Consider the following 138,790-nt stretch of genomic DNA (forward strand, 5'->3'; position numbering starts at 1 on the left):
ATCCTAATGCGAGCTTCATCTTCATGATTTGTTGCGCAACTGTCAAACCGAGTCTTATTGCTACAAAAGCCCATTTGCTTTCCATTAGTTCATGCAGCAATGCATGAGCCTTGGTACAAACAGCCGAACAGACAGATGATCCTTGTCGAAGAAGATGTAATTAAGCACAAAGCAGTCCCACCTAAGGTCACCCGAAACGAATTTGAAGGGAGAAACCATGTTGTCCTGGAGCAAATGATCCTTGAAACAGTCAACTTCGTGCTTCAATAGATCCACACACCACGAATTCAAATCGACTTGCTCATCGATCTTAACTTATAGACGCAACAGTTCGTCATGGAAGGCTTGTGGTCAGTAATGTCATTTGCTTGCCAAAGAGCGCGTTATATAATATTGTTTCTGGGATATTTTGGAATAAAAATCAGCAATCGGGGAAATACGGGACTCCTCGTGATATCTAGTCATGCGGGCCAAGCCTTATAAATCCGGGACCTTCGTTTAATGTCGACGATACTTAAAAAAAATACAAAAATGGCAATCTCAAAAGAATTTTGCCTCGACACGCCCTAGTTCTAGCTTGGACGTTTACTCGTTCGATCAAGGCTGGAAAATCGATGTACGCTGACAACAGATCGGCGACAACTAGAGATCTCTTGCTTAGTCTCTGCGATGCTGGAGGGTGTCGAGTTGAATTAGTTGGCAGCGACTCTCGTAGTAAGGTAGTCGAAAACGTTCCCGCCAGGGTAGCTGTCTCAGAGCGAATCGTATGAACTTGCGTTGCATACCATCAATTCGGTTACAACCGCTCATATAGTGCGCGGATTCCAAATCTTCGCACAATACTCGAGAGATGACCGGACTAGGAAACAGTACTGACTCTTTAGGCAGTATATACTTATGAATGATTTGGCAGCACGGAAGACGAACCCCAGGTTTCGTGATGCCCGGCCAATAACATATGAGACGTGTTACTTGAAAGTGAGTTTGGAATCTAACATCACTTCAAGATTCTTCACGCAACATTCTCGCGAGCAGTACTGAGAGATTGTAGTCGTCAGCTGAAACTAATAGATTCTCTTTTCCTCGAAAAGGTGATTTCAGTGCATTTTACGGGATTTAGAACAATTCGATTATCGATACACACCTCGCTAAATACATCCAATTGTTTCTGCAGCGTACTCCACTAAATCTGCAATTCACATCGTTGAAGTAAAGTAGGAAAATGAGTGGTCCGAGATGGCTTCCCTGTGGGATGCCAGATGTAGCTGTAAACATTTGAGAGTGGTCGTTGCCTATATTCACGCTAAGTTGACGGCCTGCCAGATATGACCAACGGAGAAGTGAACCAATAAATTCAAGTTTAGCTCATTTGGCGATGGTGATATCGTGATTGGTTCTATCAAAAACGGCAGAAAGGTCGGGGTAGATAGCATCGGTTTGCAAGCTATTCTCAAACTGCTCAGAAATGAAAGAAGTGAACGAAAATAAATTCATCCTAATCGATCGGCTAGGCATGATTCTATGTTGGTCCTATGAAATATATTGCTTGCAGTGAAAGACCACCGGCTCCATCACAACTAATACAAAAAGCTTCGATACAGCGCATAGTGCAGAAATTCCGCGATAATTTTCTGCGTTCTTCTTTTCCCCTTTCCTTTGAACTGGAAACACAAAAGTTAATTTTCACAACGATGGAAACGTAGCGGTGGCAAGCGCCAACTCTAATAACCGACGAAGTGGTTCGGTAAGGCCGGGATTTTTTTTTTCAAAAGCATGGACGAAATATCGTCCGGACCGAAAGAGGACGATGATTTTAGCTTGGATGCTGTTGAAATAATCTGCAAATTACTCACTTGAAGCGCTTTTATCGAACGTTCAAGTTGAGGTACACTACTGGTGGCCGTGGCGATCTGGTCCGCGATAAGGTTTCTGGGAAAAAAAGGGAATTTCATTTTTACGTTTTACAGATTCATCATAATAACATAAAACTGAAGTAACCTATGAATTCTTGACTTGGTCCGTAATTTCAACCACAAGCTTTAAAATTCAAAATTAGTGGTGTTTGACTAAGTCACAGAAGATTTAATCAAATGAGTCAGAAATTTTTTTTCTCTGATTTTCTCACGACATATCTGATTTTTTGATGATAGCTACCTGTTATAAGCAATTTTACTATTTCAAAATCTTGAAAAAATTGAAGATAGAGCTCACACCAACGACGATACAAATTTAATTCATTTTGTTATAAAAGAACAAAATATAATGTAAAGTCCACGGGGACATTTCAAATACTCCCACCCTCTCCCCATGGACAACCGTGGACTTTCTCCTGACCCAGGCCCGTAGCCAGGAGTTTATTTCGGGAGGGGCTTAAAAAATTATTGTATAAAGCTTTTTTATTTCGATTATACAGGTTTTAACCTTATGGTTATTCGCCTCTTTTTGGGTTAGAAAATTTCTTTAGAAAAATTTCTAACCCTACATGTGCGGGATTGATGAACGCACCGTGATGAGCTGCGTAAAAGGTAATCAATTTACCAACTACGCTTTACCCGCCCCTGCATAAAGCTTTTAGTTCTAATTACTTCATATTGTCACTAGAAACTAAACGAAATTTTGAAAAGTTCTTAATGAAAACAAAGCCAAACCTAAGACAATCCATGTTCTTTGTCACAAGAAAGGCTATAGTACATCAACGAATTATTGATGTTTAATTTGATTTTTATTATTTATTTTTATTTACAAGTTACAATTTACTCTCGTTGCAACAATGGATATTCTAGAGTTCTCAGTATTTATGCGCTAACCGAATATGACAATCCTTGACGGTGCTGGAAAACGCAAGGTGTTCTAAGCTACACGTTTAAAAGGTGTAGATGACGCTAAATCGAAATGAGTAGAAAAATATCCATAAAATGTTCGATCGAAGAGAATGTCGAAATTTGCACAAAATCTTCTGATTTAGCAAACGAATTGTAGATGGTTCAACTTCTATTTTCTTGATCTGGCGTCCTGTAACTATTACCAGTTCTAATGCATCATGCTAACATAATTTTTTGGCATACCCCAGTTAGGAAGGAGGATCTTTGGTGATCAATAGGATCAAAATATATGGGTCATTCCACGTCTGATTTACAATAAAAATTTGAATTCCTTCCAATTTTTTTTCTTGCATTCATTAGTTAAAGTAATTGACTCGTATTTTTTATTTTGGCTGAATATGATTTTTTTTCAAGTTATTAGTTTTTGAACTTTTGAAGTTTATAACATTGAACATTTTTCAATCACTTATAACTCGGAAACGATTCGATATATGGAAAAAAAAATTAAATAAAAAAGTTGTGAGCTTACTGAAAAAAATAGCAATTTCTTTTTGTTATATAACTTATGAAATTTGCAATTGTTTGAAACAAATTGAATTTTTTAAAGTTGGACCAATTTTTTACTTATTATTTTCTTTAAATATTAAAAATCATGTTAAAATGATTGTGCAAAAATTTGGGAGTGGATATCAAAATACTTTGCGAGATATTACAATTATAAACTTAAAACAAGGCAATTTTACACCAAACGCCTAGTGATAGGCCTATTGTAATTGAAATATCTCGTAAAATACTTCGAATTTCTTTCTGAAATTTGTACACAATCTTCTCGATATAATTATAAATTATTTGAAAAAGCTAAAAAGATTTTTTTGGCTTCACCCTGAAAAAAAATTTGTTACTAATATTTGCATAATACATAAATTATTTAACAAAAACAAATATTACAAAAAAAAATCCGCCGAGATCTTCCGAAAACGCAGCTTTTATTATTTAATGCTTTCTTCCAGAAATCTAATAGTTTCTCAGTTATGAGGGAATGAAAAATGCCCAATCTATTAAATTTATAAAACTTTAAAAAATCACTATATTATTAAAAGTCGATATTTGTATGTATGTGATTTATGGACTCCCAAATGGCTTAACCAATTGCCGTAAAAATTTATGCATAGTAGGAATTTGTTATGGAGCGTGTTTGTGTGCTATTGGTGGGGATTATCTGCCTACAAGAAGGCGCTTCGGAACAAATTATGGTTTCCTCCTATTTCGTTGAAAGTCGCATCAACGTGCGATGGGTATTAGCTAGTACTTTATAAAGTTCAAAAACTCATAACTTGAAAAAAAAAAGTCAAATTCAGCCAAAGTAAAAAAATCGTGTCTATAATTTTCAGCTAAAGAGTGCAAAAAAATTGAAGGGAACTAAAATTATAGTTGTAAATCGTGGAATGACTCGCATTCTGCAAATTTAAGACTTTTTTGGGGGTATTCTCATGTTAAAAGCAAATATTTTCTATAGTCCCCCGAAATCAAATTTATTTTGATTACATAACTATATTAAGAAGATTATGTGAAAAATTCAGAATGGAACTCGAAGTGTTACGAGACATTTCAGTTATAACAGGCCTTTCGCTGGGCGTTTAGTGTAAAATTGCCATGTTTTATGTTTATAATTGTAATATCTCGCAAAGAATTCCACTGCCAAATTTTCACACAATCTTTTTAACACGATTTTAATACTTAAAGAAAATAATAAATAAAAAATTTGGTCCAGCCTTAAAAAAATTCAATTTGTTTCAAGTAATTGCAAATTTCATAAGTTATATAACAAAAAAATTGTGATTTTTTTTGGTAAGCTTATTTGAAAACGCAACTTTTTTATTTAATATTTTTTTCCATATATCGAGTCGTTTCCGAGTTATCAGTGATTGAAAAATGTTCAATTTTATAGACTTCAAAAGTTCAAAAGCGAATAACTTGAAAAAAATATAATATTTAGCCAAACCAAAAAATACGTGTCAATTATTTTTAGCTAAAGAATGTAAGAAAATAGTTTGGAAGATGCTTGACGTTTATATTAAGCGCACATTGCTCTAATCTATTACAGAAATTCAATTTGCGTATGATTTAACTAACTTTCTTTATTCAGGCCAATATCTAGCATAAAATGAGTTTTGTTAGATACCATTACTAGCGATAAATGTTAATTTTGGGACAGTTTTTGTACTCAGTTTTCTATGAAACTTCAAATTTTTTATTATACAATTCGTTTACTTGAGTCGGTTCAATGCATTAGCTAAATGAAGCCTTGAGTCTTTAATATATTTCCACGATATAAACAATGAAAATGATAAAACGCTAATGGTTGTCCAACAGATCTCGTGCGATTGACCTGTTTACTGATTGAGAAATATTTTTCATAACCAACCGCGTCTTGGTGGTCGTTCATATCTATCTTGTACACTTCCGTATTATTATCGTGGTAACTGCCATGGACATGGCAGTTCGCGAATATCTGATTTCATTTTTGTTTTGTCCCCTTACGGGCCACCAGTGTCGACTTCCTCAATGATGATGCTGACTGTTAATTTTGAGATACTAGACGCAGTTTTTGCCGTCAATATTATATGAACAGCAGCCACAAATTTGGAGACTATGGATGTGCAAAGATGTAACGTGTATGATGATATTATCGCATTGCGTTTTGTGCGTGCAGGGTCAGCTAGGACGAAATCCTAGCTGACCCTACCCGTCTAATTCCTAGATGTGTCCTTTATAATAAATTACATTTTTTCCAAATGTGACAGGAATCTTTTAATGGCCACGGTTCAAAGAAGTTAAGTTTGTTTATTGGGGCTTTAACCTCCTGGTCGTTCGCCGGCGGTTCAAGTAAGAGGTATCAGATCTTGTAGACGAACATTGATTTTCTCATCATCCATATATATGAGAATCAACCACGTATTACAAATTGCAAAATGACTGGTTTCGCCTAGGCTAATTTGTTGAGTAACATAAGTACTGAATGCCTGACAAGGTAGAACTCGTTAAAGGCGATGTTCGTAAGCATAACCTCTATTTTCACCTTCAGCAAATATTTCCCATCATGAAGTTCGGTTATGCAAAAATTCCAGAAGCCAATAGCCTCCACGTTTGGCTGGAGCACCACTTCTTGCTTCTACGATTCAATCATCCGACGGATCACCCCAGCAAGAATTAAAGTAACAGTTTCTTTTGTTCTTCCGACGAGTCACACAATATGAAAGGAAGTGTGTTATCAGACTCGGCATACTGAGTAGATATCGTGACCGATGTCTTCGGTGGCTCGAAATAGCAATCTTCCTCACCATTCTCCCATTAATTTGTTGAAACCAAACAAGATACAATTTTTTTACGAGTTACCGAAAAACATGTTGCTTCTTAAATTTATTTTTCAAAAGTTTCGGGGGGGCTTTAGCCCCGTAGCCCCCCCTCTGGCTACGTGCCTGTCCTGACCCCTACCCTCCCCTAAATTGTCCACGTGGTATATGGATGGCCCCCATCATTGATGATATAGTGCCAACATATTTTCGTAATTTTGTTGTCGCATCGACGTCGCCTATTAACGACGCGACAATAAAAGCATAGGGGAATGTGTTCGGTTGTCGGCACACTTTTGTTTTTTGCTCACAACATTACTCCAATTGCTCAATATATGGGAATAGACATACCAATGGAAAGCTAGAGGCCTTAGGTAATAACTGATGAAAGAATTTAATTTATTCTGTCAACCTGAAAAAATTTATTATCAATTTCGTAAAATGATATATTGTTACCATTTTGAAAAATGAGGTCGGTTGTCGGCACCCTAAGAAAATTTACTAAAAATGGAAAAAAATATTAATGAAAATCATCAAGATTCGAAAGGAAAAGGAAATTTATTTATTTCAATAAGCATCAAAGGCATTTTGAACATCATTTTTCGTCAGAACCACAATCTGTGTATGTGAAAAACTGGTGCAAATATTACGCACTGCTAATGCACTGACGGATCCCAGTTCCCGAACAGAACAATGTGCCACTAAGCGTCAAGAAATTGATGTAACTGCTCTAACACCATCGACAATTAAGACGCTCCTCCCGACTGAGACGTCCAAAAAATTGTTTCAAAATCGTTCAGCACGGGTGCACCGATGGACGTTCGTTGAACGGTTATTTGGACGTTGTCCAAATTGGTCCAACGAACGTCCTTCATTGGACGATTTTGAAACCAACCGTTCTTAGAGGGTCACGATGGCAACAATAAACAAAATTACATAATTAATTTAACAATCATATCCTGCTGTTGCAAAACACTTTAATACCAGTTCCACCCTGCCTTGGCCATGGTGTACAATATGTGCTAATTTTGTTTGATATAGAAAATGTTCATGGCACAAATTAATAAATAATTCTTGTGTAAAGAATATTTTTCTTATTGATTTCATTTTCATACTTTTTTATGATATTACGTAAGAAAGAACAAACCCTCCCTCCCCCTCAGATAAGAATTTGTAAGATATTTTGAGACTCCCCCTCCCCCCATATGCCCTTACGTAATTAGTGTATGACCCCTTGCTTATTTATTGGCATATGCATATATACCGTCAATATACCCCTGGGCAGGGGTAAGTTGGCGGGTTTTTAAAGTCACATATTTTTGTCTATAAAAATGAAGACAACACATCAAACACTTTAATAAAATTCAGAGATGTTGCCAGCAGTCTGCTCTTTCATGTCGTGGGTTCTTTTTCGCAAGATCTACCTACATCAAAGCGGTAAAAAATAAAAACTGAAAACACCCGCCATCTAGCCCCGGTCTCCTCTACTTGGTTTTAGAAATTTTTAACTGGTAAATGATGCTCAATAAATTATGTTTTAATGGAGATGGTCTATAGAAAAATTATGATCTGTGTTACCTGGAGAGTAAGCTAGAACGTGAGCAGATAGTTGTGATTGATTAAAATTAAGATAGCCAGAACGTAAGTCGATTGCTGTGATAGATTAAAATTCATTCGCGAATTATATTGCATGCTCTTGAAAAAGCTACCTTTTTAAAAATCGTCGTGGACGTGTCCTGTACACAACCTTTTTTTGGTTTCAAACAGATTCACTAAACTACCTACGGCAGAAAGTTAGCTACATTATTGTCACACCTTTCACACGGTGTTTAGAACTTATTATCTGTAGAATGATCGCAACGAATTTTATGGGCAGAAAATAAAACGCGGCCGACAACCGCGGAACTCGACTCTGACTTTACAGTTGATATTGAGGAGGCAAAATGTCGTCGTTATGCAGAATGAGGTCTAATAAGGATGTATAACTCTAAGATAACCGATTTGATTAAACTCAAATAAATGGTGAGATAGCGCCATTGACCGCTATTGAATTTCATTTCAAACGAAATTTCGATTCAAGGAATGCAGTAACGTATGAAATTCGCATAAATCTGGAGTTCAATTGGAAAAACTTTTAAATAAAACAACAACCGCATTTTATATAGAACATCTTTATTAAATTTGTTCAAAATCATAAAATTTGGGTGGATTGGTACTAATCCGATTGTACGTTATTTTCAAGTTTACTTTAAAAACTTTTTAAACAATATATTCTTTTGTTTCATCACTACTTCACTATCGCTACTTAGGAAACCTTTCAATGTATACTATATCAAAAGACCTCCGGTTTGAATTTTTAGTTGCTGACAACTAGGTTCTGACATTTTCGTTTGTTAGATGGAGGGATTTCGGCGATATTTTCTCTGACTTTATTGCCTTATTTACACATTTTCTAGAGAAAAGCATCCTGAATGAGATTCTAGTTTTAGCATCCTCCTTTACTCAAATTAGTGCCGGTGAATAATACTCTTTAAACTTTTTTTTCTTATTGAATGTTGCTGCTCTTGAATCTACCATTTCTTCATATTTTTTTTACAATCACATGAGCAAACGTGCGGGAATGTTTTCGAAGAACACTAGCACGTTTCGTTTTTTTGTATTACTGACTTTGCAATTCCTAAACCGATCGTGGTTGGACGTCTGAAAATAAGAACACTAGTTAGATATTTTGCGGTTCCTATCGCAGTAGGAATACTTACAGTGTGGACGTTCCGCTTCCTCGTCCGAAACGGACGTTTCTACAACCTTACCGGGAAGATTGATCGGGTTTACCAGAGAACGGGCATACTGGGAACGTCCCATTGGAAGGATTTGGGGTTCGGGGTTGTTCTGAGGCTGAGCCTCAGGCTCCTGAGGGCGTGGTGGTTGTTGTTCCTGGAGTTCCCGTTCCTCAGAGTGCTGAGAGGCTGGTTCTTGGGCTGGGGTGGTGCGATACGAATCTGTTTCCTCTTCGCTTTCTTCAGAATCGGCCATTTCTCCGATCAGCTGTTTCAGTTGCTCGGTGAACTTCTGGGCGGCGATTTCATGAATATCCTTCAGTTCATCGGCGGACAGTCCGACTTTTTGCAGCGCCATCTCCAGTGGAACCTCACGGACCTGCACCTCTGGCTGTTCCTGTCCATTGCGCATAAACTGTGGCGGTAGGAAGGGGCGAATCATTTCCGGAATTGGGATACGCTGGAACTGGATTCGCACTTCAGCACGTGGTGGCTGCATCTGCTGGGGGAAGGTTGGCTGCTGTTGTTGCTGCTGCGGCTGCTGTTGTGGTTGCTGTGGTGGCTGAATGAGCTGTTGGGGCTGAATCAACTGCTGGGGCTGAGCGAGAAAGTTGGGGCGGATCATCGGGGACTCTGGATGGGGAGCTTGTATCATCTGTGCCGGCATCGGTGGCATCTGTTGGGCGCCTTGGTGGTTCATGATTGGGATGGGGAAGATTGGACGTGGCATCTGACGCATCATCGTTTGTGGGGGCATCTGGTGGGGCAGGTGAGTGATCGGGCCGAAGGCACGGACTGGTGGGATCGGGATCAGCACCTGACGGACTGGTTCAGCGTCTTCGTTCCTGAGGGGGAATAAAAAATTTGTAGTAGAAGGTAGTGTAGGTAGTAGGTAGGCGGTAATTTGATCTCCATAGTAATATAACATTCTTTTAAGACGAAGACTTCCTTGGCTAAGGAGGAGGAATGATAAAGTAGGACGTGTTTACTGTAAATACAACACAATTTAATTTGAGATGTTTATATTCGGAAATTTTGGTCAAATTTGTGTGTATAGTTTTGAACATTGAAGTGAACCAAAACATTCAACCAAACAAACGCAAGTAAATTTGAAAACTACATGGGGTAGGGCAGACAACGGTTTCGAATGATTATTAATGCCTGATAGTTTACTTTTGAGAATGGATATCTAATCCCAAGCCCCATTTGTTGATTCTCTGTGTAATTCTGCTTGTTCTGGTCACTCGCGGAGTAGCAACTAGGAATTGTACGGTCATCATGCGCATGCTCAAGCTCAATGATCGTAACAAAAAAAGTTTCTGCTGTCTTGTTGGTGCCAGTAGTGCAAAGAGCTGGTAATATTTTACGTTTCTTTAAAGCAAGGGCCCCCGATATCCTGGAGCCGATGGCTCTAGCCCAGTGTACCATTGCGTAAAGACGCACTGTTTCAAATTGCATACAGCGATGAGCAGTGAAAATGTCTAATGCATTTGATGGCTCATCTTGTAAACAACACAGTTTACAAAAAACCTACCAACTAAGGCTGGAGTACCTAACCTGATGCCTGACAATTATGAAAATTAGCTTATTTGGTATGATATATGCGTTCCATGGTTTGATGCCTTTGTAGTTTTTGAAGACATGCATATTTTTTCCGTCAGCCTTTGATCGTGCTGGACCCTGGACACATGGACCGGGACCAACGTACTTGATACCGTGTGGTGTTGGTATAGTTGTGTTGGGCCTGTTCAGCGCTGAGGCGGTGTGACAGAGGGCTCATCGGTGATGGTGCTTGGTGGTGAAGTCTTCAGGTGTCATCGTAGAGGCCTGCGTCTTTGATAAAGTTGAACAAGATTTCCTCCCTGACTGGATCGTTAGAAAGGTTGTCCCTGATGAAGTGTGTTAAATTGTGTCTTCTCCGGAGGTCCTGGAACTCCCGGCAGTTGGACAGTATAGATTCGACTGAGTGTCGGGTCCCGTTGGTGGTGCACATTGTAAAGGGTGTCTCACATCAAATTGCGTCACGGAAAAAATTACCTAGTACACCGATTCTTTTCAAACTTTCAAACTATAAAATATAACCCATTATCAAGCTTTTGGTATATTTATTTCATTCAACTCTAATACTATAAGCGCACGCTCGCACCTTACGCTTAAATCCACTCATTAGGTTCTGTACAACATCTAGCTGCAGCTTCTTCTGTACGAAACCCCACTTTTTCTTTATGTCTTCCTAAGATTTGACCTTCTTGGGATGCTTCATAATTACCGAGAATTTTTCGATGGGCTTTGATTTCAGTGCATTTGTAGGGGGAGGGTTCGTATCACTCCAGGAAAACATTTAAATAGTGGCACAAAGCTAGATCCTGCCAGAAGATCGTAGCACCATCGTGTTGCTCCAACAGAGGAAGCTGACACTTCTGTAGACACTTCTTGAGGTAAATCTCTCCGTTTACAATCCCGGTAGTCACGAATGGTGCACTTCGTTTGCCACGTGAGCAGATCGCTTGCCAAATCATGTATTTATTGGCAAACTTTGAAAGTTTCTACTTACTTACTTTTTTCCGAACATCAAACTTGTGCTGGGCGGTGAAGAACAGTAGCCCCGGAAGTTTTCCTTGACGTAAGTCTCATCATCCATTCGTCAGTATTCAAAAATCAATTCGCGACCTTGCTTTTCTGGTGAGGCCATTTTTCCAGTTTTCGAAAAACTGACAGGGATAAAAATACAGTGTAAACAATACACTCTAAACTACTTCTAGCCAAATTTTCAAGAGAAAATACACAATGGGTTAAAAGTACAGCGATTTTTCCGTGATGCTATTTGATGTGTGTCCAAATGAGATTAATTAAAAATAAGTTTGTTATACGTGGAGAAATTAACGCAAGCTGAATTTCCGCATGCCTTACTTGCTTCTTGTATTTTAGTAAAGATTTCTTTAAGTATATACTGCAGAATATGATGTTGATCGAGTTTGATCAACTTTCAGAGTAACTCTACAATTTCACAAAAGATTCAAACATTCACGCTTTTACCAATCGAGCCCATCATCGCCAAAGATAAGTTTCTTTAAGAGATACATGATAATTTATGCTTAACGTCCAATATGCTAATCGTACATTATAGTTAAGCTTGTTTAAACTAGAATTGCTACTTGAGTGGGAATAATGGAGGTTAGGCATAAATAATCTCCAGGGGGTGGGCGTAGCGTATTGGTAAATCGATTGCCTTGTACGCAGCGCACCTGGGTTCGAGTCCCGACCCCGCACATAGGGTTAGAAATTTTTCATAAGAGATTTTTCTAACCCGAAGAGGCGAATGACCTTAAGGTTAAAACCTCTATAATCGAAATAAAAAAAAAATAATCTCCATTATGCCCACCCAAGTAGCAATTATAGTTTTATAGCACACTTCAAGAGTACCATAAAACCTCAATTGTTACTAGGACAACGCCCGTAACGCCTAACGTATTTATGCCTAATCGGCTGCACCCATGGCAACCCTTCTAATAAGCGACTTACTTTGGTTCGTTTCCGGTCTCGCAGAAGATAGCAATTCGTTCACCGGTAACCTTCTGCTTCTTAGGTTCCATGTTGTACTCCATTCCGAATGGCAGCCGCATGGTCTTGTAAGGAGAGTCGACCATTTCTTCCGACCGGCGTCGTTCCACTACGCAGTTCATTTTGGATCTGAAATGTTCAAAATTTTTGCAAATTATACCTAGTCCGTCATGAGGCGATCATAGAACAATCTGGGATTCGAATCATTTTCACTTAGATTCTACCCGCCGTTTTTACTTACTTTTGGTTTTCCTTGAGCATCGCATGGGCCAGCTCGCTCAAGTTCAAATCCAGCGGAAGCTTGACGTGTATCCGATTGGTGTTCAGGTCCGCGCTTTCGCCACTTTCGCCATCGGCTGCCGATTCATCATCGTCTTCGGATTCGTTATTTTCGGCCGATTCCTTCTTCTCCAACTCCGGCTTCTTGTTCTGTGGTTTCTCTTCCCGGTCAATAGTCTGCAGGTTGGATTCGTCAGCGGACAGGTGATCTTGCATCAAGGCTTGCGCTTTTGGGAGCTCCTGGAATGTGAAAGAGTGAAAGATACAATTTAGAACGAGATTCTACCGTTACATAATAGCATGAGAGATGACACATCACGAGGTGACATCAGCGGGGGCAAGTGGGAGAGTCAAACAGTAATGGAGCACGATAGGGCACTTCTTCAAATGGCAGCGATTGTGGTATAACCACTTTCACTTTTCATGGCTTGGTGTGTAGTTTGCTGCACCGTCACGAAGCCGGTTGGGTTCGATACGTGTTTCATAGTTCAGCTGAGGATGGGAGAGAAGATGAAATAACAGCCCTGTTCCTCGATGAAACCAGGGATAAGCGTCTAAGCCTTACTCTATACTGTCGTGAATTGATAGAGTATGATTTTTTGAAGCAGTGCCCTATTTGAAAACAATTCTGAAATTAACCACGGCAAAGATCACAACCGCTCTGCTCTGGTTTTATAGCCTAAAGGGACATTCACACAAAAATACTGTTTCGAACAGATGACCTGGAGTAAGTCGATCATTTTATTTTTGAAAACAATAATGAGAGTGAGTGAAGGCGCAATTCAAATTTAACCTCAAGGAATATTTGAGTAGCTCTATTTCTTCGAGCAGCTTAAAAGTACAAGTAGAAGTGTGTAATTACAGTACGGTTGAATAACGGACAAGTTTTATGAGACAATTTCTCATTTTGTACCGCGGGGTCTAGATTACATTCATTGAAATGAAATAAATCGTTCGCCATAACAAAAAAATGTAAACACTTTCCATTTCAGCATACCGTCTCGACTGAAAGAGCGAACGAATTCATCAATCAAACTGCTCAAGTCAGCCAAAATTCAAAATTATTGGCTTGCGGAGGCAAATGATGCAAACGAATGTTTCTTTCTTTCCTTTCTTTTGAATTGACCTAAAAACGTGGAGTGTTGCGGTAATATCTCATACCTACATATAGCTTCTCCTTCCTGGTGCAACGCGGTGTCTACCGCGCCAGACACAATCAACAGAAATGGTCACTGCTTATTGGGTTTTGTTTTTGCGGCAAGTCACAACACTTGGCTATTTAACTCTTTTATGCTCAACTTTGGCATCGGCTATATAGATGGAGTTTCAACTATATTTATCCCAAGAGCAACTAAAAGTTGTTTACAAGCGATGGTTCCTTCTCGGTGTTAGAAGCTGCTCAATTTTAACCATCCCATGAAAATTGTCTATTTTAAATATTTCCTTCCCTATTTAAATACATATTTACAATTATTTGCAAAAGTCAGAGAGAAATTCAATCAGTTTTCGTCAACAGAATCGAATTCTCGAAATCCGTCACTAGGAACAAGAAATCCGTCACTGGCAACACTGACTGCATCAGCATAACCCTTAAGCTAATAACTACAGTTCTGGTGAATGTATTAATAGTCCAATAAAGAGTCCTGGTGTCCGTTATTAGCCCTTTCTAGTTTTTGTGAGCAAAGCACCCATAAAATAAGAGTTATAGCTGTGTCTAAAATGTGTTGTGTCTAAACATCATGGCCATGAAGGGGTTAATATCGATGGCTTTGCGCGTTTTTATTACGTGTTTTGAGCCGTGTTTTGTTCGCGCTTAAGCAGGCTGCAGTGCTTCCGTGTGGGCTACTGACACGTACTTGAAGAGCTTACTTATAAGCTACAGTAGCCTGGCTGTGGTCACGGTGGCCAAGTTACCTATTCCCGCATACCTGGCCGTCTTGTGGTTATGGGGGAACGTCGATCTACGCAATGCGATTGTTCGATTTTTTGTGCCGAATTATGTAAGTATGTTTTTGAGCGTTTGCTTTCGTTCCGGTCATCCAGAGCAAATTGTAGTAATTTGTAAACTGGTTTTGTGGAAGAATTGAATCATAACTGCTTGGTTACGTTTATGTTCGCTAGCGCTATATAATGTTAGGGATAACAACCAATCCAGGAACTTTATAAAAAGGGCACTTTATTCCATCATTAGACCCCGGAATGACATGGTTCCGCCACAGTTTTGGCATAGTGACATAAAGCACAAAAGTCTGCCGTGACTTTCGGGAAATAGTACAAATTATTTTGCTTTTTTCCATCAAGTGCTTGCCTTTAAATGTTGAAATTTTTGAAGGTGCACCTAGTTGTCACCTGAGACCGAGAACTTGCAAATTACTTACTTGTAAATTAGAAATTGTGCATTGTTTGACCTTCCTTCATTCAGAAATTATCTTGCAGGGTACACTATGAAGGATTTTGAAGTTAGCGTTGACGCCAAAAAATTGGTGGATTTTGGGACTAGACTTATTTTGGGATATATAGAGATTTTGGAACTTTTTTTTTAGAGAAAAGATGAATCTTCTTATGCACTCAAAAGTCTTTTAGTTCTGACAAAAGGGTTTTCTTGGTTTAAGCAGCTTCAATGAAATACAGGAATAGCTGTAAGAGTAGCCGTTTGTATACAGTTATATGAACTTTGAATTTTACATGGCACCTGCCTGAAACACCCATTTTTTCTACTTTCGGTAGGATTTCGAGTGCCAAGACCGAGACGAGTGGACAATAACCTTGGCAAGGCAGCACAGTGGTGATTGATTTCAATGATATTTTGGTTCGTCCAACCGTACGTGAAGTTGAACAGTTGCCGATGGGAATAATGTTATTTGATATTGTTAAATTTTGCGCTTTCCTATTCCAACATATGAGAAACATAATAATTCATTGATTTACCTGGTACGAGCTTCATCTTTAAAAAGAAGCATCTAACAGAAACCATTTTACATGAACAAATGACATGTACAATTCTCGTATATATTGAAAGTGCGACTTTTAGGGTTTCCTAGCATTTATCAAAATATTCATGGTGCAATGCGATAATGTGCGTGTCGTCGGGGGAAATATTTTATGCTGTGGATGTGACCAATTCCTGTATTGATCGCATTGAATCCAAGCAGTACTTCTAAATTAATAGTCAGTCCATCTTAAGCGAAAGTATACTGAGCAACGCGTAGTGCCACACTAGATGATGTTAACGAAATAAAACACTACTAACCAAGAAAAAATACTACCAATTTTCCTAGGTTTTGATATACTTTTCTATATAAAAATCCAGTTAATAAATTTTCTATTGCGATTAGAGCTATGTTCACCTGTTAAAACATGTTAAGATATGTCTAAGGAACAACCTTTGATGATATGTGAGCATGTAGGGCCTATTAAATCAGAGTGTAAGTGATCTTCCTACGGAAACATAGCAAAATCACGATTTTTGATTGGAGACACCTCTAAATCATGTCCAAATTAAGCCATTTTTGGCGAAATTCACACCTAGAACAAAAATTTGAGCTGACCGATGTATATTTCAAAACTTTTTCAAAATGTGGAGAGGTCTATTATCCATATATACAAGTAAGTGTCAACTGGAACCATTTTTTTCTTGTATTTAACGTAATGTTTCGTCATGCTGCAGGTGGCTGTTCTCATTCAAGCATTCTGCATCAGCTAAAGTATTAAATTTTAGCAGTATTACACTACCCATACGATCGAGTTTGATATGGGGCACTTCGGTAAGCTTGAGTTTCATTTTCGCCTTCACAAGGAACGAAGGAATTTTTAATTTAAGTATTTTCTATTTTTAGGCCCAATAAACCAACTCACAATCATTCAAAATCAATTTCAGAAAAATTATCCAATTTAGCAAAAACAACATTTCGTAAAATCCTTCATTTAGGGGGCATCCTGGCATGTAAATACTAAGGGAAAATTATTGGTTTTCCCATTCCCATCCGTCCTTTATTTATCGTGGCCACCACGCATGTGTGTGTCGCGTAGTTTAGCTTCAAGTCTGCATGAGATGAGAAGGTAGACTGAAGAGCTTTTTAGTAGCTGGGATAACCGAATCTGGCTTCACTTCTGGCTTAGAAGTTGTTAACCGAATCTGGCTACACTTCTTGCTTAGAAGTTGTTCTAAGGAAGTCTTGCAAGCACTTTAATGTTACTAAGAGCATATCCGGAACTATCTTTGAAGTTGTTGAAATGACACAAATGGAGCGCATGTAGACCCTTCTAGCTTGAATTTTCTATGTGTTCCACGCATATTTACTTTCATACTTTCTAGTATCTTCTGGGACTATCACGCGGAACTTCGTTTGATCTTCCATGCTGCTAAGGTCGTAATTATGAGTGCTCAAACAAAACTTGCATGCAGAGTGCTCATCCATTTTGTGTTAAATTTTAAAGTTTGCACGGTTTGCCTTTACAACGAAAAAACTAAATTAATAAAACTGACGCAGAAAAGCCTATCTCTGGCAGAGCCATCAATATGAAGTGTCAACTGGAACAATTTTTTGAAAAGTTTGAGGTACAGGTGCACTGTAATTTGCCTGAAAAGGCTTTTCTAGCTAATTGTTTGAATGCAGGACTGGACACTAGACTACTCAGAAAAGGCAAATCGGACATGTCTAGCTACCGCACCAACGCTTTCAAAGTTTTTCGACAATTTGCATGGAGAAAACCCCTTATCTCGCATTTTCACCACTAGGTGGTACTGTATGCATCGTATTATCACTGTAAGTGAAAATAAGAAAGATAATTTAATTGTCTATAACTTTGTCGAAGATTGCTAGTCAATCCGGCTTTGATAAAAGAAGTTATTGAACTTTTAGCGAAGTGATGTCTGAGTCAGTTTTGCATGAGGCCTAGCAGTGCATGGTTTTATATCAGTACTCGATTCCTACGAACTAAACATTTTTCTGAAATAACGGTTAGGTTTAGCTCAATAGTATGTTCAGAAGAATTAATAGTAAATAATACGAGTCATATTTTGGTTAGATAATTTTAGTTCAATCTGTGACCACATAGAGGGCACAACACTAATTTTCAAAGAAGAGAGATAGAACATCGACATGTTCGGAAGAATTACTGTAAAATGCCCGTTTTACAACTTTGTAGAAGATACCTAATTTCTATCTCTATCTCTCTAGTGTTGGCGCCCTCTATGCGGTAACATGTGGAACTAAAATATTCTAACCGAAACATGACTCATACTATTTACTATAATTCTTATGAACATACTATTGAGCTAAATCTGACCGTTGTTTCATAAAAATATTTAGTTCGCGGGAATCGAGTACTGATACACAATCATGTACTGCTAGGCCCCATACAAAACTGACTCAGACATCACCTCGTTAAAAGTTATTTACTTTTTTTGTATTTAACGCCATTCAATTATCAAGGGACTTGAAAATGAAGTATATTTTTCAATATTAAGAGCCATTCAAGGGAGAGCAAGGTGTTGAAGGAAGAAAGTTTTAGAAAAGCGTGGAAAGGGCCATATGAGCAAGCTTAGAGTTTACCGGCGACTTAACCCTTTTGTCTGCTACCGCAGAAGTCAGGATCTTTTGGAATTAGAAATGCGAATCACCTGAGTCTACGGCATGTCCGGACGAGCGTAAAGTAACTTGTTACTTCATGCTGTCGGAACCGACAGGTGATTCGCGGTGGGCCGTTAGGGGTCATTTTTTTCTTGTCTCTCTACTGGACACAGAGATATATACTAAGAATAAGACATTGCATTTATCGCTCATATGAGTAAATGCGCCCGGATAGTTTGCTACTGCGACAATAAAAACTCACATTTTCACACGAAAAGTTATTGGCACTCACACAACTTCTCCGGATAAATACAACGTGTTATTTCTCCGGATAAATAAAACAGCCGGAGAATGAGTGAATGAGTTTATCACGGTATCCTTTTTGCGTTCCCTGCTTTGCTGTCGTTATTCCAAAACACGATAAAACAAGTCTATCATACTTCTTTGCCGCTTTTCTTTGTAATTAAGTGTATTTTTTGAAGTTTTTATTGATTTCCACGAAATTACAATTTTATCACCTTTTCCGGTGAGAAGGAAAAAGTCAAATAAATTTTATCCGGAAAATCATTCTCACGCTATTTGTGGAGACGGAGAATTTTGCGACTCATCTTATCTCGGAAAAGTTGGACATCTGATAAGCTACTTCTCACGTGAGTGAGAGAGAATTACAATCCCTGCTAAGAATACAATATTTGAAATTCCGATTTGCTTTGGTTGTTTACCATTATGGCGATTTTAATTAATTTGTGGCTTGTTTCGTGCCATTTGCGTGCCATATCCGTCGGATAGTTACGTATTTGTTAGGTTTAATACTTCAAACCCAAGGTCATTTCCACTAACTACTAGTACTACACAAGGTAGTATACGGGAACCCTTCATATTCATACTGTTTGTGAACGATTTTTGTCTTCATCCCAAACATGGTAAAACAGTCTTTGCTCTGCTCAAAATTTCACTGATCGACCGGATTACGAGAGCCAATACCTACTCATCGACTTTAAAACACTGGCCTGTTGACGAATCGTCTCCCAACGAGTACTAGTTTTCCAGTCATTACCTGACTCAATACTGCCAGGCTTGTTATTTGCTCACACAATGTGCCACAAAGACGAAATACATCGATGAGAAAAGAACAGCACAAAAACACTGCGATGTGCAGAACGACCGCACAAAGAGAAACTTGAAAACGAAAAAGAGAAAGATCTGTGCACCAAGAGCTACACAATTTCGTTCAAAGAGTCACCTTGAAGAGCCACTTTTTTGTGCCTCCCTTAACTGGCAAGCAGGTAGGAAGGCGAATCAAACTTATATTCAGATAAAGTATGATCGGAAGAACGTTTTCAAAATGTTTTTTGGTTGCCTTCTCTGCTTCCGTGCGCGTGGGGCCAAGATTCACACTAAAGAGCCTCTTTATTTCTACTCTTTGAGGTGTGCAGCCATGGAGTAGAATACACGTATGAGAGCAACACACATCGGAGTGAAGAGGTTTACTGTGAAAGAGAAGAGCGGTGGTTTGCATGAAAAGTACACAGAGCGTTTTTTATTCTCCCCTTTATTTGCTCTGAGATGCACTACATCCCTGCATGGAGCGTAGTAGTAGAAGTAGCGAATGCTAAAAATAATGTTTCTGGCAGACTGCTGGAGTAATGTTCTTCTAAAGCGATGTTCAAAAGAGAACCTAGATGTGGTTGTCGAGTTTGGATCAACATGCATATGGTAGGTATGCGGATTGAGTGTGTACCTTAGCCGCGATCGGTCGACTGTTTTGGAGCTCCTCGCTAATCGGTCCAAAATCGTAGTTTTTCGGTACGGATTATCAAACAAAAGTGTTTTTAAATACAAAGAACGACTCGGTGAACAGTTTTCGTAAATCGGAAGTGTAATTCAGTGATTTTTTTGGAGTTTCATCCCGGCGTAAAGTGATTCAAAGCCACACAGCATTAGTGTCAAAAGTGCTCCCCCCGCATTACGGGCCTATTCCCGATGCGGGAAAGAAAAAAGTGTTTTAACAACGTAAATAATAATAGTGGAGATCAAAAACTCACAAAAAAGTGTTTTTTCCCAGTGATAAATCTTTCGCAAAAAGGGAAAATTTTACGGCGTCACTTGGTGAAAAAAGTGGCGATTCCAAATTATCAGCGCGTCACCTGTAGCTATCGCCCTATAGGTGTCGCACCAATTTCTTAGTTCCACATTCGGAAGCCTGCAGGTCAGTTTTTCTTTGTCTTCCGACATTTTCCAAGCCTTTTTTGGGTCAGGACCACGTGCGTGGTCAGTGGAGTCTTCTGTATCTGCTGCATGCATACTGTTGTTGATAAATTGCGCTGTACTTGCAAACGTGAGAAAGAGAAAGGATTGCTCGGGCTGTTTGATGCGTGAGAAAGAAGTTGGAGATTTTGAGGATATCTGGAGGTTTGGAATGGGACGAAAAATGGATAAGCAAGTATCAGTCACTCGCGTAAGTAGGAGATGAGGAAGGCAATAGAAAAACTGGTATATTTTTCTACAGACATTCTAATTTATATATACGAAAATCAAATAAATACACTAAATACGCGTCGATTTCTTACCTCATGTAAGAAATCGAAAGTCTTATTGTAATGTTATAATCCATTTGATATAAACATTACAGTAAGGCGGGGCTGGTTGATGGAACGATGACCTCGGAACATGTCTGGCTCTGTACACGAAATGGGTCATCGGAAAGTCAATTGAGCTAACACCTACCTAAATCCTTGAACCAAGTTATTTGCATGCATATGTTAAATACATGCAAACAACTTTTTTCTGTAAATCACTACCAGCTAGTGGGAGTTAGGATGGTTAACACACACACACACACATGCATATGGTAGGTATGCGATCTGAAAATTTGCAATATATTCGGCCGTTATCTTGAATAAAATACAGATTTTGCGGCGATGACATTGAAAAAAATTACAATTTCAACGTTAAAAGAATTTTAATTGTTAATGTGTACTTATTATTGTGATTTAATCACGAGTACAGTTTTCGAAGAACCCGAATTACAATTAGATCCACAGTTGTTTTACGTCATCCACGCTCCTGTTTTTACAAATTGTGCAATGAATTATTTTGCGTACGTAAGTATTTGTGCTTGTGCATTCTTTTTCTGTTAATAAAGTGTGACATCATTACGGTTTGGCTTGAAATGGCTTACAACTTTATCATGTTACGCAAGAACTGAAACATCTAGGTATAAGTCATACGAGTCCGTCCCTCCAGCATAATATGTATATGTACCTAATTCATATCTATCTTCACACCATCTATACACGGTAGGATCCCAATAAAGGCAGCGATGGTGCAATAGTCTTCATCGAAACGAAAGGAAAAGCTAATCCACGACGCAAACGTGTTCAGTTGATATTTTCTGTAAAGCTTCCAAAGTAGCTTCATGTGTTACGTACATGGAAATCGTATGGATGCGTGCACTTAATTGGAAGCTGATTGGTTTAGGATGTTGGCGGTTAAGCATGTGCGATGGTACGAGCAGTATGCATAAGTATTTACAGCATTATTTGTGCGACCGTTGGGCACCAGCTCCCCGGACGAGGCAAGTTTTCTGGGGTTGATTAAAGCATGTCGCAACTCTACGGTGGTTCGTAAAATTGTCGATATACTTGTCAATCGTCGAAAAAACGGCGCAAGCAGGCTGTCAAGTGTTAATCCTGTTTTCCACAAGTTACTTTCGGATCAGTCGAAATATTTCATCAACTCATCGAGTTATGAAACTTACGCCATTGTGCCTGATAGAAAAGTTTCTGCTTTTCTCACGAAACAGATTTCGTATCACCTTTCCGCCACTCATTGCAGTTTCGAATGCTACACATATGAATCAGTAATGATTTCTAATGTATGACCCGGTAACATTTATCGCACAGTGCGGCGTGGCATCTGTTTGCATCTTCGAAAGTGTTGTATTTGAACACAAAGGAGTGCAAACGTTTCTACTCCAAGTGAAAGATCGCAAAGCATACACCTTAGCCAATCCATAACCAGCTTCGCAAACAATGAGCAATTGATTTCTATTATTCGGAACGTTCGTACAGTGACGAAACTTTGAACGGCAAATAGCGCCATTATTTTCGTCGTCGATTCGATCATCTTCTCGCAAACTCAAACTGCATGTCGACGTCGTTCGGACGAGTATTGGATAACCTACAGTATTCCCCCTCGTGAGGTGTGCTTATTTCGCAGATCTATTGTTTGCATAAAACTTGAACCAGCCTTTCGCTTCGATTGACGCCACCCAAGACGCTTGATTTGTGGCGGTTTTCAGTCAGCTGATGTCGATTTCTCGGCTGTGCCCTGACAGATGAGATGATGCAAACATGCGGCTTCGAAGTGAATAGATGCAATTCACGGATGCACCGAATGCAATTGTGTACGTTTGACACGATTTGACACGGCAGTCGGTTTATATATCTCGTAGAACTGATCGCTACTTTCATGGAGAAATATAGTTGTTACGAAAACGTGCTTTCGCAATTAATAAGACGGTGTACGTGCAAAGCACGTAATCACTATCATCCGCAAATTATGAACGAAACTCAGTGCTGGTGTACATTGATGGACCACCAATCAAAAGATACCCAAAGCAAACTGTTTTAGTTAAATATAATCCTTTTAGCGGATGGGAAACTTTGAACTCTAGTGGCTCCGGTAGCTGGCATTCTCCTTGAAAGGCTAATGTTTGATCTGCAAAGCTATCGAGTAAAGGAAACTGGAATTACTGGTTTTCAGCCTTAAAAGCTGCCAACTAACCATCGAAATTAGCATAGAATCCACACCAGTCAAACAAACAGTGTTAAAGTGTTTTGCAAATCTAACCAGGAAGAACGAGCGATACGTGCTGGAATGGGAGAACGATTAAGTTGCATACCTATCAATGAGACCTAGATGGATTGCAAGTACCTAAATATATAACATTTAATTTTGCGATGTGCCACTGCGTTCATCTTCGATGTACGGCCGCGGATAGCTCTGACCGTGGCATGTGGCTTATCACGTGGTGACACGCGTTCCCTATCGTCACGGCTAGCTATCATCCGGTGTGAAAACGTGCCCAAGGGCGAGCAAGGTGGACGCATCGTTCGTTTAATGATAATAAGTGCGAACGTCGTACAACAAACGCGATGGCATCCTGGGAACCTATTTAGAATCGTAAACATCGAGCAGGCAAGTTGCGTTTTAGATCCAGCGGAACGGTTGAAAGCTAATTGATCTCCATAATAGAGCGATTATTGATATCCCTCGCGATGTCGAGAGTGGGGTGGAAATTATGGGTACAGTCAGATTCGTGGTGTCCGGTTAGCCTGAGCGCTAGGAAATCGAAAGTTGGCATGTTTAAGATCAGTAAGTAACTATAATGAAACTTTAGTTTAAATTCAGCAAAACCGGCTGCAATTGTACTGCACTAATCCTGACTGTGCATTTTACGATGACGATCGATTCGTGAGAGAGAAACAGGGAGATACCGAGCAGAGCTCATCTCTACGGAAAAGAAATTTGTGTAATTAGTAGGTATACTGTATCGCCATGAGAAATCGATTTGCATACTAATTGTGTATTTACCAATAGAAAAATTAAACGTTGATTTAATTATCGATAGAGACGGTTGCTTCCGTCATATTGCTATTAGTTTGGCGATCGGTTGAATTGAGTTTGTTTTAAGTGGCTAGTTTCCTGCCGCCTAATATATTTATGATAAGGTTTGCAGGGGATATTGTAATCGTATTTTGTTGGGGCAAAACTTTCGTTGACTTTATATAATAGGTGGTGTTTACACTTGTACATCGAGAGACTATATTCGTGAATGTGCTACAAATAGATTTCGCACAATCAACCTTAGCTAAATAAACTAATTAATTGTGATTAGGACAAAATTCGCAGTCTTTACCATGAAACTCTGTCTCGTGGTAAAGACTAGACCTGTTCCATAAATCGAACGAATTATTTGATAAAAAGATGAAGTTCTTGTCATTGTCAATTTCCGTTGAATGAGATGTGACAGGAAACATTTTTAAATATGTTTCTTGCTACAGGAAAATTATATTTCCTTAGTCATTAAAAAATTGGCTACCGGGACCATATACACTTGAAACGATAATCATTTATTCACAGAATACACTTCTAAAGTAACTGAGTCGTACTGAGAAGCAGTTGCTTGATTATAAAGTGCCTTACTTAAATTTCACCTGAGTGCTATCTATAACAAGCTCACCGAGTTGCGACTTCTATCCAGTGTGCATTGTCTGACGAATAAAGAAAGCTGTCACTTTTGGTCTTACCGTGCGATTCATCGAGAGGAGTGAGTCGCTTAAGCAAAAAGTGGGGCAAACAATGCGGCTATTGATTACCATTTTTTTGGAGTTTTCGTGATGTGTAAAATTTGCTGAAGTCTTTCGGAAGTTACCTTTTTCCAGTTCGAACACATGAGGCATTCAGTGCTGATAACGTTCAGCGAATTGGCCCAGGCAAAAAGATTTTGAATAACAACTTACAACATGGTTGTGAAAAACGGTTTAATTCACACCCCCGCGTATATGAACAATGGGCAAATCGAGGCTCGTCTACATGATCTGACACCACATAGTTGAAAAGTGGCCATTAAAAGATTCACGTCGTATTTTGGAGAAATGGAATCCATTATGAAGAACATATGAAGAAACTACAGTGAAGACCCGATTTTTTCGGTACCCGATTTTATCAGCTTTTTCACCCGATTTTATCAGCTTCATATGAACATTGATATTTGGTAGTTTGATGGGCTCTAGCAGACGAACCAAGTTGAATTCGAATAAATCCTTTCTTGAGTATATTTTTCTTACCTTAGAGATCCGAAATTTAATTTAATTTAAGCTAAATAGTCAGGAAAGGTTAGTAGGCTATATCTAAGGAATAAAGAAGAATATTTTAAGAGTTTCGGTTTTTTAACCCTCCGGAAGTCGCGCAAATGGCTCTCTGAATGAGCAGCCGCAGCTGCTTCAAGACGATTTCGCTAGATTTTCCGAGAAGCGTGCACTTTTGGAAGGTTAAAAAGAAAGAAAATGTCCCAATTCTATCAATGTCCCCGTTTTATCAGCCTAAAATTTACCAAGGGGTGATAAAAACGGGTCTTCACTGTCCTTTCCTGATGTTTTAAATAATGTTTTTGTGGTAAGAATGCGAGTGGACCGACTCATTCCACCCTATCTGACCCTGCAGTACAAATCAAAATGTGATAGTACCATACCACTCTTTGTACATATCAAGGGCAACTTAATCCACGCCTGTTCTTTATACACATACAACACAATACGGACAACCTTGCTTAGAAACCGCTTCGGAAATCTAATATTCGGAATTTAATTCCGACAGTCTCCAATACCTGAATGACTAACGGATGAAATTTGTGGCTCAGGTAATAATTTTAAAAGCTCAGTTGCTACTCAAACGCCGAGCAATATTGTTCAAAATGTTTTTTCATTCGCGGTACCGTCCATCATTCCAGCATCTACGAATAAAATAATACTGTTGAGTTTTTTCTCAACGAATGGGTAACACCACTGTGGAACACTAAAAAATATGCATATTTTGGGAACTTTTCTTGGCGAAACAAAGAGATGAATCGAGATCTTGTAAAATACTAGTTGTGAAGCACAAAATATATTTTTTTGAGTAATACATTTTTCCATTGATACGTTATTTTGGAAATGGTGCACGGCCGGAAATTTATCTTCCATTATTTTTTATCTAGAGCTTAAAACTAAAGCTTTTTTTTGATTATTTAGAACGATAGCAAGTGACGTACGTGGGATGTGGTTGGTATTTTGATTTGTCGCGAGATTGCTTTTTAAAAAAGTGTTGTGATAAAAAAATACATGTGTCGCTGGAGAAATTTGGAGAAATATTTTGAATGTACTATGAAAATTACAGAAGGATCAGCAATCATTTGTTCGAGTTCCAAAGGTGATTTCCAGAAAAACGCGGTTAACGTTTTCAGTACATTAAGGATATAAAAGGCGTTGTAGCGGGATTAAAAAAATGAGCATTTATATACTATTGTCGCTTTTCATATTGCAGTGCATTTTAAGCCAATAAAAAATCGAATTTTCAAAAACTCTACAATGGTGTAGTTCATTATTTTATTATTTTCATGCCCGCCGCGTTGAAGGGTATGTTTCGGTAGTTTGCCTTGTCGTTTATTCGTTCGGTGCAGAGCATTGATTCAGTTATTATCGGTTAAAATTAATCAAACTGAATTTTGTTTCCATGTTGGTTCTAAGTGCGATTAGCAAGCAAAAATGTTTTGGTTGGTGAATGAATTTATATTTTACTGTGTAGTGAAGCCATATTATTCTAATTTCAGTCAGTTTGGAATTGAATGAGTGAGGGAGATGCTGAATCCAATTACTGGTTTCAGTAAAATCCCGTAAAAACTGACTTTGAGATTTCGCATCATTCATACTTGCATCAACGTGAAGTTGTGATACGTGATGAAAATTTTGAAGATCCGTCCGGTGTCAATGTAAAACAGTGGAAGAAATCGAAAAACTAATTCACTTTGGGATAAAAACAACGTTTTTGCTTCGTAAAAAAGCCTGGTTTCGATATAAATACCGCATTTACATACCCAGCAAACGCGTGGAAGTTGATGGAGTCATATACGATCCAACACAGAAGACCATAGGAAAGTTTAGAAAACAACAAATGAAACCAATAGAAAAAGCAACAAGACAGTGACAAATGAATATCAAGCATTCTGCATTGGATAGCTGCTATGTCCTATCTTCAGATTACTTTAGTTTACGTTCTCTCGCACAGTTTTGTCAGACTACGAAGGAATACAACGTCTGATTTTTCTTGATAGACTACATTTCCCAACAAAGATAAAAATTAAAGAAGAGATGCTTTTCCTTTTAATGCCACCAGGTATTTATTTAATTGAACATATACGTATTTCGTCGACGTCTTGCCGACTTTTTCAGTGTTTGTACAGTTCAGGTAAAACACTGAAGAAGTCGGCAAGACGTCGACGAAATACGTATATGTTCAATTTAATAAATACCTGGTGGAATTAATAGGAAAATAATCTCTTCTTTTATTTTTATTTTTTCAGCAATGCTCAAAGAAAAACTATTCAGATGCTCAAAGAAAAACTATTTCCAACAATAATGTTTTATCATAACTGGAAACAATATTGCCCCATCTACAAAAAATCGCTAAGGTAAATGTACATATACTAATCAGCAGACTTCCCATGAACATCGATAAGTTTGTACCTGTGTACAAAATTCCGTGCTCGCGTTCAACCTCAAACATGCTTTGTCTTGAAATACAGGTTCTACCCCCAGTCTCTACGCATCGCTCGATCGAGATAGAAGTGTTTTGTTTTCGGTCTGTTGGAAAAAGAACAGTGCAGTAATCCGCGTTCAAGGTTATTTTGCCATTCTCTGCCTCTTCGGTTTGGACTTTTATTTTCTTTTGTGCGTGTGTTAACCGTTAGGCCACATTCCTCAACCTTTTGTTCGTAAAGCGAGGATTGAACAATAACCAGCTATTTAAGCTGGACTGGTGCGTCGTGGGAAACGAGTATACAGATAAGTGAAATCTACCTTTTTGATACATTTACGGCTTTTTCCCGTCTGCGCGGGTGCTGACCCCGTGCGTTGACGGTGTCGATGGCTTCCTCCCCGGATGGCCAAATGGAGATCGAGTCGACTCCTAAGGCTCTCCCCCGACCCAAACAATATCCAGAGCTCTCGACCGGTCCCTTTGTGGTCTTCTTTCGGCCCAAAACAAAATCGCTGAATCTATTACAGATTTCAAAAGACCTAACGGAACGGTTCTCGGCTGTGATCGAAATAAAAAAGGTCCGCTCAGACAGGCTGAGGGTCGTGCTGACTAACTCAAAGCAGGCAAACGATATTGCTTGCTGCGAGCACTTTACGAAGGACTATCACGTGTATATTCCAGCTGTGAAAGTACAGTCTGAAGGCGTTGTCACCGATGACAGTTTGACATGCGAGGATCTGCTGCAGTACGGGGTTGGCCGTTTCAGAGACCGCTTACTTCAGCCAGTGAAAATACTCGAGTGCAAGCGTTTGCACTCAGTAGTAGTTGCGGGGGATGGTTCAAAAACGTACCCCCAATCAAACTCTTATCGGTTGACCTTCGCTGGTACCGCTTTGCCAAATTACGTCCTCTTGCACAAGGTTCGTCTGCCTGTGCGTCTGTTTGTGCCGCGGGTCATGAATTGCACAAAGTGTAAACAATTGGGTCACACAGCCACCCATTGTAGCAATAAGGCCCGCTGTGGAAAATGCGGGGAGAATCATCTAGATGATTCGTGCAGTAAGAATGCTGAGAAGTGTCCTTACTGTGCAGAGAATCTGCATGATATCTCGGCATGTCCCGCGTACAAACTACGCGGGGATAAACTAAAACGTTCCCTTGCTGGACGATCCGAACGTTCTTTTGCAGAAATGCTAAAGAAAGCTACACCACCAACCTCAACAAACATCTATGCTCACTTGCCTCCTAACGAGGGCGAGGCTGATGACCCACAAGAGGGAACATCTACTAGGGCGCCTAGAAGTTATAGGAAGAGGAGGAACATTTCCTCTCCTAAAGTTCGTTGTAAAGGCCAGAAGGTATCCCTTGACGGGACTCAGAAAGTCACATCTATTGGAAGTGTTGCAACCAAACCGAAGCAATTAGCTCCTGGTCTCGGAGGATTAAACTCAGAGAAGGAGTTCCCAGCACTTCCCGGAACATCAAAAATCCCAAGTGTTCCTCTGTTTCAGTTCGAGAATAATCGCGGCACTGGAATTATCAAACTCTCGGACATTGTGGACTGGATAATAAAAACTTTCAATATAACTGATCCTATTAAAAGTCTGTTGTTAGCTTTTCTCCCTACAGTAAGAACATTTTTGAAGCAGTTGACTGCTAAATGGCCCCTCCTTTCAGCGATTGTATCCTTCGATGGCTAACTCATCGAACGAGGTCACGGATTTGATCACTGTTCTACAGTGGAATTGCAGAAGTATCATCCCGAAAATCGATTCCTTAAAAATTTTAATAAATAATTTGAGTTGCGATGCATTTGCATTATGTGAAACTTGGTTAACTTCCGACATAGATCTCAACTTCCACGACTTTAATATTATTCGCCTGGATCGAGACACCCCCTATGGAGGAGTGCTTTTGGGGATCAAAAAGCGCTATTCCTTCTACAGAATTAACCTTCCCTCGATAACAGGTATTGAAGTTGTCGCTTGTCAAGTAACAACCAAAGGCAAAGATCTTTGCATAGCTTCCATATATATACCCCCCAACACCGCGATTGGACATCGCCGGCTACATGACATCATAGAATCCCTGCCTGCACCGCGACTAGTTTTAGGCGACTTTAACTCTCACGGTACGGAATGGGGTTGCCTTTATGATGATAACCGTTCCTCTTTAATTCACAATATTTGCGACAACTTCAACATGACAATTCTAAACACGGGTGAAATGACACGGATTCCTCCCCCACCTGCGCGCCCAAGCGCATTAGATTTATCCCTTTGCTCGACCTCGCTAAAGTTAGAATGCGCGTGGAAGGTAATCCCTGATCCCCACGGTAGCGACCATCTGCCGATCGTAGTCTCAATCAATAACGGCTCAAGGCCATTGGAAACAATCAATATTTCGTATGACCTCACACGAAATATCGATTGGAAGAGCTATGCTGCCGCGATATCCGACAACATCGAATCTACTCAAGAACTTCCTCCGGAGGAAGAGTACAGCTTTTTGGCTGGCTTGATTCTCGACAGCGCGAATCAAGCTCAGACTAAGCCAGTACCCGGCGCGAACATACAAAAACGTTCTCCCAATCCCTGGTGGGATAAAGAGTGCTCAGACGTGTACGCAGAGAAGGCCGCCGCGTTTAAGACCTTCCGGAACGACGGGTTACCCGCTAGTTTTCGACAGTACGCGACGTTAGACAAGCGAATGAAGAGTTTGATGAAAGCCAAAAAACGCGGTTATTGGCGCCGGTTCGTCGACGGATTAACGAGAGAAACATCGATGAGCACTCTTTGGGGAACAGCCCGACGTATGCGAAATCGAAACAGTACTAATGAGAGCGTGGAATATTCAAACCGTTGGATATTCGATTTCGCCAAGAAGGTTTGTCCGGATTCCGCCCCGGCACAGAAGATCTACCGCGCCGCGTCCCGTCACGATAACGCGAACGAAACACCTTTTTCGATGGTGGAGTTCTCACTTGCTCTCTTGTCGTGTAACAATAAAGCTCCAGGGCCAGACAGAATCAAATTCAACTTGTTGAAGAATCTGCCGGACTCTGCCAAGAGACGCTTGTTGAACTTATTTAATAAGTTTCTTGAGGCTAACATTGTCCCACACGATTGGAGGCAAGTGAAGGTCATCGCCATCCAAAAACCAGGAAAACTAGCCTCCGACCACAATTCGTATCGACCGATCGCAATGCTATCTTGTATCCGGAAGTTGTTCGAGAAAATGATCCTATCCCGCCTCGACAATTGGGTCGAAGCAAATGGCTTACTGTCAGATACACAATTTGGCTTTCGCAAAGGCAAATGGACGAATGATTGTCTTGCGTTGCTCTCAACCGAAATTCAAATGGCCTATGCTAGTAAAGAGCAGATGGCATCAGTGTTCCTAGATATAAAGGGGGCTTTTGATTCAGTTTCTATCAACATTCTTTCAGAGAAGCTGCACCAGCATGGTCTTTCAGCGACTTTAAACAACTTTTTACTAAACTTGTTGTCGGAAAAGCACATGCATTTTTCGCATGGTGACTTATCGACATCACGATTTAGCTACATGGGCCTTCCCCAGGGCTCATGTCTAAGCCCCCTGTTATACAATTTCTACGTCAACGACATTGATGAATGTCTTGACAATTCCTGCACGTTAAGACAACTTGCAGACGATGGCGTGGTGTCTGTTACGGGACCCAAAGCTGTCGATCTACAAGGACCATTACAGAATACCTTGGACAATTTGTCTGCATGGGCTATTAAGCTGGGTATCGAATTCTCTACGGAGAAAACTGAGCTAGTTGTATTTTCTAGGAAGCGTGAACCAGCACAACTACAGCTTCTATTAATGGGTCAAACTATAGCTCAGGTCTTCACAGTAAAATATCTAGGGGTCTGGTTCGACTCGAAAGGTACTTGGGGATGCCATATTCGGTATCTGAAACAGAAATGCCAGCAAAGGATCAACTTTCTTCGTACAATAACCGGAACGTGGTGGGGTGCCCACCCAGGAGACCTAATTAGGTTGTATCAAACAACGATACTGTCGGTACTGGAATACGGATGCTTCTGCTTTCGATCCGCCGCGAACATACATTTCATCAAACTCGAAAGAATTCAGTATCGTTGTTTGCGTATCGCCTTAGGGTGCATGCAGTCGACCCATACGATGAGTCTCGAAGTCCTGTCGGGCGTTCTCCCGCTGAAAAATCGATTTTGGGAACTCTCATATCGATTGCTCATTCGATGCGATATCTTGAACCCGTTGGTGATTGAAAATTTCGAAAGGCTTGTTGAGCTCAATTCTCAGACCCGTTTTATGTCCCTGTACTTTGACTACATGGCGCAAAATATTAATCCTTCTTCTTACAATCCCAACCGTGTGCATTTCATAAATACTTCTGAATCTACTGTTTTCTTCGACACATCCATGAAAGATGAGATTATTGGAATTCCGGACCATATACGCCCACAAGTGGTTCCAAATATTTTTTATAATAAATTCCGAGAAGTCGACTGTTCTAAGATGTTTTATACTGACGGATCAAACCTCGAAGGGTCCACTGGCTTCGGTATTTTCAATCAAAAGTTCACCGCCTCCTACAAACTCAGTGACCCTGCTTCAGTTTACGCCGCAGAACTAGCTGCTATTCAGTATACCCTTGGAGTCATTGACACATTACCCGCAGACCATTACTTCATCGTCTCGGATAGTCTGAGTTCTATTGACGCTATTCGCTCGATGAAACATGGAAAGCATTCCTCGTATTTTTTGGGGAAAATACGGGAGCTACTGAGTGCTTTATCTGACAAATCTTTCCAGATTACCTTGGTGTGGGTCCCTTCTCATTGCTCCATTCCGGGCAATGAGAAGGCGGACTCCTTGGCTAAGGTGGGTGCCATTGAAGGTGACGTTTTTGAAAGACCAATTTGCTTCCACGAATTTTTCAGTATTACTCATCAGAGAACCCTCGAAAGTTGGCAAACCTCGTGGAGCAATGGGGAGCTAGGAAGGTGGCTACATTCGATAGTCCCTAAGGTATCGACGAAACCTTGGTTCAAGGGGATGGATGTGGGTCGTGACTTCATTCGTGTGATGTCCCGACTCATGGCGAACCATTACACGCTGGATGCACATCTCCGACGTATTGGGCTCGTGGAGAGTGGTATCTGCGCTTGTGGCGACGGTTATCACGATATAGAGCACATAGTCTGGGCGTGCACCGAGTACAGTTCCGCCAGGTCTCGGCTTATGGACACCCTCCGGGCCCGAGGAAGACCACCCAACGTCCCGGTTCGAGATGTGTTGGCAAGCCGCGATGTCCTCTATATGTCCCTTATATACACCTTCATAAAAACCATCAATATCCAACTTTAACTGCCCCTTTTTCCTTATCATTCTCAGAAGCGCTCTCTTCCACCTGTACCATACACCCACGATGGTTTGATGCGACTCCAAGGCGACACAAAACATCCCTGTCGAATGAGCCAACAAACACGGGACCTAAAGCACGAACATCACACGCACAACTCGAAATGTAGCCGATCAACATCTGAGCCGCACTACGAAATCGTCTGGAGAAACCCCTGCCATCTCGAGAACGACCACCCGGCGTCCCAGTACATGATTCTTCCTGATGAAGACCACCCTGATTCTGTAATCCATCCGTTGATCTCCCGAAGTCTGAAACTGAAATAATGTTCTCCCCCTGCCATGTTTGTCCACCCTACTTCCCCTGACTCTTATACACAGAAGTAACACCCCTTCCCCCTCCCCCCCCCCCCCCAAAGATCTTCATGAAGCATTTAGCTCTTCTTGCCTTTTCTAGTTTTAACTATTATATTATATGATCTCCTTGAAAATGCCCAACTCTACTACCACATAAAATAACTCTAATTAATGTCTCCGAATCTTTACAAAATTTAATCACGCCCTCTAATTATTTCTACTTTTAAGATAGTCGTAAAAATTTTCCCCCTTAGTTAAACATTATTTGCTCCAATAATCTCATTGCTAAAAATGTCAAACCGTATTGCCATAAAAACTAAATGACCCCTCTAATCTTACGAAAATTATACTACCCCCCTGTGTATATGTATAGCTATAAATTAGCCTTAGTTTAATTTCAAAAATCAATATGTAAGCCCCTAGTTTTAAGTAATTTAAAATGTAAAACAAAACAAAATTGGCACCTTTAAGCTAACGCAAACCTGCCTTATCAAATAAACGAATTGAAAAAAAAAATACAGGTTCTTCTTAAACATCGAACCCAGCCGAATGATGTACAAACTCTAGTTTAAACACCCGTGTACGTACACCGAGAACGATTCGCACAAGGCAAAAAGAGCCAACGCTAGTGATGATGTGAGTGAGAAAGAAAAAACTGGTGCCACGAACCTTTGTCTATGTACACCGTGGGCAGACATGGGGTTCGGTTGTGCAGGCGAATATGTGCACGTGTTTTGGTACGAAATAGCGTGTTCGAGTTCGTACACAAAATGTGGGTTTAATATGAGCACAGAACCAGAGCGAGCATTGTGTACGACTGCTAATCAGAATAACGAATCCATCAGCGATAGAGCCACTTGTTTTCTATGTAACGAACGCCATGAAACAATAACAAAATGTTTAATCTATTTTAGAAATAACTAGCAGACTAAGCTACGGCTGATAGTGATAGCACGAACATGTAGGGGACAGTGGGAGCTATGGACATAGTTTCGTTTTCGGGGTGTAACTACCATAAACATCAGTCGACTGTCAATAATTCAACTGGTATTTGTACAGGACACCTTAATACATCCACTAGCTATACCAATTCAAAATAATGGTAATCATGTTTAAGATATGGCAGATTGCGTGAAATGCGTTAAATCGGCATTTTTTTATTATTTTGGTGGGGGATTGTGAACCATCGCAAAAAGTGGGAGAAAATGGAATACTCATCTAGTTTTTGTGCAAGAAAAGGCAATTGCCCAACGATTGTTTTACAATGATTTACTTTGAAATCGGCTGAAAAATGGGACGCTAAGTTATGAAAATTTGCCAATAGAAAGTGTCATTTTAACAATATAATTTTTATGTCATTTACTTTATCATTAGTGGTACTATCTGTCGATGGAGAGGCGTATCACAATGGTCGGAAATACTGTGTGCAGGCTCTGTAATGAAGCTATTGCTGGTCCGCGGGACCGGGACAATAGTGCAGACGCACATCAATCTTATCATCGATGGAAAAATACCTATTTGTGATTACTCTCCCCGTAGAGTGTATTTGTTTATGCAACATAATGTTCACCACTGTTCTTTATGATCATTTACATTTTTGTGAAGATTTTGTTCGTTTTAGGGTTTGTGAACGATTCTGTTGGTGTAGTAATTTTTGTTTTACATTTATAAATAACTGGCATAGGGCTTAGATAAGCCACAACTCTCCTCTTTCTACGAAAGGCGTACTAATTATGCCGTACTTTGATAGTTGACTTGAGTGGTGGTTTTTATGTCATTGTTATGGTCAAAGTGCGAAAGGGGTTATTGTAAAAAAGGAAGTTAGTTTCGAACCGCGGTAAACGTTGGATGTGTCGCTCCAAATTTCGACATGCCAATCCGCGAAAATTGCGCGTGTTTTCAAAGCGAAAAATATCCGCAAAAGTGTGGCCCGTGTTTCGAAAGTTGTGTGAGGTGTTGGGTCGTTGTTGAAGAGAGGCTAATCACCACAAAGCTACTCGCTTCCTCGGCCAAATAAACGTACCCAACGAACGCCGCCAAGTGAGACCAGCGTCGTTGTCACTGTGGAAGATCAGTCCGTTGACAAGTTGTGGGGAATCCACCAGGTAAGGAAATTCCGCCCGCCTTTCACTAGCAGATGCAGTGAAGCGAAAAACTATATTTTTCCTTGTTTGTTTTCGTACGAAAATCAGAAATTCTGGTAGACGCATCTTGGCCGCCCTGTAACTTAGGGTACTTCACAAAATTTAGATATATGTCTGCCTCGTGGATTTGTTCCTGATCATGATTCATCATGCATGCACGTTAAATATTTCCCAAAATTATAGAATTAGAAAAAAGAGGTTAATCAACAATAAAATATTAACCATTTTGTTCATGGTTCTAATATTTTCATGCGAACAATTTTACACTACATGGAATATTATTCACTTTTGCTTCGTGTACTAGTTCTTGATTTGTAGTATTTTAATCAGGATTTACGTGCTCGTGATTAAGTTCACGCATTTAGAAAATGTCCCTAATCCTTTTCACCTTCATTATTTTGTTCATAATTCATGCAACGCTACCCAATATCTGGAGAAATTCAAGAGAACTATTGCATAAAATTTAGAACATTTTTCATGGATAATATCTTGCTGCATGCGCTGGTTCCTGTACCCTAATCACGATATAATATTCCTGCTTGTGAAATAGTTTACAAATACATAAGATATCACTGATCGATTCCATGAAGATGCATTTATTATGCATTTTTACGCATACTCTAAAACATTTGTATGTGAACAATTTCACGAAACTCGGACTATTTTTCATGTATTTGTTCATGCATAAACTTGTTTAGAAAACAATCACAGCTAAGTGTAATGTAATTTTTCGACATAATTTCAGGAACTTGGTCACGACTTTCGACTTTAGCGTTACGAAATCGTCATTTTTTCATGATAATTTTTTCGCGTGTAATTTAAATTCAACGCATAGTGTTGCCTAAAGATGTGCGACTTTCAAGATTAGTAAACCAATGACTTTAACAATGACCCAACCCAATTATACGTTTTGGGTCCTAAAATTAAAGTTTCATTGCTTCAAAAAAGTTTTTTCGTCGTTTACTGAGCGCCTTATTTGCCTAAGATTGTTATATTTTTATATATCGTATAACAAAAAGCAAATGACATGTTTTTGAAAATCAGATTTAATTTTTGTCGGCCATCAAGTGTACTAAAACCAAGTACGCAGTCCACAATGTAATTATTAAACCATTCCTAATTCAACTATTGTCCAATACCCTACTGTGCAAGGTTAGTGGCGTAGCTGGGATTGTTTTTAGTCTACAAAAATCAAATGAGATCAACAGCACCAAGACTAACGACGTAACTTGAACGGACAGGCAAACAGCATTGGTTTCGGTGTTAATGGCACTTTTTGGTGCTAAATATGTTAGCTAAACTGGTCAAATTGTGTTTTTGTTCCAAGCAACTATTTCAAGCCATGCCTAACTGACACGATTAGTGTTGCACCAATCTGCTAATGTTCGAATTCAATTAACATTAGCTGTCGTTCACCATAGGCGAGTCATGCATTAGTCAATAATTTCAAATCAACTTTGATCGATTTCAGAAATTTCTGCAACTGTTTTTCGACATCGCACCAATTAGCATTAAAGATATATTTTTCCGTTATAGCAGTTGATAATTCGATTTTTTGTTCATGCAAACAGCCGAAATCTATGTCAATTTTACCGCCTATTGTGAGCTAAGACTCAACAAGATTCCGTTTTCACCTCGAAACCACAAGTTATCCTTCTACTGATTTATGCATTACTAAACCCATTAACGACAATTTAGTTGTTCGTTGGTGTTTTCTAGGTGAGCCACTTTTCCAACTCAGTAACTAGCGTTTCCTTTACACTCGCTCTTTAGAAACATGAACATAAAAGAGTAAAATTTGAATCCGCGTGGTTTTCCAACGAGAATGAGTGTTTCACTTTCACGCTTCGGCGAATGTTTCGCATTCGTCTTGTGGTTTAACTTTACAAGTACTCGCCATCGCGCTAAACTAAGGTGATGATGCGAATAAACATTTTTCGCACCCTTTGTCTCTTTTATGCCGCAATCGCGGCTACAAACCACGGATCACCAACATGTGTATGAATTGTAGAGCCCCATTATAGTAGTCCGCACTTACCTGTTGCATCGCCTCCAGCATCAGTTCCTTGTTCAGGACAGCGTCGAGGGTTTGCATCTGATCGCAGGACTGCTTCGCTTGCAGGTAGGTCGAAGCTAGCATGAACGAACCCAGGATGAAGGCGGATGCGATCACCGTCAGGGCCACGATCCTGGCGATTTTAACCGAGTTGGCCGGCCGGATTTTGTATGCCTGTTGGATGTCGGAAAAAATCGAAAATGGTTAGTGATGCAATTTGCTAATTAGAGTAACGGCGTAAGACTCTTTCTGTGTGCGTCTGTTTGTATACAATAATAACGCTCATTATTTAGCTGGAAACGGATTTAGAGCAAACGGTTGCTTGACGAATGCAAACTCAGTGGGGCAATTATGGGCGCATTTCTAATTGGATTAACCAGATGAACATTGGGTGTATAAAATAGATTTATGCAAAGCAGATTGGCTGCGCTCGCTTTCCTGATTAATTGGCGAAAACCGGCGACGAGCAGAATAATCACTCGAGGCGGGCGCATTGAGATGAAACTGAATTACCCGGGACTTTCAAGCTGTGATGGCGACAGCAGTTTTATATAGTCTCGTCGCGGTAGCCGCCGTTGAAAACAGAAAACATTTGTCTTCTGGATTTATTTTTTTATCGCTACGAAGCAAAAATTACAGCCATTATCGAAAGCTGCTTTCCTGAAGCGAAGGAGATTCAATTCGCTTGACAGGGTTGAGTTTTATGACTAACGCTCTAATGATTATGGAAATGGGCTTGAAATGTTATTAATTCGCCGATTTTACAGGTTGTGCAGCGCGGAAAGTCTAGTTTCCCTGAATGGTATGACGGAATGTCTACACTACACGCGCAAGCAACCATAAATGTCTAATAAGAAGTTGTGTTTATATTTGCGGTATAGCTAAATTACTAGTTTTATTCAGTTTTTAATAAATGGTATTTTTTAAGTATGTGTAAATGTTCCGTCATTCCGTTGAGAAGTTGTGCGTTGCGAGTGGTGTATGTACCTTGATTCAACAAATGACAACATATTCTACCCCCCCCCCCCCCCCCCCCGTATTTATCGTTACGCATGCGGACACTTGGCATACGTACGTTAGGCATAATAGAAGTTAAGCCTAATAGATGATTGGAATAATGGATGTTAGAGATGAATTATTATGTTGAAATATCACTTCAGAAAGCTCATTTTTTGTGGTAACGACCTTGAATATTAAGAGCGTAATTTTTTTATCTTTTTTTGATGTGGTAGAATTACTATGAAAGCTGATCAAACTCGATCAACATTTTATTCTGCTGTAAATACTTGAAGAAATCTTTACTCAAATAAAAGAAGCAAACCAAATGTCTGCTTTTATAAATTTCACGTGACGAAAATAGGCTCAAAACTCACCCTAACATACATGCTTACATACTTGCATGGTGAAATTGTCCAATAAGAAAATATATGCCTTGTAGAACAGCTTATGAAAGTAAGAATGATGTTGATTATCGCTCATATTATTCAGGTTAATGATTAGGGTAGACGTGCCCTTATTCATCTCATTAGTCACGATGTCACACTATTTCGCTGATAGCTCAGCCCTCACTGGTTGGATTGCTCTTAAATAGGCATCAACATCTTTGCTTCGTTCTTAAGAAGCAGATCAGTAAAAAATCTGGCTTGGAAAATGTAAATTACTCGCGTTAGAGCGAAGCGAAAAGTCGAGTACAACGCACCCTTATTCATCCTATCATTTGAGCTAATGCGTTGAATAGAGATAGCAGACACTGCTCTAACTAATGTGTTCAAATGGGTGGGATGAATAGAGGTGCTAAGATGAATTAGGGCACAGTAACCCTATATTTTTGTGGCTATCAAAGATAGAATTACGGAAACTGTCGGAGACGAGGAGCGCTTTTTCGGGTACTGTGCCAGTTACCGAAACGAAAAAGGTATGGTCACAAACGTAACAGCAATAAACTAAGTTTCCATAGGTTCCAAAACTTAATATTTTTTCATTGCTTGAATTATTTTTCAATATTTGGATTCAATTGTATTGGTAATACATCTAGTGTGAAAATGAAATGTGTTTGAACCAAAATTGTTTACTTAAATGAAGAAAAATTCCGGCTCATCCACGGAAAAAATAGAAAAAAAACTCTACAATAAAATAAACATCTGGTATTTTTCATTTTGCAATGTCCCGTTAATGTTATACGAAGGAATGGTGTAGCAAAGCGTAGTTTTCTACAAACCCGAAAAAACGAATGTAAGGTTGAAATCTGTACAATAAAGAAAGCCTTGTGATTATATTTTTGTGGATTATGTCTATCATCCATTATGCCTAACGCACCTTATGTCAATCTTCTAATATGCCTAACGCGTAATGTATACGTATAGCTAACGCACTAACACCTAACGTGCAAAACGTCGCGCAGCCATATTTAATAATGCTCAAAGGGAACAAACGAAAAAGCTAGGCGTACTCCACGAACCTACTAACAGCATTTAGCAATGCGCACGGATAATGTTTTCATTGGTTGTAAAGAATCATCTAATTGTGCAAGGGCTTCGCTTCCTTCATTTGAGCTGTAGTCTTCGTGCATGCTACTGTAGTTGCTGGAGTCTTGGTGTTTACAGGTTGTGTTATGTGTTATCCGCCTTGAAGGCAACAATTGTTTATCTGTTTTTCATTTAAGGAACTATAATAGTTTACTTGAAATAAATGCATCTTACATGCGCTATCAATTTCAAATTTCAAATAACTCAGTAAAATGTAGTATTTTTTCCTAACTTTTTAAAGTAAATCATTAAATTTTCCCACAAGTCAACTAAGAAATATCTAATAGAGCAGTTGTAAAAAAGAGACAGTGGACTACGGACGTTGTCCCAAAAGGTCACTTTTAATGGAGTTTTAAGTGAGTACAATATCTCCAGAACTAATGCACTGATTTATAAAAGCAGTCACATCATTTTTGGCATCAAACATTTAATTTTCGAAACACAAAAGAATACAATTTTTATGCAAATCAAAATCATTCAGTATACGAATGTATGATAGTAGAAGAAATTGTATAGATCGGTTCATTTGTTCGGGAGATATCGCGCTCAGCGAAAATGCTAGAGATAAAAGAAACGTTTTGGTCCAACTGCAGTAACTTCTTCAAATTTTCTTTACTACAAATACATGAAAACATGTTCTGTTTTGGTTGGTTATCCCTAGCCTGTTTGTATGAGACCTTCACTATATAGTTGAAAATACCACAAAAATAACAGTTTACAGAATTCAACGGTATACAAACCCAGTCTGCTTTATACTTCTACCCGAATCAGAAGCACAAAGCAATGTGAGCAACAAGTATAAGTCGTTCAATTTAAGCTGTTTGCACACGAGGCGACAGAACACAAGCCAAAAAAATAATCACTATGGATTTTGTTCCAACAATTTCAATGCAATAGGTAGAACAAAATCCATAGTGAATATTTATTGTGTCGCCTCGTGTGCGTACAGCTTTAGTGAGCGTTTTTTCAAGAATAACAGGCGTTGTTGCTCTTGCTGTGGTGGACTCAGATTTTGTGCTTTTCTACCGAGTATTCGCGAGGTGTAATATTTTCTGAAGGTGAAAATAGTGTATAGATTACGGAAATCGCCTTAATCCAGCTTCATTACCTCCGCCATTCAGTACTGATGTTAATCAACACGTTAGCTTAAGTAGCTCGATATGTTGAGGTGGGTAAGAAAAATCGAAATCGTTTTATTTTCTTATATCTTGAAGCATAGGTTCTAGTAGAATGCAAGTATTTTACGCGGTTTTTATAAGATTTTTACGTGGATTTTCCAATTAACGCGTTTTTACGCAGATTTTCCAATTACCGTGCACACCAAAAAAATCTGAATTTTATCGTTGACGTAATTGCAAACATGACACAATTCAACAAACCGTAATTTACGAAATGACGGAACATTACCGTATTCCGTTTAATTTTACATGAAACATATGCTTTACATGCGCAATGACATAAAATTACACTTCCTACCATTCAGAACAAACGCTGTATGAGGAGTAAAATTACATGATTTACGAAATTAAACGTCATGTAAAATTAAAATAAAACGTAAAACTAAGTCATTTTTGATGCTCGTATATGTCAGGGTCAGGAGACGTAAATTTACACTATTTTTTCTAGGTGTGTGGTTTTTCTGAAAAATATTCTAAGACCTTTGTAATGAAAGAGTTGGAAGAATAAAAAAAATGGAAAAGATGAATCTTGGAATGGTCTTGACAGGTGTAAGAAGTTGATATTTGATACCATTTTGAAAAAAAACAAGAATTGCTTTGACTAGAGGGGTTATGTGTCGATGTTTAGTGCGATTTTGGAATCCACGCTAGTGACTTCCAGTTAATCGAAATTCTGAATAATCCAATATTATTGATATTTCGGAATTCTCTTTTTTCACCTTCTTGTTTATTTGAAACGGCTCAATGCGTAAGCATAACTGAGCCGTGGGTCTTTTATGATTTTTACAATATGTAAAAAATGAAATTAACTTCAAAAATATTTGTCCATTGACTTTTGTTGACGCAGCTTGCTGCTACGTGTTAAGATCCTCTTCCTTGGCGGTGAAACATTAGCTGCGTTGCCTGCCGCACCTTGGAGGTCATTCGGTCCGGCTTCTATCGCGTTTTCGTTCACGTCCATGTCGTCTTCGGTATTGCATTCATGATGCTCACGGTTGGATGTTGTTGGTTCTTGTACTTACGGGTCGCTGTTGTAAATCCTTCTTTATCGGTATTTCATTCTCTATTAGTGGTGTTGGTCGTTGGTTTGGAGGCGTTTGGTGTAATCGTTGTTACTTCGCTGTTGGTAATGGCAGTTAGTTTAATGGTACTGGACCAGTGCTATTTTCATAATTTACAACATAATTAAAATGCCTGCACGGGAAAAAAATTGTTCCCAGAATCGTGAATAAAGTGTCATGAATTCTACGTGTTTACGTTACGAAAACAGGATCATGAACAAAAATCATGCTTTTTATAACTATGTTCAATTTCCTTTCAGTAACACCCGCGTAATGCTTTCTTAGCGGGAATGTTTGATTCTGTTTTGTGAACTTAAGTCATGTTTTCCGAATGTCTATTTTCTGTACGTGAATTAGTACACAACTTTAAGAATATTACTCATAAAACCAAAGGTTGGCTTATGATGCTATTCATATATTTAGAAAAATTACTTCACAAAATCAAAACGGTCTGGATACTTTTTCGTAAACTATTTCACGAAACTCGGAATTCTAATCATTAATCTAATACGAGAGTCGGTGTCAACTCATCCAGCTCGATACTCTCCAGCGTCGTAGAGAAACTGCAAGAGCCTTATTCATCTCTGATCTTCTGTCAGGACGCATCGATTCTCCAGATTTACTAGAGCGAGTTAACATCCAAGCAAGATCCAGAACGTTACGCGGAAACGTTCTTCTGAGAGTGCCGTTTCGACGAACTATTCAAGCAGCTAATGCCGCTATCACGGGACTACAACGCCTCTTCAATCGTGTGTCGCACCTGTTCGACTTTCATTTGTCTCGAATATCATTAAGAAATCGATTCCTGCAGTTTTTTAGATGTAATTAGTTTATGTTTCCATCATTGGGGCCGAGCACGGCCTGTTGATGTGCGTGATAAATAAATAAATAAATAAATCCATACAATCCTCTTGAACTAATTCATGATTCTTAATATAATAGTCACTAAGCACGGATAGTGCTCGAGAAATAATCATCAAATATTATTCATGTATTCGTGAATTGGTTCATGATTCCTTGTATAATAGTGGCATTCGTGGTAGTAAAATAGTTCACGAAATCATGAAATATTATTCAAGTATAATAGCCACAATTTACCATTCGGGCTCGTGAAATAGTTTACGAAATCATAGAATATCATTCATTTTTCATGAACTGAAAGTCTCGGCTTACCATTCGTCATCGTGAATTAGTTCGCGAAATCATATAATATTTTTCATGTATTCGTGAACTGGTTCCCCAGTATAGTAGTCACGTCCACCATCTGCGTTCGTGAAATATTTCACTGAAGCATGCAATATTATTCCTGTAATCGTGGACTGGTTCATGATTCCTAGTATAATAGCTACGATTCATCATTGGTGGTCGTGAAATAGTTCACGAACTCATAGATTATTATTCATGTATTCATGAACTGAAAGCTTTCCATTCGTGCTCGTGAAATAGTTCGTAAAATCATAAAACATTTTCGTGTATTCGTGATCTGGTTCATGATTCCTATAAATTAATCATGAATACTATTCGTGCTCGTAAAACAGTTCACGAAATCATCAAATATTATTAATGCATTCGTGAGCTGTTTCATGATTGCAAGTACAATAGTCACGACTGACCATTCTGACCGTAAAATATTGCACAAAATCATGATATATTATTCATGGGGTCGTGAACTAGTTCATGATTCCTCGTACTTGACCTAGGATTTATCTTGCATGCTTGTGATATTTAGAAGAAATCCCTAATCATTTTCAATTTCTCTGCAACATGGTCATGAAATTTTCACGGGAACCATTTCACACAGTATTATTCGTAGAATTATTTTTGTTCCTTGCATTATTCCATGAAATCTCATATATGTCATGCTGCTTGCGACCAGTAAGAGGAACGAGCAGTAGATATAAGAAAACTGTTAGAGCCTAGAACATCGTTATTCATTTGATAAGGTTCAGTGAGATGTCTCGACAAAAAAAGAAAACTGCGCTGAGCACCAAAAATACATTATAGAGCCATTCGTGATATAATTCAAGGAATGAGATCCCGCTTATTAGTCACACGTTTATGTGCCTGTTTATATTGTCGAGATACTCTGAGTACAAAAACCGATAATAATAAAAAAAAATAACAGATCGCGATAAGGCGAAGAGAAATTAGAATATCACAATAAAACTGCTGATGTCACATCGCTTCACGTGTCAAATTTGTAAGTAAGCTCTACAATAAACTATCATGATGACGTGAAAAATAAATTACGAAAATTGTGATAAAGATCCTAAAATCAAGAACATAAACAATACTATTTGTGACGAAAATATCCAAAATCATGACTAAGATCCTAAAATCATGAACATAAATAACTCTACTCGTGACTAAAATATCAAGATAAAGTAAATAAAAATTACGAAAATCGTGACCAAGGTCCTGAAACCAAGAATATAAAACACATTACTCGTGATTAAAATACCAAAAATCGTGACAAAGGTCCTGAAATCATGAACATAAATAATTCTACTCGCTACTAAAGAATCACAATAACGTGAATAGAAATTATGAAAATCGTTATAAAGATCCTGAAATCATGAATATAAATGTCATTGCTGACACAGAAATCGTGGCTAGTTTCCTGCAATCATGAGCAAGAATCACTCTATTCATGATTAAAATACCACGAAATAGAAATTACGAAAATCGTGACAATGATCCTACAATCATGAACATAAATCACGCTACTCTGATAGAAAAATCCAATAGCAAACTCATGAATAAAACATCACGGTAGCTTGAAATCACAAAAATCACGAATATGCTCCTGGAATCATGAACATCGTTTAACTATCGTCTGTGTATCGTGTTCCCAAATTGTGAACAAGGATCACAACAAAAACTAAACATGTCCAGGGAACAACCACAGTAACCCTATCAAACATTCGAATATTACGCCATCTATACATTCGACGCGAACTAGTTTTTGGGAAATACAAATAGTTTCATAACTACGAGGTTTATTATTCATAATTTCAGGAACTTGGTCACGGTTTTCGTAAATCCTTCAGTTCACGAAACCGTAATCTTGTTTTCATAAATTTATGAACGGATTTTTTTCGTCTGCCCATACTGAAGTTATACGAGCTCAAATTCAGGCTAAAATAAAATCAAAATCAGTCATAACTCTTTACAAAGTATTCACAGCTATTTGGTCTCTTCGGGAAAGTTGCTTGTTTTGTAGTGATAAAAAATACCATTGAACTATGTTAATGCGAACAATCTAAAACAATAAAGTTGAAAGTAAAAATAAGAATTTAAAAAGTTAATCATAAAAACGTCTCACTAATCGTTAACTGGGAGTGACAGAGACAACATGCCTTCTGCAAAGTTTATAAAAATACTCTCCAATAAAACTTCGTTGAAGACGGCTATGTGCTGTCTCTTTTGGTTCAAAAGTTGAATTTGCTATAGTCTACGATTTTTATTAAAAAAAAATATTGCGAAAAGATGGCACTTTTAACACACACTCAAAGATTGTAGAATTTGTTAAATCGGTAATATGGGCGGTTTCACCTCCAATGAGTTAAGTACCTCAGAACAAAACATGAGTTGTAAGCTTGGTTTGAAATGCATCTGGCTACGATCAAACACTCTCAGTTCGCATGACTTTGCTATTCGCAATACATCGCTTTGCAACGACTTCATCGACGGTTCTAGTATCGTTGTCAATTTGCCACAGATGATGAGTGCTAGTCTATAATATGGACTATTCAGAAATTCTGCCTCGTTTCTTACTTTATAGGGAAAGGGATAGACAATTCTTCTTTGAGGGCTTTAAAATATTTCTTTACCTGCCCAGCATGTATTCCTAAAATACATGGTATCTTAAGCTTAAAAGCAAAGACCATTTGCAGTTCGTGTCTATGTTCGTGTAATCGAAGGTTAACGGTACTTAACATTGCTATTTTCGGTTGTAAAAAAAATTATGATTGCATTTTTGAGACCCCGGAAATCTTCACATACGACTTACTCATAAATAATCGCAACATGCAGCACTTAGCGATACGGAAGCAACCGCCGGATAACCGTCCGCGAGAGGCACTTCAGCGTTGTTGTGATTTATGCTCCCGCCCCAAGCACTTCTCTCAGCCATTGTTCGGTTAGTTAGCTTGGGTAATGATAGTGACTTGCTGTGGTCTTTCAATTCCGTCTCCGCCGACTCCGACTTGTAAGCCCGAAAACATGAGATGCAGTTTTTTTTGCCGCGAACCCCATATTTGACATTTTACGAACATGGCTTAAGTCGGCCTTTCATCCCCTCATTCGGGCATGTCGCAAATGGCGCCATGGGAGAGCGACTATCACCCATCTATCATCCAAGCGTACCGGAACATTCCGTTTTGCGTGATTGCTGCTATTATAGTGTCCCGCGGGCAGTACAGTAGATACAGAGGTACTGGTCAGTCCCTGTGTATTACAGGCGGCAGTCGTAATCGTTTGGAAATGTGGGCGGAAAACTGGCAGCGATGGCGTGCTACTGAACATGTATCACGCCCGATTACAATTTTTTTTCGCTATCAGATATACCCAGAAGAGCTGTGTATTTCTCTTCATGGTTATGGTCGTCATAATAATATGTGGGAAATTGCAGACAATTACTTCAGTGCTTTATTTCCAAAATGTGTTGCAGCATGTTAAATTGACCATCAGAAAAAAACGTGACCAAGTGGTTCGTTAGGTTGAAAACGGTCGGACTGTTTCACGAAACGTCACTGCATCTGTTTTCTGTTCTGTTTAACAGAAGATTTCATCCGAAAAGCGACGAGCGTTATTGGGCGTGTCCACAACCGCAAAAGTTTCCTATTTTGACCAACATACATTTTCAGTTGGCACAGAAACATTACAAATCTTGGTCGAGTCATTTACTGGCGGCCCTCGTTTCAACTGCTGCACTGTTTGGGGAGTAAGGCACGATCCCCCAACCTGATAGGTGCCGGTAGCTACCGGGCTAAATTTGGCTAAATTATAACTCAAAACATTACTCACAGTTAGCGTGTGCGAAGCGTTCAATAATAATCGTTCGGCTGATTATTGCCCAATCGGTAAGTGGTTAAAAAAACAGGCTTCGCTGTCAATCTCACGTTGCCCATGCGCGCCCATGGGTTACAATTGAATCAAATCAATCGATTATATCGGAAATGATGCGGTGTAAAATGGACCTCAGTCTGGTTCAACTTATTCTTGGATCGGTTTTCGCCAGTACCTTCAAGCATGAGGAAACAAAACAAAATTCACAATCGTGATTAACGATTAAACTGTTCTGTCCTCATGTCAGGTCGTACCGCTAAAATATTCCCTTTACAAAATCAGCAATCAAATTGAGGCTCGTAGAACCACTCTAACCGCTAGCTAGAGATAATCGTTTGTGAACTGGTCCTCCCCCAACACCACTTCGTGGGAGCAACACCGGAGCGGAATTACGTCAAACTCTACGTGCTGGGCGTTGATCACATGGTTGGTAGCAGCCGATCAGATCGTGAGATCTACATTATGCGCCATAGAGTCTTCAAGGGTGAGATAACCGATGGCCAAAGGTGTTCATAAATCACTACAAGCCAACGTGAGCGGGCCGATCTCGTTATGACGGTGACTAATTACTTCCTTTGTTGTTGGATCTCTGATGCTGGTCAACGGCTTTAGAGAAATCACACTTTAGCGCTTGGATGGTGAAGGTGACATTGCAAAAGTTATAGTAAAGTGATAATCAAATTTTAGGCTGTATGTATTGGAGGAACGATTATTATCCGTTAGTTTGGGTCGTGACTCTGAAAATAGCATTGAGAAGCAGAAGAACGATTTTTTTATTATCGTGTTTCGACATCTTCTTTCAAATTGTAGGACATGAACTCGTTGTGACGTTCAATGACTCCGGATAAAGCAACCCCGTGGGGAAAACCCGATTCCCGGACCGAGACAAAGTGAATGGAATTCCTCTCGATAAATAAACAAACAAATTCGCATCGACCTGCGTGCTATTAGCAAAACAATTCTGTTCGCATAATACCAGTTGGTGCGGCATTTCAGCGACAATGAATACATCACCGGCGAGTCAGTAGTACGTCACCTCACCGCACTGGAGGAGATCACACCGGACAGATAGAGAGCACTTTTGCTGCAACCACAGTACGCTGTTAAAAATAAATAACGTCAATTTGGATGGGTTACCCGCTACCAGACCCCCCCCCCCCCCCCCAAAACATTGCCCCTGTCTTTCGTGTGATGGAATATTAGGTGGTCCGTGCTCAATAGAACGCCAAATATACGACGGATTGGCGCAATCCGAACGAATGGAGCGTGCTTGCGTGTACGGCATTAGTAATGAGGAGTTTAGGGGTTTCCACTTCAAAGCCCGATGATGCGCTCAGCAGGGTTGAAGCTTGTGGTACGGCGGAAGTGTCACATGATGATTTACAAGTTTGTCTGTTGCTGGAAGCGGCTTGGCCTCTATGTGCGAGGTAATGTACTTTCCAACAAAATCGAAATTTTTGCTCAATGTATTAAAATTTGTGAGATAAAAATAAAATTTCTAAGTATTATTTCTTTTCATAAGTTAAAATGTATGTATTAGTGAAAATTTCAAATTATTCGTCAAACATATATTTAACTCTTTTGTTTTGAATAACTAAAGAATGTAGTTTTAGGTACAGTAAGACTCCGTTTTTGGCATGCTCCATTTTTGGAAACAAAAAAGTTACGTTTTTGATAAATAGGTTCTCTTTTTGGCTACATTGCTGTTGTAAATAGTAAATCTTTTAAAAAATGCTCAATACACATTTTGTTGTAATAATTGATATCATTTTTGACTTTCATTCCAAACGTAGGAGTCATATTTACTATATTCTATGGGGGCGATCATAGCGAATAAAATTAAATTTGCTGATTTTTTTCTATCATTTCATTCCATTTCACATATTTTTATATGATTAATATTTTCGTAACATTTATGATGTCACAAATTGAAAATAAAAGCTTTTAATGTAAGGTTCCATTTTTGGTACGGTTCCGGTTTTGGCTACTGAAAAAAATATTGTAGCCAAAAACGGAATCCTACTGTATTAAGTTTTGATAATTTGTATGCAAATCTGATATTTCTCAACCCTGTGGTGTGTTACAGAAGTGGAGCGCAAATAATCAGGCTAGGAACGGAATGTGGCTGCTTATCAGAACAAGGGTACGGTATAAGTTTCTGGGACCAACAAAAAAAACGTTTCACTGGAGAAAGAAACTCGGGTACAGCAACAATGTTATCGAGGAGTTTGAGGTAAGTTTGATCAAGAACGACGCGCAAAAGGTTTTTAGGACGAATGGGCTGGGGAAGCATAGGGAAGTCTAGCACAGCTTAATCTACCCAAGCATTTAGCCATTGCGCAATATTGGTAATACATTTGCACTAATGCTAATATATAGCAAATATAAAGCCGATATAATGCTATTGTAATGCTGTGGGTTTTTTTTGTTATGCGACTCTATGTTTCGTTTCGTTATGCGAATTATATTTGGTATATTTCAGCGTACTTGCCATGAAGGACCTTGCCTCGTCCTTTGTTCCAGACTTACTAAAGGTAATTTTCGTAAAACATTATTCATATCGTGTGGGAACAAAACTCCGTTAAGGATGTTCATTTAATGCATTAGAAGAGAGTCAAATACAGTTCTAAAAAGAATTTTAATAGTTTTTCTTTTTGTTCGTCATATCGAAAGGGAAACATAAGAAAGCGCTACAAAAACATTGCGGAAAATATCAGCCAATTGGAGCTTTCTAATACATGAGTAGTGTCGATATCAGGCTTTCAAATGTGACTTATTCATAACAGCATTGGTAACGCAGAGCACGGGCTGTCAACCTCTGCACAGTAACAGCACAATATTTCGCCTTTTCTGGCATAATATCAGTATTATATACCGAATATAATTCTCATGACCAGATGCCTAACGAATAAACCCATAGCATTTCATTAGCGTTATATCGGCTTTATAATCGCTCTATAATAGCACGAAATGCATATGCAAACCATACATGCTTTAAGAATTCTTGTAGCATGTATGCGTTATATCCGCTTTTTATACGTAAATACGAGCGAGCGATAACACGTTATGTATAGATCTAATATAGCGCTTGATTGCATTGTAAATGGTAGAATGGCGTTATTATACAACATTAGTGTAAATGTATAGCCCATCTTGTGCAATGGCTTAATGCTTATGTTTGTTTGGGTCCAACGTCACACGTGTAACTTATTTCATGAACAGGAAGAATATATTGCATTGCTATACTTTTCACATCAAGGATTCAATTATCAAATGAGAAAGTTGTGAAGCCGTGTTTCACCAGTGTGTGTTCGTGTGTGGATGGCTGTCCACAAATACTGCTATTATTATGGTTCCCTTTATTAGATGCCATCGAAGTTCCACTGCATGCGATTTTTATTAGATAATGTTGCCGTTTTCAGATCTGGGCTTTCGAGGAAGGTTGCAAGTTGTTGTCCTTGTTTCAGTCAACCGAGCTTGTATTGATAATGATGCCCGCAAACAAAGATAACCGTTTATGGAGATTTGTTATCCACTATAGCAAAACCCTGCGCACTAAACTGCTTGGCAGCCAAAGTGCTGTAAAACGGGGCATCTTTGATCACCGGGGTAAGTTTGATCAAATGAGACTTTTTTCAGTAACGTACGATAAGATGATTTCCTCTAACAAAATCATCGAAACAAAATACAAACCATATTCTAAACATGTTCAGCATCTACCGGCAACGATTATTTTGTCATTTAATGTAGCTTTTATGAAGACAAATTCAAATTGAAAATGATTCAACTTTCATGCATTGTTGCAATCAGTTCAAGCAATTCCTTGTATATTAATGAAATCTTCAACTTCAACTGAACTGATCACTTTTTTAGAAACCTAAAATATTTTTGTCCAATAATTTGTTGAAAAAATCCGGTTTTTATTGCTAACTATTTCGACTATTTTCTCGAAAAAGTTCGATAAAAGTCGGCCGTATCCTTCCAGGGAATTTTGTTTTCTTACGGAAAGACACAATATCGGGCCATAAAATCGCCAGCAGATATGCAATTTACACAACATTTGGAGCGTTATTTCTTATTTCGATAGACATATTTTGCTGAATAACAACGAATGAAAATTTACAACAAATTTATTTTATTTTTATAGTAAAACGAAATAAATTACCAAACAATTTGGACATATTCAATCTATGGGTACCAGTACTTGGTTTAAAAATACAAACAGTTACATCTACCTGATTTGAAGAAAGTTATTCGAAAAAATGCAGAAAAAATGATCAATGTTCCTCCGTTTTACGGTGCATGAGGGATTCAATGTTTAGATAGGGTTTCCATTTACGATTAGAAAAGCAAGGATTTTTTTCGAGAGTGCATTAAAAATTGAATGAATAAAAAAGTAAAAAAATCACATTCAAACTGAAGCTAAGCCTTTCATGTAACTGGAAATAAGCTTTCAAAATGTTTGGTCTTTGTTGGGTTTGATTTGTCTCTAAAATTTTTGAAAATTTCGTTCAGTTATTAGTGACTATCTCAAGTCATCACTAATAACTGAACGAAATTTTCAAAAGTTTTAGAGACAAATCAAACCCAACAAAGACCAAACATTTTGAAAGCTTATTTCCAGTTACATGAAAGGCTTAGCTTCAGTTTGAATGTGATTTTTTTTACTCATTTACATTACAACAATAGTCAATCAAGATTTCACAGGAATGTCGAAAATTCCCTTAAATTTTTTGATCTGGGAAATGATTTGTGGATGTGGTTAAATAATTCAACTCAGTTTTGTTCTGATCCGACTCTGTCACTATTAAATTTGACGAATTTGATGCAAGTTCATTTTCATGATATTTTAAATTTGAAAACGAAACTTCATTCAAAATTTGTGGGTACTTTCAGACAATGTAACAATATTAATTTACTACATAGCAAATATAAGCACTAGCTTTCTTACTTTAAACAATGTTGCAAACTTGATAAGAATTCATAAAACCGTATTTTTTTAACAAATTAATGTTCCAGATTTTTCAACATATTTAACAACAAAAATTCTCAACGCAAAATTCATGAACTTCCATTCGAGCAAACCAATAAAGATTACATACTGCAAAATTAAATTTTCGGAGTGATTATTGTTATCTTTCAATTTGAACTATTCACCAACAACGCAAACTAACTTGAATCCATAAATATTATTTAAACATCACATTTCAACAGACACATGGAACCACTGCTTTGTTGCTTATCCACTGCACAAACAGTACAGTATCGCTGCCTCCGGCCGCACAGTAAAATGAGCAGACCATAGAAAAAGTCCTAATACTATGAAAAAAAAAACACTTTGACTTTGACTAATCAATTGTAGCTAACTGAAATTCTACTTCCCCTTATTATTTATAAAATCTGTTTTATTTTCAAAACAATGAATCTAAGTGTTTAGAAAAAATGGTAACTTCCAAGTCGGTTTTTACTTTTCTTTACACCATGATGTATCAAATTTATTTTTAAATGGCTTTCAAATTTGAAAAGTAATTTCATGTGGGGCTAGTTAACAATTATCGTGAACTTATTCAAGCTTCAATTTGCAATTCGTTTTATTCGCTACAACAATGTGTCAAAACAGATCAAACTCTTTGTTAATAAGTTAATCACCGAGATAAAGTTAATTTAGCAACAGAAAATATTTTTTGGGGCTTCTAATTGGACTTAAATTATACGAATTCAGATTGGCATCTATTTGACTCAGAGTAGCTCTTCAGAATTAAATAAATAAACATTCAATTTTAAGCAGTGATTTCAAGTACCTAATGTGGGTGATTATATCGCTTATCAAAGTTACCCCGTAATTCGAAAACGGACTTCGCATTGAAATCTTCTTTTGGAAACTAGTAGCAAGCGGACAATTTCTGGGCTAATCGTCCGAAATTTTTCTTCATATTAAACTTGAAAACATGAGTTGTAACCAATAATATAATGATTATTTCGAAAAATGATCGGAATCACCCAGGTTTCCGTTACTAAAACGGAAGCTAAAATGGGCAGAGGTTACCTTTATACATTTGCATCACTTTCGCAATTCTATACCGAAAATATTTCGATGTTTAGTCTAAGCAGAAAAATTTTCATGAGGAACAGATTTTTTGTCAAAATCTAATTCTGACAATGGATAATGTTTTACTACCCATACTTTGCATACCTAATCTATTACGATTGTGGAGGTTTTAACCTTAGGGTCATTCTTCTCTTTTTTCAGGTTAGAAAAATCTCTTACCCTATGTGCGAGGGTTTAAAAATTTGTTTAGTCATAGACGACGGAACCCACGTTAAATTCAACAACAAATCCTTGCCTCAGCCACAATATTATACGGTGCATGAGGGCAAATTTTGAACAAGTCTAAGATATTCAATCGAAAAACACGGTAAAAAACCTATGATCTCCAATCAATTTGTGGCTGCGGTTAAATTTAGCAACCAGTAATGTTTACAAAAGCGACTGCTACCCATACCCATGATTCAAATTCACAAGGATATAATTGTCTTCTAGCAGGATCTTGCGTCTTACCACTACTTGAAATCACCGAGAATGTTACTTTCGTTCGAAAAGAGACTAACCCTTCTACCTTCTATTTTGGGCATTTTGGGAAATGCTGCAGTTTTTTTGTGCTCACATTCCACGACCCGTAGTATACTTAGATCTTGAGTGCAAGATATTTGAATCAAGACATTTTACTCCAAATCTCAAAACAGAATAAACGAGACAAACTTATTTTATGACGAAGCGATATTTTTATGCAATTGAGTGGTTGGTCATTTACTTTTTAGTAATTTTGAATAAGCGTGTTGCAAAGTTGATTAGAAACAGTTGTGTAGATGGTCTGAATTTTCGAACACGTCCTTTTGTTAGTTTGCGTGACGCAAAATGTTATAATTGATTATGTGTATAGCATGTATATTAATAATTGTTTTGAATTTTTGAAAAGTTTCAACAAATTACAATTAGTGAAACACATTTTTGGCTTATTTTCATCGAAGATAATGGAATGGGTTTTTTCGTATTTATAAAAGCCATGGTACAACAATCCGTTTACGAAATTCAACAGACTTTGCAAACGATCCACAATTGCATGGCTAGTGTACCGATCGTACTTACTAACTTATAAAAAACACTTTCTGTTTCTATGAAGTGTGATTTGAAAACATTCACTTATAAGCAAGCAATCGACTTGATGAATCGACAAGTGTGCAAACAGAAATGTTTTTTCAGTCGAAAGTATTTCTACACTGATCGACGGCTGAAAACCGAGTTGTGATTATAATTAAGGTACTTCATAAATTCACAGTTCGTACCGCTTGGTCAGCTGGCGATCTGATATTTATCAGAGCATGAATTAGCCTGCAGTGGGGTGGAACATGCATTACAAAAAAAAATCATTGTTCTGCTGTTGTGGTACAATAAATAATTCAAAATACTATCGCTTTATTGAGCTCTTTAATGATTACTGGTTCATTCAGTTGAGTTTATGATAAACAGCTCTTTAATGATTACTGGTTCATTCAGTTGAGTTTATGATAAACAGTGTGTTAAAAGTTTTACTATTGTTATCCTAAAACAAACCAAAAACTCTAGTTATATATGTATGGATTGATGAAAATACAATATTTACATATTATTAAATTATTAAGAGCAAATTTTTGTTTGAATTTATATTAATAATCCCACCAAATCATTGAGATCTAGACATTCAACTAGGGGTGACCTTCCTCATTTCGATACGAAAGTTTTGTTGTACATATAGAGGCGTGTATGAAAAAGTCGTTTCGATTTGGTTGCATGATGTGGCCCTAAATTTCATTGATCCCCCTATGTATAAAAATATTAGCTAACCGCAACAAATAAGGCTCTTTTATTTGAAACTAGTAACACTACGGTTCAAAACCAACATGGATACGATCCCTACAATCGAAACATTATCACCCAGCCATAAACTTCCAGTTCCCGCAAACCGATAGCACCATCAGCTCATTTACTAGTACACTGCTCCGGCTGCTGCACCAACTGGCAGTGATTTTAATGGCTTTCCAGTCACATAGCTTGAACGTGACCGCAACGATAAATACAAACAACAACAACAAAAAATGTCACGGTCATTCGAACTGCGAAGCGCCATTTCCATCAACAGGTAACCAACCAATGCTGGTTATGCAAACTCTCTGGCCAAGCTACTTTAGAGATAAGATTACTGTGTTATCGCTGATTGCATATCCGAGTGCGTTTATGCAAAACAATGCAGTTGCTTTTCCGAGCTTCCAGCCAACATTTAATATACAATCAAATTGCACGCTACGAGAAAGTCATTTTGCCTGTCCAGCTACGAACGAGCGAGTGCATTTATTCAAAAATTGTGCACTAGCGGAAAGTTGAATCTCCTTATTGCGAACGAAATATTCCTCATTTCACCATTTCGTGCACCACGGCTGAGTAAACTAGTTCCGAGAGTTCCCTCGTTGCCGGCCTATCCGGGAAGGTGGTTGAACTATCTCGAAGGCTTCCACGGCGACCCCCGCCAAAGCGAATAAGGTCTTGCCCTAAAGTTTGACGAGCTAAAAATGAAATAAATTCCGAGTATTTTGTCATGAATGCGATGAAGGCGACCAGGCGACCGACGGTGCCCGCGAAAGTAAAAGTCTTTTATTTTCGCAAAACTCCCACGCTTACGCCAAGCATCCGGATCGACACACGGCGGAGGCGGCCGCGTACTGACCGGTTTTCTATAGGTACTTTATTTTTGTGTGTAGTTTCGAAATCGTTGTTTACGGCACACGGATAACATCGAGAGCGAAAGTGCAATTTATGCCTCTTCGGAACGGGGGAAAGGAGTTGTGTTTAATTTCATGGCGCCCAATTGTCTCGAGGTGGCATTAGCTGCCGCTAGTCGGGCGGCCGGTGGTGCTGAGCTGAGCCGGACGTGAATGTGTCGAACGAGTTACCCTACGTGTTGGTATAATTTGTTAGTCCTAAACAGGATATTTGATATCTATAAATTTACGCCAATTTTGCTAGTTTCGCCAATTGTTAGGGAAAAAGTCGACAGAATAAAATGACCAGTTCATTCTGGCTTTCTGTTATAAGGATAGCCTGCATTACAAGGGTGAAAAAATCGAGTTTTTTGATTACTTAGTTAAATTAAGTAGTTAAATAATCTAAGACTACACCATAAAGAATTCAGAAGCCTCTTCGAGGTATTTCTGAACGCATAAGAACGTTTAACAAGCCTGCGAGGACCCGAACAAATGTAGTCCTGGGGAATGGCACTCACTAGGTTTTTACGCGTTTTCTCTACATTTCACTTTAAAGGTTTGTTCGAATTGGCGGGGAAAATACCAAATTATTTTTATAAATTATTAAAAAAAATTATTTACACATTTTCTAAAAACGTGTTTTCACGCTAACTTGATTATTTTTTTCTTGTTAATAATTATTATAACGAATTTTAACTTTGTTGTGTGAACATAGTATAAATTTAGGTCTCCTGAAACTGACATTCACGAGCACCAAAACTGACTCATAATTGGATAACATTGAGATCAACAGGCGTTAAATTTGTACACTATGGTATCAAAGGGTTGCCTGGCGATGTTATCAGAATCGTCAGATTTCGTGATTTGGTTTGATTACTGTACTGATTTTTGTTATGCTCATCACTTTCTTTGCATAACGTTCATCTCTTATCATAATACACACCACGGCTTGTTTATTCTTTCCGTTTAAAGGGCTAAATTAAAAGACTATGAGATTGAATATGCTTTTGCTTCTAAATGCTTCAAAAGCTAAATCAAAAATATTTTTGACTCTTTTATAAAGAAATGGGGAAACATTTTTATGTTCTAATTGCGGTTGTCAACATATTTCGATAGAAAATGAAGAGTTTAAATGTTAGTGTTAATGTTTTAAACGAAAGAGTATTATGTCAAGATTTGTTTGTTGCATGATGTGGATGTTTATATTTCGAGGCTATGACTGTCATAATTAATATTAGAAGTAAAAATTTATATTAAAATATCGACAATTGTTCACACCTCTACAGCTGTCAATTCCAAATAACTGTCTGACAACATTCGAAATGGATACTATTAAACTGTCAAATTTTAACCAAAAGCTTAAAAAATGTGGCAAATTGTTCATAGATTTAGATTTAGCGTGCACAGGTTGATTGCCAAATTTGAAATATTTGTTTTAACAGACATGGCTTAAGCTGACACTAATTGCCATCACGTTGAACCATGAAAGGTGTCCACATTTCAAGATAACTACTATTCGCCAACGAGAGTTTGTCTTTGTTTACTTTTTCGATTATTTCGGCGCCATCTTTAAACTGTTCAGTGAATTTTCAGTACATATTGAAGGATTTTTACCACCAATAATATTATCACAGACTAACAGTCATAACACTCGAAAACAATGCTTCGCCCGCTTCAACGATCATTTTAAATGTATTTGTAGTTGGAACTGTGACCACATTTGCAATTATAGCGCCACTAACATATGAATAAACATATGAGGGATAGACCACTAATGAAAAATTGTTCCCAAGCCTGAGGGGTAACCCACTAGCAAAAGAATGTTTGGGACCGTGAATAAAAGGTGGAGCTAGTGTTCTGCGAAAATTGCTGGATCGATATTTTCGAGTAAATTCCCTTATAGTGTTATGTCTGTTAGTCTGTGATATTATTACGTAGAGACCAGGAGCAATCGTTGAAGCGACCGATTTCTAACATTTAATTATTGTGTGTGTCAGCTGTCTTTATTTTTCGCAGGCTCGGATGTTATATTTAAGGACTGTTCATTGTAGTGGACACAAGTTATACACGAATGCGTCCATTATAATGGGGATTTCGATTGATGTGCACCGGTGTAGTGGAGTGCACTGGTTTTGCACTTTCTATCAGAAGTGTCAGTGGAACATGCCAAGTTTTCTGCACTTCTGCTGGAAAGTGCAAAAATGAGATTCGAGTGTGCATCTTCGTCGCGAGCGGTTGACTCTCGTAGAGCTCCCTTCGCGTCGGTTAATTTTAATCATTTACGGCACAGTTTATTGCCTTCCGGTTATCGAAAGTGTTAATAACGGTGCAATTGAACGATAATATAAAATGAAGTGGCTTATAAAAGCATTTTTCGACTGACGCGATAGGTGACAATGTGAAAATCTAATTTCGGCAAATGAAAAAAAATCTTTTCCTCGCATTACGGGCCGTCGATTCCCGATGCAAGGACAGTAGAAGTGCACAGAAAACGTCTAGCAACACAGTGTACATTCTAAAAATGGTGAAAAATGGTTTTTCGGAAAATAAAGTTCGATCCGAAAAGTGAAAAAATTCGGCGATAAGAAAATTTGGCATAATCAAATAATTGGTGTTTCACCAGCGACTTGCGACTACCAGGTGTCGCCCCAAAAATGTTCACCCGAAAAATAGGTGGCAAACCAGCCGATCGGTGCTCAGCTAATTTCGTCCGCGTCCCTTGTCACCTATTTATTGGGTGTTTCATCGGCGGTGCTATCTTTGAAAATGAGCCGCCTTGGATATTCAACTGTTTTTTTGCTTTCTTATTTTATTGCAAATGAGTAGAGGTTTTGATTCTTTTATATTCGGGATTGCAGATATTTTGTCGCATGTAAATTTTGGGCGTTCGTTGATGTGATGGCACTGTAAAGGTACACGTATCCGCCGGTCGGCCAACTTTTCTTTGGACTGAGCAAACTAATTTCTATATTTGTTTGGGGTTTGTTTTACTAACGGGGGAACTGATCCACAGAGCATTCAATGTGCTTAGGGAAAACACATGGGAAAACATATTTAAGTGGAATGATGACTTCAATCATGTATAATGTTTGAGAATTGACAATTCGCGAGAGGGATCGGGGACCGGTTGGCAATTACCTTCAGTTATGTCCGCACGAAGAATAAGTGTTTTTCTGTCATGTTCATTGGTTAGCGTTCAATTCTATCTCATGCCCCCACGCAAGTCTGGGTCTATTGATGACATTTGGTCCTTGGACAGGCGAAGACTGGGTGCTGTTGGCCTTCTGCCGGCGGTGGCAGAGTGAGGGGGTGCGAGCGGATCTTACCGGGGAGACAATACCGTAAACACGAATTGTTGTTCGGGGGTTGGCTCCAATGGGACTTTGATTTGACTGGTGTCGATGATCGCGTGTCGATGCGTACTGAAGATTCGCCGCATCTGTTTTGGTGAATCTAATTTCAAGTTTCGTTATTGGTAACAGGCCCGTGCATCGGGTTAACTATCCTCTGTATTTCCCTTCAATGTTCGATATAATCGTTCGTATACGTGTATTTCACAAACAATCCAATAAGGAAAATAGGAAATACTTTCGTTGATTTATAACATCTCGAGCTATCATAACTCTGTCTGTATAACGTGTTATCACTCGGTTGTTTGCAACCCAAAAATATATCGTAGGGAAGGAATAGCAAAATTAGTCTAAATAATGTCGCAATAAATAGTGATCCGGCCGATTACGCAGATAAGATTAGCTTTTCTAGGCAATACTCCCACGGTCGGCTGTGTGGGGTTGGAATTGCTTTTGTTTGGTAAACGTAGGATACTCCCGGTGGCCGGCTCCCCAGAGTTTGGAAAGAACCAAAAACTAAACAAGATCTTTTTTGAGCGATCGTGTTCTCGAAGACTAAATAAACTACTACCTAGTGCTTTGCAGGTCGGATCGCTTGCTTGGAGCGATTCCTAGACCCTATACCCTTCCAAACCACTAACTCCGCGACATCTATTGAAAAGTCTGATGAACCTTCTGTGTAAGATTCCGCATTTTATTCAAACGATCGCCGGGTAAAATCAGCACCGACACGATAGAAACCACGAACAAATTCGTCGCGTGATTGAATATTATTAAAAATATAAGCAGTGCTCCTTATAGCCGGCTATCTGGAGTTCAAGGTGCTCATTTTTCTAATCGTATTAATACAACAAATCAATTTCCCAAATTCTCTGCAGCCGGCTGCCCAGAGCAATTATTACATAATAACGCTATTGACACATTTACTAACAACTCTCCCCTTCCCGTGATACATGTGGAGATGCAGAGGATTCCTCGGTCTCTAGTAGCAACATGTATCGGACTAACATTCCTTCCTTTCCCAGAAGATCTGCATTCGGACGTAGCCGGCGTCAGTATTGATCAGCATGCAGGGATTAGAATAGATTGTACAATGTGGCTCATCATGTTATTCCCAAGCATGTTGTTCCAATGAACATTTTGCAACCTAATTTGGTTCTGGTCAATAACGGAGTAGCAACTACGGGCGATCTCTTATGCTTATGCTTATGCTTATGCTTATGCTTCTGCTGGAAAGTGCAAAAATGATGCAGAACCAGTGCACTCCACTACACCGGTGTCAATCAATCAAAAATCCCATAAGTCATTTATATTTTCTTTCTGAAAAAACTCGAACTTTTCTTGTGATGCCCTCCATGACATTCGTGAACACTTTTCGAGCAGCTTTAAGCCACATTTTCTTGAAGTTGTTGAAGTTTCGCACGTGTTGTCAGTATACTCTTATACTTATACTTTCATCACATTCAAAAACGACAAATGCTACCACCTTTTCATTTCTACTATGGACTGGACATTTTACTAAATGAAACCTTTTTTCATTCGTTTCTTTGAAAAATGGGCGAATCTATTTGTTTACTTTCTCTTTCTATTATTACAGCACCAATTTAAACTATTACATGCAATTTTCAATTTATTTCGAAAAAATATTCATGTAACTAGCTCACTATGCAAAGAATTGAGGGGCAAACAAGAAAGCATGCATGTTGCAACCGAAGAGAAGAGACAACAGGCTTCTAATTTTTTTGTACTAGACCATGCCGTAAATCTAAAGATTTCATCGTTGCCAGATTTCTTTTGCATGGTTTTCATAATTGTACAAAGATAGCACCTTTACCAAGAATTCATAATACTAACAGCATTTATTAAATAAATTTTATTTTTATGCTTGTCTCTTTTAACGATAAACATAGCTATATCGTCATTCTGGACTTTTATTCAATATGTTTGAATGTTGATGTTTATTAAAAATAGACACAATAGATTCAGCAGCACTGTTTTTCATCCCGTTTGCAAATATTATGAACGCCCTTGACTGGCTAAATGACCAATCGGAAGCTTGTTCAATATTGAGGTTAAGATTGAATCAAATTAGCTACGCGATTGTCCTCTCCTCCTTAGAGAAAAGTATGCTATCGATCAACAAATAAAGTTCTGCATGTACAATTTAGTAAGAAGAAATTTACAATTTAAGACATATCCTTAAATTACGTCACACTATTAGGAGACTGGAAGAGCGGGTAAAGTTCTGCGTGTACAATTCAGTAAGAAGAAATTTACAATTTAAGACATATTCTTAAATTACGTCACACTTTTAGGAGACTGGAAGAGCGGGTACGACACATTGTAACATTTAATGACATAGAGTGAGGAGAAGTAAGCTGAAACGTGAAATTTTTAAAAAAAATAGTCGTACTAAAAACGCTGTAGAAAATAACCCATTGGGTATTATCTCTTGAAAATTTGGGCAGAAGTAGTTTAGAGTGTATTGTTTATACTGTATTTTTATCGCTGACAGTTTTTTGAAAATTGGAAAAAATGGCGTCACCCGAAAAGCGATGTCGCGAATTGATTTCTCGTAAGCGCTTAGAAAATCCTCAACTCTTTCATCGGGACATCGGAAAACAACTCGGGATTATGCAGTCAACGGTGAGACGTGTGATTAGACACTACTACCAAACTCGGAGCATTGAAAGGAAGGAAGTAAGGAAGCTAAAATTTTCAGTTTACCAATAAATACATGATTTGGCAAGCGATCCGCTCATGTTGTAAACAGAGTGACTACCGGGACTGTAAACGGGGAGATCTCCCTCAAGGAGTGTCTATAGAAGTGTCTGCTTCCTCCTTTAAAATACACGAGGGCCCTACGATCTTCTGGTCGGATCTAGTTGCGTGCCACTATTCAAATGTTGTCCTGAAGTGGTACGAGGCTAACGAGGTCAAATCTGAGTAAGACATAAAGGAAAAGTGGGTTTCCTTATCTTATGTTAGCTGCGAGTTAAGCATAAGGTGAGAGCGTACGGTTGTAGTATTGAAGTTGAATGGAATTAATATGACAAAAGGTTACTAATGGGCTCTATTTTATTGCCTGAAAGTTTGAAAATAATCGGTCTACTAGGTAATTTTCAGCAGCGTTTTTTTCTGTTATGCAATTTGATGTGGGGCATCCTTTAAAGAAGGGGCGAAAAAGAGATTTTTGACAATTTGTGTCATAGAGAGAAGGGGAGGTTAGCTTTGGAAAAATTTTGTGTGGGATGATTTATTAATAAGTCCTGTACTGTGTGAGCCTATTGTCTATAGATCGGACGAGACTTACAGATGCGAAAAAAATTAACGTTAAATACAGCCAGTTTGTCACTTTTTCTATGGGATTTCCTATCTTTATGGGACTGATTTGCGATCATAGGCGGTATTGTAACTATAGAAAAGGCCTATGTTCCGGTTAGGCTAACGAAACTGAGAATTATGCGTGGCTGGGGCTCAAACATACTTCAAGTGGTGGCTTAATAGACCAGCACCTCATCCTCGGAACCGACAGACCAGGGTCAGAAAGTTTCCCTGGTTAGGTTTTATTATGGAAGTGTACACTAACTTTAATACAAAAATTCATTTCGTTTAATTTGTTCTGTTAATTGGTTGCACATTCGTATTTCACTTCCTGTGCCAGTAGTATCCAGTTTCACAGAAATTCGTCACAAAAAACTATCGAAAATTTTGCCATATGACAAGCACTAGTTACATAAAGCATTTACCACTCTATAAAAAAGACCACATATTCGCGGCAAATTAGCGTCAGCAAATAAGCACTCCGTTTTTCGTACAGTCATTTTGTTTTATTAACTAACGTAACGCATAGCTGCGGGGCCGGCTAACTGGCAAGCTCGAGCACAAAGGTTTTCTCTCAGATGACCGCATGCAACGCAGAAACCCTCTTAGCACCAATATGGTAATTGCGAAAGAAACTTTGTCGTTCCTCCGCCAACAGATACAGCGACGAGTTGAAACCCGTGTTGTTTTTTTGCGGGATGTTTGCTATCATCATCTTTATTTAGCCCAGAGCAGCCGTAAAAAGTGAGTGGCGCACTATTTTGAAATTAGCAGTGAAGGTTGTTCTGGCCGGCGGATGTGTGGTTTTCCTAGAAATGAAATATACGATAGTTATGTACATCATGCGCTGGTCAACGATATTGGACCGACTGTCAACTTAATTCGTAATTGGTCAACTGAAGGTTGATTTGAAGTAGCATAATAAGTTCAGTCTTACAAAGGACCCAAGTGAGATAAGTGTCAGATATGATCCTCACACTACCAGGGTCTTGAAATTAACAAAGCGATGCAAATGATAGATCTTTGGGGCCTTAGAAAGACTGTGTCATAACTCATAATGTAAATAAGTTGGTACCAGCACAGCATTTGACAGCTTCTTTCGTTCAAATACAAATGCTAATATCAGAGGTGAGAAGCTGATAATGATATTTTTTTCCACTGATAACTGACACCCAAATCCAGTTTTTTCAATTCAAAATAGCAATATACCGCTAGTCGGGGTTACGATCGGCCTGCAGACTTTCAGCAATTGACATGCGGACCTTGCGTGCAAACTTGGATACAATAGTTATTCACGTATGCTAAATTGAGTACGACGGTGATCTGTAATTTATTTTAATTCGAATGTTTACTCAGGTTGTACAATGACCATAGAAATGTAACTGCGATCACATTGGTTTAGTCAGCTTGCCTTGCAACAAAAGTCATTTTGAGTGGGAAAGAAAAGAGCCGCTAGAATAATTTAGCTATGCTAGAATATGGGCCGATTTAAAGCTAGGAGTTGTACTTGTAGTTTTGTACTCTGAAGTGCATACGATAGGATTACTGGCTACCTAATTGTACTGAACCCCAACATTTATGAAACTATCTTCCTAGGTACAAAAAGTCCAATTATGTAATTGACTGTGGGAAACCACACAAGAAAACAAATTGAAAACTGATGTAAACAGCTTCAGATGGAAATCGAAGCCGAAACTATGTGTACGATTGCTTCCAACTTCCTACCCACATCCTCCAGCAGATAGTTGTTCGACAGCTACAACTGGCGTGGCGCGGTAGCGCATTCGAATACCATCACGGCATGCAGCGAGTGTGGCGAAAGCAATTAATCTCGTTTTCAATGCGAAATACCTCTGTATAAATCTGACGAGCTAATCGAATTGACCAATCATGGCACGAAAGCAAGCAAACTTTGGAGGAGAAAGAAAATCACCCGTGATGAGGAAATTTATCGACGTTTCCTCTCCCAGATCTCAATGCTACGATTGCGGTATTTACACGACAAGACGCTCTATCGCTGAAGCTGCACAGAAAAACGAATCCGTAGGCATATTTAAATAATTTGAATATTCATTTACTCATCTATAGGTCATCTACTGCAAAACCGTAACGATTACTCAACCACATAACTAATCCCCACAATGGAATGTCCGAGAACATCACGCAACTGGTAAATGTCGAATCATCGTTTGTCAAGAACTGTTTTGTGCTGGGTTCACATTTAAAACGATCCTCAGCTCGCACAAGCTTCTCAGCGAGTGTTCTAGAAACACGCTAACCGACCAAGTTAGGTGCATCTGGTCGGCAGCACATTCATATGCGGCACAGCCTAGCATAAGGCTGACGACAGACACTCAGGCTTTACTTATTCCACGTAACCCAGTTGCTGTCACATACTTCGCTCGTGAGATGTTGAAGCATTGCCAGTTTAGGTGATAAATTTTGCAATAACAAAGCACGCGTGATTGGCTATAGCTGGTGTTACGCGATAGACCAGGGATGTCTTCACTTGGACTGAAGTCATCGTTAAAGATTGTTTGTTTTTCGTGCGGGTTTTAACCGAAACTTTGGTGAATCATCAAACTTCGAGTTTACGCTAGTTTACGAAAACTTAAGATTTTTGACATATGGTTACGGAGTTTAAGCCAACTGCCAAAATTCATTTTAAGAGGAAATTGCGGACGAACCGTTATTGGCTAAACGTATGGGCAGATCACTCTAGGAATGTATAACAAATTTGAAAAAATGCATCTTATTTCCATTTTTGCAACAACTTTTACACTTCCTAGCCGAAAAATCTATGCAACAAACGCCTTATACGCTGATCTACTTCGTTCTATACTTTGTTGGATGTAGAGTTAGTTTCTTGCAGGTCTTTGACGTATTACACGCGACGCAAAATAGGGTAATGAGCCTATTTGGCACTATTAGGAAGAGCTCCGCACTCTTTTTCAAAACAACTTTTAAATAAAGCTATATTATTTATAACCTTTTTCAGAATAAAGTATCAGTGTATTGTTTCTTAAACATCTATATAGTGCTTATTTAGCAGAAATGTTTCTCTTTTCAGCATAAATGGTAATAAACGTTCTATTCCGTGCATCTATTCTCACCTCGAAAATTCAATTATCGCCTCCTGGGCGTGCCAAATTTCACCTCAACGAAAAATAATCTGGTTGAAACGCAATGCCTTATATTCCATTTGTGTCAATTCTCACTAGGTATCTAGATCATGGACGCCAATGCTTGATTTGTAAGATGAATCATTCGACTTTTTCAGCCGATCAAAGCTCACATGAAAGAATCTCATCAACTGTTAGAAGAAGAGCGCCCAGTATTGCACTCGAAGGAAATAATCACGCTTATTTAGGCGAACAACTGGCAATGACTAGTTTCACATCACACATTGCATTGTCCCAAGCCGAATTTTATGTCCTGGTGAAAATAAAATCTCTGCAATCAGCAATCAGTTGAATAACTTAAAATAATTGATTATTTATACCTGACATTGCATTACAATATATTTTCAAGTTTATGTTTTAGTTTGGCCGAACTGCTGATTTTTTCCTGTGTGCTGGATGCTAAAGCCGAACAAAGTTCTCAGCTGTCACTATTAGAGAAAACTTTTCTTTTTTACGTATTCCGGCTGACATGATTTTTGTAACAATCATCATAATAATTTTTAAAGCTCATCTTCCTAGGAAGAGGTAAAAGAAATAATTCAGTCCTAACTTTAATCGAGTGGGTCGTTAAACCATGTGCTGTTTTCAGAATTTTCAGATTTTCCTGTTGCACATTCACAGTTAAGCCAGTTCAGTTTGGGTCGAATTTTCAAGTTTATATGTCCTGATCCTACACGTGTAGCTTAAACCAAAATCTCCTGTCTCTTTGAAATCAGAAACAGAAAATATGCACCTCGCCGAATTACCGTAAGGATCTTCCGTAACGAAGATCGATGGAGCGAATTTCTTAAAGATCCTCACGAAGCTCTTACATGAGAAGACACGATGGAAGGAAACGAGATAAGGTTGAATATATTATTGCGTGGTGGGTGGGTGGTGTTGCTGATTATTGATATTCGATAAATCTCTGATTGAAAGCATTTGTTCGCTTTGTGCACGATATGACACGCAGAGTCCGTTGCGGCTGGATGCTGTTGACTCGACTCGTCGAATATAAACAGAGTTTATTTTGAAGCTTCAACTGAAACCAACTTCCTGGTAAATAATAAATATATTATGAACTAACCGCGCTCGAAGCTGTCGTTTTTGTTTGGGCTGTGTAAACACTGAAACGCACCTATTCTGACGTGACTTCGTAAAGTGAAATCAGCATTAGTCACATTCCGCGGGCTGTACACCAGAAGGACGTTTTTGTTTTGTCTTAATCCCAATAGTGTTTTCTCGATTCGGTAGTGTTTAAGGGAGTCTTCTACTCGCGAGGCCTAAAATTTAACACTTTTTGGGAATAAATTGTAAAGCATCTACTCAATGGATTTAGAAACATTTTTTTTTATTTTGAAGATGTTTTGACTTTTCAATTTTACTTTTAAAGACGAGAATAAAAATCTCTCGCGACCTTGAAATTTCATTGATGACATTGACGTAGAAACTGCATGGGTCCCGCTTAAGTAAAGTTGAGGAAAATTGGGTAATCTGTAATCAGAAAACTCATATTTTTTATAATCATAGTCACGTTGGGTATGTTTAGACGAGGGGGATTTGTTTTATTTTATAATTTATAAAAGTTATGTAACGATTTGTGAAAATTTCCAATATTTACGTTATTTTTTACCTATTAGGGGCCATAAAAATGGAACAAATTGACATTTTGCAAATCTCTCTCGACCAAAAATAGCGGTATATTTTCTGAACAGTTGGAGACAAAATTATTGAGATCGGACCAGTATTTCTATGAAAAGTTTTACTTGACCGCTTAAAAACACTACTTTCGGGAAAACGTGTTTAAAGAAAAAAGTACGGTGTATAACTCGGTAGTAGTAACTTACTAGTTAATCTACTATACCGGGTCCGAAGAGCTCATCTTCCTCATCACGAAAATGTTCTTGGTTTTGCTCTGTTGAATTTGGACCTGTTTTGCCGCGACACCCATATTGCGTTCAGAACGAGTTATACGTTCACTGTCGAGTCGAGTAGCACATCTTTCAGCTTCAGTTCCCAAGGTGATTCCCATCGCCTCCATAGCTTGTAAGATTGATGAAAATCCTTGGTTGAAGATACGGACTGCTAAATAAGTCATTTGTTTTGGCGCTAAGGAACAGATTTCACTTATCAGAGACTCATTGATGTTTTGGGTGTGAGCTCCTGAGCATCTTTCTAATAAATCATTAGATGATAGGCCTTTGTAGACCCTGACATGTTCGAAAGTTTCTAAAGTTCCCTTTACTTCAACCTGGCGCCACTTGCACCAAATGTCCTCGCCGGGTGAAAGCTTTGAGTGTTAGGGATTTTCGTTCGATGACGAGCAGTGTTCGAGGGAAGCCCAGATTGCAATTCGTTTATGTTCTACAGAATTTGAGTTTCTCCGAATCTCCAGCCCATAAAATTTTGTTAGCTGGCCGATTGATTTGTCCGTCAACTTTCTCTTTCCTTTCCCACCGATACCTTTGTTTTCATTCTTCAGTTTTCGTAATCTCGTTCCCATACGCTTCTCAAAATTTCCGACGCATTCTTACTTCCGTACGATAATATCGTCCCAAAAAAAAAACAAGAAACCATTCACAGACGCTCACATATACATAAACCGTCAAGAATGGACCGGTGAATTCATTAAACAATGATTTTTCCATAGACAAGTACCCTCGTGGTGCGCCGCGCTTAGTATCTCAGAAACGCCGGTTCCCAGAAACCTGCCAATGAATTTGTAGCAAAAACTCTCAATATAGTCAACCAATCTTCGTCATATTTGAAGGGATTCATACAGAATAGATAGCAGCATTAATTGTCTCCTCTGTGTTGTTCCTATCATTTTTAAGTTTCAAAAAACTCCATCCCTAACTTTAAAAATATTTTTCTTCAAATGTGCTAAATGGCTAAGATAGCACAACATTGATAAGATACGATAATTTTTTTTAAACGTTGCGGGACTTTTAACCTTTTAAAGTTATAGGTGTTACTCGTTACGCACAAAAATGGAATCTACAGGTATTCATTCAAATTTAAAATAAAGTGATTTTGTGATGTATTCCATAAATATTTGTGAGCATAATCATTTTAGTATCATTCAATTTCGATATGTGGAAAAGAACACATCGTGTCACCGTGGTTCGGAGCATAATTCCGAAAGTACTTGCATTTAGTGTATGTAAAAGATGACCGAGATGATCTCTGATCATCTCTCTTATTTTATTCCAAGACGAACACCCCCTAAGAAAAGAATGTTTCAAAATCGGCCAATGAAGGACGTTCGTTGGACTAACATTGGACGACGTTAAAAAGACAGTATGGTTACGATAGTATTGGGCACTGTTTCAACTCTCTTTTGTTTCAACTCACTCAAAGACAGACAGCTTTGAAATCTGGATCTGGATATAATCTGGATCAGATCTATTTTTGGCCATAGTGTCGTAGTAAATGAAATCTTCTGCTAAGAATTTTCGCTTTGAGTAACTTGAAGAAGTGTGTAGATAAGTCGACTGCCACATATGCAAACGATGAAATCCCAATTTACTAACGTAAAGATACAATTAGTCGCAACATTTTAGTCGCGCTCCGAAATTGCCTATCAATGTCTATCTGCTGTCTGTTCGTGGTGTGAACATAGTTTAAGTGCAAAAATTGGAAGAAAAAATTGATCGACACTTATGTGATCGATTGAAAATATGCGATTTAGCAGCAATCGGTGTTCAATTGAAAGCAATAACAAAATCCAATTTGGCCGATTGCTGTAAAAAATACTTCATATCAGCAAAGTTAATAATAAACTAGCGTTAAATGCGGTGTTGTGCAGTTAAATGAATCCGCTTATTAGTAAACCCAATTTTTTATTAGTTTCTACCTTGTTTGCTGTACTATTTTTATCCTTGTTTTCGGTTCTTTTACATAATTTTATTGTCTATTATACGATTGTTAAAAATACTACGGTTCCAACAGAGTTTTAGTACCGAACGTACACCTTGTATACAAGTGAGTTTAGGTTCAATGAGAATTATATATCGTTAAAACATCACGAAAATAAAGCAGATTTCTCGGAAAATATAAATGTTATATTTGCGCTTGAATGGTATGTTTAGTGTATTTGAAGACTTTTTTTTTCATTATGTCCAATCTGCAAATGAGAGTCCTCTTTTTTCGCTTTCTCTTTCGCTTATTACTGTGAAACCGTAAAACTTTTAAAACATTTATCAGTACGTTTCGAAAGACCAAAGTTTTTACTAGCTTATTATGCATAGATTTGAAGGGAAATCAGAAAGGTGACAGAGGAATTCGCGGAAGAGAAAGTAAACAAAGAGAGGCTCTCTTTTGCAGATTGGACCTATTGAAAAAAAGTCTTCATTTATTGAGATCATAGGACACTGATTTACATCAGAAAAACGATTTATGAATATTTCACATTTAAATAACAAATTTATTATTCAATTTTATGTAAAAACAAAAATTTAATCTCATGAAAACATCGAATGCTTAACTGCGTTGGCGTAGTTAATAATGCACAATATCGTTTGTCGAAAATGAAATAACGGTCTATTTATTTATGGATGTATTAGTTTGATTGGAGTTGTAATTATGAAAATAAGCGGTTTCTAATTTTTCAATTAACAATTTTGAAGTAAAGGTCGTAACATCGTTAGTATTCATAAAACCAAGAAGGCCTTAATGAGAAGAACAAATCCGTATATGGCGATTGAGCTTCATTACAAACAAAATATTGACGTCCAAATAAACCCGTATTTGGTAGCGATTCCACCGATCGTTAAGTAGATGCTTCAATCCACTTCCAAAGTAATACACGGTTGCGCAAGCTACAATTCTCGACCATCAGTTGAACCTGCCAATTGTCCGTAGCCACACTCATCAGAGCTCGAAACGAATTCGATTCCGAATACCACGAAGTTTAATTGGCTCGGTCTGCCGTCTGCGAAATGTAATGCGTTTACTGTTTGTGCTTTGCAGTGCAACCATCGTGCACGGAGCCGGTCTCCAGTTTTCGAATCGAAACGTGTCCATCGATCTACGATCATCATCTCATTAGTCAAGAATCGTGCCGAACGGAGATCTTCCCACAGAACACAGAACAACTGCAGCGTGTCGTCCTGACCTGAGTTTTCGCGCCACGATCTTCACCGCTAGCGAACGAGTCATTGAATTTCAAAAACGTTCTATTCGAGTGCCAACTTGGAGAAGTACGCCGCCGTGCCAAGCTGACGGATAAGTTTATTACCTCGCCGGGTCCGCACCGCACAGAATCTGGGTCACTGGCCTTCGTCGATGCTGATGCTGTTGCTGCTGCGCTTACTAACGGTTCACCGGTGGATGGCACACCGGAGAAGGTGAATCCATCCATGTTCAAGATTGCATTCAATTACCCGAACCTCCGGCTGCAGTACGATGACCAGCGCCTAATGTACCGTGTCGCTATTCTTCTGATGTTCGAAAAATGGATCGATGTGTCAAGCTTAAGAGTTTTGATTGATGGAATGTAGCTTACCCGTAAGTGTAGATCGCGTAGACTTGATTTAGGTTGAATTATTTTATTGTTGATGCAAATATCAGATGTGGATTTTAGGTGTGGAACGTACTAGTAATCGTTAGACAGTTCTAATATATTCGGGTTAAATGTCACACCATATTAGTTAGTTAATAATCTTTCTCCTTATTCCGGATGTCATTGGTAGTTTGCGTGGAAATGAAAGTCAAGTTTATCATAAATCCATCGTCATAACCACCTCGCTTTTGCCGCTTAAGGTAGTTTCGCCAAATATTTTTGTTATCGAAAATCAGAGAGTGATTGTTTGTTTTAAAACTGCCAATTTGAATATAAATGAAGTCATTACTCAAATTCATTTCTGCTTCTGTTGAAAACAAAAAGACAACAAAACCGATAATTGATAGAAAATTGATCATTCATCGCTCATCTACAAACATCATCGACTAGCGACGGAATGGTTCTCAAGTTTCGTCCAACTAGTCATCATCTCGTCACATTATCTCATTCGCTATAGTGCGCCAGTGCCAACCAAACCAAAAAAAAGTCCCCCTTGAAAATCGTGTGCTCGTAAAAGGTGCTTCACCAGCAGTGTGCCACTTTAGCGATGCTGAACATTCGAAAGATTTCAACAGCCTTATAAGTGACGAACCTTCACCACCGCGGTACCTTCCAGTTCGGCAGTGGAATGAAAAAAAAAACTTGAATCAAAGCAACAAAAATGCCCCCTACTGAGATAGGGGAAGGGTTCTTATTTATAGCACACTTGAAGTGGCGTTTTTTTGAAAGATCGACCGTCGACGTTTCAGAATTCTACACGTTTGTAATTGACCGCTTATCTTCTTCTCATAAAAAACGGTAATTGGTCGCACCCTGTTAGGTGAATTGTCTGCCGGTTTTGCAACACCAACTTTCGCAGTTGCACAAGCAAACAGTTACAACCTTCCAGGTAGATGCATAAATAAACAATAGCTATTATGTGGTAGCTGCAGTTCAAGGAAAACTTTTAACAAATAAGTTTTCACCTCGGAAACAATGTACAGAGCAGCACCAGGTTGGTATCCATTAACAAACTAGAAGAGTGGAGCCCCGAAAAGTCTGTTTGTTTCCCAGAGCAGCGACATGCAAAACCACTGACGGTAGACATTGGCGAACAGTATATCTACATATAAAGCTTGAATACAAAACTGGCTGAAGTGTGCTGTTGCGTGAGGTTCTGCGAAATGAATGGAATAACTAGCTAAATTAACCTGAATAATACCGTCGGTTTGGTGGCACGTAAGTGCGTGAAAAACCATTGACCATTTTTACGCTGCGAGGGTGGCGGATTTCAGTCGAGTTTGCATCCGCATCCGACTACTGAATCATTAATTTTTAATGATGTTTCCACGTCGAATAGCCAGCCAAAAATTAACCCGTTGGATTTGCTACTTTCCAAACGAACGCTAATCGCGAATGATTGTTTTTGGAAACCTACCCGAAATTGTCACACTGAAGGCAGCTTGGTGAAGCATCTTCGCTCTCACGCCACTCGAAGTGCGCAAATATCGCAAAGCTCGTGCGCATGTCTCGAAAAGTGGGGCTGACTGCCATTCGACCATGGCTGGAGGAACACGAAGAAAAACAAAACAATTGGTTGGGGGGGAACAGCTTGCATTTCAGTTCGTGCTTGATTAATTAGGTAACCGAGTGTCGTTACTCGTGAGAAGAGTATTAAAGAAGAATAAAAAGTCTTCTTGAGAAATGAACACGCGCGTACCAAATTCGAGCCATCGCCGCGCAGCAGTACCCCACCGAATGCAGTCAAATCAGTGGCGTAGCCAGAAATTTGGTTTGGAGGGGGTTTTGACGAAAATCTTAGTTTTTTCAAAAATGTTTGCGGGTCTATTGATGACATTTAATCTGTAGGCCGCGATCGACTGGGTACTACCGTGTTCTGCAGTAATAGCGAAATGGGGTGGTGTAAGCGGGCATAGGCGCTATAACCCTACCGTGACAGAACTAAATACCTGTCGCAGGTGTCAGTTATGTTGGGTGACGGGCTACGAGACACGATAGGTCAAGTTCAACGAGTGGCCCAAAAACACCACTTTACTAACAATCAAGCAGAAAAGGATGAGCTGAAAACTCGCAACTTCGAAACCGTAGCATTGGAAGAGCTTTGATTGACGGAGCAGAAGGTGTGGAAATGCGGGGATCGTGCGACGGCACAAGAGCTGGGCAAAATGCGCCAACGCGTGATCAAGTGGCAGGCGAAAGGATGTGTGTAGTGTGGATCAAAGGCCATTTCTTCGACTAGAGCATTATTAATGTGTACTGACCTCACGAAGCTGAAAAGGATGCATTTTATGCGCAGCTGGAGCATGTCTATGATAGCTGCCTATGGCAGAATGTTAAGCTCGTCATCGGTGACATAAACATCCTGATAGGCCACTTTGCTTTTTGCATTTCAACAGGTTATTTTTTATTTTTATTTGAAGTCGTTTGCACTGAAAGATGTGAATTTTCGTAGTGAACTTAAAAATATGAAAAAGTTAAATTTGACCAAAGTGGCGTTGAAGTCACTTTTGCATACTAGGATTGTAAACGTCATCTACAAGGTGTTCTTTCAAATTCTTTTTTGCCGCCTATAACCGTTAGTAAGGGAATTCGTAGTGCAATATGGCCTATAACGCACAAATACGGGTTGCATTCATATCTTGAACCAAGCTATTTGCAATAATATTCTTGAAAACTTTGCTGAAGACACTAAGTTTCGAACTAAATTTGATTGGAATTAGTAATGCATCCAACTGGAAAAATTAATCAACAAAATTATGCTGCTAAATACTAAACCTCCAAAAGCTGATGGTTTCCAAATTATGGAATCTTGGCGCCATTCTATTCGATACCCAAATGTACACCATAAATAGCGAAAAGCGTGAAAATTTTTCCATTTTTTTTATTACCAATCCTAGCTAGTGGCACTTTATATAAGTGATAACCCAAAAAATCAAATGCGCATAAGAACCGATTCTGACCTGTTAGAGACAAGCGTAAACGCCATTTTTCGTTAGTTTCTATGTAGCCGTTTTCATTGAGCTATTTTGCTTGATATTTACGTGATTTATCAACTATAGGATCCTCACTAAAATATTAGTTACAAGATCCCATTCTCACAATTTACAAAAAGTCGCCATAACGTTTTAAACATTAGGTTCTCACTGTAATGAACGGATAATAAACTGGAAAATAATTATTTGAATATTTAATACACTAGTCAGCATCAAACTTTTTTTTCTTCAATTCAAATATTTTGGTTTGGAGGGGGTTTTAACCCCCAAAACCCCCCCTTGGCTACGCCACTGAGTCAAATGCTACGTAGATTCCCACACCAAGGGTTCGCGGTGCAGCGTCTATGGAGGCGCAACTTTCGAAGCGTTACGACACTATGACCTCTCTTTCTTTCTCGGTAGCGGCGGCGGTGTTGAATCAGTACTTTTTTCACTTCTGCGTCTAACACCCGTACCCTGGGGCGGAGGATGTCACGCAGTAGCAAACTTCCCTGTCATTGCATTGTAGGCAAATAAGAGAAAGGTTAAACCTGAATTATCTGTTATATATGAGAGTTTTTGGCTGTTATACGGTACGGCAAGAAGTCGGTAGGTTACGGGAAGAGAAAAATAAAGAAGACAAATAAAGTAATTTTAAACGAGTATCAGGGATGGGCCCCATGATAAAGTGACTGGTTAATAGTAAAGATGTTGTGTCAGCTTTATAGAAAATTATATCAAAATGAAGATGGTAAAGTACCCATCTGCCCTGAAGTGAAAGGTTCATTCAGCTATTAGGATCATGTGGATGTGGATAATGCAAAGGAGTCGGATCTCTAAGTCAAATTGTCAATAGACTAAGGCTGATTTTACTTCAGTGAAAAAGTGCTACTAATGTGTAAAGGTTAGACTGGAATAATCGATATTGTTGGTCTTTTTAAAATTGACGACAAACAGATACAAAGCCGTGTGGTGTCGACGGGCTAAAATTTGTGTGCACTATTTAAGCCAATGATTGAACCACTGGAAACTTGCTCCCATGTCGTAAGAGGCGACTAACAACATGCTAGGAGTTCCTAGGTCAAGGTATTGATCCGTACCGAAGACTTTACCGGGACGGACCTTAAGTTTTTGCATCATAGCCTTTATCCATTCTATATTGAGTCATATAGTCACCTTTGTATAGTCTTTTGCTATTCCAGATTTTGTACCAACGTTTTAGGTTTCTTCTGGTGGTTGTACAATAGCCGTAAAGGATGAAGTCTAATTATACACTAAGTAACAGCATGTATTAATATACCCACTCTCCAACGCCAAGGTATAACTTCCAAAGCTTTGGTTTAAAAACCGTATAAATATTTTGGATTTTTTTTAATTGACCTAAGGTGAAGTTGTCGAATAACACAAAAAGTTATTTGTGTGGCAAGCGATCTGTAGATGTGTCAAAATAAGTCAGGTTTTTTATCAAATCTGGAACCGACAAATCTACATTGACGAATACCTCCAAAAGCCTTCTTGAGGTCTCATGAAGTTCTGACGGTAGCTTTGTACTACTTTTGCTTTCCTAAACAGTGGTAAACATTTTAACACTCCAGAACTTCACTTTGTGAGAAAATGTAGGGTCATCGGAAGCTAAAACTTTGTAAAATCGCACTCCTGGTCTTTTCATTAAAATCATCCAGTGCAGTACTCTGGGTCGCTCTTTCGAGTTTGAACCGCTCCGGTCCGTAGTCGGTCTTTGCCAGTATTGCTCTTTTCTCATCCATGCTTCTTCTGGACCGCCGATGGATCAAAATCCCTCGTCGTTGTGTTTTTAATATTTAATACGCATGTCGTTTGCAGTTTGGCGTTTTAACCAATTATGGAAACGTGTCTGATAGGGAGAGTGGAGATGCCAATTTGTCATTAACATTTCGCAGTGAATTTTCAAATTTATATGGGATATCTTTTATACTTTTTGTACGCTTTCTTAAAATGCGTATTTCTACCGGAGGTCGCACTTCTGAAAACTTTGATATAAAATGAAAAGACAAAGCGCTTGAGTTCTTAGCTAAATCACAATATCTACCAACATATATCCTGATTCATTTCACTACCTGCCAACACCAATTCTATCCTGCGACACTTGTGGATGATGCAGAGAATTCCTTGATCATAATAGTCAACTTATCCTGACGGAACGGTGACATGCCGTTGACGTTCTATTCCGTTGACGGAAGCGTCTGAATCATGTTCTTTTTTCGACATTTGGACGCATTCTGCTAGATATGTGGTGAAATTAATGGAATCATACGATATTCAATTCAACCCACATGTACTATTGAATCAATATTCATTCCAGTCAAATTAAGGTACGCGTCAGCTTAATTTTCGGCAGTCAAAAAAGTTTCGATTTTTACAATATTGTTGTTAACTGCTGATTTCGAGGTACATATTAGATACAGCTTCTGCCGTTGTTAGCGTTATCTGAAGAGTTTTCCTTAGCGGTTTCTGAGCATGGTTTTCCGTAATATGCCGACTGATCACAGACCTGGCACGCATCAATTTGCACTTAATATGTGAAAAGAGTGGTTTATGTAAAGCTATCACATTGTTTTGTATTGTATGATCATATACGAAGGAACGGATCTGTTCAACCGCATTTGCACCACAAAAACACCATTATAAACACCTGGAAAGCAGTTTCGTCAAGAATCCTCCCTAACGGATTTCATTTTTCTTAATTGTGACATTATTTTTCAATGACCACACCGCAAAAGTGTGGTTTTGAATCATGAAGCCGTACCCCGTTTTTTCCACCCTCCATAAACATGGGGATTTTCATTTCAATTCAACCACACAGCCATGCGCTTTGGGTTGTTATGCCAATTTGTTGGATGCAGTAAGCATTGTATGCTGACATGATGGAACTGGATAAAGGCGACTTCCGTAGGTCTATTTAACCTTCACTAAATGTGCCAAACGGTGTGTACTCGGTAAAATAAACCGAAAGTCAATAGCTACTGTATTTGGCCGGAGCTCCACTTCTTGCTTTTACGACAAACTCGTCTCGATTGATCACTACGGAAGCCTTAAAAGTGACGGTTTTCTTTGTTCTTGGAAACAGGCTGGTAGGCACGCACATCTGTTATACATTAAAATACCATATCTCCCAAGCGCTATATTTCAAATCATGGTAATTTCACAATATTCCTTTGGTTACAATTGGTGGTATAAATGGCCTGTGTTAAGCCAAAGAGGACCAAGCGCCATTTGGAAGTACCTTCCTAAAAATCGCTATCGCAGCTAATGTAGCACTCTTAACACCTACATCAATTTATTTCTGAGAACTCAAATAGTAAACGATAGCAAATAAGTACCCTTAAACTTTCTATGATAATGGTAAATAAATGAAAAATTATTTTTTTCATTGAAAATACCGGGAAAAAATTATGGCGCTCAGTTCGCTTTGGCTTAACGCAGGCCAAATGTACACATCATAAATATTGTAGTAATATGTAGAAACGATGGTTTCAAAAGACATGAGTTATATGCTCGGGAGGATTTTGGAGTCATTGCCCTGTAATTGTCCGGTAGGCTAAGTTCTTGAGCTACACATTATAACATTTTAAAGATATTCAAATATATGTACTTCTGTAATTCAAGTAAGTCGACGAATTGCTTCCTAGGTCTCTAAAAGGTAGACATTTCATTTCATTTCTTCACATGCATTTACATTGAAAAGTATCAATGTAGCATAAAATGCACAGTTTAAATTTAGCAGGAATTTTAACGTTTCGCTAAAACTAAACAACTTAGCCTTATAATATGTTTAGGAAAGTTATTAAACTTTACAAGGCCCTTCTTTTCGTTTAACTGGAAGTCAGGGTGGTTCTAATTTTTTTAAAGATCTAAAGATCAACTTTTTCACGGTTCGAGATAGAGCTGGACTGCTTTCAATGAAGCTGTAGAACAACATATTTTAGAGAAATTTGCTGAAGACATGTAATCTCTATCTTTCATACTTTCCATTTCACGAGAAATCCAAATCTAAGCGGTGCCTTATAAAACGGTCTTATTTATATCACTTTTGTAGTTTTTATTTCACACGAAAGTAGCCTTTACACAACTTGAATATTATTTTAGGACGCATAATTTATTCATAGACACAAAAAAAACTAAAATATTTCCGTTTCAAAGTTATTATAACTTTTACACAAATATAACTTTTTCAAATATTATTACCTGCTATCAGGGCTCTTAGCATAAAATATCGTTCCTGCCATATGAAATATCAAAATTTGTAGTATACATCACCAAAAAATAGGAAATACGGTATTTTTATATCTTGCACTATTTATCCGAAAATTAGCTTATTGTTAGTAAAAAGTGCGTATAACTTTCTAACGAAAGAAGTTAGAGGTTCAGTGTATTAACACAAACTGTTCTTCTTCAAAATATGTGAAAGTATTTCTAAAGTCACTTTACCTAAACAGCAAAAGTTATATAACTAAAATCACTTTTTTAAGAATTACTCGCATGAATTTTGATAAATTTCTTGTGAAATAAAAAGTTTAAGATATAAAACTACAGTGCCTTCGACAAAGTTTTTGAAAAAAATATTTTCTTCAAGTTTCTGAAAGATTATAAGCTATATCGAACCATTAAAAAGTTAGTTTTCAGATTACATTAAATTCAGAACCACCCTAATTAATGTTTAAAATAAGAGAAAAGTCTTCTAAAGTGCAAGCTTTTAGCGTGAGAACGAAACTATATCTTTTATATTGCCCATCGTGAAAGTAATTTACACATATTACCAAGGGTCAATTTACGAAAAACTAAATATTCAACATAACTGTTGTTGTTTTCATTTTTTATTAACATATCCTTTACATAATTTTTATAGTTTTTGAAAATGAACGTTTTCTTCTAACACATAAAAACTTGAGCTTCTATTATGAAAAAGATATGATTTCGAAAATTGATTTTGTGAATTTAAAAAAAATATCGCTTTCGCCATTTTTTTGCTAAATTTTACAACCTTATATGTAGTTGGAAAAGAATTATTTTTTCTTGTCCCCCATCAGTGATATCAATATTGAAGAAAAAATTGCGAGAAAATGGTCATAACTTCTCAACGATAATAGTTAAATACGTGGTGCCAGGAAACAAATTATACTAATTCGTCCTAAAATGAAATTAGAATTGTCTGAAGACTGCATTTTTTAATCAATACCGCAAAAGTTATATAAATTAAACAGTTTTTCTAAAAAACGCTAATAAACACCCAAAATCTTGATTTTAAATTTCTTGTAGATGAAAAATATGACAGATGGAGCTTACATGTCTTCAGCAAACTTTTCTAAAATTTGTCGTTCTACAACTTCACTTAAAGCAGTATGTCTCTATGTAGAATGATTAAGAGGCAGTTTTTTATTTTGGTAAAATTAAAACCATCCCAATTGTTGTTTTAATCAAAAGCTAACAAACTACAAAAACTTTCCTAAAGACATAAGAAGTTAGTTTTAATTAAACTTAAAAATTCCTGACTGCTGTGCAATGTGGATAAAATAACAATCCATAAAAACTAATCGAACGTTTGATAGAATTGGGTCATTAAGCCATGTGGTAGTATATAATAATTGCGCAACGATTTGTGAGCTTGTTCACGATACATGATCGGATTCCATGAATAAAATTTCTATAATAAAAAGCAACATTAAAACTGGTCAGAGTCACTTGGTCTATAAACTAAATCGTAAAGATATGAAAATGATATAGTAAATTTGTTCATGAGCATACGATCTTTAATGTGTGATGGTCATAACCAAATCTACGAATCGATACGAAAATTAGACCACAATAAACATTGCTAACGTTTTGAACGAATTCACATCAAAAGCTATTAAGTGTTTTTCACAGGCTATTGTATCTTCAAAGCGTAATGGCTAAGAATTGAATTTGATGTGTTTCTAGAATAGCTGATACCAAAATCTATAAGAGAAAATAATATGGTGACAACGTTGCTCCGTCGCTAACGTAGTATTAGGACCAATTTTAAAAGTTACGAAAGTATCTGGTCAAATTACTCTGAAAAATTCAGAATGAATTTGAGTTTGATTATATTGAATGAAAACTTTGTTGAAGCCACAAAGAATCTATGATTTGCCATTAAAACAGTCTAGTTCGAGCGTCCTTAGCTTTGGTTCTCATAGATATAGATCAGACAAGGTCACTCTAGTTAGAGTGTGGCCATGAGAAAGAATAAAACAGATGACATTTGTAAACAAGCGTGAAATTTGACGTATTCACAACAGAAATACGTGAACTTTCATGCTCGTTTGGATACGTCATATCTTTTCTACTTCTTAATGGCCACACTCTCAATAGAGTGCTCTAGGAAGAGCAATTCGATCCAGGGTGCTATGAGTTTGAATGTATTAGGAGCTCAGCGTGCGGTTCATTGACAATTATACTTTATTTTTCGAATAACGTGATTGACTCGTCAAGGATTCAGTATAATAAATACGAAGCGTCACACTCTTATGAATAAAAACCGTAAATATTATTTAGCAAGGAAGACGACAAATCATCCGTTTCTAACAGTGTATAAGTGCCAAACCAGTTTTGAGTAGACACCAAACCTGTTTAGTGTATTCTTCCGCTTGTCTGACCAAAAATATTTAGAATATTTTGTTTATATTATCTTTGATATATCTAGAAACAAAATATCACTTCTGTAGTCATTCGAAACTAGGGGTAAGCACAAATGCGATACTAATAACATGAATTATATTCAGTGATGTCATTAGAATACAAGCTTAAAATTTCAAATTCAATATAATCATTTATGTAAACTGGTTCCTCAATTACGACAATTTTGATAATGTGTATTCGATTTTATAGATTGCCCTTCTCTATCACTAAAGGTGTGAAGAGTTATTATATCCATTTTCTTACTGCGTCATATTTTGCTTTGCGAGGTGCCATTACTCTAAGGTTCAGCAATGTTCGAGAAACCAAGTTCTAGTGAAAACGAAAAATTCGTAATTTCCGCAAAGCAAAAATTGCCACAGAAAGAAACTGAAAATAACAACTCTTCACGCCTTTATGCATATAGGAAAGGAAAACCATATTTAATCGATTGCAGATTATCGAAATTATCGTAATTATGCTACCTGCTACCAGTCCATACAACACTTTCCCACCGCGCAGCAATAACATCTTCTACACAGAGACACAGCCGAACTCGGCCAGTATTGTACACGAACAACTGAATCGCAGTCATGTGATGCTGGGAAAGAAAACATCATTGCCTGACCTGACCAGTATTTAAGTAGTCATATATTAAAATGTTCGCTCGTTCCGTGGAATCGGTTCTTCCAACTGAGTCAAGCTCTGTGAAGCAGGCAGGCATGATGAAGAGTTGTAGCGAGTTCATACCAATCATTTGGTGAGGGGTGTATGGTGGGATGAGTTTTCAAGGTAGTCAACATTAGCCAGCATCGTCATCATTAGGCGCCGAGCGCTGGCAAACATCCACACACCGTTCGCTCGGCGGGCGACCTTAATTCCATCGGAAAACAATACAATTAAAATTCATCGGTTCGAAGAACATCGCGGCTGACAGCGTTTTGCATCCGAGGAAGAGAGCACTTTTTTCATTATTCCGCGCAATTGCCCCATCAGAGACCGCCACGCCTGCTCTGTCGCACACACCGTCTCCAACCAGCTACGGGTGGCGGTGCATTCGAAATGGAAGGAATTTTCACTTTTAGTTTTCGCTTTCCACGGTTTCTACTCGCCGTGTGACTTCAAGACATTTTTTTGTCAGACAAACAGTCAGAGAGATGATTTCTAAATATGCTTCAAATAGTCGATAAAACAAACAATGAAGGAAGCTATCACTTACAGGTGGTGCCTCGCTGGTAGTGCTATAGACTTCACTAGCGGCATAATCCTGCTTCATGGTGACCGCCATCGAATCTGGTTCCTTTTCCATCATCTTGTCAGTTAGTGCGTCTACACAAACGATCACTGTATCCGGCACTGTCCGGTTTCGTGCGGCACTTTTTTTTCGTACAAAAAAATCACGCGCGCAAGTAAAGGAACAAAAAATCAACCGGATGTATCCGCAACAGAAGCTCGCACTAATCGAACAATCGGAAAAATTATTTCCTTCCTAGTATCCACCTTAACACACTCACAGGAAATGACACGATACCGTCTGAATGTTGAACCAGGAAATTTGGGAACCTTTCCACTGTCTCCAGGATCGAGGGTTAAGTTTGGGATATCGCTAGCTGCTGGCGGGACGTCCGTACTGGTGAACAGTCGCGAAACGTTTGAATTATTTTGAAATAGCTCTTGAACAATATAGCAAGCGACTGGCGTGTTTTTCTTTCCTTCTTTTTTTTCCTCGCGTGAGCGTCGATCGCGATCACTGCGGCCGACACTCACATTAGCATACGAACGGGCTCCGATACTCGCTCAACCACGGTACCTACCTACTGCAGTCAGTCAGTTGTTGCCTTTATGCAACGCTCGGAGCCCGGTGCAGACAATCAACAGTAGGCTGTGTCTTTAGCTTACCTTTGCCACGGCAGTCAGCGTATGATCGTGATCGTGATGTTTGCATGCCTGTAGTCGCTACACGAAACGTGGGGACAGTCGCTGGCGCGTATCGGAGCCAGACGTGTTCAGTACGGGAGAAATGGGCTGTTTGATAGTACAAAATTTGTTTGGAAAAGAATCGGGATATATTGAAAGTCCGAGATCTACGGCTTTGACGATCGCAATGGTGTTTCAGAAACGTTAGATTTGTTTTTTGTCAGATTTTAAAATCTAGTTTGGGATCATTTGGGGCCATAAAACTTAAATTCGCAAAGATACGTGTTCAATTGTAATAAGACCGATATATTCAAAAAAATGTTCCTGACAGTGAAAATAGATATAAAATCAACTAGCTCAAAGTATGTGTGAAGTTCTTTTATCCCTTTTAGTAACTTTGTATCTTCTAGTCAACCAAAACGACTATTTAAGGAATGACATGAAATAAATACACCGAATCATAATCTCGAACGACTGTCGACAGTAATAAAACTATCTAGCAATTATGTTCGACACGAATCGTTCTCGAGTTCAATTGATTTGCTTCTATAATGCCAACACTTGTCGATAATCTAGTACTTCTTCAAGCGAACTCGAACTAAAATTAACTTTCGAGCTCGGATTGAAATCCGTAATGCGAAACAAGGTCGATTCGATAGAGTTTTTATCGAATCGAGATGCGGAATGCCACCCCTGGTCTTTTTGTTTCCACGGGCTGCGTTTCCTGTCAACTCCAATATTTCAGTGGCGAGATATTCCATTACGGCCGCCAGCTAGTCGGATGCTCCGACACCGATACGTTCGGCGTAGTAGCCCTTTCTCAGCAGATGGTAGATTCGACTGACAGGACACTGGAGACCGGCATGAAAGGAGCGAGATTTTGGTTTTCCCTTCAACTTTCCTCCTTCACCGCATCCAGATATGTGTAATGCATCCAGCACGAATGATGCATCACTCGCATACAACCCCCGGTTTTGTACTTGTTTTAGATTGCGTTCTACTCCAAATGGGTTGGCCATCAAATGAAATCACTTTACTTCCATCGTCAAAGAGAAGGAGTTTCAAACGAAAACTGTTCAAGATTTGCAGCTTTGTGTACATAATTAGCGGGCATCAATCAGGCATTAGCTTCAGTAAGGGGCGTTAAAATCGGGTTTTCCCGTATGTGTATGCTGATTTCGACCTGTCGAAAAAAATAATAGGCGGTGAAGGAAAATATTTTCAAATTTAATTCTTGGTCTAAGGTTTGATAGTGCTGATATTGGCTAATTTGTTTTCTAAAGAAGATATTCTCTGGGAGGGGGCGGTGGGATGAGGGAAATTTTAGTTCCATTTGGCACCCGTTAAAAGCACGGAGCTGTGCAAACTAATTATTACAGTCAGTACAGTTAGTCAATTGAATAATCGAAACCAACTAAAATCATAATTCATTACTATCAAAATTTGCGACTCGGTGCGTGAAATTAGCCAGTCAATCAATCACGAATTGGCTTCGGTCGGATGTTTTAAAATCTGGTTTTTCGTTGTGTATGCTATTTTCTATCATAAACGAAAATAATTGGATAGCAGGTAGCGAGACAAACTGTTTCATCCACCAGCCTTGTACAGCACACAAATATTTGCTTCTCGATAAAAACTGACTGCAGTTGTTTAGACTCAATAAAAAATGATAAACACTTAAATAATTGCCGGTTTTCCGTCTTAATAAACAAACAACGAATAGTAAGGAAAAATGTTTGGCTGTTTCGACAACAAAGGGACAACTACAAATTTAGCGATTTTAAAACTGAACAAATAAAAGCAATTGAAGGATAAAATTCGATAGCTTTTTAAAGAAAAAAATTTGATAGCTTTCGGCGGACCAGATAGATGTCTTTCGGCATTATGTTAACTCGCTTGGATTGGATGGCTCACAGATTCACATCCTCGAACAAACCGCCCAGGTAGGCCCTGCTGGATTCTTGGAGGGCCTTTTAGCAAAGCCGAATTGACTCGCAGTCTTCTACAAAGTTGTAAATTTTTTTTTCTTATTTTCACTTAGTGGAGACGATGCATGCAGTGTCACCTAGCGGTGAAAATGCGAGCTGGTGGGTTTTCTCCATGTAAATTGTCGAAAATCCCATACAAACTTCAGGTGCGTTGGTCCGGTAGCTAGACTTGTTCGATTTGCTTCAAATTTGGTGCAAATACTCCTGGTGCGACTAAGAATCGACTCATGGGTGGGCGGATTGAGTTCTTGAAAATTCGAAACTTTTCTGGATAATCTAATACAAAGCCAAATAAAAATAAATTGGGACATTTCTTCACTAGAAATGCATATGGCGACCATGTTTAGTAGTCGGCATATCGAACCTATTTATTTCTTATTGGGAAATTCCAAGTTTTATTTTCATTCGTAAAACACCCGAAAGTCGACGAATGAAAGAAATTTTTAAACCCATTGCTAAAATCTCCGTGAAAATATCATTTTACTGTCTAAATTGTCAAAAGAAATTACTGAACAACTCTTGACTGGCCTCGTGTGCGTTAACTGACATTTTGCCGAAAATGATTTTATTTCATTTTCGAAGCCAACTTGTGGCCCTCACGATAATACAAATCTGTTGACGCATACGAATAAGCAATCGCGATCATCCACGCACACTTACGCTAAATCGCGGATTGCGCATACAGTCAAAAGCGCACGCGAATACGCAAGCGGTAACACGATTATATAAAATGAATTTATTCACGTGAAGTTACATATTCACGAAAAACACACGCCCTTGCAATCAAATTCGTTAACATACAAACGGTCGAGTCCTGTGCGATATTACATACGCGGTCACAAAAGCGAGTATGTAATTGCGATCATCCACGCAAACCTACGTTCGCGATGTCGCAAATATAAAAATCCCCTGTGATTGTCTGAACATTTTAACACCAACGAATTTATAAACGAGGTCTCAAGTGCGATTACACAAACGAGCATTTCCACGTGATCATGAAACGGTCACGTCCGGAAGCACCAACCCTCGGTACTAACAGCCTAGTTCCATATCTTCTGTTGCATCATTCTCAAAAAATTACGCTATTATAAACTAGACAACAAGTTTCAGTGCAACTCACTCTCGTCTAGTTTCTGAACCGTACACTCGAAATAAAACATTTGATTCCCGGTCTGCGCGAACATTGAGGAACTCACGAAATATGCAAATGACCACATGGCTATACAATCGAATTTATACACGAAATATAACATATATACTAGCACACGGGACATACAAATGCCTACGCGATCAAAAGCCTTAATATACATTGTGGAAATTTTATAAGGGTGATCCCTTACTCTGCAAGTATCATGAAATACAAATACAAATATAAACGCTCGAATCCTTAGCGATCATCCACGCCCGCAACCATGGTTATGGGTTGTTCGATCTGATATTGACTTGCTACTTTGACCCATGACTAGTAGCTAACAATTTTGGTAAATAATATTGCTAGTTGCCATTGTCTAAATTCAATATGTGCGATTTTCTTTAGAATTTATTCGCCCATTTATTAACACGTCATTTTAATATGTTAGAACCCCATTCACATTTAAAATGTTTTGACAGCGATTAGTTTGCAAAATAAACTTGTTTCAGAGGTGAAATTTTCGTCTCGATATGCGCGGTAATAAAAATTAGTGTTGGACAGAAACTAGGTAAGAAAATTGATCCTGCACACCCACGTGCAGAAAAGTTTTATACTATATTCTTCCATAAGGAGTCAATTTTTCTCCCAAAGGTAAAATTTTTTGGTGAAACCACTCTTTGTACGTGAAGGGCACAAATCATAACATAATAAAATCATGGGCGCGTTTCAACTTCATCTCATCTGAAACCGACCAGGACATCACGTTTGACCAGTCGTTTGATTGGAATTATAATGTTTTCGTTTTGGGATTCTATTCTGATAATAAATTAGTATGAGACGAAGTCGAAACGCACCCATCACTTTGTGCTCAAATCCTAACTTAATAAAATCTTGATTTTGTACAAAGAGTGGTATCACAAAAAAAAAATTTACCTTTGGGAGAAAGATTTGTGTGTACCCAATTTTTTCTCCTTATGGAGGAATCTAGCATAGAACTTTTCCCCATTTTTCCAATTGACTACGTCAGGTTTTCGACGTAGGTGAGCAGGATCAATTTTCTTGCCTAGTTTATATAAAGCACTATTTTTGTATTACCGCGTGTATCGAGACTAAACTTTCACCTCTGAAACACGTGTATTTTCCAAACTAATCGCTATCAAAACATTCTAAATGTGAACGGGGTTCTAACCTAACGTTGTCAAGATGGATATCACCCAGGTTCCCGGACAAATTCATCTGATTACATCACGGGGTGATACCCCCAGTAAGTTCAAGTTTGTTTTTGCCGATAAATTCACTCGGAAACTGCTGATCTGCAGGCCTGACGAGAGGGGGGGTCAGGGGGGGCAACTACCCTGGGGCCCGGGTCTGTTTTGGGGGCCCGCATTTTTAACTGAATTAAATTTATTTTAATTTAATTGTTGAAGTTTATTGTTTCTGTTGACACTGCAAATATATTACAATCAACTACGTTCCAATCGTTCCAATGGTTTTCTGAAGTACGTGAACGTAACCCAATTAGATTCATTTAACAGTGCAATTGAACCATTCTGGTTTCATTTATCGCAAATATGCAGTATGAAGTGGTATACAATTTACCATATTCTTAGCTAACTGTTACTAATAAAAGTTGGATATTTTCGGAATGGAGTTGACGAGTAGATGACGGAAATCAATGTATGAAGCCATTTTGAAAACCAAGATGGCGAATTCCAGTTAAGACATCATTATAACCTAAAATATTGACGTTTTCTGAATAAGATAATCATAGAATAGATATATAGTAATATAAGATAATAGAATAGATATAGTGATTTGTGATGCGAATGATATGATTATAGAAAACTTTTCGCAACCAAAAGACGCAATATTCCCAAGTAACCAATAGGCATTATAACGTAGCCTTATATCTGCTTTAGATCCACATATAAAGCTGTCTCAAAGAGCAGTGAAGCTATATAATGCTGATATTATGCCAGGAAAGGCGAAATATAGTGCTATTACTGTGCAGAGATTGACAGCTTGTTTCTGCAGTACTAATGGTATTATATAGCACCAGCGCACAAATGTCAATTTTAAAAGCCTTATATTGGCAATACTAATGCTATTAAAAAGTTTTAGTTGACTGTCATTGTCCGCCATGGTTTTGAAACCATTTCTTATGTTTCCCTTCAGTATGATAAGCAAAAAGGAAAAATTTTAAAATAAGATGTTCTGCTTAAAACCGTAATTGTCTCTCTTCTAATGCATTGTAATGAATATCCTTAATGGGGTTTCGTTCTCACATAATATGAATGTTTTACGAAAATTACCTTTAGTCAGTCTCGAACTGAAGTACCTCATCCTTCACGGTAAGTGCGCTGCGTTTGCTCCCTAGACTATATTGCACATGTTCGATTGAAATGAAATATGCCGAATATAATCTTCAAGAAGAGTTGCATAACAAATAAACCCACAGCATTACAATAGCATTATATCGGCTTTTTATTTGCTCTATAATGGCACTAAATGTTCTTGTAAAGCTTACATGCTTTAAAGATTCTTGAAGCATGTACGCGTTATATCAGCTTTATATACGCATATAGAGCAAGCGATAATGCTATATGTGGCTATATGTGGCTATTGTTCGAAATAGCCCTAAGGTACCATTTTTATCATCTACATCATCTACTCTACAAATACTTGTCAAGCCCGTTCCGGAAATATCCATATTGTTAGGGTTATCGATAATGTTGCTCAACCAACGAATTTTAATAAGAATGTAAAGCGAACTTTTTTTGCGATCTAAATCCCAAAAAAGAACTAATTCAATTTACGAACCCTTGACTTGGTTCGTAAATAGAGGTTGCAGTGTACACAGCAGAATTCGCTGTTCGATCCCAGTCATCGCATTCGGAATGTTTTCTCTCTGAATGTCAGCGCAAATGTAACAACTGATCCCAAACCCAATTTAGCCATGTTCAGAAACCGATTAAGAAAATTCGTTCAGGTCATAGTGACAACTGCAATAGCTGCATCCAGCACCTCAAAATCAACAACAAGAAACAAGGCAGCATCAGTGGTGCGATATTTTACATTCAGTTGCCTATTTCTGATTAATTTGCTGAAACTAATATTCAGTTTCAACGCTTCTTTCATTAATTCACTTCCAAACTGACTGAAATTTTATGCAGAATCGAATGGTTGAGTGCAGAGGAAATATAAATTCATTCACCAACCAAAGCATTTATTTGTTATTATGTGGACAGTTTGAAGGCAGAAGTTCTTTTACATTTTCGAGCATAACTGATTTGCGTAATCTATATCTGGTGCACTTTTGCTTTATAATCCCTCTCAGAGCTAGCATAGAAACAAGATTCAGTTTGCTCCTGAATCCGAACATATGCGAACATGAATGTGTTGTACCGAAAAAGTGAAGGACGAGGGAAACAAACCAAACATTCATTTGGGATATCTTATTCATCGCGGTGGGCATGAATTGAATTTTGTTTCTCTTTCAAGCTCAAAAAGGGATGTCAATTCTTCTAAGCTCTGATTCTGGGCAGCATTAACGATGGTAGCATTAACGTGCGTCAAGGGAGCATGAACGATGGCGATATAGACTGTATGGCAACGCCGCAAAAAGGGTTTCCAATTGCAATGGCAAGTCGGACGCAAGTCATTCTAATAGCCAGCCACAAATATTCCTTTATTAATTTTAATTTTTCCATCTATTACATGTTTAAAATTCTGACGGCTCTGTTAAGCTAAAGCATTGAATCGTGTCAAATAAACAATTTTCATAAAAAATAGTTTAATTGAAACGGTTGCATCCGTATAGTTTCTTTAATCGATATTGAAATAAGAAGTCATATATGCTAGGGCCCATCAGTACTTCAAACCCCGGGGCCCGGCGCGGCTCTCGACGGCCCTGCTGATCTGACAAGGAATTCACAGGTTTCTGGTCGGATTTAGAAGCCTGTTACTACTGTTGGGAGGTGCTATAGTGGTACAGCGACAATGAGGTGGATTTTATCCACAATAATGTCAATCCGCCCAACTACTTGCAATTGCGCCCAATCGATAAGTAATGGGCAATTATCAAACGGAAGTTAACGAAAACAGAACGCTACACAAATCTTTTGAAGTTAAAATTTGTCCACTGAGCTTGACCACGTTGAAAATCACCATCGCATACAGGTTCGCATGCGCGAATCACCACTGCATCCAAGTTTGAACGCAAGGCCCGTATAGTGATTGCTGGTTGATCGTAGCGCCGACCTGTGGCAAGTTGCTACTTGCTGTTGTCATTTCAACGTGACAGTTTTATTTCTTACACAAGTTGAAAACTTAACTTGTATGTCAGTTCTCAGTGCCTGTACTGTTTACTGATGACGATTTTTTCCTAGTCAGCCTGTTCAATGTTGCAAAGCTAATTTTGTTCCGCTACGTAACTGGTCATTTTTTCCTAGCCTAAGCCCACATTCACACACGATAAGTGAACATCGCAACAGTATCGTGAATGTGTGGCTCGTGAGGCTTTTAGCCAGAAACACGATCCTACCCGGAACGATACCACATATATGCGTAAAGCACCAAGAATATGTAAACAGTGCATGAATACGTGTGAATACAATGTAAACAAGGCGTAGATCAACATAGATAGTGATGGTCTTTGTGTGATGGGTTGAAAGCAGACACGCTTCCCTCGGGTATCTAGGGTCTGCTGCTAAACGGGTTGTTCTGAGGGAAGAGTGGTTTTCCCTGCACTTCACTTTAATGGTCTACCGACTTCTCGCTGGTACCACTTGGTCTGGACTACATAAGCAACGGATACGGTAGTGGCATCAAGTAATGAGTGCAAGTACAACTGGTCTTCCTTTCCCTTTCATTTTCTGGGCTCTGACGGTGTTCGGTACCCACCAAGCTGGAGCTGGAAAGGAAAGGGAAAACAAGATCGGAAAGTACCAAACAAACCACGATGCACTTTTGAGTTTTGTTTTGCTTTTTTCCCTTCTCTTGCAGCAACGAGTTCAGATGGGTCGTCGTAAGCTGGAAAGTTTGTCGTAAATATTGAACAACTTGCCGTTGGGTGCATCATTCTGGTTGGCTTCGATCGTGAGTTTAACCTTCTCCGAACCGGTGAGACTGATCGGAATGTATCCGCTCAGATTTCTCCTATAACGTTAAATAAATAAAATAAGAATAAATGTTAAAAGATGTATACATGCTTGTATTTACAAAAGTACACTATAAGCTAAAGTGGTATTTCATTTAGACGCCCACTTTGCCGGAAGTTTCTTATTTGAATATTTATTTGAATAAATAAAAATTAAAGATATTTGGCTGGCGTTATGTTGACTGGTTCGTTTTTTGATCCGCGCTATGTAATGCAAATTTAATTTCTTGTTTCATTGGTAATTTTCCACTTCCAATGTCCATAGCACTTTACGAGCGTCATAACTAAATCTGCGGTTGAATAAAAAATAACCATATTCGGGAAACCGATCGTCTTCCTTTTTTAAGACAGCAGCGATTTTCAATTCACGGAAATTGGATGTAATCGAAACATTAGTAATAAATTAAGATCTCGTTTAGCATCTCTACTCAACCGTGATCAAGGCAATGGAAACTTATGAGTTATTACCTATAAAGAAAAAATAGTGACCCAATAGTAGTCTACGTGCTAATCATTTTGTCCGCACACCGCAAAGCACAATATTCGTCAGCCTGAGAATGACACTGACACATCGTGTTTAAAATACGCGTATCAGTTCGTAACATGCGTATGAAGTAATGTCGTAGTGAAATTAAAAGGTTTTCCAAAAGTGATAATGCAGTATTTTTTTAGCTTCACAGCACGTGAGTATTTGACATGGATTATTGCTTTGTGGTGACAGATGGAGAAGGAACGGTTTTCATTTGTTTTAGAGACGTCATTTAACTGTTGTAAATGAAACCGAACAAGGGCTGAAAATGCATTTCATTTAAAATTTGCCTCAGTTTATTCAGATTAAAAGAATCTGCAGCTTTTTATTATGTTATGCAACGTTTGATTTACCCCTTACTGCATTGTACTTGTGTATTGTACACAACCCTCTGATGTTACTTGAGATTCTATGATTTCAACATCCAAAGTATATTATAATAATTTTTGACATTAAAAATGTCTTACTCCACTATCTGGGACTAGGTGTCATTCTAAAATCTAAACTACCTCCCATGTAACGAAACTATGTAAGGTTTGCACGCTTATAACTCCGATATTACTAGATAGATTTTAATCATTCATACACCAACCGATTCAGAAACACCTAACTTAAATATTGGTAATAATTTAATATCTCCCCAATAAAAGTAGACTTTTGGAAATTGGTAAAATTAAAAAGTTCACGAAAAACGGGAAAATTACCATTCGTGAGGCAGATTTCTCAAACACAGCCGTCAAGAGAGGGTAGCTTAGTTGCTCAATGAAACACGAAAAGTCATAAATAGAAGCAACGCATGTCCGTTTAAATCAGTTGTTGCTCTTATCCCATATGAGCAACATCGTCTCCGGGCGATGCAATAAGCGCTATCGATTTTCGGTAACGTTGGCATTTGCACACACTCGCACCTAAGTGACTAAACCATATACGGTTAGTTTATAAATAGAGGTGATGCGTACCCGTTTGAATCAGTTTTTGTTCTTATGTCGAACGGGTAAGATCATGACTGCAGCGTCTGGGCACTACAATAAGCGGTAGACGCTATGCATTTTCGGCAGCGGTGGCCGTGTGCGGATTTTTCGGGTACCAGCACGGTGTCACAGAATGATTTGCAAAGTGGGTGGGCGGGGTGGTTTGGATTTAATTCAATACGGTGTGTGCTGCGCAGCGTTGCCAACTTTATTTTCAAAAAAACTGGAACCTCTCTTTAAAAAAAAACTGGATGCCCGAATAACCAAATTTATCCTTGCAAAAGGGAATGTAGTTTAGGGATGCAAAGTATTTTAAAATAAAATGGATCTATTTTTAATAAAACAGGATTCTCAAATATGAAGACAAACATTCAATATGAAAACGTTCAGCTATTAGACAAAATAAGAAAACAATTCTCATATAGCAGCGAATTTCTAGTTTAAGATAGTATAAAAGCGATCGCTACTATTTAAATATAACTTTTAGATAATTTCACATTACAAGTTTTAAGAAATTTGAAATGTTAAACGAAAAAATTGGTACCTTCAAACTAACGCACTATGCATGTGTAATTAACAGACTAAAAAAACAATCTTCATTTTAATTAACAATATCTGCTAATCTTGCACTCCATAGCATATCAATTTCTAATGACACATTCCAGCGTTAGGGGACAACGTTTGCACGCATCTTGCAACTGTTAACAGCTCGTCGTTTGAAAAATCCTACGATGTACGCTCAAAAAACTTAATTGAATACTTTAAAAGTACTAACACAACGATAATGTTATGAGTTCGTTGTTCTCTAGGTTGTCCTTTCTTTCTGAGAGGTGAAAATGTCGCGTTAGGGGACAACAGCGCAAAAAATTGATTTTCCAACCTACAATTGTATTTATCAAAAAACCTGCTCTGTCTCGAACTTTAGAGCATCTATTTGTTCTAGAAATTTGATCATCGATAGTCACAGAACAATACTGTATACTTAGATTTTCGAGTTTTTAGGAATTTTTTTTCACAACCGCTGCGAACACTGCGTTAGGGGACAACGCCAAAATGAACACAAACGGTCGCATATGAAGTGTTGTCCCCTAACGCGACTGAGGAATTTGTTGAAGCTCAAACAAAGCGATGTATATTACCTTTGAACCTGTGAATAACTCAAAATAAAGATTTGAAATGCCAAACCAGATGTATTTCTAGTTTCACCTTCATGTCTTTTATTAAGAAATCAAATTAATATGAAATGAGAACAGGACACACCGCATACCACAGTGTGGCGCGGTATAGAAGAGATTGTAGACCACAATCACCACTTTCTAATGGATCGAAAAAGGTGGTTTCAAGTAGTTTTGGTACGTTTAATATATTATTGACATCAGTGGCGGATCCAGGGTCTTGGGGGTCCGGACCTCCCCCCCCCCCGAAAATTTTTAACATCTTGATATTTTTTAAAAAGTTTCTTTTTTAAATTGATTCTAAGTTCAAAATCTTTGCAAACCAGATTCGATTACCAAAACTGATTTTAATTAAATTAGGGTATTACATATTACATATTGTACAATGAACATTTTAAAGTCGAAATATTGGACCCCCTCCGAAATTTTTTTCTGGTTCCGCTCCTGATTGACATAGGAAAATATATGAAATAAAATTAACTGTTTCTTAGGGTGACTCAATTTTTTTATTTCGTTCACCAACTAAGTTTTTTTTTCATGTAAGTTTGGTGCACTGACTTTGTTTTTTGACCTTATAAAATCTTGAAAATAAAATTTACTGGTGATTAGGGCAGATAAAATACGCCATAGGGTTGTTCAATATTTAGTTTCTTGTTACGTTACAAATACACAAATGTGACTCAGAAGCAATTCAACAAAGGAAAGACTGTCAAACGATTATACTCAGTCGAGCAGATATTCTTTTTACATATTGTATATAATGTTGTCGCGAAATACGAGGAACACGGTTGAAAAAAAATTTCGAAAGAGAATATCGCCCTTCCAGTTCATCCTCTGGCGTTTGCACAACTGTTTCTACTCATAGATCTGCAAAACGACACTTATTAGTGATGATTGCGGAAATTAATCAAAATGTAGCCGTTTTACGCAATTTTTGGAAAAGAAGGGTAAGATCCAGCTTTTTGAAAATTTTGATATATTAGAGTGCAAAAAAATTCGTTAAAAACATTCACACAATTGCGGTCTTATGGCTTATGGCTTGTTATTGAATAATCTAAATAATGGAAAACTGGAGAATTTCGTAAAATTGTATCTTTTATTAGCGAATTCTAAGAAATGCGCTTCCTCAGGATAACAATTTGAATTTAACGTATAAAAACATCAAAAAACTGCATTAAACTACGATGTTTGGTTCATGTTGAAGAAAATCTATCCCGAAAAGACAAACCGGGTTAGTTCCAAGTGGTCAATAAATAACCCGCTAATTTGAAAGAATGTGACGACGAGTGAGTGTTATTCCCTATGACCAAATTCTTCCGCGCGCTCTCATACTTATTTGGTATTCTAATGCGTTCCATTCTATATCTTTGAAATCACTTCGAACTCTGTTCTGAAATTGTTGATTTATCCTTAGATAGCTTATTTACTGATATATGTAATAAAAAACTTGATAATTTTTCGATATTATAAGGCCTCCCCCTTAATGAACCCCTCTCCGAGCCCCTGAGACCACCTATGACACTGCATGGCTTTTGCTGAAATAGGTTGGTTATATCTTTTATGTCCATATGCTGTTCTGTAGGCTCTCAAAGTAACTCTGCAGAAGGATTTATCGTATTGCAACGGAAAGCGTCAGGGGACAACACTTCAGTGCACCCCTCTGAAAGAACGATTCCAAAGCTTGTTATATACAAATAGCATATTTTTATAAAGGTATTGATGAGTACTAATAGCTTCTAAAAAGATTTCATAGATAGCGTGCTTTGTTTTCATGAAAAATTGAAAAAACATGATATTTGCGTTAGGGGACAACGCAAAAATGGTCAATTTTTGCCCCCTTGTATCCGATGATCAATTCACTCAATAAATCTGCATCCGAAGATGAAATCTTTGTACAATATGTGAACAATAAAATGGAATTTAAGATTATTCCAAATAAATTTTCTTACAAACCTGTCGGTGTGGTACGGAAAAATCAATTCAATTATTAAAAACGAGTCATAAATGTATTACTGGTTTTCATTGACGACCGTCACAAAATTCCTTTAAAAAATTTCTACATATCTATGTTTTGGGAGCCTTAAACCTACACCAACATATTTCAGAACAACTTTTACTTATATTAGCAGATTTATTTTCATGAGGTAAGTGATACAAGTGCGTGGAATGTGTCTAATGTGTATTGAAATACGACAGGGTGCAGCAAAATATGGTTACTGAAAAACAATTTCCCTTGTTCCCTAGAGAGGTTGTACTCTTCACAATATCATTTATTTTATTTTATTATTTATTACTAGTTTATATAGTAAACTACTATTGTAATGCAAATAGTGAGGAAATAATTTTGGCGCACACCTCTGGGGAAAAAACTGGATAAAACTGGACAATATTTAAAAAAAACTGGACGATTTACACATTTGTCTGTTTGACTGGATCGAGTAAAAAAAACTGGAAGAATCCAGTTTAAACTGGAAGGTTGGCATCGCTGGTGCTGCGTAAGAGTGTTGCGTTTGAAAAAAATGTATTTATTTTTATGCATGCGTGTGCGTTGTAACTTGTTAATCCATGTTTACGGCGCTTTGTAGCTGCGTAGGGTAAAGAGCCTATTGGTTTTCATGTTTCATATTTCGGTTATATGTTTTTTATCAGTAAGGCATCTGACAACGTGCTTCTGTAGTTATTGCACTGTTCAGCAGCGTAGTATTTTATATAGGAGAGTACACTCAGGTTTTTTTACGCGGATTTTGAAATTTACGCGGTTTTCATTAACGCGTTTTTTTTAAATTTACGCGGTTTTCATTTACACGGCCTGTATCCCCTGCGTGAAAAATCTGAGTGTAATTGCATCGGAAACAATCACATTCCCAGCAGAACTTTTTGTTTTCTAATTTCAAACACTTTTGTTTCGTACTGCACACAACGGAAAATTTTAAAACAGAACTTACCGTCCCAGCAGCAGTTGAAGCGGGTGTTCTTTTTCAATTCAAATTCAAGCCATGTCTTAAGCGTTACTGGACTTAAAATTGTTTTCCCAGTTTATCCAGTCAGAATATCTGTCCTACCCTATGTATTTAAAACACAGTTCCAATTGCGTTTTAAAGTATACAACAAATAGAACGGTTGGGTATACTAATTTAAATTTTAAAATAAATCTGTTTTAAATTATGAAACAAACCGCTGTACTGAAGATATAATTATGCATGATGCAGAATTGGTTTAATAATACAATGTTTACACTACAGAGTTATAACACGTTTTAATAATTAGCAACAAGAAAAATGTCACCAAGATAGCATAAAAACCCGTTTTAACTGGTAGTGCGAACGTTGCATAACAATGTAATTTATCAAATAATTTCATTTTTTCCACCACTAATCGATCAAGAAATACTTAAACTTAAGATTGTTTACATAAGTTCAATAGTACATTATTGAAAATTTAAATGGAAAATGAAATTTCATATTTCATGGAGAATCTGTATATTTCCGTTGGCGGGCGTGGGCTTCCTCATCACAGCTCTCAATATGGAACTTTTCTTTTGAATATATTTTCTGGACAGATCAGCCTATTTTTACTAGATGGATCAGCCAAATAATGCCAATCACCTAGTGAGATACTTGATTAATTAATAGATTACCGTTAAAAGACCTTCAATAAATTATGTTTTGATGGGGAGGGTATATAGCAAATTGTAAAAATTGAAAACAGGCGAGTGAACAAGAACGTGAGTCGATATGTGTGATAGATAAAATTCATTTGCACGCTCTTGAAAAAAGCTACATTTTTAATATCATCGTGGTCGTGTCCTGTACACAACTCTTTAATTTTTTCTGGGCTCCAAAGTTTTACAATACAATGTTTGGAGGTATAATGTGTTACGATCAGTAATTGAGCAGGGGTAGGCGTAGCGTAGTTGGTAAATCGATTGCCTTGTACGCAGCGCACCTGGGTTTGAGTCCCGAACCTGCACATAGGGTTAGAAATTTTTCAAAAGTGATGTTTCTAAATCGAAGAGGCATATGAGGTTAAAATCTCTATAATCGAAATAAAAAAAGTAATTGAGCTAACAAGAAGGTGGTGTGTCAATTATTTATTTTTTTGTTAATCAAGTCAAATTATTATGCTTTTTGGTGCTCAATAAGTATAAAATAAGGAAAACAATATATAATCAATTGCAAGTTAACCTGATAAATGAAGCAGATCGATTTGTCTGGTTTAATTCATTCAGTGGCCCGACGTCAATCGGAATCATCCCTCTTTTCAAGAATACATTGTAACTTATTGGTTATCTAACAATCATTTCGAGCAGAGTTAAAAATATTCAAATTCATTGAATGAAAATTGATCATGTTCAGCCACATTCATTTTCAATACTCAGTGACGCAGCTGAAAACGTCAAACATGCAGATTTTCATTCGTGTCCGATCAAGCGACCGTGGAGCAACAAATCAAACGCATCGAAATAGGCCCTGGCACAATGTAAGCGATGATGATTGTTGTTTCATATGCTTTACCGGTATTTAAAAATATTTTCCTAGATAATTAGTGAAATGAATATAGGGTGATGTGCCTATTATGGCAGTAGAGCCTATTGTGACCCTATTTCGTACCTCTTGGATTCGAACCAAGCATATGAGATAATGACACTATAAATTTGGCTAAAACAGGTGAGAAAAATAAGCTATAGTTATATTCTTTATTTGTTGTGCACATATCGTCGCTGTTGTGCTATCTTATGACAAACGCCATTTTGGGGTAAACTGAGTTAGATATGCAACATTACTAATCTGAAAATTCTCTACAAAATGGTGTTTTCAGAATTTTGACATTTTGCTTGGTTACTGAGGTATAGCGAAAAAAGTGATGAGAAATTGTCAGTTTTTTGCTTTAAATCACTGTATCTTGGGATTCGCTTAAGTAATGTAGAAGTTTTAGATGTTTTTATATGTAAAAATGTCTGAGGAACACAATGGCATAATAATTTTTAAAATAAAAATACATGTATTGCGAGAAATATGCAGTTTTACTTTTAAATTGGCAATATTTCATGTTTGGCAACACTGTAATTGAAAATTACTATTTTTTCTAGATTGCTTGCTCAATTTCCTTCAAAATGCATCTCATCGATTGTTTCTAGGCCGAATAAAGCCGAAGATATTAATAAAAGTTAATAATTGATGCTTTTTTTCTATGGAAAATTTTCCATGCATAATTATGACACGCCATACAAATTTTGCCATCAATACACGCCTACGACACGTGTGAGTGCGACTTTTGTTTACATTTATAGTGAAAACTCGCAACATAGTCAACCGAATTTCGTGATATTTGAGGGATTAATACAAAATAGATAGAAGCATCGATTGTCTTCTCTGAATTGTTTCTATAATTTATAAGTTTCAAGATATTCAATCTTAAACTTTAAAAATCGTTTTTCTCGAAATGTGCTAAATGGCGCTTGTCATAAGATAGCACAACAGCGACGATATGTATTTAGAACTATCCTCTAAATCCAACTTTTAATTAAAACAAAATCACCTTATTGAAATATCTACTAATCCGCCTCATTCACGTAGTGAACCGAAACTGGATGCAACGGCGCTCAGCAAAATAACCACTTACGAGCCAGCATTTACCGCCTCATATCTCGTTATTCCGGCACAAATATACTAAACATTGCATTGATACATACCTTTATTTTAGCTGGAGAACCTTTTTACGATAATTTCACTTTAAAATCACTCGTCAAACACTAGAATAGGCCTAGTGTTATAATAGGATAAAACTAAATACGGTGGTTCCTATTATTGGCATGTTTTGCTGATACACTACCACAATCAAAATCAACTTTTTGCATCCATCATACAGAAAAGAATCACCAGTGCGGCCAAACCAGAACATGAACTTGTAAATATAATGTATTGCAATTTCAGGTATAAGTAATCAATTATTTCAAGTTATTCAACTAATTGTTGATTGCAGATATTTTATTTTCATCTGCACATACAATTCGGATCGGAAGAAAGCAATGTGTGATGTGAAACTTGTCATTCCAGTTGCTAACGTTCGAATGGTTTTTTTCTGTGTGCGCAATTCTGGGCGCTCTTCTACTAACAGCTGATGAGTTTCATTGATGTGCGTGATGTTTACGTTTGTTTTGATCGGCTGAAAAAAGCAGAATGATTTGTTTCACAAATCACACGTTGGCGTCCATGATCTGGATATCTAGTTAGAATCGACGCAAATGGAATATGAGGCATTGCGTTTCAACTAGATGGTTTTTCGATGAGGTGGAAATTGGCACACCCATGAGGCGATAATTGAATCGTTGAGGTGGGAATAGATGCACAGAATGGAGCATTTATTTTCATTTATGATGAGAATTGAGGCAATTCTGCTAAATAAGCATTATATAGATGTTTAAGAAACAGTACACTGATACTTTATTCTGAGAAAGGGTCTAGATAATATGGCTTCTTTTAAAGTTGTTCAAAAAATAGTGCGACCCTCTCCCTAATGGTGCCAAAATAGGCTCTTCAACTATTGTACGATATTCAACTGAATGAAAAACATGGATATTTGAATGAATATTTTTTCTATTTACCGCGAGTCGCATCAGGTTCATATTCAGCTGTCAAAAAAGAGCTTCGACTATTTTTAACTCTGATTTCTAGTATAGTTCAGCTATCGTTATCAGGATAAAAACGAAACTTTAGCAATATAATTTGAGTGTGCATATAATTCTGTTTTATCGACACTGTCAAATTCACAGTATCGACAAAGCAGGTTTTTATTCACAGTCAAATTATATTGATCAAGCTTTATCACGAAAACCATAGCCGAACGACGCCAGGTATAGTTATTGGTTAATCCTTGAAGCATTATAAATATCATCCACATTTGTTCAATATTTACTCAAAGAAGAACGTTTTCAATTCCATCGACTAACTGAACCTCTTTTTAGAGGTCCATCATTCTGAAAGCAACTCCGACGAAGCGAGCCCGAGCCGCTTCTGTTAAGATCCTGTCAAAGACCAAGTATCTTAGCATAAAAGCACCCTAGCCCGTCCGGAGTGCCGTACTGATTGCTGGTCATTGCGAACGTTAACGGACAGGGCATCAGAGATCACGAATGAGTCGGCTGAAGTTATTCAGCAAGAGCAGGAGGAGAAAAAGGAGCAGCCAAACCAGCAGCAGCTAGAGCAGAGGTGACAGGTGAGTAGTAAAAAATAGTGGCAGCGAAGTGCTTAGTCGAGGAACTCCACATGTTTGTGGAGTCCTTGGTGTCCTAAAGGTGCTAGTATTTGTTATAAAGGAGTACAAAACGGCAACACTGAGGGCTGAGGTAGCTGAACTTGCATTAGTGTCGGCTAAGGCTTAGTCGCATTAGCGTAGGCTAGTTTTCTTAGCTCCCCCGAAGAGGAAAAAGAAGTTGGTTGGAGTAGAGAACACTTCATCAAACAAAGAAAGCTGAATAAGCCATTGAACCGAAAGAATAGGCTGAGCAAGAACTGTTCAAGCCAATATCCAGCTAAATTGTTTGTTGGGACACCAGTTTCCATGACTCCAAAGAGGGCAAGATTCTCGCCAGGAGATGGAAGACCAGTCGGGCCCAAGAGACGAGGAAAAGGACGCCACTCAACAGAGAGAAAGCTGGAGTAGCGTTGTAGATCGGAAAGCGGAAGGAGAAAAGCAAAGAGGTGCAAAAAAGGAAAGAAAAACCTCCGGCTCGTCAGAAGACGTCATATGAAGAAGCCGTGCTCGCCAAAGTTATTGATACGACTACGTATGCAGTGCTCCTCAAGAAGATCAGAGAACCCGGAGCTGAGGGAGTTGGGTGAAAACCGTAGCGAGAGCCAGGCGTATCCAAAAAGGTGAGATGCTCTCTGAGTTGAACAGCTCGACTATGCAGGTGATTATGACCAAATCACTGAGCGAAGAGGCAGAAGTTAAAGCTCAGATACAGTGATTGTGTGTAAGACCACCACGGTAGACGAAGTGAAAGGTGCACTGAAGGCACAGTGCAACCTGGACAAAGTGTGCATGATGATTCGGTTAAAGAAGTGGTTACGGAGGAACACAGACAGCGCTGATTTGTTTACCGGTAACCGCTGCTGACAAGGCACTGGAGGTAGGCGAAGTTATGGTCAGATGGTCGAGCTGTCCATTGAGAGCCGTTTCTACGAGTTAATAAATAAGCGAAGAAATGCTTCAAGGCTTTGGACATTTGACGGAGACTCGCGTAGGCCCAGATAGACCCAGGATGTACTGGGAATGTGGGGAGACGGATTATCTTTCGAGAGACCGCACACAGAGACCGAAGTGCATGCCTTGAACTCCAGAAGACGGTAACGACCATCAGGCGGGTGGCTACAAATGCCCTGCCTACGAGAGGACAACTGCAAGTCAACGGTAATGGAGATAACCCAGATAGATCTGAATCACTGTGACAGTGTGACACCGCGTAGCAACTGTTGTGGCAGTCTACTACAAAAACAATGTGGTACGTCGCTTTGATTGCAGGGCCGTATCAAGTCCCCCCTGATAACGATAACCAGGTGGCGGAAGGCTTCGTGATCGTTAAAATCAACGGCGTTTCGTGTGCAGCTGTTAGGCTCCTTCAAAGTGGACAGTGGAACAGTTGAGCCTTGTGCTGGAGCTGTTAACCGAACAGTTGATCGACCGAAAGCTAGTAGTCATTGGTGGTGACTTCAATGTCAATATCTGGGCTGTGGAGTGGGGAAGTAGCGTAAACAACACAAGATGGTGTATCCTGCACGAAACTCTAGCGAAGTTAGACGTACGATTATGCAATGAAGGCTCCTCTAGCACATTTCGAAGAGACGAGAGGGATTCAATAATCGACGTCGCATTCTGCAGTCCTGCACTGACAGCGAATATGGACTGGAGAGCATGCGAGAAGTATACCCATAGCGCTTCGTGGAATGCGGCTGATCGAATCAGAAGGATTGTGACGGTCTATGAAGCCAACATGTCACGAAAACTGGAGCCACGCAGTAGAGGAAAGGGCAGCTCACTGATGGAACGAGACGCTCAGTACGCTACGCGCGGCCTGTTTCAGCACCGGAAGGCGGGCTCAGATAGGGGTAACTGAGCCAGATATCGAGAAGCACAAGGCGGCGTTTCGGGAAGTTTTAAAATGGAAGAACAAGCCGTAGACGCCAATTCCTGGAAAGACCCGTCGATGCCAGCTGAAGCCCGGGTTAGCTGAAAATTGCTGAAGGTCTCTTCCCGAAGCACGATCCAACTGAAATCAAAGAAAGTCCCCGTTTCGGATGGAATACCAAACGTGGCGCTGCAAGCTGCGACCCTGGTATATCCGGACATGTTCAGAATAACTCCTGGAAATAATCATCGTTAACGGGCTGACGAAATGCACGGAGGATGATCGCTAACCGTCCAAGGTATAGTTTATTGCAGGTTTTGTAATAAAGCTGTGGTAACTCGCAAAGCTCAAAATAATCTTACTCGTAATCTTTTGTTATTATATTATATTTCTTCTTAGTGGAGAAAAAATAGGTAAAAATTATTTTTTCTTCATTAGGGAGATTTTTTTTGAAAACAATCTTTGTGCGTGAAGAGAATAAAACCTGTAACTAAATTAGTTATAGAATTTGCGTCTCAACAACGTTTCATCCGAATCTGACACTAACTCAGTGACAGGACAGCGTCAATCCTGCGCTAGCTTAGTCATGTTTAATAAATGTCTGGCTCACCGAATTTTCTGTTAGCTTGTCAAGAATTTTGAATTTTTGAGTTATTCTAAACTTAAAATTAATTCATTGATTCGTCGAACTGCTTCTCATATCGGTATATTTGTCCATTGTTACAAATGGCAAGTGAAATGAATTTTTTTTTCGAGGTTTTAAACTGTCTAAAGTACTGAAAATTGAATGAATATGCTTCATCTTTTTGTTATAAGAGTAAAACGCTGAATTACAAGATATGTATTTCTCTACCATATTCACAAGAAATTGTATTTTAATTAATAAATGTGCCGACCTTAATTCCATCGGAAGCCTTTCAATTACCATCATTGCTTAAGCTTCGTCCGCTCGAGGTTAAAGGCAATCACAACAGTTACATTGCGATTGCTGTCATACAACAAACGATACCCATTGAGGTTTACATTTGAGATGAACTGACGATGCCTCACCAATACATCTCGTTCTGCGTGAGCTGATCTTTTCCCTACGTTTTGGTTGAGAAAACCAGTTTTTCCTTCATATTGACATAATGCCATATGCATCGGTGCACCACCGTTGAGGGACTACGGCAGAGCGCTGGCTATCCATAACAGAAATCATCAATTATGCACATTGCTTTCGTGTCGCTGCATCCATCTACCATATAAGCTCATCGAGCAAGGGTCGTACGCGAGAAGAATTAAAAGGTAAGAGGCGACTTAGTGGGATAAGCTGGCATGCTTAGCATGGCTCGGATTCGAAAAGTCCATACTTGCTTGCTAGTTGCGAAGGCTCAGATCAACCTCGGTGAAAGGAGTCATGCGCTGGTCAACTCAATCACCAAAGATAACTGACCGCTTGATGATCTGCCCAGCTACGGTTGACCACAGTAAGTGGGCATTCAGTTCAGGCAGTACCTACTTACATTTCAAATTGAATTAGCTGCAATGCTGTAATTATGGATTTCCTTTTCATTTCATTCCCATCCAGCAAGCCGCGTTCCGCGATCTGAAATGGGCTATGTATAAATATTTTCATCTGTAATCACTAATAACACTGCAAATGGCATTTCGGTTTTATGGACACAAGTGTTTCTGGTTATACCGACCAGATTGCGCCTTGGATTGTATTGCGATTCGGATGAGCCGTGCAGTATGCCACAGACACAGATTGGATTGGCTCATAACAGTAACCAGACGCTTTGATTGAACACCGTGGCAGCGAGTTCTATTGATGTCTCGGCTGTTTTTCATGCCGGCGATGCTCGATTACATTTGGATTGGAATCGTGCTGCACGAATCGAAACCATCCAAATGGACAGCATAATGCCACGGCGACGATGGGCTCAGTCCGTGTGCATGCTTTTACTGCTGGTGGAACACGTGTTTACATATAGGTGTCGAAGCAGTATTGTTGAGTTATGTAGTCAGGTTTTACATGGAAGTAGATGTTTTGCAGAAACGGTTATTGTGTTTGCTGTCAGCACGCCTCATGAAGGGATGCATTCGGATGGTGTGCTGTTATTCGGGGTATAGGTTTCTTTGCCGTTTTAGTATGGTTTAGTATGTCTAGCTTATGTGTAAGCTATGTCACAAGGATAAATCTTAACTGTTGATAGTATTCTTGAAGTTGTTTTTTGTTTTCTTTTCTGTATAAATGATACACGAACTTTTTTGTTGGACTATACAGTATAGGAATAAGACAAGTGCCGTTTTGCTCAACTATACCAAAAACTTCTACAACAATTCATTTTATATCACCATATTCCTAATTGCCTCGCATACAATTCCATACTAAATTTGCAAAAGGGCGAATAAGATTTGTAAACAAACTTTTATTTTGACGGTTTCTCTTAATTTACTATAATTTCAAAGCAGAAAACAATTTAAATTACTTCTACGAAGGGTAAACATTTACATTAACGCATATTTTTCATGAAATTTCACTCTGCAGCAGACTAATGAGCGAAACAAGTTTGTTTACAAAAAACACTTTCGCCCTTTTGACGAATTAATATTGAATTCTGAATGTAGATTCCACCGTTTTCATCTAGGACCGATGCTATAACTGGGTACGTTGAATTTAAATTGGAAATGGGGTACAACTAAACGCAGGTGGAATTAATCCTCAAGTGGTTTCATAAACTGAATACGACTGTTTACATGGCTCTCTTGGATATGAGAGACGAATTTGATCAGGATCAACTTTGCGTATAGAAAATCTATAACGTTTTTGAACATTCAAGGATATTAATCTTTAATAATCAGTTCAAATGAACACGTTAGAAATACTACTTATTTTTTATTCTACATACCGGTTTTTCCAGTTTTTTCATTATATCAATACCGAAATCGGTTCTATAAATTGTCTTGGTCTTCTCAACACGAGTTTCAGCTTAACCAGAAACTGTTTATTTTTAATTTTGTCTATTTTTCTATACTGATGGTAATCTTTGGGTCCATTCCCTTATTTTTCGGGTTGGAAAAATTTCTAATCTTATGTATGGGGCTTGGGACGTCATGTGTCTTACTGTTTGACGGGTTGGCTGTTTGGCTGCCATGCAAGTGAAACGTTTAAGGACATTATACAAGCGAGCCACAACATAGCTCCTACGTCACACAAACCCCTTTCCCCTGTCTAACCATGTATCTGACATGAGCAAATATAAAAATAAGTATTTCAACACACTAACCTTGCCGGTGTACCAGGAAGCTGCTACTTGAGGAAGCTAAAATAAATCCGAGTTTTTGACGGAATGCTCGCTGCGTTCTTATTTTGTGCGAAAATATCACCCCTCTTCACTTGGGGTATCTTTTCGAAGCACTCTTATTTTTCTTCGTCCCATTTTTATTGCACTTTTTCAAATGCACTTTAATCACACACCACTGCACAAAACACCCGCGAAACTTTAATTGTTTACAAAGAAAACTTAAAATTTTCTGCCACTGTGCAGATGACCGAAGAAAAATGTCCGAAAACTCTCATTTGTGCGTTTGAATTTTCACTTCGAATTCCATTTTTTCTCAATGTAAACAAGCGAGACGGTGCCTAGCAACAAACGTGCGTTCCTGGCTTCCACATTCTTCGCCTTAAATGGATCGTGAAATATAAAAAAACTACGCTGATTTTTGCTTTCTTTTTAATTTCTGGATAAACTTTGTAAAGGTGACTTATTCACAATTATCATCACCATAATCGTGATTGATCAATCCGGGTGCTTCGAATCATGACTGAATATATTTTTGTTTATCAAGTAATTCGATTTTGGACTGTGGGTAAAGAGAAAGGAGTGAGCCTACACAGAAAAAAATATTTTGTAATTTTAAGTTTATTTTCATGCACATATTTGTAGCATGAATATAAATGTAAAATTAAGTTCCAGCACAAAAACACACGACTTGTCGTGCTTTTTTCAACGAATTTTATTATAATTTTACAAGTGGATTGACAATTACAGTTTCTTTAAACGTGTAAAATTGTATGCTTTTTGATGCTCCAATTGAGTGGATTGATTTTAACGTAATTTTCAATCAAATTTTTGATTCAAGCTTTGTATTGATTTACATGTCGTTTAAATTTCATTATTTTTTGGTGTGTAATTTTGTTCGGTATGCAATCTAAGCTCAATGACAGATCCAAGACATGTTGTCTTGAATTATATACATCCACATTATATGTTGCTTTAATCTTTTCTCAACTCCTATTCGGCAGTTTTCACGACGCTACCCGCGCTGCGGCTTAGTAAGGCCAAACTGGTGTGGAGGAGGTCATTTGTAATTGTTTGACGTATTCTTGAAGGTCAAATTATTAGCATTTCGGTTAAAAATTTCGCAAACAGCCTTAATTGATTATCAGTATAGAATATTCAGGTGCAATGAAAGTATTCATTTCATTATCGGTTCAGTTGAGATAGTATAGAAAAATACTCGGGTAAATTGTTCTGTCTTAACGCGGAAAAATATTGTTCTAGCTTGAAACCAAATGTTTAGGAAACAAAATCATATAACCGTAGAGAGCATTCGTAAGAAGGAAGACAAGATGAAGGAAACCCACTCAATATTACCTATTTATATAAAAGATAAATACACTAAATACATGTCGATTTCTTGTCTTCCGTAAGGAATCGCAAGTCTTTTCATAATGATTAAATCCATTTGATGGAAACGTTATATTAGGGCGGGGCTGGTTGATGGAACGATGGCTTCGGAACACGGTTTGCCCTGTATTTGAAGTGGGTTATCGGAATTCAATCGAGCTAACACCAATCCAAACCCTGGAACTAAGTTATTTGCATTATATAATTGTGGTAAAAGCATCTAATGTTTAATTTTTTAAGCAGTAAAATGGCTTTGACATGTGCGCTATTCTGCAAAATGTTTATTAAGGTTTCATCTATAAAATAAAAATTTTCGAGCGCAGGGTGTGGCGTCCAAAATGGCGGCTTTTTCGGAACAAGATTTTTCTAATCGGCGGACTTTTTCGTTTTTGAACCATTCAATCAATCAACTTCGTGTTTTGCCCGCCTAAAAGAAGGCAACATTCTCGGGCGCTGTAAACTACAAAAGCGCAATATTTTGATCATTTCCTTTTTTTTTGATTTGGGTGTCTCTACGGAAAGCAATCTTTAAGATCGTTTTGGTTTGCTGCTTGTCTATCTTCTCATCTCGCCCAAAGTAGAAGCTAAAAACCGTACTGCTATAGACAAACGGCAAAAACTAACCCCACTACAGACGAATTATGTTGCTATTGATTTTTGGATTTGTCTTGTAAGATCAGCACGCTCTACAAAAGCACCATATCAAACATTAAGAAGCACAGTCGTTCGTTTCGCGGAACAACATGCAGCACATCAACGAAAGTTACAAACTTAACAACATGATCCCCGTATGTTTAGGCAAGGGCTCTAGAGGGGCGCGCTTATATGAATTATCTTCACGCACCCCTGACATCGTGATTGACATGACAAATTTATGTCAAGATACGGAGAAGTGGATTCCACAACATCTGCTACTTCGCATTTTTCCGGGTCTCCCTATCGTTTTTATTGTGGTGAGAATGCATCTGTATATACCAACTCCTTCATACGTAATTATTTTATGCGGATCAACCGAAAATGGGACGCTTCATCAGACAACACTGGTTATGTACCCATGGTTGATTCCTATGCGCGAATTCTGCAAAAATACACTGCGCCACGGAAAACATTGAGCAAAAGCAGCTAAGAAAAGCCCGTCTACTATATCTGAAACAGCACTCCCTTATCTTATACCAAACCAATATCTACGGAACTGACAAGAACAACTTTACTCCACAACCATCGCGCACAGTGTCTCCAAGCCAACAACCGGCACAACCAGCAAAGAAGCGAACGTAGAAGAGGACCGATGCGTTCGTCCGTGCGCTCGCATTCCTGTTTGATGCTCTATTGCTTTTTTCAACAATACTTTGAATTGGCTTCTCAAGATTGTGTAGTGTGTTCCGTTGATTCAATCAATAAAACTCGGTTTTTTAAACTTGTACATAAAGTAGACAACTCTCTTAAGAACCGTTCTTTGTTTTATCAAATGTCAAATATTAAATAATGTTATGGTATCTACAATAGGGGTTCAAATTCTCAAGCAATTGAATTAACATGCTCCTCAATTTTTTTACGTTTTCATCATATAACAATTTAATGATGATTACAAAAAAATTACAATTATTTCTTTAATGCTTTTTCATGAATACCGCATGTGTTCGCTCATGTTCCGTGTAAAAACGCGGGCCCCAGGGCCGGCGGAACACTTTTGTCGAGTGGGTAGTAAGAGTGATTTTACCCATAGTGACGAAAGTTCAGACATGGCATGTGTAAGCGTTAATGAAAATTTCTGGATAATAGCTGCTGGCTATTTGGAAACACCCTTTGTTAACGGGCTGTATGACCGACAGCTCAGCGAAAATTTGTTTGTTGATTACTGATACTACAAATGTTCCACAGCTAAGTACCAATTACTCCAATCTTTTAAATTTCGCTGTATTAAATAATGCCGATAAGTCTTCTTTTCGGTACGAATTATATCCATCTCATACAACCAGCCCCTGTATGACCTACTCGGGGACCGAAGATAAACCATTTAACATCATTGATATATACGTAATCTAACTAAACAACACTGAACCGTGTATGAAGAAGTATTTTGTATATGTACCCGCCCGGGAAGTAGAGATTAATGGTGTATTTTCCGGCAGGGGCCTTAATTGCGAAGTATGGGGTTGGCTCCTTCTAGAACCCTTTGCTTCAGTCAGTGAAAATTCTGGTTTGCAAGCAAATGCGTTCACAATTACAATCGTTAAGTACAAGAAAACAACTTAATTTCCATCAGCCTCATTTCGAGCCTTTCGTGAGAACTAGTCTTCCAAAGTATATTCTTTTGAACGGGGATCAAAACCTGTTCGCCTTTTACGCCATGGGGCTTGAATTGCCGTCGTTGCAAACAATTGGGCCTACAGCTATCTATTGTATAAAAAATGCACGGTGTGGAAAATCCGGAGATTATCATGAAAAGTGGAGAGACTCCGCATGATCTCTCGACATATCCCTCATATAAATTATGCGGGGAAAATTGAAGCATTCTTTTAACCCTCCGGAAGTCGCGCTTATGACCCAATAAACCAGCAGCAGCTGGTGCCCTAAGACGTTTTCGCTAGATTTTCAGAGCAGCGTGCACTCAGTGCACTAACACGACTGCCGGAAGGTTAAGGAACGCTCCGAGAAGAAATGCTAAATAGAGCCACGCCACCGGCCACAACTAATTTCCTATGTCCACTGAAGAGTGAGAGTCTGACTATCTCATTGTGGGACTATATTCTAATGCGCCTATAAATTTTCGAAACAGGAAACTCATTTTCTCTCCAAAGCTTCCTCGTGAAGGCCCGAGAGTTTCCTTCGAAGGGTGCTGGTACAAAACCTAAGTAAGTGGGTCCTGATCTCGGAAATCTTTGAACCCAGCAGGAATTTCCAAATGGCACATCTAACACCCCATATCCCTATATTTCAGTCTCTATATTTTTCCCAGGTTTTACACAATGCATTTGCTCAATGGTTAATTTCCGAAGTAGATCTTCTACAATTTTAATATTATTTATTAGACCGAGAAAACTCTATGGAGCAACGTCTTTGGGGATCAAAATGTGCTATTCTGTTGCACTAAGCATTGTAGTGCGAATATCACCGTAACATTTGTCAGATGATGACAGGTAAGCATCGCATCTGTGCTAATTACTATGACAGTAGCGATGAGGGCAATCATAAAAGAAGCTGTGCTGCAAGCATTCTCCCCAAAAAACTGATGGTTTTATATCTACACACTTGAAAATAATTACATCTCGCAAGATGCACAGAAAAGGAGCGTCACAATTCACTTGAATTTACATTAAAGATCATGTAAAAAAGCACTTGGTTCACAAATCCCCATCTCCATTCAGCCGAGCTCTACATCAAAAGAGACACAAAATTTTATTTCACATGTCAAAACATGTAAAATTCCATTACTAGACAGCAAAATACGTTGCAATGTGTTTCATTTTTTTCTAAGTGTGTACCTGTCAACGACCATTACCAGATTACCTTAGTTTGTGTTCTTTCGCACTGCTCCATTCAAATTAATGAGAATGGCAGACACTTGGATTAGAATGATAAGGTGATTCTTTATGAAAGACCGCGAGGTTTTCAGACTTTCTTGTCAGAGAACGCTCGAAAATTTGCAAATTTCGTGGAACAATGGAAAAGTTTAGGGATCCCAAAGGTATCAGCAAACCTTGGTTCAAGGGGATGGATAAAGATTGTGACTTCATTCGGGTGATATCTCCAGTCATGTCCAATCTACGTGCGCACCTTTGGCGTATTGGGGTCGTGGAGAGCGGTATCTGTCCTTGTGGTGATGGTAGTCGCTACATTAAACATATTGTCTGGTCGTGCGCCTTGTGTTCTAGCGCCAGATCTCCGTTAAACGAATATGTTCGGTCTCGTTCCAGTCCAAAATGTGCTGGCTATCCTCAATCTTCCCTATATGTTTCTCTCTCATATACATATTTTATTGTATCGATTTTGTTGGTTATTTTCGGCAAATTTGAGACTAAGAGAAACAAAAGCAATGAAATTGAAAGATGGATAGGTATTCTAGAGTGAATCAGTTGTAAACTTAGAACGGAAAACTAGGACTAGGCAGGCTCATATGGATATGATCGAAAGGAAATGTGAAGAATTCTTTGCCTTTTGCTAAGTAGGAGTTGGGCGTTGCACCCAAGTCTACCGCATGGTCTATGGTAGAACATAACTCATCATCATGTTTTACCGCCGTATGTTCTACCATAGACCATGCGGAAGATTTGGGTGCGCCGCCCAACTCCTACTTAGCAGAAGGCAAAGAATTCTTCACATTTCCTTTCGATCATGTCCATATGAGCCTGCCTAGTCCTAGTTCTCCGTTCTAAGTTTATAACTGATTCACTCTAGAATACCTATCCGTCTTTCAATTTCATTGCTTTCGTTTCTCTTAATCTCAGATTTGCCGAAAATAGCCAACAAAATCGATACAACATAATCCAACTTTATTTCATCGCAGTTTTATAAAGTTTGAATTAATATAAAAACCAGTTGAATCAAGCAGCGTTTTAAATATTACATATTGTCATATTTTGTATGTTTCTCAAATCAGCATTTTTCCGGTTCTGCAGATTTTTTCTATTTCCAATATACCGAAAATTCGTTTTTTTTTTTTTCTAATATTACATTTTACCGACAGTAATTTAATTTTGTTACTCAATTCCTCACTGTATGTTAAGTGTCATACCGTTGCACCACAATTTGTCAAACGGTTCGCGAGGTCATTGCATTGCATACATGCGATCGCTGGGCTTTGTCCGGCATACCAAGCTGATAATTTTATATAATCTTTGACTTGGACATACCTACTCCGTTGGTGAACTTCGTTCGTTGCCATTTTCTAACTCCAACATGTGCAATGAGCGCATGCAACGACGATGGAGACATTTTTTTGCCTTTCTGCCGGGTGCTCAATCTGCTTCAATGAGTGCGCTTTCAAGAAAAAGCGATTACTTCATAATCACGCTCGCACTATTCATCGGTTGGTGCCACGTAGACGAGTGGAGCGGTAGGTAGATTTTCCAATTCGCTGAAAATCAGTCATTTATCACATGCATGCAGCTCGTGTTTTCCAAGGCTGTTGTCGCTCGGGGTTGGGTGTCTTACATACATATAGGTATTGTGCAGGGGAAAAAGCTGACGCGTACCTACATACTTGCATAGTGATTGTCGAAGAAAGCATCGTTGTAAATTATAATATCTGATAATAGACCTAGTTTCATTGGTGTAATCATATACAGCTATAGAAAGCGAAATATAGTAACTTTTACGCCATGATTTGCAGCTATTTTTGCAGTGGCGCAAAAGCAACAGGGAGTCTTATTGTTTGGGACTGTGATGCAGTGTCAACTACGAGTTATGGACTGAGAGCCGTACGCAGATCGAATGCACAACGGTAGCGGTGAAGTTGTAAACAACGATTAGCAACGCCCTCGCAATCGCAACTGAAACGGTAAATAATGTACTGCTACGTAGATACCTAGCTGAAATCATTGGTTTGAAGCGCGGTGCAAAAACCTTCGGAGATTGACACTCGGTTGAGTGAATTAATTGGCAACTTTTTGCTCAGTCTTGAATGAGCAACTTGAACGCGACAACGGCAACGAGACGAGAGCATGTTGCAAAGTAAATGGAATGGTTGTATATTGGGATCAATCATTGCAAAAGCGGCATTTGCTTTACTCGAGACAAATTTATCAAAAGTTCAATTATGGATAATAATTAGGATTTTTTTAGATGATAATTTTATTAGGATATGGGAGCAAAAATTGTTCATTACGGAAAGCGTTTAGATTTTCAATGTTCTCAGGATTAACTCTAAATCGCACGATCTTGAGATCTTTCACAAAATCTCTCTTTAAGCCCATACGACTATTTTCAATAATTTAATGTTTGAACATTTGTGTTCCGATACTGAGGAAGTCAACAAGTTGTCGGAAAATACATATCTGTAAAGTTGAATAAATACCGCATGGTTTGTTTGGTAGAAGAACTTGAAAAATGCAAAAAAATCAGAGATGCTGATCAATGAAGCATCCGGATATGAAAGAATGAACTTTCTTCTTTCATTTGCGACCAACGTTAAAATGCAAAATCCGTCGGTGGTCCAGAGACTAACTTTTTTTTGAAGTTTTTGTTCTTGAAAACATAGGTTTTTATATTGGAACTAATTCACATTTCTGTCCCTAGATGGTGCTTTAGATATTCGAACAATACTAAAAGTGAGAATCTGTTAGATAATTTGATTGTCTACAACCTTTTTCAACAACTGAAAATCGAACTGAAATCATCTAGAAAAGTTGTTTAAGTTTTTAAGAAAGTTATGTATAAGGTAATTTCACACGAAGCCTAGGGGTTTGGAAAGTGATTTGCTCAAACTTATTTTATTTGCAAAAAATTGTTGGATTTAGTTGTACAATGCATTTAGATGAATTTGAGTGCTACGGAGGTCTCATCTTTTATTGACCAAACTTTTACGATACTAATGTCTTTTCCGGAATACTGGGTGATTTTTCATTCAGAAATATTTCCAATTCCTTTTCCAATAACATTCATCATTTCTTGTCCATTTCTTCGTTTGATCTAGAGGATACACAACAAAAAAATCAGAATTTTATCTTTGGCGTAATTGAAAACATGACACGATTCAACAAACCGTAATTTACTAAATGACGGAACATTACCGTGTTCCATTCAATTTTACATGAAACATACACTTTACATGCGCAATGACATAATATTACACTTCCTACCATTCAGAACAAACGCTGTATGTGGAGTAAAATTACATGATTTACGAAATTAAACGTCATGTAAAATTAAAATCAAACGTAAAACTAAGTCATTTTTGATGCTCGTATATGTCAGGGTCAGGAGACGTAAATTTACACTATTTTTTCTAGGTGTGTACATAACGCATTCTTGAATGACTCTGCACCTCATCGTCTCTTATCTTGTAAACTAAATTTAGCAATAACATTTCGATTTTAACAAGTGCCATCAGGCAATTTGTGGCAAGACGGATACAGGTGGGTACATTTTATCAATAAGTGAGTGCGATTGCCATTTCTTTTCGATGAAGCCGATGAAACAGGAGGATATGAAGAAGAAAAGCATAAACAAATGACGTTGTGGGCTTTTCTTTTGTCATACATTTTGTTTCGGTTCGCTCATAATTATTTTTTATCGGCAGTTTCGAGATAAAAAGCGCTCGAATTTGAAGCTGCGAGGTAAAGCTCGGCCTTTTTAATCTTTTCATGGTGCACCAAAGGAGCAGGATGCTCAACCGGATGTTTATGTTTACTTCCTGGGTTTCGGCGGCCATGCTTAAATTTACAAGTACAAAACTAAAACACTCAAAAATGCCAAAAGTTCCCACCTTTCTTTCTCTTCATCTTGATTCATTGCAACTTTTTCGTCGACAACTTTAATTGACTTTTACAAAATTAGGATGTTTGATATTGACAAAAAACTATTTGTACTTGTAGTTCAAGTTTGTCAACTTTCAAAATAGATTAGAGGGAACTTCCATTCATCGCACAGTGCTGCTTAGCTGCAAGGTTTTACTTACATTCATGTTACATTTAGGAATATTTGTTGCATGATTGAGGTTATGGTCGTTTAAGCCAACTATTATAATTCCCTTTAACAAGAAATTTAACTGCTTCTAATCGGCCACAAATCGATTTTCTTTTGGTTTTCTTAGAAACTGTTCAAACTTGTGGTTGGCGTGTTACGATTCATTCGAATTTTCCCCTCAATATATATTTTGACACCAATATTTTACGCCCATTTGCTTTAGGTTATGCGAGAAATCACTAAATGAACTTTTCATACTGAGCGAAGATGGTTAATGTATCGTCCAGTGCAAGCTTTTCATTTGCTGTTGTGATCCATGTTCGGTGAGCAACGCTTTCGGAATCATTTCCTACATCCATACAATAGAGGTGCTGTATCCTCTGTCGCTTCTCGTTTGTATGGGGTATGGAAAGAGATGTCAGTCTTCTTAATAATATTAAGAAGACTGACATCTCTTTCCATACCCCATACATATTATGTAGTCTTCGGTAGGATGTTCATTCAAGAATAGTTACATTAACAATCCTCTAGAACAAGCGAAGGTAGGAAAAAGAAGACATACGCTCAGCATCTTGGAAATTACCATTAAGGGGGGCGTCTGGTGTAGTGGGTAAAAAAATCGACTTCTTTTTCTCCTGCAATCTCGGTGTCCGCTGAACTTCTTTTGTTTTAAGCCATCATGCATTCCTCGCGCATATTTGCTATAACATACTCAGATTTCAATCTACCAGCAATAATTTTTGAAAAACTGTGAACAGTACACTCTAAACTATTTCTGCCCAAATTTTCAAGAGGAAATACTTAATGGATCATTTTCTACAGCGTTTTTTCCGTCATGCAGTTAGATATGGGACACCCTTTAATGGCGTTTTTTCTCGAATCCGGCTTTTGGCTTTATTTTTTTTAAGAGAATGCACAATATGTGTACCCTGTCGATGAACCACAGAAAACCGAATAAATTTTTTTCTCCCTACTATTTTGAAGAACAGTGAACGAATTTTACAGTAAAATATGAGTTGTTCGGTATTCATGAAACTATTTTCCGAAACTCGATTTTTTTTTTTCTATTTTTGGTGGACTAACTACAAGTCTGTTATTTTGATGTTTGTTGCAAATTAAAGTCTATTCCTTCATATCCTTAAGTTTCAGAGACGGGTTTCAAAGAAAAACTTATACTTTGAAAAGCAAATCTTATGTACTACAATCTGTAGATAAATTTGACCTTTTATTTCACACACTTTGTCACCGAATCTGAACATGATATACAGTGAAAATGATTTTGATTCTGTTGACACTAAGAATCAGGCATGAAGTCAGAGGGGAAAGGGGGGGGGGGGGGCTAGGGGCTGTTACTTTCTTTCTTGCTGTGGTGATCTGTCGAGATGAGTGAGTCGCAGAAGCAAGAAGTGGTGTTCCAGCCAAATACGGAGGTTTTTAACTTCCGGCCTTTTCGCATAAGACGCATGAAGCATTCGTGATGTGGAACATTTGCTGAAGGTGAAAATGGAGATTATACGACAGCAGTCCCCTTTATCGAGTTCTACCATGTCAGGTAATCACTGCTGGTAACGTTCAACAAATTAGCTCAGGCGAAAGCAGTCATTTTGCATAATAATTTATAAAGCGTGGTTTCTGTAATGCCGCTATAATTAAATCTTTAGTTCAAGGAAAATGTGGAAAAAATATTTTGTTTAAAGTGATAATGTTCATTAAACATTTTTTCACAATTTTTAAAATTTCAATAATTAAAAAAAAATTGGGGTAGTTTAGCTGGCAAAATATTTTGCCCGCCTAAAGGCGGTGTTGGGCACCTGAGCGAAAAAATATTCAGTCTTTAGTGATTACTTATTGTACCGAAACTAACATGCATGCTACTGTTAGAATATGAATGTCCTTATTATTTAATAGTATTTAGAGGAGTCTGAGGCTAGTTGGGGGAATCTTTTTTTTCTCCTTTTGTATTAGACATATGGCGTTGTCTCTAGTTCTGCATTTCAAGTACTGTGTAATACATTTTCCAAAGTATTTATGTTGCATTACATTCTGTTTCGTAAACGTTGTAAGCGATATTGAGCTTTTTAGTGTATTAGGATAAAGAGCCTATTGTAGTCGTATTAGGGAGGGTGCCTCACTATGAAATTAATTACTCGGACTACAATTGATGCAATGCGTATGAATTGGCACCAATATCTTTACTTTCTTCTTGTGAATCAATAATATAACAAAAATTGCCTTGCCATTTGAACCAATGTGTTGCGGATGAAAAATACTAACAAGAATCGATTTATTTGCAGTTTTATTGGAAAGACATCTCACGCAATGCTTACTTTTTCATAAAAAGCGGCCAAGGGGTGTTACTTTGCGTATAGTCGCACAGCTACACAAACAAAGCATTGGAGAAATACTCCTTACAGTTTAGGAAATTCGCGGTCTTATGGAGTCTAAAATTTAAACAACCTATATTCTATATTCGCTAATGTTGAAGTAACTAGAATAAAAAAAGTTGTTTTTTTTCGCTCAGGTGTCCAACATCGTTTCTAGGCTGCTTACTTATTTTAAGGCTTTAATAAAAAATGCATTACATACAAGAATTATCAAAATTATTTTCTTTTTTTCGCCACGAAGCCCACCTACAGGACCTACCAGGACGCTTGGTTAGGGAAACTATTTCCCATCCTATTAAACAGGTATTCACACGCAATCACTAGTCGCTCGCACGACATATGTTGCACAACCATTAACGTTTTATCATTTTGATTGTTTACATTATTGAAAGACCCACAGCTCCGTTTAGCTAACGCATTGAACCGAATAGGATAAACCAATTTTATAATAATAAAGTTTTAGATAAAATTGAGCACAAAAACTTTTAAAAAGAGCACTTTATCGCTGGTGATTACCACGTTTGATAAAACTAGAATAAAATTAGTTAAACTATATGCAAATTTAATGTCTTTGATAGATTAGTGCACTGCACGCCTAGATTAAACAGCAGACATCTCACTCAAGCGTGCTAGGCAAAAAACAATTCCATTTGCTGATAACAGTATAGCGAAGAAGACAGTTTTCGTTTCGTGCCATTTCAATGCACTAGTTTTTCTATTGACACTGAGTTTCATGTATGTTGCAACCAGCCGCAGCATTTTAGTCGCTTTCGATGGTTTCCAATTAATGCTTACATAGAAGCTTGAAAACGACGTAATGACGATACAATGAACAGACATCAGTAGGTTATCACGGAAAGCGTCAATAAGATGGGATTATTGTTTAGATTTCATGTTTTCAGTATGTCTTTTGTTTTATTTTTGTTCGTTTTGGAATAAAATGAGAGAGATGATCAAAAATCACGGAGAAAATAGAGAAAAAAGAATCAATCAATTGAAAACGATTCAAGAGCACTTCTTCTATTTTTTTATACACTCAACTCGAGTGCTTTCGGAATTGCGCTTTGATCCTCTCATTTTCGAAAAACACTGCAGTCTTCGTTATCCGCAGGACTTTGATGTGCTAAGTGCAATAGCTTTAATTGAAATGGTTTCTCAAATTGGGGTAAATGAACATGTAATCGAACAGATACTATAGCTTTGCGCAAGTAGTCGAACATCTTGTGGAAAAAATTAGAGCAAATGACTTTTATTCAAAAAACATACCAATTACTGAGCAGATTAGTGTCAATATATTTGTCATATAAAGTTGGTTTTGCACCTTACTTACTCTTCCGGAAACAGAAAGCAAGTGCGATGTATTCCCTTTCATGTGTCGGAAGCAAGAAATGTTGAAATTATTGAGCTTATTTATATTTGTAGTCGCTCGTTATTTTGATCGTATCATCAATAATATATTTAACAGATTTTTCGTAAATTAGAAGATAGTAGTAATCAGTGTTGAGTGATTTTCTTTCGATTTGGGGACAGTTTTCTTTAATTGATTAAATTCTGGGTGGTTTCTTTTAGTTGATTATATTATTGAAACATACATTTTAATCCTATAGATCGCTAAGAATCTTTCCTGGACGGGCCTCCGGTTTGCCAGTCCTAGTAACAATTGAGGTTTTATGGCACTCTTGAAACCCTTCTTAAAACTTAGAATGCACTTGTAGTGTGCTATAAAACCAGAATTGTTACTTGGGAGGCCATAGCCAACCTTGAACATAGTTTCATTTAAATACAATATATAAAAAAATGTGTTAGCATGATTCCATATAACTGGTAATAGTGGCAAGACGCCAGATCAAGAAAATAGAAGTTGAACCATCTCTACGCATCTACAAATCGCCTGCTAAATCAGAAGCTTTAGTGTGAATTTCGTCATTGTCTTCATTCGAACATTCTAACAATATTTTCCTACTTATTTCCATTTAGCGTCTTCTACACCTAGCAATTGTGTAATTTAAAATACCTTGCATTTTATAGCTCCTTCAAGGATTGTCATATTCGGTTAGCATATAAATACTTTGATCTCTTGAATATCCATTGTTGCAACGAGAGTAAATTGTAACTTGTAAATAAATAATAAAAATCAAATTTAACATCAGTAATCCGTCGATGTACTATATTCTTTCTTGTGAAAAAGAACATGTTTTTAGGATTTTAGTTTCTATTGTCTTAAATTTGGAATTGTTTTCATAAGGAACTTTTAAAATTCATCAGATTAGAATTAAAGACTTATGCAATAATTTTAAAGCTCCTCTCTAAACAAAATCCTGGCTACAGGCCTGCTAAGCATGTATACTAATTGGAACTCGAACATACAATGACTTGTTCATGAACCGGTACTGTACCTTTGGAACTGCCAAGCAGTGCTCCTTTTTTGGGTCTTTTTATTAAAAAAATTCAACCCAGATGCTCCACTAAACGAGGGTTCGTAGCATTTTTACGTTGTTACATTTTTTTTTATTTGAGTAAATTATACTAAATTAATTATACACTTCTACCAATGCAATATATTACTGTAGATATTATATTTGAAGTAGATTCAGAAAGCTTTCCAAGAGATTGAGTTATGCAGAAAGATATCTAAGTTTCTGTCACGGAAATAAATGAAAGCAAAAACAATTTGTTTTACTAGATTTATCTGCAGTTTCCTCCGCAGCCTAGTACGTAACACTTTCAGAAATCGGCATGAAAGTAAGAGATATTAAATTTCAGCTAAGCAACAATCCCACCGCCTTTGTCGCGCCACTTAGTTGCAGATTTTGCATCATTGTCCATTCAATCACCTGACAGCTAACTGCTTGTGATGACTGTTTCGTAACGATTTGTTTTTACACCAGAGCAAAAGAGAGTCCATTTCCATGCAATACGGCATTCTCATCAAACCGCTGGCGCTGCTGCTTATTCAACGGCATCAACTGCCGCATCATCAGCAAACCGAGATGAGCCGAGGGTACTTAAAATATTCTTTCGAAGTTTCGCTTTGTTTTGCACGACTATAGTGCCGCCGAGTCTGACTTCACCCGGCCGACCTCACTTACATAAGATGCGCCGTTGCTTTCTGGGTAGGCAGGCACTGTATGTAGGTGAGGTTAGGTACTCTGACGTCGGTCATTGGGCTGCCTTTTCACCCGACTCTTCCCCGGCAGAGTTCATACAGTTCGCGCTCGACTCCTCATCATCGTCATCATCAGGCAGCGATGAGGTTCACCTTTAGCCTATCATCAAGCACTCCGCCACCAGAGGCTGACTTTTTGCGGCCAAGAGAGCTCGGTAACCTTTGCGGGCGCGTGAAAACAAAAGCTACGATGTGAATATCTTCGCTGATATCGGCCCTGTCTTACAAAGCAAACATCGCGAATCTGCGCAATTCTCAAATGATTTGGAATATCTGAGTTGTATAGGTATTCATCGCACTGAGAACGCCTATTCGTGATATGCAAAATAAGCCGACAGGTGGAAGAGAAAAAGAGAACTAAAATACAGAATAGGCGGATTTAATTGAGACTGATTTTTGTTTGCTTCTTAGCAAGGAATCAAACTAATAGTCCCGGAAATGATTGAATCAATCTTCGTGGCGCAGTTTTTACTCACTATACGTTGGTATGTATATAAATTGGGTTGTGAGGCTTTGAAGGATAATTAGCAGGTATGGTATATCGACTGACTTGCTTATGTACGGTCTATTTGTATAGAAACAAATGAACTGGAATTCGAGGTATTTTAGGGGAACCCAGAGCTATTCGGGCCTACCTAAGAAAATCGCCGCTTTAGGTGCGTAAATGTGAAAAAAATTATCAGTCAAAGGTCCTAATTGTTAGTTTGAAACCTCAGCTACATTTTCGAGTCATAAAAGTTCATTCGCACCTCTCGATGGCAGCGTCAGGTGACGTTTTGCAAAACCCCATGGAAACAACGAATATTGCAAAAGATTCTTGCCATAAAATGCATCTTTTTTAATGTTGTGAAATATCTTAGACGTCTAGAAAGTTCGTGCATACAAGAATCTTCAAGAATGGTTTTAAACCCTATATAACCTAATCTTAGGTTTTAGAAAAGTGTAAAATGTAATTTGGAAATATCAACTTATATTTGAAGCCTGGATGTTGGTAGATTTCACAGGAATTACTGAATTTGGTGAAGTATGCCATCGTACCAAGTCGGTCTACCTCAGTTCATTTTGTATTGTCTATCTCGAGATAATTTAGCATTTTGTCGAGTTCTTGTTATATAAACTTATAACATCGAAAACTTTTCGACAAAAACAAACGTCAAAACGTTTTCTCACTCGCACTGATGCAAAATAGATGGGCACGTAACTCAATGCACCACCCGGTGGTGCTTGGCTGAAAAGTCGCAATGTGGATTTAAGAAAAGATTCGCAATATTGTGAATTGCCGTATAATTGATCAGAGCTGCTACTCCCCAATCGTTCTGGAGTTTTTTTTTTATTCAAGTGATTTGTATTTTGTACAATTCCATATCAACATTTGAATAGGGCTAATAAGATTTGTAAACAAAATTTTGTTTTACTGATTTCACTTCATTTGTAATATTTTCAACACAGAAGACATTTGAAATTGATTCTACCAAGAGTGATTCATGTGTATCTTTCATGAAATTCAACTCGGAAGCGGAATAATGAGCGAAATAAGGTTGTTTACAAAAATCTCATTAGCCCTTTTGAAGGCTTCATATTGAATTATCCCCTTGCGGAAAGCGAAAAAATTCTTAACCACCACGATAGTTGCTTTAACCGTAATTTACACACGTTCCAAGCAGGGGCTTATATGTAAAAATGTTAAAATAATAATTTTCGCATATAAGCAGAAATTATAATTATGAAACTGGGCTGATTTATTATTGAAAAGAATATTATTTTACTTCAATTCGTATCTTAGTCCATCAAATGTAAACATGCAATGTGTACCCAACGGATGCTTTTACTCAAGACGGATACAGGTGCACATTTTTTTCTGTGTGTGAGTGCGGTTGTCATTTTTCTTTAATGAAGCCTAAAAAACAAGAGGATATGAAGAAGAAAAGCACAAACAGTTGACGTAGCGGGCCCTTCTGTTGCCATAAGTTTCGTTTCGGTTCGGCAATAGTTAATTTAATCGGTTTTTTCGAGGTAAAAAGTGTCCATAAGTGTTCTAATCGATAGCTCCGAAGTGAAGCTCGGCCTTTTCGCACTTTTCATCTTGCGCCAAAGAATCAGGATGCTCGTTCGGATGTTGATGTTTACTTCAAGGGCCCTGGATGCCATGCTTAATTTTGCAAGTATAATACTAATTCACTCAAAAGTGTCAAATGTTCCCACCTTTCTCTCCATCTTGGCTTTTACTGTGTATATAGCAAGAGCCCTATGATGCACAGGCGTGACAGTTTCATGTATACGGTCATCAGCCTTCATCACAGAAACGCTTTTTCCGAGTTCAATAAACGGATTTCAAGTGTGTGTGCAAAGGGGTGGTTGGGGGCGAGAGACCCCGCTCTCTAGATCTTTAATTGATGTGTGGCGTGATCAGATAAATTTCAGCACGGCTTGCGCTGCTGTCAATGAGTATATAGAGTTATGGCGAAGATGGCACTTCGGTATTCGTAAGATGAATCTTACATGAATGGTGTGAGTGATCACAGAATAAATCGACTGGCTTTCGTCAAACCGTTCGTTCCGCTTCCATTGAATCGTGTGAACGCTATGACGTCGATCCGTTGTGCTTCCGGATTGTTTACATATTTTTGGTTGCCGACACTAGCAAACCGTGTGTTCTACCACACCTATATATACTAGATTGCGCTGCGGTGGGTGTATACACTGGAGTGTGCTCTTTGGTTAATTTTCTTCTGGCAAGCGGTAGTGCGATTGACGATTTGATTAGCATTAGTTGTTGTGTTGTGTGAAGGAGATGGCTTATTGGATACTGATATTATAAGTTTCTGCTGATGATTTGATACTCGGGGCAAACTGGGACAACTTTTTACATTTTGTGCGACCACCCCTGTCTGCTGCTCCGTTATCGAACTAGAGTTCTGGAGCTGAAGTTGCACAGGTAATCAATCAGTAGATGCTTGGGTTTGGGTTTTTTACATATCATCGTATATGCTGCTATAAGCGTAGTTTTATAACGATCAGTAGAACCAGATTAATTGTATAACTGCTGCATGTATCATGGAATTTGTACATCTACATTTGGACCGGTTTATTTTATGTTCGGCTAAATGACTGAATTTTACTTATTTTGTTTGCGAATTTCGTTTGTTGGCAATGAAATGAAATACGTTTTATCTCCTTTCTAAAAAGAACTGTTAAATGAGATTCATCTGTCAAAATTAATATTTCAGAATTGCACTTCCACGAATGTGTACGACAGTCAGATAGCTTTCTGAGAAAAGGCAGGGAGTCTGAGTTACCCTCACGATTTTAATAGCCCCGGCTTACCCTAAATTCAGTTATTGCATCCAAAAAGTTGATAAAAAAGCGCAAGTTGCTGGCTAACGGGGGGCTATTTGCCAACTCGGATGCGCTAATAGCCCTTCAATTTGCCAGCAAATTGCTGGCAATTAGGGGGCTATTTCAAATGCAACATTTGGGCGATTTGCCGCCGTCATTTTTTGCCGCTCTACCCGCCCTTAAATCGCCCCCAAATCGCCCAGGGAACGCGCCATATAATCGCCCTTAATTGCCTAATATAAAAATTACAAATAATACTTATTTTCGGATTCATAATCTACTCACATAAACATATCACTACACTAGGTAATCACCACCAAACTATAGGAAGAATCTATGGTGAAATTGGCATTACACACCAAAACTTACCACAATCTGACTTTTATTAAGATTTTAGGTTAGAGAACTTGTTCCACTATATTTACACACGATTCCACAATTTCCCACATTCGTTGTCTAAATAAAGTGCACTAGACAAACAAAATACAAGCGAGAACACGCCAATTGTTAAAAAAACTATTTTAAGCTTAAGCCAAACATGAACCGCCATGTTTGAAAAACGCAAAAACAACCAAGTCCTTTTCAGCCGCCAGAAAAATTGTCTAAGTGTTGAAATTGCCTTTAAATCGCATTCGCATTTGTTCCTAGGGGCAATTAGCACAGGCGAGCTGAGTCAAACGTCAAACTGTTTAAATCGCCTGACCATGTTCGTCCGCATTTTTTTTGACCGGGAAGGAATATGATTTTCGTCAAATCCTTTTTGTGGCGTATTCTCAGATACATATAGAAAGAAAAAAATCGATTTATTGAAACCAAGAGAGTAGAAAATCCCCTTAAAGTAATTTCGCGATATGTTTCATGTCCTAATAGCAGCTTAAGCAGCTTTCAAGTTCCATTAAAGCGTAAGCAGCTTGAAAGTTTGCTAAGAACTTTATGTGAACTTCAAGGTGTGCTTTTTAAGTATTATCCGAACTTCTGCTTGCTTTGGTTTAAGCTCTATCATGTTACTGTTAAACATGATGACAGATTGTATATCAACTGCTTAAGGTAAAAATGTTTAACTTATCTATAAAGTTAATAAATCACGTTCGTCTTGACAAGTAGTTCATTAATCGAGACGTCAGGCGTTTCCACGTTCATTAAGGTAGTGATCCAAAGCAAGCAGTTAAGATACAGAATTCCGTGTGCAACTGACATCGCAGTATCCCATTCTAAATGTACAACGGTAATTTTGGATTGTCAACCTAATCAGCTGTGCTTTCGGTCAATCGCATTAGCGCAACTAGCAGCAACTAATGATTTAATGATTTCCGAAAGTAATAAAATTATCTTCTTAGTAATTTGAAATCAATGTTAAATAATGATGCAGATCGTCATCACCATTAGGAAGATCAAAATAGTCAAATAAGACCCAATCTGTAAGCAATAAATATTGATTTGTCGTATTTTTACAATATCTGCACTGAACAGTTTGTTTGATATGCAGTAAAACTAAAAAAAAATCTAAAGAATAACTTATGAATGACTTCATAATAGACGTTAATTTTATATTTCATTATTTCCGGCAGAAGCAACGTATCTGATATAAATAAATCTAAACTCATTTTTGGTGTAATTAAAAAATACTTTGCCATAAATATAAATGCGTATCGATGCGTTTTAGGTTACGCAGAGTAGTATAAGAAGGTGAACGAATGTTACTGCGACTCACTGTAATTGCTTGATTAGGAATAAAGAGATGCCTTCAATTGTTTTCGCAATTTATATGTTTAATAATATACCGTAAGTCGTCATTATTACGTATTACGTAGATCTTTCTGCATATTATTCTCCGCATTTAATATCGATCAGTGCGATGCTGCTATGATTGATCCTACACACTTACGATTTGTTTTTATGCGAGTGTGTAAAACCACAAATATGCTATCCAATTTTCTGCAAATTATTTGCACCATTCCGGTGTGTTTGATACTTCCTCACTACAAATAATGGCAATCAATCCTGCTCCCTTCATTAGCTGCTTTAATGCCCGAGCATCAAACCAGCATGCGGCACAAGTTCATATGTAATATTAATAAGCGTGCACTGTACTCGAGGAAGCCCATTTCCCTGCTAGTGCTAGTGGATTGAGGTTTGCCTTTTTCTTTTCGCTTTTCACAATCAACCACACCACCGCAAAGCGCGCAACGTGCGATTATGCTTTCATTTCTTTTCTACAATAAGCTCATTGTTTTTCCTTATTTTGCGCAAAACCGAAGAAACTAAAGCCGCCGGGGCACAGTCAGGCGAAACCAGGTATATATTTTTTTTCAATTATTTCTGTAATATTCATTTTATCATAACTCAATCAACGTAACGAACGGATCATTCGTGAATCAACCACCAGGTATCATTTGAATAGATTGAAATTTAATAGAAATACACCGATATAACAGCACCTACATACGCTGAAGCTTCGATATAACAAGTGTTTTACCTATTATATGCATTAATAAGAAGAAAAAGTTGACCTCCTGTTGGATAAGCTAATTGAGTTCCAACATATGTATTTTCTTTGGCAATTTTTTGATTAACGGTGATACTGGCGGCAGGAAACGCAGTACTGTAAGACAAGGATGGCATTAAGCCAATTCAAGCGTCGCTCAAACATTTCGATTAAAATTTCAATTTATTTTGAGTAAAAACAATAATACTTTTTTCTCTGTGGCGACAAACAGAACGCGATGTCCAATAAATCTGTGTCTGGCAAGCATTCTGTGGATGTGGCAGAATGATCAGGTCTCCATTTGAAATCGTAAACGGACAATTCTAAAAAACAAACCCCTCCAAATACTGCTTTGTTGAGGCATCTTCCTCTATGTCCGGTCTATGTGGCTAATTCCGAAGATAGATGTCGACACTGTGGAGTTTCATCATATCATTTGTGTTGTACTGTTCACAATCAAGAAATTCCAAACAAATCTAAACGAGATAGTGTAACTGCATACTATTAGAACTCCCGTAGTTCATTAACCAGTGAACTATATTTCACAATGTTTGCATTTTAAGATTTAACGTCTGCGTCGCGATCAAAGTGGCTATCATACGCTGATGAAAAAAAAATTCGAAACGTTAAACCCAACTTATGATGCACGGTCAAAAGGTTTACTTAAATGACCCCTTGGCACAAACATTTCGAATATCAGATAGCTTAGAAACGCCACGCAATATATTTTATTTATAGGCTTCAAATATCTTGTTATCTTTTCTTTTTTTTTTAAATTGCCCACCACACTCCCCCACACCAAAGAACTCATACAAGAGCCCCCCTGGTAGTGGACGCTACTTGTCTCAGCCCATTTTCAATAACCATTACAATATATCTCTTTTTCAATATCCTTGGTTTGAAACACGAATATAGGGATCTTTAGGGGTGTGCGAGTTAAGGCATATTCTGATGCAGATTAGTACCGTGGGTTAATATCTTAGTCCTTTTTCATTTTTTAGGCCCGAAACTATTGAAAAAAAAAAATTTTTTTTAGTTTGTTTTCTTTTAGGACAATAACACATTCAAACCCATGCGACTTGCACGACTCAATAGGTTGCCTTATCAGATCTACCATAGTTTGCAGATGAAACTTGGGATGGCAGGCTGCTAGCGGATTCCAAAAGTACCAGATCATTAGAAAAACTCTAGTAAGAGAACTGCGGAGAGAAAAACAGCATTTTTGGAAACGTATGCGCTGGCATTGTATGGAAACACGCCCAATGTTATAAGAATAGGCAATGTTCGATTGGATTCGTTTTTTGACAGCTAAACGCGAATTCAATCGATCCAAAATGGAGTCTCCGCAGTTCTCTTTCTAGAGTTTTTCTAAGATCATGCTGTGTGGGGTGATGTCCCGGTTAACAATGAGGCGAACGAGATAATTGCAGATACGTCATTAAGTTGGACAGCTGTCAGTTTGTTGGTTGAATTTAATTTGTTTCCTTTTTTTAATTTAAAAATCAGAAAAGAATAATTAAGGTTTGAGCATAATATGAGTGTACTCGTAAGGACACCTGCTATCAATACATATGAAAAACTCAGGCAATTTTTCCAAATTAAAGATCTCTATTCTCAGTGTTATGGTGCTTTATCACTTTAATCGCATGTAAATGTACCTTAGAGTACTAAGTAACTTGCCATAAAATCTTTAGATCAACTTAAATTATCTTTCGTGTATAATGCCACCTGATGGCGGAATCAATAACCATGTTTTTGCTTTTCTCATATTGGGGGGATATGCAATGACTCTGAAAATCGACTTTTTTATTTCATATTTATTGATGACTTTTCCCATACAAACTTAATTGTTAGTCTATTCTGAAGAGCCTTAAAGTCGCATGGAGAGCCATACTACTATACACCTGTTTATTGCTAGGGGCCCCTTGGTTCAGGGGCCTCAAGTGGTCTTAAGATGGTCCTGGTGTAAATTTTTATCAATATCTTTGCTTCGTTCCTCAAAATCAGTATAATAACAAAATACCGTCAAAATAGTGAAAAACTATTGTTTGAGTGCAACGAAAGCTACTTTCGAGTGTTCCAATTATCAACTTACCATTTGAACTAAAGCGTGGAACGAAGATGAGAGATTCTGCTCTAACCAATGATGGCTTGAAATGATAATAAGAACAGGGTGAAAATAGGTTCATTACACTATAACAGAGCAAATTAATTAAAAAAAACTATACGTCCAATATAGGAAATTATCCGCGAACGATGCAGTGAAAACTTTCAATCTGTGCTCTCGATTATCGCTAAGTTGATCGACGAGGAGATATGATCAAATCTTTCTTTCCTGCATATAAGAGCCCCCTTGGGCATGTGGCATGTGATAAAATTGCACTTTTACTCGATCAACTGCAATTTTGAACGGTCTAATGAGAAGCAGTTTAATAATAATTTATGTTGTAAATCTGCTTTCTGGTAGATTGGTCCTTAAGGTGGCTTTTTTGGGGAAATGACAAAAGATGGTTTATTTCTGATTCTCCTCGGAACAGTTCTCGACAATCTTCTTATTATTATAGCGTATAGAGTACTGACCAATCTGGGACTGTATTAGTGTGATCCACGATTTGTTTTCCTACATCTGTCATAATAGACTTCTATAGGGCTCTTGCTACACACACAGTCAAAGCATCTGTTGGGCACACATTGCATGTTTACGTTCCATGCAGCAAGTTAAAAGTTCGAGCAAAATGATATTCTTCTCAACAATAAATCCACCCAGTTCCATAATAATAATCTGTGATTATATGGCAATAAACACAAAGGATTATTTGAAGATTTTTACATATAAACTCGCGTTTAGAACGTGTGTAATTGATGCTTGCAAAAAGGACAATCGTGAAGAGGAAGTATGGTTTCGCTTTTCGCTGGCGTTTAATTGTCCAGAACTGCTCGGTTCAATCGTAGGGAAATGTACAATACTAAATGTACTGAAGTAGACCGACTTGGTATCAAACCAAATTTTCCAAACCCAAGCATGTAAACGTAAGAAACATTGGTTTGCTCCTGTGGAATCTATTTACACTCACTTCAGATATCATACTTGTTCACCTATAAAAACAAAACTTATATTTTTACAAATTACATTTTTCAAATATGCATTGAAATAGCATAAAATTTCACCCTATTATTTATGATAAGAAAGCCAAATTCAACATGTTTAAAACTTGTATCAGGGGGTGGGAGTACGGGTAAAGGGTTTCAGTATAAAAAAACGCTTTTTTCGCGATTTTTTTTATAAATTTAACTGAAGCGAATCGAGCAAAACTTTTGAAAAATTATCTCGAAGACTCAACGTAGGGGTTAGGTATTTTTTACATAGAATGTATATGCAAAGATTGAAATAAATCGGTTCAGTAGTCTTTAAATGGCAGTTAACACTTCAAGTCGTGTTTTTTCAAAGACGTTCTACGAAAAGCTTCACCTCCGACTCGCTTGTTGATATTTTTGCATAGAAAAATTACAGCATGAAATGAAATATTAGGTATAATGTATAAGTTTTGATTAATTCGCTTCACTCAAATTTCTAAAAAATCGCAAAAAGTGTTTTCTTTATACCGAAACCCTTACACCGCCCCCCCCCCCCCCCCTGAGTCGTATAGACCTTAAAACCTTTCAAGTCTAGAAGCTTTTTTGTATGCATAAACTCTCGATGCACAAGATATTTCACAAATTTGAAATAAAAACCATTTTTTTCTGCAAAAATCTTTTGGAATGCTCCTTGTTTCCATATGGGCACAGAGAACAGACGTCCATCTTCAGCATTCAACTTGTGTAAAATCTCTAACGGTTTCGAAGGTAGTTTGGATATCTAAACCAGGTGCGCTACTGTCTTCATGTTTTTTTGTGGCTGAGTGCGACAGAATTGACAGCGGTTATTGCTCTACCCAGTCAAACTAGTCCGGAACCGATTCGGACTTCCAGCATGAATTCCAGCTCAAATGCGTCAACCGATAGAGTCGGAATCGGTTGTTTTCTTTGAGCTAGATTTCATGCAGAATCCATCCAGGATTTCGAACCGGTTCCGGAATCGATTTGACGGATAGTTGGGATAGGTTGGTGTGGCGGCGCTAGTGTTTTTTAGTATATTAATTCAAATGTTTACACACGTTTTTTAAATATTTTTGTTCGATCATGGATGTCTGTTCTCTGTGATATGGGTATGAAGCATAGCATTGGCAATGCTTTACTTATTTTGTCCGCGTATCCGGTTCAAACGATAGAAAACATTATGTCACGCAATGAATATTTAATTGTGATTCCTATAATACATTACATTTTCTCATATTTGCTCTTAAAATTGTGAATTAAATATTTAAAATAAATCAATCTATCCGCTCCATATACATTATATGCAACTGTCATTTTTGCCTGCCCAACGGCTCACCAATACATATGCGCTCTGCAAGCACCCTATGGCTGCTGTACGTACATATCAAATGACACAAACGCTATATCAAAGCGTGGAGAAAAAAAAATGAAAAATACAAATGGGTTTTGCACCTACAGGACATCATAAGTTAGAAGTCGTTTAGTGTGCTCATAAGTCAAGACGGATACAGGTGTGCACATTTTTTTCTGTGTGTGAGTGCGGTTGTCATTTTTCATTGATGAAGCCGAAAAAACAAGAGGATATGAAGAAGAAAAGCACAAACAGTTGACGTAGCGGGCCCTTCTGTTGCCATAAGTTTTGTTTCGGTTCGGTCATAGTTAATTTAATCGGTTTTTTTGAGGTAAAAAGTGTCCATAAGTGTTCTAATCGATAGATCCGAAGTGAAGCTCGTCGTTTTCTCACTTTTCATCGTGCGCCAAAGAATCAGGATGCTCGTTCGGATGTTGATGTTTACTTCAAGGGCCCTGGCCGCCATGCTTAATTTTGCAAGTATAATACTAATACACTCAAAAGTGTCAAATGTTCCCACCTTTCTCTCCACCTTGCTCATAAGTAGTATTTCAAATTTTGGAACTGCGTCAGCTAGGTGTCTTGGTGAAGTGTCGTGGTTCTGAAGAAACGAAGTAGAAATGCACACACCTTGACTTATTGAGATCCAATAGTATTATTTTTAACCAAGAAACTACATTAGTGTTCGTGAGTCCGATGGACAAGAGCTCAATGTTCTGATAGGTGGAGAAAAACAAATCGAAAATAGCTTTTCTGTATGATTATTTTCGTGATGATGCCAGAACAACCGGTATTGTACCACCGACGAACCGACGTGCCACATGGAACAAAAAATGCATCAGATTTTGTCCTAATTGTTTAAATTGAAATACGTTGTTACACTAGCGGCATCTGTATAATGGTTCGCGTGGTAATCTTCGTCGATAACACAACAGTACGCAAAAGCCAAGGTGTATCGACGTTGTACCAGGTATGCTAGAACGAACAAACCTTCTTTTAGCACAGAGAAAAGACGTCCATCTTCAGCATTAAACTTGTGTAAAATCTCCAACGGTTTCGAAGGTAGTTGGGATATCCAAACCAGGTGCGCTACTGTCGTCATGTTTTTTTTGTGGTTGAGTTCGACAGAATTGACAGCGGTTATTCCTCTTCCCAGTCAAACTAGTCCGGAACCGGTTCGGACATCCAGCATGAACTCCAGCTCAAATGCATCAACCAATATAGTCGGAATCGGTTGTTTTCTTTGAGCAAGATTCCATACTGAATCCATTCAGGATTTCGAACCGGTTCCGGAATGGATTTGACGGATAGTTGGGATAGGTTGGTGTGGCGGCGCTAGTGTTTATCGTATATTAATTCAAATGTTTACACACGTTTTTTAAATATTTTTGCTCTATCATGGATGTCTGTTCTCTGTACTTTTAGCATGTTAAAGATCGTTTTTCCAGCTTTTTATTATCCTATATAGGTACTATTTATCAAAACTGTCCGCTACAAGCAAAAAAGTCTCAGAATACATGCATTTTTAATGAGTTTTGAAAACTATTACCACTACATACGCAGCGGAGGGGGAATTGCACACCTTCTTTAATATCAATATACTTATCGAAAAACCTGCCCAGATTCAAACATGGCGGAGCGATCTATCGTACTTTGACAGTAGTGATCGCTTCATTTCAAACAATCGTTATTTTGTATGGGACACTTTTCGAATGCCTCTGTCATGTCGGTTCGCCGGTGATTGTACGTCTCTGGAATAAGTTTCATTTCAGCACAGAGCATTTCAGCATCATAATAAAAAATTTAGGCAAGTTAGTTCAAACGATTGAATTGACTGACAGTTTTACACATGATGTAAATGGTTTACCGTCCATAAATAAGTCATACTATTTCACGTGCCCAATTGAGCCACAGACAGTTTGCCATCTCTCAACGCCTAAATGATTCCCTGAATTATGTAATTAGCAATTTTCCAGCCATTCACAACTTTTTTTTTCGTTTTCTCACTCGCTGCATCTGGTTTATCGCAATGCCATTTCCCACCCGGTATAGCAAATCGCTTCTTTCATCGCTTTCCGCATCAGTTCAGATGAACTGCTATAGATATGGTTCCCTAGTGATGAACGCATTCGATTGTCAGTGTATTAAAGGGGAAATTCGGCAGTTGCACTTCAACTGTACTGCCAATGATCGCATATCAGTCCCATAAAGATAGGAAATCCCTTACAACGGAACAACTATGCGATCATGGGTGCATTGTAGCGACTACTACCCATAAAAACGCATATCAGACGTGTTTCGGACTTCCAATTTGTTTGGAATTTCAGTTAAGAAGCATTTCGAATCTAGCCTAACTTATTGTACATGAAAGCGACCTCAGAATGTACGTGTAGGAACAGGCATTCTTGAAGTGGGTCGTTGGATATACAATAGAGCTATTACCTTCCATAACCAGGGCTAAACATGTTTGCATTAATATATTAAAACAAAATATTGGTAAACTGGTGCAAACTATAAAAACACTGCTGGTCAGTGGGGCATGGATTGTATACACACATACACACAAGAATTTCGAAGCGAGCCTAAATATCTGGTATTTGCTGTAATGCTGTTTGATAATGTCCACCATAATGAAAGTTGGAAATAAAAAGTGCAGGTTAAAATATTACGCAAAACATCCCCTGCGAGCTATATAATTACGATACATGTCTCTATGAATAAGTTAAACTGAAGCAATTATGTGAAAAAAGGCAGAATCCGAACCTTTGGGCACAGATAACCGAAAATAATATTGTTTTCGAAAGTTTTTTCTGTTAGTCTGTGCATTGTGGCTCTGGCCCAGAGCACTTTTATCAAGACTTGTATAGTTATAATATTCATAGTTAGGTGGAGACATGGAGCGGAGCAAATTGAGTTCTTGTCGGTCGGTCACACGAACACTAATGCAGTTTCTTGGTTGAAAACAAACCCGTTTACTTTTGCCATCTTTGTTTATTTTTTTCGCCAGCTAGTGATGTAGTATTTGCGTCATGCGACGTGTACGTACATGAGCCGTAGAGAAGTCCCTTGAACATGTCAAATGCCGGACTCAATCGAGCATGACGTCATATAACATTTTTTCATTGGATGTGAAGGTATTGTAATAATATAGTAATTTTTTATCTTTCTTGTGTTATCGAGCATACACTGAAAAAAATCCAAACGTTAATTCTATTTGCTTCAAACCGCTTAAAATTCATATGAAGAAGAAATGCTATTATTATCACGCGCACACATATCTTCTATGTGTCAACTGTACAAACTATGTATGCACACACATAAGTTATATGTGCATATTGTTTTAGAATGGGGTTTTACGTGTCTAATAGTTATGAAATGTGAATGTAAGATTAATATTTCTTATAAATACACACATTGGGTTTATGTGCCAGCAAATAGTGTCTATATGTCTCCGTTAATTGCAAAAATATATGCGTAAAATCAACAGGCATAACGTATACTTTTTTTGAGTTTAGAGAAACGAAAATAAAGAATATTTTTATATAATACCAAAAGATATTCCCACAAGTGGGAAACTACATCATATCTTCGAATTTCTTTTCGCTATACGTACATGTTAAAATCCTACTCACGACGGTATCAATAAAACTATTACGATAGAGCTTGAACATAAAGATGGGATGCCAGTGTTTTCTTTCTGAAATAAAAGATGAATAATATTCTTCCTTCATAAACCGCTAGATCTCATCTTTCTAAATATAATAATATATATGGGGCCCTATTCTTACAGTCACGCCACCTAGTGACTAGAAGATATTCCCTTCTAGTCACTAGGTGACGTGAATGTGAGAATAGGGCCCATGATCAGCCTTTAAAACTTCAGAATGATTTTTAATTGATTTTCTAAAAAACGTAAACACGTCCTCGTTTGACGCTATCGTTCTTCCTTGACAGTAAATTTAATCACATGGGTTAGTATTTTTGACAGCTATCCCAGCAAAAGGATACGGATCAATGTGGGTTCAGTCAAGGATGATAAAGTACAAGATATCCCACTGTCAAATTCTACGAACAAACCTTCGACAACATCATTTTGGTGATTCCAACACTAGGGGCAATCACTCTAGGAATGTATAACAAATTTGCATCAACTTAGAAAAAATGCATTTAATTTCCATTTTAGATTTTTGCATCAACTTTGCACTTTCTCGCAGAAAAGTTTATGTAACAATCGTCCTACGCTGATCCACTTTGCTCGATGTGTTGTTGAATGTAGGGTTGTTTTTGTAGGGTTTTGACGTCTTACACACAACGCAAAATACATTGCACGCAACGCAAAATGCATTAAGAATTTCTATTTTGATGGAAAGAAATGCATTTAATTTCTCTGATTTTTAAAAATGCATCACAAGTGATCTGCCCCTAGTTCCAACACCATCTTTCGAGTTCCCATTGAACCAACTGAACGCACTTGTACAAATTTCTTTCGGCGTGCAAATGCGTGAGCATGTCAGATGCTTTCGGAAATGTGGTTCTTTTCGCATTGGAATGAGAGTAAGAAGTATGGCAAATGGAATGAAACGATCAAGCACATATGAGGCTTGCGTTTGTATTCTTTTTAACGATATCTCGAATATTATATTTATATATTATTGAGTACAGAAATTACGATTTCCAAATACTACTACTATTTTTTGGGAAATACATAGTACTAATGAAGCAAAATATAATGATTTTCGTTTGGAGAACTGTTTGTATTATTCATGAAATCTCCGAGCACATTTTTATAGTGAACATTTCAAAAGGAAATTTAATCCAAGAAAGGCCAAGTAGTTACTTCTTTTTGCAATATTTATTAATGGGCTACAGACTTTAGAGGCAGCATATAATAATGGTGTCAAAAGAATTGAAAAGATTTCGGCGTGTAGATGTTTTAGGAACTGACTGAACCTAGGGGCAGATCACTTGTGATGCATTTATAAAAATCAGCAAAATTAAATGCATTTCTTTCCATCAAAATAGAAATTCGTAATGCTTTTTTCGTTGCGTGCGATGTATTTTGCGTTGCGTATAAGACGTCAAAACTCTACAAAAAACAGCCCTACATTCAACAAAACATCGAACAAATTGGATCAGCGTAGGACGATTATTAAACAATCTTTTCTCCCGGATAGAATTTTACAATAGCATTTACTCTACAAACAATCATAAAACAATAAATATTATAGTTATTACTGTTTCAACATTGTTCGATGCCAATTTCTCACAGTAGATTTACAATAAAATGTCATGTAACAATAAATTTCACTGTTCAGCAAAAAAAACTGATACAGTGCCTTCGCATTAAATTTTACTGTTTTCGAGAAAAAAAATGTATGGAGAAAAATTGATTTTTTTAATGTTAAGATACATAACCACCCCCCTTTTTCACTGTAAAAGTCTATTTTACATTGAAATTTACTGTAAAAACGTTAAAGTTTATTGTTTTTGTATTGTAGCATAACACCAAAACTTACTGTAAATTATTGTAAACTTGTACTGTACTGTCACAGTGAAAATCATGGTTTTGTTATTGCGCACTTCCCACCAACCTGCTACCGAAAACTGCGAGCTGTCAAAATACATGTATTTCAAATGATAGAGATGGTACTTTCATAGGCAGACCAGTCGAGCTAACCAGTCTATGAGAAGAATTTAATAGAATAATAGTAAGTGCGCAGTGCGGTTTGAATCCAGTTTTTAGTGCTACAAGCAATACTGTACATTTCTATTCGGGCTGCGAGGGAGTGCAAAGTTGATGTAAAAATGGAAATTAAATGCATTTTTTCTAATTTCATGCAGATTTGTTATACATTCCTAGAGTGATCTGCCCCTAGGTTTATACAGTTGACACATGTTTGAAGCAAAAAAATTTACGTTTGAATTTTTATCAGTGTATCATTTCATTTAGCAAACGTGAAAAAAATATGCCCTGTCAAAAAAAATGCGGACGAACATGCGGGGACAGTAGCGCTTTGCTCCCTCTAGTATTTACAATCTCCTTTGCTATCACCCAGTCAAAAGGGCAAGTTGCTGGCTAACGAGGGGCTGTTTGCCAACTCGGATGCGCTAATTGCCCTTCAATTTGCCAGCAAATTGCTGGCAATTAGGGGGCTATTTCGAATGCAACATTTGGCCTTTTATATATTTAAAGTTTACATGGAAATTCAGGTGGGAAAATTGGTTTCCATTGTATAACAAATTTGCATCAAATTAGAAAAAATGCATTTAATTTCCATTTTTGCATCAGCTTTGCACTCCCTCGCAGAAATGTTTGTTTAACAAACGTCCTTCGTTGATCCACTTTGTTCGACGTTTTGTTAAATGTAGGGCTAGTTTTTCTGTAGGGTTTTGACGTCTTACACGCAACGCAAACAACATTGCACGCAACACAAAAACATTGCACGCAACGCAAAGTATATTACGAATTTCTATTTTGATGGAAATAAATGCATTTAATTTCGCTGATTTTTAAAAATGCATCACAAGTGATCTACCCCTAGGTCTCATTTTATTCCTGAAAACCTATTGTAAAACAACTCAGATCAGAGTTCGAAGCTCTTTTTTGACGGCTGAAAATGAACCTGATGCGACTCGCGGTGAACAGAAAAAATATTCATTCAAATATCCGTGTTAATCATTCAGTTTTCAAATACCGCTAAAGCATATGAAACAACAATCATCATCGCTTACATTGTGCCAGGGCCTACTTTGATGCGTTTGATTCGTTGCTGCACGGTCACTTCATGTAACAATCGGAGACGAATGAAAATCTGCATGGATGAATGGGCGGTTTGTTCATTTGAAGTTTTCAGCTGCGTCACTGAATATTGAAAATGAATGCGGCTGAAAATGAGCAATTTTCATTCAATGAATGTGAATATTTTTAACTCTGACTCAGATAATTGATTTGGACTCAATAAGAGAATGTCAAAGAACATTGCTTTTGATTTGAAAGCCAACAGCAGTGGCGCTAGAAAAAATGATTATTTGATCAATCGTCATACCATCAATCGCTTAATAACGTTTTCCACAAGTATCAGATTGTTTCGCGATCTTCGAGACTTTGTTTCACTGTTAAATTTCCTACTAAACTCACATATCGATTTACTTCTGGGGGTAATTGGAGACTCCCGGAGAAATTATTTTGTGAAAATCAATTTTCCCATGTAAAATTTAAACCATAGGCGCAAAAATATAGTTTCACCGATCGAGCTAAGAATTTGCACGATCTCGACAAACATATGATTACGGCTTAAAAGCCAACTGTCACAATTATCTTTGAAAGGAAATTCCGGACAAACCGCTACTCATCAATCACATATGTTGGTAGTAAACAAAATAGAAAAGTTTTCTCTTTCATTAAC

At 38.0% G+C, this 138,790-nt stretch overlaps 1 protein-coding gene across 1 annotated transcript; it reads right to left on the minus strand.

Annotated features, from left to right (window-relative positions):
* Positions 1-8,330: 8,330 nt before the first annotated feature.
* LOC131688665 (transcription factor SPT20 homolog) lies at positions 8,331-82,936 on the minus strand. The gene is made up of 6 exons (XM_058973082.1): positions 82,487-82,936; positions 37,578-37,769; positions 12,755-13,032; positions 12,475-12,642; positions 8,935-9,797; positions 8,331-8,875 (listed from the first exon to the last, which is right to left on the minus strand). The coding sequence occupies exons 1-6, from the start codon at positions 82,577-82,579 to the stop codon at positions 8,853-8,855; spliced, it is 1,617 nt and encodes a 538-aa protein (XP_058829065.1). The 5' UTR covers positions 82,580-82,936; the 3' UTR covers positions 8,331-8,852.
* Positions 82,937-138,790: the final 55,854 nt, after the last annotated feature.

The sequence above is a fragment of the Topomyia yanbarensis genome, chromosome 3 (genome assembly GCF_030247195.1).
Source record: "Topomyia yanbarensis strain Yona2022 chromosome 3, ASM3024719v1, whole genome shotgun sequence".
In the NCBI taxonomy this organism is placed as follows: Eukaryota; Metazoa; Arthropoda; class Insecta; order Diptera; family Culicidae; genus Topomyia; species Topomyia yanbarensis.

Excerpts from the sequence above, each read along its gene's own strand:
- LOC131688665 (XM_058973082.1), bottom strand. The coding sequence starts at position 82,579 with ATGATGGAAAAGGAACCAGATTCGATGGCGGTCACCATGAAGCAGGAT. Across the intron at positions 13,033-37,577 it reads TGCTGGAGGCGATGCAACAG|GAGCTCCCAAAAGCGCAAGC; the intron begins GTAAGTGCGGAC and ends TTCACATTCCAG. Across the intron at positions 8,876-8,934 it reads GGAAGCGGAACGTCCACACT|ACGTCCAACCACGATCGGTT; the intron begins GTAAGTATTCCT and ends TCTTATTTTCAG.